This window comes from Podarcis bocagei (assembly GCF_964188305.1).
Source record: "Podarcis bocagei genome assembly, chromosome: 13".
NCBI classification, from domain to species: Eukaryota; Metazoa; Chordata; class Lepidosauria; order Squamata; family Lacertidae; genus Podarcis; species Podarcis bocagei.
The window spans coordinates 13,809,754-13,940,606 of record NC_138138.1 but is presented as its reverse complement, the minus strand read 5'-3'; the positions used below and the strand labels follow the sequence as shown (position 1 = coordinate 13,940,606).

Here is a 130,853-nt window from a genome sequence, read left to right as displayed (position 1 = left end):
GAACTGCTGACCTTCTGATCGTCAAGTCCTAGGCTCTGTGGTTTAACCCACAGGGCCACTCGCTTGCTTTTAAATTATTACCCCACCTGTGAGCCACCTTGAGCTGCTCTCAGGGGGAAAAGTGGGATAGAATTAAATATAACAACATCAACAATGCCTCCACTTACCACAATGACAAAAAGCAAGCATAGCAGGGCCAGGCAGGAAGATGTCAGTGTGGGGATGTCTCCAAACAGGCAGTCCCATAGTTCAATTCTTTCTTTCTTTTTTAATTGAAATAATTCAACATTAATACATTTATACATACATATTACGGATATACAAACATACATTTCATACAGTCCTTAAAAATATTCATAACATACCCAGATTCAATCCTTTTCCCACCACTGTCCCTCACCCCTCACCCCACCCCGTGTTATAATAATAATAATAATAATAATAATAATAATAATAATAATAATAATAATTTATTATTTGTACCCCGCCCATCTGGCTGGGTTTCCCCAGCCACTCTGGGCGGCTTCCACAGAAACCAAAAAACACTAAAATATCATACATTAAAAGCTTCCCTGAATAGGGAAGTGTTAGACTTCCAATCTACTCAATTGCAGTTTCTTTCCATTTCTATTACTTTCTTTCACACACTATTAAACCAACTTTCTACTTCATTTTCTGTTATACATTGTTATCCATATTATTTGGTATTTCAGTATTTATAACGGAACTTGTTTATTCTAATAGGAGTTCTGATTTCTCAAAATGAATTTGCAAATATCCTTTAAACACCTTCCAGTCCTTGTCTACCTTCTCTTCTGAGATCCTTCCGATTTCTCCCATTGTTTTGGACATATTGTAATACTCCAATAATTTGGCAAGCCACTCTGTTTTTGTCGTATTATACCACTTTTCCAATTTTTCAATTCTTAGGCTTCACAGTCCCAGGGGAGGATTGTGTCAGGTCTGATTCTGAACACATGAACTGGTTTTCAAGGTGTCCCAATGTCTTGTCTGTGTTCCTATACATCACCTGCACACTGTTGGAACTTTACGAATGCTTCATGTAGTGGAGGAATGATTAAAATCAAAAGGATTGCAAATGTGTTCATTGATTTTATTCGTAGCAGCACCCATTAATGAACAAGGGCACTTCCAGACCGTTGCTATTTTCGGGGGGTGGAGGGGGGATCCAATCACCAGCAAACTGGAGTTAGACAACGGAAGCTGATTAGCGCACTTACACAACAAATACGCTTCCTTCCCAAACTGGGCTTTTAGTGATGGGGGAATGCATTGGAAGCAGTGGGGTAACAGCTGCTTGACGCGATGTCATGTAACCTCCCAGGAAGCAAATCAGAACAAATGCTGGATCAATAACCAAGCGTCCCGGAAACATTTTGGAAACAGATCATAGCTCTCAACTTCTCCCTTTTCTTGCGAGGAATCCTATTCGGAATAAGGGAAATTCCCTTTAAAAAAGGGAAACGTTGACAGCTATGAAACAGATCAGGGTGACAATTGTTATGTAGTGTAGTTTCACCCTGGGCCAACAGGGGGATACTGTATATAGTTTTCACTCAGGTCTGTAGATAGTTTTCACTCAGGTCCGCGGCAGTTAGTTTAGGCGGGAACTCTGGGTTGTTGTGGTTACAATGTTGACAGCCGGCTGCCTATAAATACAGGCCGGCTGAGCTGTTCGCAGTCAGTTCTATTCCAGCTTATCTTAATAAAGAGCTACTTGAAGAAATCGCTGTGCCGGCTGCTATGTTAACCCACTATTCAACACTGGTGACGAAGGTGGGATCGATGGACATCAGAGCACAGCCAGATGCGGCCAACCTCTGAACTGAGCTGAATCACAGAGCGAAATCACTGAGCGAAATCACTGAGCGAAATCACTGGGCAGAACCAATTCAGAGCTGACTGTTCTGGCTAGAGCACTGTGTTCCATCCATCGCCCTTCACGCCGGCATCGGAATCATGGCTTCACTTGTGCCTCTACCGCCGTTTGCGCCAGCCTCTGAGTCATGGGACTCCTACCTCGCTCGGTTCGACTGCTACCTCCAAGCCAACGAGCTGACAGCAGTATCAGTGGATCGGAAGCGGGGCCTATTCCTCAGCCTCTGTGGGCCTGAGGTGTTTGAGACGGCCCGAGCATTGGTTGCGCCTGAAGCAGTCCAGGCAACACCATGGGACACGATCCAAGAGAAGCTCCGCAACCACTACACACCAAAGCCGTCCAAGATTGCTGCCCGCCATGCGTTCTACCACCGGAACCAGGCAGAGGGGGAGTCAATCAACAACTACGCCACCGCCCTGCGACAGGCTGCAATGCACTGTGAGTTCCGAGACTTAGACGATGCCCTGATGGATCGAATCGTCTGCGGGGTCCGGGACATCCATCTGCAACGGCGTCTCCTAGCCAAGCCAGACCTCACGCTACAGAAAGCCATTGAGGAGGCTGTGGCCTCAGAAGCTGCTGAACGCTCCGCCCAGGAGATCCGCAAGTCCAGCAGCCCGCGTCTTGCTAGGGGGCCAGTTCCAGTGCATCATGAAGAGGCCAGCAGTGATGAGGCATCCTTCAGTGAAGACGATGACGTGCACCAGACAAAGCGGGAGCGCAGGAAGCTCCAACAGAAGTCCAAGGGCCAACCGGAATGTGCTGGCTGCGGAGGCGACCATTCCCGTGCCAAGTGTCGATTCAGAGACGCCATCTGTAGGAGGTGTTCCAGAAGGGGCCACATCGCTAAGGTCTGCCGATCGGCTCCGTCTGACACCCCCCCTTCATCGACTCGCAAGTTCAAGTCTTCACTCCAGTCTGCCAAGGAAAGTTGTTTCGCTCTCACCAACTGCCGCTGCCCGTCTGGAACCACGATTGGCCAAACCGACTCGTCTACGCGACGCAAGCTGAACGTCACGGTGCTCATTGAAGGAGCTCCATGTGACATGGAGATCGACACCGGGTCTGCCCTGTCCGTCGTGTCATGGAGCACCATCAAAAGACTGGTACCCAGAGTATCCAAAAGGCAACTCGACTCTCACCACGTACACCTGAGAGACTACCAGGGAAACGACATTCCCGTGGTAGGCGTTGGCCGGTTCCGGATCGCCTTCAAGGATTTTCCGGGCCTGCTCCGGTTGGTGGTGGTCGAAGGTCAGCGGCCAAGCCTCCTAGGGCTAGACTGGTTTGATGCCCTCGGCCTGGAAGTCACCGGCATCAACTGCATCTCTAACGCAGAGACTGAGGGTCTGGTCAAAGACTTTGCCGAGGTTTTTGACGGCACCTTGGGACAATATACTGGTACGCCCATCTCCTTTAGCCTTGATCCACAAGTCGCCCCCATCAAGCTTAAGCCACGCCGGGTTCCCTTTGCTCTCAAGGCTAAGGTGGACGAACAACTGGACAAACTGATCGCCCAAGGAGTTTTGGAGCCCGTTGACCACGCAAAGTGGGAAACCCCCATCGTCACGCCTGTCAAGCCAGATGGGTCGGTGAGAATCTGCGCTGACTACAAGTGCACAATCAACAAGGCACTTCAGCAGCACGCTTATCCGGTTCCTGTTGTCCAACACCTGCTGCATTCCCTGGGTGAGGGTAAGGTCTTCGCTAAGCTGGACCTTGCCCAAGCCTATCAACAACTGCCAGTCGATGATGCCACTGCTGAAGCCCAGACGATCGTCACCCACCGGGGAGCATTCCGTTGCCGCCGGTTGCAGTTCGGGGTGAGTGTGGCTCCTGGCATCTTCCAAAGCCTTATGGAGCGTCTCCTGCAAGGGCTTCCGGGCGTGGTACCATATTTTGATGACGTCTTGGTGTCTGCAGACTCACACCAGCAGCTGTTCGAGCGCCTCCGTGCCGTGCTGACCAGGTTCCAGGAGGCCGGGCTCAAGGTAAAGAGGGAGAAGTGCCTGATTGCCGTTCCACAGGTAGAGTTCCTGGGCTATCTTATCGATGCCTCCGGCCTTCATCCAACCACATCCAAGATCCGCGCTATCCAGCAGGCCCCCACCCCAAAGGACAAAACGGAGTTGCAGGCTTTCCTGGGGCTGCTGAACTTTTATAACATGTTCCTGCCCCACAAAGCCACAGTGGCTGAGCCTCTTCACCGACTCCTTAGCACTAAGACGCCTTGGGCCTGGGGTCATCGAGAGACGGCGGCCTTCAACGCGGTCAAGGCTCTCCTTTCTTCAGACAGTGTGCTGGTAGAGTACAGTGAATCCAGGCCGCTGGTCCTTGCCTGCGACGCCTCACCTTTTGGCATCGGTGCTGTCCTTAGTCACCGTTTTCCAGATGGAAGAGAAGCACCGCTCGCCTACTTTTCCAGGACACTATCTCCGACGGAACGGAATTACAGCCAGCTCGACAAGGAGGCATTGGCACTTGTGGCTGGAGTGAAGAGGTTCCATGAGTACCTCTATGGCAGGACTTTTGACCTCATCACTGACCACAAGCCACTCCTGGGCCTCCTCGCCGGTGATCGTCCAACTCCACCGGTCCTCTCACCACGCATGCTGCGATGGACTGTTTTCCTGGCTGCCTACCACTACCGGCTCATCCATCGCCCGGGGAAATCGATGGGCCATGCCGACGCCCTCAGCCGTTGCCCTCTTCCAGCATTTGTGGAAGACCCGGCTCCAGCTTCATCGCTCCTTCTGATTGAGGATCTTCCGGCAGCGCCTGTATCGGCTGCCACTGTGGCCTCCGCGTCTGCCCAGGATCGCACCATCAGCCGGGTGCTCAACTGGGTGTGGAGGGGGTGGCCACAAGGACCTTTTGCATCGGAGTTCCAGCCTTTCGCAACCAGACAACATGAACTCTCAGCTCATCGCGGCTGTCTGCTGTGGGGAGACCGCGTCGTGATTCCCCAGGGACTCCGTCAGCGCGTCCTGGAGGCTCTGCACGTTGGCCACCCGGGAATTGTCAAAATGAAGGCGTTGGCTCGGTGTTACGTCTGGTGGCCTAATATGGACGATGCCATCACTGCCTGGGTGTCCGCCTGTCAAGCGTGCCAAGAGTCGAGGCCTGCACCACCGGCAGCTAAGGGACACACCTGGGAGACGCCAAAGACACCCTGGTCGAGGGTGCACATCGATCTGGCTGGCCCCTTTCACGGCCGGACCTTTATGGTAGTGGTGGACGCCTATTCCAAATGGCTGGAGGTCGCTCTGATGCCCTCCACCACTACCGAAGCTGTCATCCGGGTGCTGCGAGGCCTGTTTGCAACGCATGGGTGTCCTGATGTCCTTGTCTCTGACAACGGACCGCAGTTCACGTCAGGCACGTTTGAGCGGTGTCTTTTGGGACTGGGCATCCGCCATGCCCTAACGGCACCTTTTCATCCATCCAGCAACGGGCAAGCGGAAAGAATGGTGCGCTCGACAAAAGAGGCACTGGCGCGCCTGGACCGGGGAGACTGGCATGAGCGGGTCGCCGAATACTTGCTCGTGCAACACATCACTCCTCATGCGGCCACAGGGAGGAGTCCTGCTGAACTGCTTATGGGTCGCCGCCTCAGGTCACCGCTCGACCGGCTACACCCAGACTTTGCCGTGGCTGAACCCCCAGGCTGTGCCAACGCACCACGGTCATTTGTCCCAGGAAACCAGGTCTTTGCCCGGAACTATGTGGGGGACATCCCTTGGGTGCCAGCCACAGTAGTGGGAGTCACTGGACCTCGCTCGTACCAGGTTGCACTCGAAGACGGACGTTTGTGGCGACGGCACATAGACCAGCTTAGGCGCAGGGTTGGCGACTTAGACACTACCGAGGTGCCCCCAACTGCGCTTGCGGCTCCAGAAGAGACACGTACAGATGGCGAGGCCCCACCTACACCTCCCTCGCAAACTGCCAGCGTGGAGCCGAACCAAGCCGTCTCAGAACAGACTCAGACCACTCCACTTGCGGAGGCTCCACCCACAGCAGCGGATCCAGGGGAGTTGGTTCCAACGCCACCTAGGGTCGCACCACAGCCTCAGCGAGAACTGTGTGGCCCTCCGGACTTGGCTATCAGTCCCCGGCGGTCTGGCAGAGTTTCCAAGCGCCCAACTTATTTAAAGGACTACGTTGTTGGACAGGTATCACTGTTGGTCTAAGTATGGGAAATGTAACCGATATGCTTTTGTGCCTAATTGAACCATTACGCGTAGTGCTGTATATAAGGAAACCATTACGATTGTAACTAACGCCTTATCTCAGTGGGGAGGGGTGTTATGTAGTGTAGTTTCACCCTGGGCCAACAGGGGGATACTGTATATAGTTTTCACTCAGGTCTGTAGATAGTTTTCACTCAGGTCCGCGGCAGTTAGTTTAGGCGGGAACTCTGGGCTGTTGTGGTTACAATGTTGACAGCCGGCTGCCTATAAATACAGGCCGGCTGAGCTGTTCGCAGTCAGTTCTATTCCAGCTTATCTTAATAAAGAGCTACTTGAAGAAATCGCTGTGCCGGCTGCTATGTTAACCCACTATTCAACAACAATGAACAGGCTGATGGAAGTCCCTTGTGTTTTGCAAACTCTGTTAAAGGGAGGGTGCAGGTTGACAAGGGGATCCAGCAAAGGGGAGCAGTTTTTTAATACATGATTTAATGTGAATGAACTGGTGCAAAAATAGGTTGTGTGAGCAGGGGTGGACTTTGGTAATATGGATCTCTGTAGGTACCCCATATAAATAGAGGTATTATTATTATTATTATTATTATTATTATTATTATTATTATTTTGCTCTCCCTCGGCTTGGTGCCCTGTACGAGGGAACCGCCCGCACCACCATAAATCTGGTGCTGGTTTGAGCTTGGTGAGCTGAGAAAAGGGGCAAAAGAAAAATAGGTTGTGCTGCCCCAGGATAGAAAACCTGTAAACTAGAACTGTGTTGGCAGCTTGCATTCCACGCACATGACCAAGGCAGTGCAAATGCTGCTGAGGTAAAAGTGCAAGCATACTGGGAATGTGGGCTTGGGAGCACATCTTTGTTTGGAATCCTGTCCTGCCCAAAATCTTCCTGACGCAGTGCATTTGTACTCCTGGCGAGCGTAAAAAGGTAAAGCATCCCTGGACGGTTAAGTCTAGTCAAAGGCGAATATCGGGTTGCAGCGCTCATCTTGCTTTCAGGCCAAGGGAGCCAGCCTTTGTCCACAGACAGTGTTCTGGGTCACGTGGCCAGCAGGACTAAACCACTTCTGGCACAACAGGACACCGTGATGGAAACCAGAGCGCACGGAAACACCGTTTACCTTCCAGCCGGAGCGGTACCTATTTATCTACTTGCACTGGTGTGCTTTTGAATTGCTAGGTTGGCAGGAGCAGGGACAGAGCTCACCCCGTTGCGGGGATTTGAACCGCCAACCTTCTGATCCGCAACCCCAAGAGGCTCAGTGGTTTAGGCCACAGTTGCCCATGACTCACTTCCATAAAGCAGCATGCCTGTTATTGGTTGTTGTTACCGTATTTTTCGCTCTATAAGACGCACCAGACCACAAGACGCACCTAGTTTTTGGAGGAGGAAAACAAGAAAAAATATATTCTGAATCTCAGAAGCCAGAACATCAAGAGGGATTGCTGCACAGTGAAAGCAGCAATCCCTCTTGCTGTTCTGGCTTCTGGGATAGCTGCGCAGCCTGCATTCGCTCCATAAGACACACACACATTTCCCCTTACTTTTTAGGAGGGAAAAAGTGAGTCTTATAGAGCAAAAAATACAGTATTTAAATTTGTGTACCACCCTTCATCCGTAGATCTCAGGGCAGTTCACAATATATAAAAAGACAATATAAGAAACAAAACAAAAAACCCCACATAATAATAAAGAGCAAAAACAATTCAATTATCCCCTCTCCTAAAACACATTTAAAACAGTCTTGGATGTTACTCATCCAAAGGCCTGGATGAAGAGGACCGTTTTCACCTGGCACCTAAAAGTGTTATAATGTGGAATGAAGTTACATGGCTTTAGCAGAAATGTTATAAGGAATTAAGTACAAATAGATTAATAGAGTATGAAAGGAAAAAATAAGGTTAGAATGAGTTAAGATAATTATAGGATAGAAAACAGAGTAAGATGGAAAGGAATTGCTGGAATAATTAACAGAAGTGGAAAACGAAAAGGGAGGTGTGAGGAGGTCGTGGAAATAAGTGAATGAAAGATGGGATAATGAAATTGTTTGATTTATTTTATTGTTTTTGTTTTGTTTTGTTAGTTTAATGTATTGTATTGTTGTTTTTTTAGTGTTTAAATTTTTTGGAAAAGTAATAAATATTATTTTTTAAAAAAATAAATAAAAGTGTTATAATGAAGGCACCAGGCAAGCCTCTCTGGGGAGAGCACAAACAAGGAGCCACTGCAGAAAAGGCCCCGTTCTCGTGTTGCCACCCTCTGGACGTCTCATGGAGGAGGCACATGAAGAAGAGCGTCAGGTGATGATCTCAGGGTCCAGGTAGGTTCCCATGGAGAGAGGCAGTCCGAGAGGTACAGTGGTACCTCAGGTTAAGAACTTAATTCATTCTGGAGGTCCGTTCTTAATGTGAAACTGTTCTTAACCTGAGGTACCACTTTAGCTTAATGGGGACTCCCGCTGCCGCCACGCCGCCAGAGCACAATTTCTGTTCTCATCCTGAGGTAAAGTTCTTAACCCGAGGTAATATTTCTGGGATAACGGAGTCTGTAACTTGAAGCGTCTGTAACCTGAAGCGTCTGTAACCCAAGGTACCACTGTATTGCACTCCTGGGCCATTTATAGAGTGGTGGCTGGGGAAACCCAGCCAGATGGGCGGGGTACAAATAAATTATTATTATTATTATTATTATTATTATTATTATTATTATTATTATTATTATTATTATGTCAAAAGCAGCACTTTGCATTGGGCCTTGAAACTAACTGGCATCACTTTTTGGAGAGGTGAGGCACTGCTGATGGTAGGGAGGAGGAAACAAGCAACGGAAGCAGCCCCTTCAGAAAGACAGGAGAGCTTTTGACTTTTGTTAACAGTTGTAAATAATTTGCTTGTGCTTTTATTTTAAAAAGAAAAGAAAAAAAGCCTATGGGTGTGTTGGATGTTATCTAAACCAGTCCCTGCTTGAGGCTCTTTGCACTGGCAGCCTCTGAATTAATTGCTTCGGGAAATTGCTCGTTTCCTTCCAGAACAAGCTGTCCTCAGCCCTGACACTGGAAAAACCTATTTAATTGCTGGATTGAAATACAGCTTCCTCATTCTTTTAAAGATAATAATAGCAGTCATAGTAGTAGCAGTAACTGATTATGAGCACTATTTTCCCGGATTGTAAATGCATGAGGACTGTTGTTGTTTTTTATACAGTGGTACTTAATTCGTTCCGGAGGTCCGTTCTTAACCTGAAACTGTTCTTAACCTGAAGCACCACTTTAGCTAATGGGGTCTCCTGCTGCCGCCGCGCCACCAGAACACGATTTCTGTTCACATCCTGAAGCAAAGTTCTTAACCTGAGGTACTATTTCTGGGTTAGCCGAGTCTGTAACCTGAAGCATATATAACCTGAAGCATATGTAACCTGAAGCGTATGTAACCCGAGGTACCACTGTATATAAAATCCTTTTTATTGTGGACTACCTGGTCAGATGGGTGGGGTATAAATAATAAAATAAAATAATCATAATCATAATTAGGGGCTGCTTGCTTAGTCTCTTGGCAGAGGTTGATGTCTCTGAGGCTTCTTGTTACTCAGCCAGAGAGATTCTAGAAGAACAGTTTCTTTAAAAATATCCCCCCAAAAAACACCCTCAGTGCACACGAGATTAATTTCCCTCTCCCTCATGTACAGTGCATGTGCCGGCCAGGCCAGGCCACATAAACAGCACTGAAGTGTAGGTGGGTTCCCACGAGGCAAGACACAGTGAGAAAAGCAAGAACCTTTATTGAACTACAGAACTGGGAAACAGGGGCAAAGAAACTGCTTATATACATTCCTGAAAGCCTGGGCCACTCCCACTCTCAACGTGATTGGCTGTCTAAACGTCCAAGCTGCAAATCATGACTCAGAGTTCAAGGGCCAATAGCAGAGGCCCAAATCCTGAAATGTTCTGTGATTGGACATCATGTATCGAATCAGAACACAGGAGCTCAGATTCCTTAGTCCACACTCAAGCTCAGGCAAACACAGACCACTGAAGACATAACAAGCATAATCTCTCATTTGTCCTTTGCACGTTCTGGATTATTCTTCAAAAATCGGGCAAATGTCCTGGAAAACCAGCAACAGGGGTATAAATAGTACTGAAAATGCCTTAAAATAGCTGCAAAGCTCAAAAATTATTGTAGCTTTTACTAAAAAAAAAAAAAGGTTCCCCTAAAACAGCAACTCAACAACTTCAGGCAAAATAAATAAATAAATCTGTCCCGATTTACACTTTAGGAGATATGGCAACCCTAACACAGAACACGATTACTTTATAATGTGGTCACGGGACATGCATAAAGTATAAAACAAGGCAGCAACATATGAACATGAATCGTCCCCAAAATATAATTAGAAATGGGCCTCCTTACATATCTACCTTAAGTATATTCACAAACTTAGAGGTGTGCATTGCTAAGAGTTGCTTATTTGTGTTTTTCAGCGTATTTCTTATCAATAATTTTGTGTGTGTGTGTGTGTGTGTGTGTGTGTGTGTGTGCAATCCACATCAAAATACACACAGTTGCAGGAATGGATAATCTAATGGTCCAACCTAAAGCTCTCAAGACAACTTCCAAACCCAAATTCAGCTGCCACTCGTCTCTTAAAAACTGTGCTCCATAGACTTGCAAGCTGCCACAGTTATTATGATGATCAATTATTATCAATAATAATAATAATACCCTGCCTTTTCCCCTGACAGGAACTCTATCTTAACTCTTTATCTATCTACCTAGTTTTTATATATCAGCTGCTATATTTATCAACCGATCGTCGGAATTGGAACTACTACAAATACCTGTCCCATATTTGATGGTTTAGTGTGGCAGCGCCTGCCCTTTCGAACTCCCTGCCTTGACATTAAACAGGTGCCTTCAACTTCACTCCTTTCAGCACCTGCTGGGAAAAACCCCCAAAAGCATTCCTGTTTAGACAAGCCTACCCAGAAACTTAGAAAGCCAAGGTGCTTTCAATCTGTTTTAGCATTCCAACTTTTGCATGTTTTTTCAAAGTCGTGAAAGTGTTTAAGATTTTACTCTTTCGTGTGTGTATATATGTGTGTGTATATATATATATATATATATATATGTATATATCGCCACCTCAAAGCAGCTTATATAAATTTTAAAAGCCGAGAGAGAGAGAGTACATACACGCACACGCACACAGTGCTTTTTTTCTTTAAAAAAAAGTTTAGGGGTACTGTACTCTCATTTTGACTCAAGAAAACCACCATTTTATAGTTCAAATTGGGAAAAATAAATACAGTAAATGGACAAAAGTACAAAGATTCACAAAATGTTTAGGGGTATGTGTACCCATGTACCCCCAGAAAAAGCACTCTGTGTGTGTGGGGGGGGGTGTATGTATATATACAGTATATAACTTAAAAAGCCTCTTGGGTTTGTTTTTTTTGTCTGTGTGTATAAAACTAACTTTAAAAGCCTCTTGATTTTATGTGTGTGTGTTTTGTGTATGTATTGATTGTGTGTCTGCGTGTACACACACACACACACACATATATATACACATATTATATATTACGAAAGCACATATTATATATATATATACACACACATACATATATACACTACACACACACACACACACACAAAATTATATATATAAATCTACGAAAGCATATATATATATGTACACACACACACACACACACACACACACATATATATATATATATATATATATATATATATATATACGCACACACAGAAAGAGAGAGAAAAACTATCAAGAGGCTTTTTAATTTTTTACGAAATATAGAAGTAAATAACAATAATAACAATAATAACAATAATAAAAACACAATATTTAAACCACGCGGATAGCGACAATAACAACAGCAAAATATGAGCGGCTGCCACAGCCCGACAACCCTCTGCAGCGGAGGAGGGCGCGCGGCTCTCGCGGGCCGCGTAGCTCTATGGGCGCGCGAGGCGGGGAACTTCGCCCAGGCTTCTGCCCGGAACCTTCGTGTGGCGCTTGCGGGGCGCGGGGGGAGCCTCTTCGGGACGGACCGAGAGTTGGCGCTGGGAGACGGAAGCGCTGCTCCGCCCCAGAGGCGATGATGAGTTTCGAGTGGCCCTGGCAGTACAGTTTCCCGCCCTTCTTCACGTGAGTCCCCCGGCGCCCCTCCTGACCCCTCCTCGGCCCCGCGCTCGAGTCCGCCAGCCCCCTTAGTCCGTGGGGAGGGGGGAGCGCACCCTCTAAAGCAGCCCGTCGGAACACGGAACCGCAGAGTTGGAAGGGGTCCCCCAGGGTCATCTAGTCCAACCCCCTAGTTGCGGGTTGGGCTAGATGACCCTGGGGACCCCCTTCCAAACTCGGCGGTTCTGTGAGTCTAAGGCCCACAGCTGCTCCTGCTGCTCAGGGCGCCCGGTTTGGTGCTTGGCTGCTTTTTGTTTTCGTTTCCCAGAAAGCACCGGACAGGTGATGCCCTTTGACACCCAAATACAACATAGATGTTTAAATGTTGTATTGAACCTTGTTTTTTAAGTTGCATTCCAATCAACTTGTTTTTATTATTGGTTGTTAGCCGCCCTGAGCCCGGCCTTGGCTGGGGAGGGCAGGGTATAAATATTATTATTATTATTATTATTATTATTATTATTATTATTATTATTATTATTATTAAGGTAGTTGCCTGGCCCAAAGGGAAGCAGGCCCAAAACCATTGTTTTTTTCATTCTTGCCAGGCCTTGCTGCTCTTAATTGTTGATAATAATAATAATAATACAGTGGTACCTCTGGACGCAAACGGGATCCATTCCGGAGCCCATTCCCATCCTGAGCAGAACGTAACCCGCTTCTGCACGTGCGCGGGTCGTGATTCGCCGTTCTGCACATGCGCATGACATCATTTTGAGTGTCTGCACATGCACAAGTGGCGAAACCCGGAAGTAACCCGTTCTGTTACTTCCAGGTCACCACGGAACACAACCTGAAAACGCTCAACCTGAAGCCATTTTAACCCGAGGTATGACTGTAATAATATATTATTTATACCCCACCCATCTGGCTGGTTTTCCCCAGCCACTCTGGGCGGCTCCCCACAGAATATTAAAAACACAATAAAACATCAAACCTTAAAAACTTTCCTAAGCAGGGCTGCCTTCAGATGTCTTCTAAAAGTCAGATAGTTGTTTATTTCCTTGACTACTGACAGGAGGGCGTTCCAAAGGGCGGGCGCCACTACCAAGAACGCCCTCTGTCTGGTTCCCTGTAATCTCACTTCTTGCAGGAAGGGGATCGCCAGAAGGCCCTTGGAGCTGGACCTCAGTGTCCAGGCTGAACAATGGAGGTGGAGCATAGCTGTCAACTTTTCCCTTTTCTTGCGAGAAATCCTATTCGGAATAAGGGAATTTACCTTAAAAAGGGGGTGGAGATGCTCCTTTAGGTATACTGGGCAGTTTAGGGCTTTAAAGGTCAACACCAGCACTTTGAACTGTGCTCAGAAACGTACTGGGAGCCAATGGAGGTCTTTCAGGACCGGTGTTATATGGTCTCGGCGGCCATTGTCCCTATTTTTCATGTGAGGCACATCTGTTGGCCAGCTCAGGGGGAAAAGCAGTGGTTGCTTCAGCCAAGGGGCTCTGAGCTCTCCTGAGTCACGCGACTGGGCCCAGAACATCATCATCATCACCACCAGGGTTTTCTGACAGGAGATGGGAAGTTTCTAATTCTTGATTCTGTTTTGGAACTAGCTTAGCTGGATTTCTGAAATGGACTGAGCTATAGCTGTCCCTGTGATTGCGTTTAGGTTGCAGCCCAATGTGGACACGAGGCAGAAGCAGCTGACGGCTTGGTGTTCCTTAGCGCTTTCCTACTGCCGCCTCAACAAGCTCTACACCATGACTGTCGCAGAGGCGCAGGAGAGCCCACTGTTCAACAACTGGAAACTGCAGCGTATCCTTCCTCCCCCTAGCCTGTGGCGGCCTTACCTACCCTGGTGAGCAGGCAAAGGAATTTTGCTGTTTCTTTAGATGAAAGTGCTGGCTGCTGTCATGGAAGAACAGTTCACAGTTCAGGCTTGGAAGCAGTTCAGGCTTGCAGCAATTGTTTGTTGGGTTGCTGCACAAGTGCAGAACAAGGAAAAGCACACAGAATGACTTTGCATTTTTAAACAAATGCTTTTTTCTAGGTCAGCAGCTCTATCCTCATCTTGGCCAGAACAGCATGTGAGTTCTCTTTTAGCCTTTTTAGTTTTGCTGAGCAGAAGATAAGTTTTTGCTTCCCAAACTTTTTTTTATACTCATTTTTCTTTGAAATGTCATCATTCTGTATTGCAGTCTGGGTCACTGTTGAGCAGATGTCCTCAAAATATTAGTTGCCCTGTTGGATCTATTAAAAACAGAGGGACTTAGATGACAGTAGCTGACATTTCCTGGTGGGCGAATTGTATCAGAATACATTTCAGTTACACAGAATATCTCTCTTCTTGAGTTCTGTGAAATGAACTTTCTGCCCAACCCTGCCACTTTAGTTCATTAAAAAGTACAATGCAACTATTTTACTCTTAACTATAAAATAGGTGGTTGTTTTTCTGCAGTGACCTACTTTTGTGCTTTTGTTGATGATGGGTTTTCTTACTCGGCACAGTATTAGGAAGCCAATTTTGCAATGTAAATTCAAGGTAGAATCAAACTTCTCCATAGTTTTCGTCCCCTGCAACATGGAACTTAGTTACTTGAAACGTCTCAAGCTATTTGCTCTGCAGGTGCCTGCTTTCTGCACATGTTTGGGGTTGCCTTGGTGGATCTGTTGAGAGGTTGGTGGATAGTCCTGCCCTTCAAGCAAAGGGTTGAGTTAATGTCATTTAAACCCCTTCCAGTTCAGTGACCAAATTCTGAGTTGGGTTGGTTGCATGCTTGGTTTGATGGGCAAGTTACCATATCTACTGTGTTACTGCAGCAAAGAGAAGAGCCATCTCCTTGAGAAACTAGAATGCTTCACCTTTTTGCTCCAAGCACAGTCATTGAATTTAATAAACATGACTAACTGTGGTTCATTAATTTCATTGGATCTGCTCTGAGTAAAAAAGCCCTGAATTCTGAGACCAAGACCTTTCAGATTCCTTTAGATGTCCTAAGTTGAGTTTGTCCTACTTTGTATTATTTTCTCGACTTCTGTATACCCTTTTCCTATCCTATGCCAAGTGACTGTTTCCTTAACTGTGAAACAGGAAAGCTCCCATTGGAATCCATCATTGTGGTGTTAGAAGAACTCAGGAAAAAAGGTGGGTTCTGGTTTGTGTTGATTTTGAGTTAACTTTTGCGTTTACTGTTTTAATCCAGTTCTCATTTTAAAATGTCAGGCGGGGGCTAACAGCTGGCATGGAAAACAAAAGCATCTTCCTTACAGAAGTAAAGGTGGGTCAGCAAATGAAACTTCTCTGCCCATAAGACAGTTTTTATCCCAATTGGGGATAAAGAAAGCAACCAGCCATCACCGATAACAGGGATAAAATGATGTGATTTTGAAATGGCAACAGAAGTTTTGATAACTCCAGATTAGCCTGCTTCTGAAATGTTGAGATGTGTGAGCTTTTCAGCTGAATATAAAAATGGGTATACAATCATCAGGAGACATTTTAAGTCAATATTCTGAAATGAACAAAAAATGCTTCCCCCCCCCCCAAGATAGAAATTTCCTGAAATCAGAAAGTCTGTGGTGTTTAACTTTTAAAGATACACTTCAAGCTGAAATTTCTGGTGGGATCTTTCTCTGTTTGGTGGCAGGATGGGGGAAAACTGCCACTGTGTATAATGCTGTGCAAAATGGTTATATGGGTAGAAAGAAGATCATGAAACTTGAGGGTCATGTAAATCCCTAATCCCAAACATGTTTATTTGGCAGCAATTCTCATCAATTTCAGTGAGATTCACTTCCAAGTAAGTGTGACTAAAATCACAGCATTAATGTTTTTTTGCACAGATTCATCTAAGAAGTAATCGACTTCTTACACAGGAGAGATTCAGTGTCTGTTGTCTTAGGTACAAGTGGGCCCTGATATTATGTGAGTGCTCTGCTTCATTCCAGGGAATCTTGAATGGCTTGACAAAAACAAATCTAGCTTTCTGATCATGTGGCGGCGTCCGGAAGAATGGGGCAAGCTCATCTATCAGTGGGTAAGAGCAGGTTCTGGACTGTGTAACCCATATTGGTTAATGGTGCTCCTGAAAGACATTGGTTAAGGTCATGGAGGTAGTGTATGCTTGAATCCGCTTCTTCCTCCCTTCCCACACTCTGAAGTTTCACCAGGCATTCTGCCCACCCCCCACAGTGTTAAGGGCTAGAAAGTTGCTGTTATTTTTCCCAGTGAAAACTGAGATTCTAGGGACATTTTTTCCCTTGCCTGATACGCAAATTCTGTGCTTGTGCAGTGCAGTCATGGAAGCACAAATTCCCACCAGCCCAAGCAGATTGCCTGCGTTGAGTCTTGATGAACGGCTTTGGAGGGCTTGAAAAGTAAGAAAAAGGCTTCCAGAGATGCGGTCTTTGAGAAGCAAATTAACCACGGCATCTGTTTGGTTTTGCTTTTTGTTTTCCAATAATAATATCTTCATTTCTTCATGGGCCGCTGGTCTGTTTCTCAGCACAGTTTTTAAAATGCTGCTGTTTTTATCTTTGAAGCCACGCACGCGTTGGGAACTAAAAACATGTCATCTCTTGCGTGAACCTGCCTGTCTCTGAAAGTTGCGCAAGTGGTGTTTGGAGAGAGGCCTTCTCAATGCAGGCAACCCGCAACTCAAATGTTCTCCTCGAGGAGGCTTGCCTGGCGTCTATTCTAATGTATTTTCAGTGCCCAATGTCGAAGGCCTTCTGATACATTGCTCAAACTGTGTGTGTTTGTTTTTTCTCTTCTCCTGTTATTTTTGTTGCTGTGCTTTGGTGCTCTGATTTTTTTTCCTTTTACGAAAAGCTGTGTTTAACATTTTTCTTCATTTTTATTGACTTATTGATCTGAGACTGGAAAACTGATAAATGCGGGTCAGAGTTTTAACATTCTCTTTTCCCCCTCCCTCTTCTGTTCCCAGGTGTCAAAGAATGGGTTGACCAACTCAGTTTTCACCTTGTATGAGCTGTCCAATGGCGATGACACAGAGAATGAAGGTAGCTTTGCTTGCACCTGGCAGAATTTTGCATTGTGGTGTAGAAACGGGCAACCCAAATGATCAAGTGATTGGAGCAACTCCTGTAGGAGGAAAATCTACAACCTTTGGGTTTTTCTAGGTAAAAGGTAAAGGGACCCCTGACCATTAGGTCCAGTCGTGACCTACTCTGGGGTTCGGCACTCATCTCGCTTTATTGGCCAAGGGAGCCCGTGTACAGCTTCCAGGTCATGTGGCCAGCATGACTAAGCCGCTTCTGGAGAACCAGAGCAGCGCACAAAAACGCCGTTTACCTTCCCGCCAGAGTGGTACCTATTTATCTACTTGCACTTTGAGGTGCTTTCGAACTGCTAGGTTGGCAGGAGCAGGGATCGAGCAACGGGAGCTCACCCTGTCACAGAGATTTGAACCACTGACCTTCTGATCAGCAAGTCCTAGGCTCTGTGGTTTAACCCACAGCGCCACCCGCGTCCCTAGTTTTTCTAGTTTAGAAAAAAAAAGGTGAGTAAGGCTGCATTATGCACAGTGTGGATAAAAAGAGGAAAACCTTTGTTTCTCATAATACTAGAACCCAGGTTCATCCAGTGACAGACAGAATTTCTCGACCCAGTGCATGGTTACACTGTGGAACTCTCTACCACCAGATGTAGCGATTGCTGCTTATCTTGTGGAAGCTTTTATGTGTGGTTGCCAGATCCCTCAACCGAGGCTGTTTCCTCCTCTCCTAGAGTTCCATGGCTTGGAAGAATCCATGCTTCTCCGTGCTCTGCAAGCTTTGCAGCAGGAACACAAGGCTGAAATCATCACCCTGGATGACGGGCGGGGCGTCAAGTTCTTCTAACCAACCTTCTCCTCTGGCTTTCTGGTCTGACTGGGCAAAAGTGTTTTTTGGGTTGAAGGGCTTCTCTGTGCTCTGGTTTCCTTGCGTCAAAGGCCAAAGCGGCAACGTGTTGTCTTGGCGGCTCAGCGCCCGACTCCGGGTTCTTCCTTCCCCTCTGCTGCTTCTGTCCCTTTTGAGGGGTTGTGGTGTTCTGAAGATGCTCTGAATAGATTTGTAGAGGACCAGAGCGTTGGCGGGGTGCAGCTGACACGAAGCAGGTGTGGGCCCTTTGGGTTTGGCCTCCCCAGGGCACACCACGGACCCTGCCGCTTGCAGCTGTGAGCCACAAAGTTGGGATCAAAAACCTAGTAGTCTCCCTCCAGCAGGGCAGGAGGCCATGCAGACTGGGCTATCCACAGCAGGATAAGGCATTGAGGACTTTAGGCAAAATTAAACCACACTATTTACAAGACTAGTCCTGTGTGCTTGTGTCTCTGTATGCGTGTGTTGTTCCCCTGGGGTAGTTCATGTCTTTATTCTCTTCCCACCCCGTGACTCGCATCACCTCTTTTCATTTTTTAGCCCGACACCAGGCTCCTGCTGGTGCATTTGAACATTTCCCTCTCTCTAAAAAGCCAGAGCAATATTGCCCTCCTGGCAACGTGAAACTGCGCCTGCCTTACGTCTCCCCTGTTTCTAATCCATCACAAGGATTAGAGGGGCTGCAAGCGACATTACCCAGGAGTCAGCAAGCCATCTTGTTATCCAGACTAGTTTCATCATCCCAAACGGTAAGGTGTGTTTTCTCAGATTGCTGGCCAGCAACACCTTGAGAGTTAATGGTGGGCAGTGATATGACACTTGTGAGAATTTAAAAAACAACAACTTTTTTTGTCTTTCTCCGTCATGTTTATCAATCCCAAGAATTCAGAGAAACAATAACTGTAAAAACTTTCCAGCAATTCTGCTAAGGGCTTGGGGCTTTGCTGCCAAATATGTACTGAAGAGCCTTCAAAGTAACATAACTTTGCTAGCAAATTTGCTGTGGCTGGGTTGCGGGGAGCAGATTTAAGACGCTTTCAGAGTCTATGTTGCGCTTCTGCTTCTCGTTCTCCTTCCCAAGCAGGCAGCCATTCGCATATATGGACCAGAGGTTTAGGGTCACACTTGATTCCACTGGAGTGAGGCCAACTTTGCCTTCCGCTCCAACAACCTGAGTAAGGGCAGTCTCAGGAACGAAGGAGATCATCTTGCCCCCATCTGAACATGGTCACCGATTGCAGACCCCGCTCAACTTGGAACCTGTTGAATTCCAGAAACTCGGAACCTTTTTAGTTCGGGGGAGAAAGAAAAAGAGCTGTATCTCAGATGTGGAATAATATCTGTCCTAGATATTGCTGGTTGTTGGGACAGGTTTGGCTCCTACCCCAGTGGGGTCCCCCGTTATATTTCTTGCCATTCCGTGGAAAATAAAATAAAAGTACAGCAGTGAGCAGCCACCCTCCCAGTACAGTGGTGCCTTGTTTCCCGAACGGCTTAGTTGTTGAACAAATCGGCTCCCGGACGCCGCAAACCCGGAAGTAAGTGTTCTGGTTTGCGAATGTTTTTTGGAAGTCGAACGTCTGACATGGCTTCCGCTTGAGTGCAGGAAGCTCCCGCAGCCAATCGGAAGCTGCGCCTTGGTTTTCGAACGGTTTCGAGAGTCGAACAGACTCCCAGAACGGATTAAGTTCGGGAACCAAGGTACCACTGTATCAGGCATCTCTATCTGGCGGCAGAAAGGTAAGAGTGATTGAGACTTGGAATACCTCTGGTTCAACTGTGGCTATTGTCAACAGTCTGCTGTCTACGGCTCCCAGTTTCTGCCATGTGGAGAAGCTTTCTGGGCCTCGTATTTTGGCGTGATCATCTTTGTGGCTCTGTGGGCCCGCCAAGGGATAAGCGCAAGGTGCCACCAATATTTCCCTTAACCCCATGCGCTGCACCCTATCCATTTTGCTAATCCGAAAGCTCAGAAACCTGCCAATGTGCTGGTGTCAAGACTGTTCTGGCCACAAGGACGCTTTAAAACGCTCTTATGAAAGGAACCCAAATAGGATTAGGGTATTTGCAATCTGATACGGGCAGGTGGCGAGGGAAATCCCAAGGCACATTTTGGTATTTTAAAAGTAAAATTGATTGCAAACCAGTGGCTTAAAAGCACACACAAAACAGAACATGGGAAATAACATTATCTTGGCTGGTACGGTGCTGTGCCCAGGGAGGATCCCAAGGCATACTTTGTTCCTAGAAGTCCTTGTCAGGCCGTTTCAAAGTGTTCCCAGAACTGAGTCGGTTGCATACTTCCTGGGCTGCTTGCAGCTACTTGCAGCCATGTGTCCCGCCAGGTCAGCATCAGGAAAAGAATTAACTGACAAGCTGGGGAGAAGAATCAACTGACAGACCAAGGAGAACTAACTTGCTGAGCCACTGTGTCTGTCAAAATGCCCTGTTTCAATTTCATGGCATCCTCTTATGGCAGGGGTCAGCAAACTTTTTCAGCAGGGGGCTGGTCCACTGTCTCTCAGAGCTTGTGGGGGGCCAGACTATATTTTGAAAAAAAGATGAGCAAATTCCTATGCCCCACAAATAACCCAGAGATGCATTTTAAATAAAAGGGCACATTCTACTCATGTAAAAACACACTGATTCCCAGACCATCCGCCAACCGGATTTAGAAGGCGATTGGGCCGGATCTGGGCCTTAGTTTGCCTACCCATATCTTCTGGTGTTGAAATCTTGTCTCAGGATTGTCACATCAGGCTCCTGGCCCACGGAGGAAGAATATGGAGACCTTAAAACAAAAAAGTAATGGCAGCCATGTTATCCCATAAGGAAAATCCGGAAACCATATTATCGCGACACCTTTATTAGGCTAAGCAAAACATGGCAAAGTTGTATGTACAGTGGTACCTTGGGTTACGTACGGTTCAGGTTACAGACTCCTCAAACCCAGAAATAGTACCTCGGGTTAAGAACTTTGCTTCAGGATGAGAGCAGAAATCGTGCTCCAGCTGCGCAGCAGCAGCGGGAGGCCCCATTAGCTAAAGTGGTGCTTCAGGTTAAGAACAGTTTCAGGTTAAGAACAGACCTCCGGAACAAATTAAGTACTTAACCCGAGGTACCACTGTGGTCTTTTGAATTCTCCAGAATCCTTCGTCAGGCTTGACACATAAGGGGTGGTTAGGACAGTCGAGTAATTTAATTTTTTTACCTCACTACAACCCTTCTGTTTAGGCTCTGGACTAGGATTAGCCATTTGTTCTTTTCTGGCACCGCTCCTGTGCCTGATATGCAGGAATTTTGCCGAGTGAAACACTTCCTGGTATAAGCTTCACCCGCTTCATTTTGGTGTGTCAAACTCCTCTCGAAGGCACTAGGGCACAGCCATTCCCTCAAAAAAAAACCTGATTCAGAGGGGCAGTTGCTGTAGTCCATGGCAGTGGGTGGGAAAAGAGTTTTCTGATTCCTAAAAGACTAGCGGGTGCTATTGTGCCACAAACAAATGGAAGTGCATTTGTGAAATGTTGCCCTCCATTGACAGATATACGCATACACTTCTGTAAAAAGGAGAAAGTGTTTGTGAGCCATGTCGCCGAAAGCGTGTCATGAAAGTACCTCTCTCTGAGGATGCCCAATGACTTTTTTCTTCTCATAGAATCGTAGAGTTGGAAGGGACCCCGAGGGTCATCTAGACCAACCCCCTGCGATGCAGGAATCTCAGCTAAAGCATCCATGACAGATGGCCATCCCATCTCTGCTTAAAAACCTCCAAGGAAGAAGAATCTACAGCCTTCTGAGGGAGACCGTTCCACATGTTCCACAGCTCTTACTGTCCTTGAAATGGACACTACAGTGGTACCTCTGGTTATATACCGTATTTTTCGCTCTATAACACGCACCCGACCATAACACGCAGATAGTTTTTAGAGGAGGAAAACAAGAAAAAAAATATTCTAAACGAAACAGTGGATGTATGATTTTTGTGGTTCATGCTGTGGCCACAGACATGTGATCTGATGGTGAGTTTGGAGTAGCCCAATGCAAAAATCCTGAGGATCCATGTGGATCCGTGCTTTGTAACCACATTTTAAGTGGGGAGGGAAGGAAAAGCACTCAAGGGACAAGGAGTACATGTGGGGTGGGTGGAGAAGGATGCTGCTAATAATGAAGAAGAGGGGTATAAGGGGTGAAGGCTCCTCTCCTCTCCCACTTTGCTCCTTTAAAGCAAGCAGGCTCTGCTTTTCTCCCTCCTCCCCGCTCATCCCCGGCTTAACGAGCTGAAAAACTTTGCTGCTATGTAGCGAGCTGAGTGGGGAGGAGAGAGGGACAGAGAGCCTGCTTGCTTTAAAGGAACCAACTGGACAGGAGCCGCTTATACTCGTGTAAGCGGCTCCTCTCCTCTCCCGCTTTGCTCCTGTAAAGAAGCAGGCTCTCTGTCCCTCTCTCTTCCCCACTCAGCGGCTCTTCTCCCACTTTGCTGTTTCAAAACGAGCCACGGAGGAGGGAAGGAAGGGAAACCATGGATCCTCTGCTCACGACTGCAGCAGATCCCCCCCGCCACCCGTAGGCATTCCCTCCATAACACGCACAGACATTTCCCCTTACTTTCTAGGAGGAAAAAAGTGAGTGTTGTGGTGCAAAAGATACGGTACTTAATTCGTTCCGGAGGTCTGTTCTTAACCTGAAACTGTTCTTAACCTGAAGCACCACTTTAGCTAATGGGACCCCTCGCTGCTGCTGCGCCACTGCTGCACGATTTCTGTTCTATCCTGAAGCAAAGTTCTTAACCCAAGGTACTATTTCTGGGTTAGTGGAGTCTGTAACCTGAAGCATATGTAACCCGAAGTACCACTGTATATTTCTGCAGATGCAGCCTAGAATAAGCATTAGCCTTTTTTGCTGCTGCATCACACTGCTGGCTCATGTTAAACTTGTGGACCACCAAGACCCCTAGAATCCTTTTCGCATTTACTGCAAGTGTCTCCCATTCTATATTTACGCATCTGGTTCTTCGTGCCTAAGTGCAGAACCTTACATTTGTCCGTGCTGAAATTCGTTTTGTTAACTTGGACCCAGCTCTCCAGTCTGTTAAGGTTTTGTTTCATTGCCAAACAGTTAAGCAGTGCAGCAAACAGCTGACATTTGCCAGCTCAGTGCCCAGGCAGCTTTGAGAGCCGTGTGCTTCTGGGACAACAGTGGGGCTGTGTCAAGACCCAGGGCCTTCACAGTTTCAGCAGTCGGCACTCTCCTTCACTGCTACTGTTCAGTGAAGCTTCCTGTGCTCTGCCCATTAGGCCTGCCTGCCAAGCAAACCCCTGTATGTGGATGCAGAACAGAAAGGGTTGTAAAATAGTTGGGGTGTCAAAGGCTATGAGAGCAAAGAGTTCATTTGTTGTTGTTTTTTCCCCAAAAAATATTATGATACAAAACATAAACACAAAAGAAAAACATTACACTTAACATAAAAACACAAAAACAATAAAAACAAAACAATAAAAGAAGAATTATTTCTTCTTGATTCCTCGTATATTTACATTGCTAAAAGACTTCCTCGACACCCTCCAATCCAAATTTCATCATATCACATATTTAGCAGTTCCCAATTTCATATTTTTCCCCAATTACGAATTTCTAATCTTTACTTCCTGTTGTAGTCCATATTCACTATTTATTAACCTTTTTCCATCCCTCAGCCTAATCTGTTAGTTCTAAGAATTTCTTAATATCTTATATTACAATATCTAGCTAAATATTTGTTTTTCTTTGTTTTCTTTTTAAAAAAATATCTTTATCTGGTTTTACAATTTCATTCACAGAAAAATATTCTTGCAAATATTAAAACTTTACACAAGATTCTTTAGAATCCTAGCACTTCCCTTCTCGCCTCCCTGGGTTCATTAAAAAACTCTTCCACCTGCATATTATAAGTCCATCCAATTTACAGCCCTCCGTTATATCCAAAGCCTAAAGAGTTTAAGTGTTTACAGTGGTCTTGCAAATACAATCTATATTTGTCCAATTCTCTGTTTTGATACTCCTGGTTTCTGATTTTCCCAGTTCTGCATAGTCCAATAGTTTCATCTGCCAGTCCGCTCTCGTAGGTATCTTATCGTCTTTCCAACTCTGGACAAGCAACATCCTTGCATCTGTTTATTTGTTTTTCACAGACCTAGGTAAAAGCGCAATCATGCTTTGATCAGAACATCTGTATGTAACACTAACTTCTCGTAACAAGTGAAACTGATCTACAGGAAACGCAACTTGAAAAAAGAGACAATGCAAGTCTTTTTGTAAACTAAGAAATCTTTAATAGAAATATATATTTTTATAAAATCAGAAGAACATGCAAAAATGATGGCCGGCAACCGCCATCAAGATAGGAACTTCAAACCGGTTTTGGACAATATATTGCTATATCACCCAGCCTTAGTGGCTTGCAATGGATGTATCTATATTACACCTTTTATTTTTAAGCAGTTTCAAATCTTTCAACACCCCTAGCTCCTGAACAAAAGGAATATCTTGGGTCATTGCAGTTCTATGATAAGTAGGACAAGGAATCCCCAGTACTGTTCGAAACTGCAATGTTCAAAAGTTCTCTGTTTCCAGCCACTAACAATCCTGCCCATGGCCTCTGACACCCTCAAACAGGAGCCTTGTGCTATTGTTTAGGAATCTTGTGGCAGCAGAGATAAGAAAGGGTGCTCTTTTTTTGTCCCTTGAACTCTCTGCCTTGTGTGCTATTTATTTAGCTGTTAAAGGCTGCCCACTGAAACTTGCCTTATAGCTATATAATGGTCAGCATGCAGCTCTAGAGATACCAGATATATTCCTGCAACCCTAACCCTTACCAAAGCGTAGTATAAGTTGTCAGCTGCTTATATGTCACTTGCCTTCTTTTCCTCTGCCCTCTCTTTTATTTTTCTTCCTTTTGTTTCCAATGGACACCCTCACGTTTTGTGTTAGGGCTTCAGGAGAATAGAACTTGGAGGTGGTCACTCTGTGGCCTGTAGGGGGAGCCAGTGCCTTGTCTCTGGCCAGCCATATCTGCTGTGCGTCTATTTGAGGAATTCTATGCGCACAAACTCTTCCATGTGCAATCCTTGTCTCCAGCCCGGTGAAACTCCTTTCTTTAGTATAATTTGTCTAATTCCCTTTGGTGTTACTGCCTTCTGTCGTTATTGTTTACCAACTGAATTGCTTGACAGGTTTGTTCAGGCTGCTGTGAAATTCTCCTCTCTTTCCACTGGCTTTTGGGACTGGCTTTTTCCCTTACTCACCACCTGGTCCAGATTTCCCTTCCTTCTGGGACCTGTGAGGAAGTGTCTTCAGAACCAGCGTTCAAGTGGCCTCAACCCTAGACCTCTTGAGAATGGCCTGTTTTTCGTTCTCACCCCCTTCCTTTATCTCACCCACTCTGACTCCCCTTCTCCTAACTCCAGTTTATTCTGGTCTTACCTCCACTGGAATAATAATAATAATAATAATAATAATAATAATAATAATAATAATATATTATTTATACTCTGCCCATCTGGCACAGTGGCTGGGCGGCTCCCAACAGAATATTAAAAACATGATAAAACATCAAACATGAAAAAATTCCCTAAACAGGGCCGCCTTCAGATGTCTTCTAAAAGTCAGATAGTTGTTTATTTCCTTGACATCTGAAGGGAGGGCGTTCCACAGGGTGGGTGCCACTACCGAGAAGGCCCTCTGTTCCCTGTAACCTCACTTCTCGCAGAAGGCCCTTGGAGCTGGACCTCAGTGTCCAGGCTGAACGATGGGGGTGGAAACACTCCTTCAGGTATGTTGGACCGAGGCCGTTTAGGTCTTTAAAGGTCAGCATCAACACTTTGAATTGTGCTCGGAAACATACTGGCAGCCAATGTAGGTCTTTTGGGACCGGTGTTATATGGTCTCAGCGGCCGCTCCCAGTCACCAGTCTAGCTGCCGCATTCTGGATCAGTTGTAGTTCCCGGGTCACCTTCAAAGGTAGCCTCACATAGAGCGCATTGCAGTAGTCCAAGCGGGAGATAACCAGAGCATGCACCACTCTGGAGAGACAGTCTGTGGGCAGGTGGGGTCTCAGCCTGCATACCAGATGGAGCTGGTAGACAGCTGCCCTGGACACAGAATTGACCTGCGCCTCCATGGACAGCTGTGAGTCCAAAATGACTCCCAGGCTTCGCACCTGGTCCTTCAGGGGCACAGTTGCCCCATTCAGGACCAGGGACTCCCCCACACCTGCCCGCCTCCTGTTCCCCCCAAAACAGTTCTTCTGTCTTGTCAGGATTCAACCTGGAAGGACCTAAAGGATTTCCCAGAGCCCTTGATGGTTTCCAGTTAGCATGGCTCCCCATTAAGCTGCTGCTGTGTTTGACGCAGAGATGATTCAGAATATGATCGTTCCCAAGCACCCTTTTCCCACCCAGCGGAGTTTGTTTGGCTACTGGGCTAACCAGGAAATTGGGAGCTACGAAGCTGGTAGGGAAATGGCTTGAACGCAAGTGGTGCAAAGCTCAGCGGAAGTCCAGCCCAATGGAAGGAGATGCTGCTTTATGGCAGTGACGGCAACAAATAAATTGTGTTTTTCCACCACTGTGCAATTTGGCGGAGCTCTTCTGAGGGGTTCAAGGCCAGTCTTGGTGAACCCGAGTATGTACACAAATCCTTGGTGGCTCACTAGAACAGGTTGTGATGGCCACCTTAAAAGAGGATTGGGAAAATTCACAGAGGATGAGGGAAAGCCGGCTGCTAGCCACAAGGTCCATGATCTGCCTCCCGGCTGCTGGGAAGTGAGGAGAGGGTTGCTTGCACCCAGATCCTGCTTGTGAGTTTGCCATTGGCATCTGCTTGGCCACTCACTGTAGGAACAGGATCATACCCCTCAACATTTCTCCGATGAAAATAGGGACGTCTCATTCCATCATCATCATTTTATTATTTATACCCCGCCCATCTGCCTGCGTTGCCCAGGCCACTCTGGGTAGCTTCCAACATACTGTATATAAAAGCACAATAAAACATTAAACGTAAAAAAAAACTTTACAGGGCTGCCTTCAGATGTCTTCTAAAGGTTTTATAGTTCTTATCTCCTCGGCTTGGGTATCGTATAACTCCGTTCCCTCCAACATTTCTCTGATGAAAATAGGGACGTCCTAAGGAAAAGCAGGGGACGCGGGTGGCGCTGTGGCATAAACCACAGAGCCTAGGGCTTGCCGATCGGAAGGTCGGCGGTTCAAAAACCCGCGACTGGCTGAGCTCCCGTTGCTCGGTCCCTGCTCCTGCCAACCTAGCAGTTCGAAAGCACGTCAAAGTGCAAGTAGATAAATAGGGACCGCTCCGGCAGGAAGGTAAACGGCATTTCCGTGCGTTGCTCTGGTTCGCCAGAAACGGCTTAGTCATGCTGGCCACATGACCCGGAAAAACTGTTTATTGGCTCCCTCGGCCAATAAAGTGAGATGAGCGCCGCAACCCCAGAGTCGCTCGCGACTGGACTTAACTGTCAGGGGTCCTTTACCTTTAAGGAAAAGCAGGACATTCTGGGATCAAATCAGAAACCGGGATGACTTATGTAAATCCGGGACTGTCCCTGGAAAATAGGGACACTTGGAGGGCCTGCAGAATGCTCTTCACATGCCAAGCACTTTTGAGAGTGAAAATGTTTGTATCTACCTCAGTTCAGATGCTACTGTTATGGCAACCATCGTGAAGGAGAGCCTATGTGGTGTAGCGGTTAAGAGCAGTGGACTCGTAATCTGGTGAACCGGGTTCGCTTCCCCGCTCCTCCACATGCAGCTGCTGGCTGACCTTGGGCCAGTCACACTTCTTTGAAGTCTCTCAGCCCCACTCACCTCACAGAGTGTTTGTTGTGGGGGAAGAAGGGAAAGGAGTTTGTTAGCTGCTTTGAGACTCCTTAGGGTGGTGATAAAGCAGGATATCAAATCCAAACTCCTCTTCTTCCTCCAAACCACCCTGCAGAGACGCTCCCACTATCCAGCTTAATCGAGTGACCCTAGATTCTAGTACGTATTACCCACTTTCTTCACAGCCTGCATAACTTTCTATCCCTGTACTGCCTCTCCTCGCCTTCCTTGCCTTATTTCTAAGCCAAAAAGCCCCAGACATTTGTAACGCCTTTTCTTGTGGGAGAGATCTTCCAGCCCTCCACTTGGTTGCCGGCTCCTGTTCCTGCTTCTAATACAATGGGAAGTGCTTGTTCCATTTGTCTGAGAGCCCTGCTCTTCCGAAGTGGCTTACATAAGCCACGAAACTTAAAAGCACCATACAATAATAGCAGAACGACATAAAGAAAAGATTCTATAGTCTCCCTACCGATTCGGATTCCTCTCGTTCCCCGCTGGCTTAGCTTGGCTCTCTCCCCTCACCCCATGCTCCACAGATTTGTTTCTTAAGCGATAGGGTTAAAAGCCTGCCTTGAACCACTTCAATCAGCTTTGGCTTCCCCTAGAGATTCTTGGGAACTGTAGTTTGTTAGGGTGCTGAGAGTTGCTTGGAGATCCCTATTCCCTTTACGGGGCTACGATTCCCAGAGTTCTTTGAGAAGAGCGGTGGGCTGTTAAACCATTCTTGAGAACTGTCCCTCTGCAAGGGGAATAGGGGTCTCCTGCCAACTCTCTGCAGCACCCAAAACAAACTACAGTTCCCAGGACTTGGGGGGGAGCTGTTTAATGTGGCATGATGCTGCTTTAAATGTAGTCATACTTCAGAAGTTGAACGGAATCCGTTCTGGAAGTCCGTTCGACTTCCAAAACGTTTGGAAACCAAGGCACGGCTTCCGATTCGCCGCAGGAAGCTCCTGCAGCCAATTGGAACCTGTGCCAGACGTTTGGGTTCCAAAGAATGTTTACAAATCGAAACACTCACTTCCAGGTTTGCGGCGCTCAGGAGCCAAAACGTTCAACTTGCAAGGCGTTCGGGATCAAAGGTACAATTGTATAGTGCAAATGGTGTCCGAAGTTTAACCTTAATATAATGGGGAGGAATTGTGGTTACTTGGTAGTCATTTTACAGCTTCCGAGTGCTATGTTCTTGAATCGAAAGCGAGTTCTACTGCTCAGCGCTGCAGGAAGCCAATGCCTGCACTCTGCGCATGTTCAGAAGCACATTCTCCTCACACTCCACAGCTGAAGCCCTGCACTGAAAACAGGTTCCTAGCCAAGCCCTGTTTTCCCCTGAGGTTCTGACCTCCCTTCCTCCGTACTTTGCAAACAGAACAGCCTGGGGGCAGCTCTCTGAGCCGGGTCTCCTTCCACCTAAGCCGGGTTTTCCCCTTCCGTCCTGTCCTGCTGACCTTGAGCAGTCAATCTTTAACATGCGCTCCAAGGTGCTTGTGTGTCTTTCCAGCACGCCCTGCCTCAGCCCTGCCTGTGGGCTTCGCATTCCTGCAAAAATCACCTTCCCCATCTGCCCTTGCTCTCTTGGAGGGAGACGGACTCTTAATTAAACACATGAGGAAATAGCTGATAGGGGGCTGAGATAAGGAGTCCACCAGCCGTCTCTCCATCCTGAATCTCTCCCCCCTTCCAGCCTTTCACAAGGTTCCTTTCTTTTCACCAGATCCACAAGGTGAATCAAGTCTGGATGGGGCCTCTCCCTCCATCTTTAACCACAATATGCTCCCCACCCCTTCCACCCCGGCAATTTTAATGAATATTCACTAGAGCCTCAGCCCAAGATAGGGCTTGTGATTCAACTAATATGAAATTCAACCCTGCAGCCTCACCACTCCTGCCTCTCTGCTTTCGCTGCTCCAATTATTCTCTGGCCTGCAGTCACAGATGGGCCTGCAAGGCTCTCTTGTCTTCTTCCTGGCCAACAGCATAACAAACCTTTCAGCCTTCCCTGCAAAACCTGCACTGTCTGTTAGCATATTGCTGGCACTCTCAGGATCTTGGGGAGATGCCTTATCCCAAGCCAAGCCATTGCTCCATCTAGCCATGGTCTACACTGGCTGGCAGCGGCACTCCAGGGTTTGGGCCAAGAGTATTCCCTAGCCCTACCTGGAAAAGTCAGGGATTGAACCCATGACCGTCCACATGCAAGGGAGATGCTCTGCCAGTGGGCTACAGCCCTTCCTCGGGCATTATGCACCCTTGCAATTAAGCACTAGCCTGGCAGCCGTAAGCAAATCGTTGCACTCAGACGAGTGAACGCAGTGGTGGAGGAAGGACAGAACTCTGCCCCTCCTCTGTGTTCGAGTAGCCTGGGGTTTCTGCTTTGGAGAGGACAGTCCTGTGTTTGAAAGGCTCCACTGCGCCCCCCCCCCCCCGTCTCAGGAGACAACGGAGTGTGCCTTCAGGGGTGAAGTCAGACTGCCAAAGAATCACAGCACCTGCTGTGGCTGCAGAGACCAGTAACTCGTAACGGCTGCCTCCCGCATTGTTTTTGCTGCATTAGCAAACCTGGATGGCTGGGGAAAACAAACAGATACAGTGGTGCCCCGCAAGACGAATGCCTCGCAAGACGGAAAACTCGCTAGACGAAAGAGTTTTCCGTTTTGGAGGTGCTTCGCAAAACGAATCTCCTATGGGCTTGCTTCGCAAGACGACAATGTCTTGTGAGTTCCTGCTGGTTTTTTCCCCTCCCCCCTTTTTCTAAGCCGCTAAGCCGCTTATCAGCTGATCCGATCAGCAGATAAGCCGCTAAAAGCAGCTAAAAGCCACTAATAGCGCTAATCCTTCAATGGGCTTGCTTCGCAAGACGAAAAAAACAGCTAGACGAAGAGAATCACAGAACGGATTATTTTCATCTTGCGAGGCACCACTGTAATTGCATCAAGTAAAGACACACACACACACACACACACACACACAGTATGTATAATACAGTGGTACCTCGGGTTAAGTACTTAATTCGTTCTGGAGGTCCATTCTTAACCTGAAACTGTTCTTAACCTGAAGCACCACTTTAGCTAATGGGGCCTCCTGCTGCTGCTGCGCCGCCGGAGCACGATTTCTGTTCTTATCCTGAAGCAAAGTTCTTAACCCGAGGTACTATTTATGGGTTGGTGGAGTCTGTAACCTGAAGCGTATGTAACCTGAAGCGTATGTAACCCGAGGTACCACTGTAGTGTGCAAATGTGACTTTAAATGCAGCAAGGAGAATCAACCTCACTGCATTTTAGGCCACTAGGGTGTACATAGCCTACTTTACAGATAAAAACTTTAAGAGAGCGCAGGTGGAGCCTTGAAATCACCCACCGATAGTTTGCTGCTGCCTTAGCCGGCACGTAGGTCACCCAGTCACACAATTGCTCCCCACAATGGTGAGATACATTGAACTTCTGTTTCAATCCTGGTCACTGTTTCTAGACGTGCATGCATCTATAAATTAAGGGAAAGGGAAAGGGACCCCTGACCATTAGGTCCAGTCGTGGCTGACTCTGGGGTTGCGGCACTCATCTCACTTTATTGGCCGAGGGAGCCGGCGTACAGCTTCCGGGTCATGTGGCCAGCATGACTAAGCCGCTTCTGGCGAACCAGAGCAGCACACGGAAACGGCGTTTACCTTCCCGCCGGAGCGGTACCTATTTATCTACTTGCACTTTGACGTGCTTTCGAACTGCTAGGTTGGCAGGAGCAGGGACCGAGCAACGGGAGCTCACCCCGTCGCGGGGATTTGAACCGCCAACCTTCTGATCGGCAAGTCCTAGGCTCTGTGGTTTAACCCACAGTGCCACCCGTGTCCCTGAAATTAGCAAGTGCCATTTTCCTCCTAATCAGTGTCCCTTTCACTGGAAGGAGGTGTACAAGGCACCATCCAACCATCTTAAGTACTCCACTTCCAGATTTGTGTGGCCTTTAGTCCTTGGCTTCTTCTTCTTCTCCTGAACATATCCTTCAAGACCTCAGAGGTTTCGGAGCAGAGCTTTCCTTCTCCTAGGTGGGCTTCCTTCATAGCTGTCAACTTTCAGATTTGAAAATAAGGGATCAGCAGCCTCACCCGTCCCAGGGACAGTCTACGGGATATCTAACAATCCAGGATAGCAGTGGGAAACGGCGAATTTTCCTCAAAAAAAGGGAAGGTTGACAGCTATGGTTCCCTTCCCAGGTTTATGAGCTCCATCTGCCCCTCAATTCCCTTTACAGAATGTGCAGAAACCGCCTTATTGACTGTTGCACCCACTATTGGTCTCATCCGCTAAATCCACCGGATCCTGTCTTGGCCTGCAGGCAAAGTCCCTAATTTACCAAAGATTTGAGACCAGTGCTTTTTGTAAAAAAAAAAAAGTTGCCGATAATCACCATGAAGTTGTAACAGTAAGTGCCAAATTTTTAACTTTGGAGGGCAGGGGAAAGGTGCTGGTACTGCGTAGACTTGAGTACCCCCAGAAAAAACCACTGAGACCCATTGGCTGCCCTCACCTGGTTTTGCCGGCCAGTCAGAGCCGATGTGGCCACAACTTCTAGGAGCCACAGGTGAGAGGCGAGTGCAGGATGGGGACCAAAGGTGGACAAGCTACTCCAGAAGGAGTACGACTTGTCCCCCACCATAGGGACTACCCCTCCCAATAAACCCCATTTCCCTATGTGTGTGATGGATATTGCTGCTTTTGAATTATTTTGCTTCCCTTTTCAACTTCAGACCAGGGCCAGGTGTATGGGGAGAGATGAACTGGAGCTTTTCCGTAAGGATGCAGGTGTTATTCCTGCTGCAAACCGCCTCCCTCCCTCCAGCTGTGTGAAGAAAACCGTTTTCATCAGGGTGGTGCTTTGGCAAGGAGCCCGACAGGCCTTGGGGGGGTGGTGAGGCTGTTGTTTTTCCGTCAAAACCTGTTTTTGTTTTCATCCTCCTTCCTGATACACCTGAAGACTTGGCCCCGTGCCCTCTTCCACCGGGGTGGGGACACTGCCCAGCTGCAAGGCCCCATCGAGCTCACGGAGGGGTAACATCCACGTCCTCTGAAGTCACAGCTACAGCTGCGGCTGTCGATAAAATGCCAAGAGGTGTGAGCAGGAGCTGGGGTGGAAGAGATAAATGCCGTTATCAGGGAGATGCACACCCTGCTTGGGGCATGGAAACAGGGGAATGCAGCTTTGAAAACCCTTCCAGTTCCACTCTGGCCCTGACCGCTTTTAAGACGTTTGGCCCAGTGTGTTTGCACCTTTCCGTCGAAGAAGAGAGAGGAACCCTGTGTCCACCTGGGGCAGCAGACTGGACGCCTTGCTCTGGGAATCCAGACAAGGAGGACACCAGTTACAAGCTGCCTCTGGAGGAGGGTGTATCGATTATGCACTCTCATTCACGTACACACACACAAATACAAAATTGTGGAGCAGCAGCCATTTGGCATGAAGAGGGCAAAGAAAGATCGCAGGCGCTAGGTGTGCACTAGCTCTTATGATACGAACTTTCAAGAAAGACCCCCGCACATCTGTTCCTGGACAACCAAGCCAGTCCAGAGTGCCTCTACAAAGATTAGGGGGGGGTGTCTTGATGTTTTGCTCCCTCCAAGACTAGGGACAGCACAGGAACGCAATCAATAAACAAATCCTATATAGAGGTGCCCTCGATGCAGGGCATTTTGTAACGGCTGGCTCCCAGAGATGCTCTTCCGTGAACAAAACGGACGTGTGTCGATCCATTGCATAGGAGCCAACTCCTAGGGGCCAAGGTCCCTTTGGCCTCCTTAATAAAATATTTGAGCAGGTTGGGCCACCCCAAATTTGATGGGTATTGCCATTCAAATGGGGTGCGTGCACTGCATCGTGATTGATTATGCCAGGCAGGGCTTACCTGGGCCCCCCAATATTTTACTCAAGTTGGCACCCCTGATCCAGTGAAAGCTCGTAATGGCAGAAAGGCAGTGGTGGGGAGGCATTTTCTTCTTCTTCTTCTTCTCCTCCTCCTCCTCTTTCTAATCATTTTTATTTGATTGTACAAGTGTAGAGTTATAACAATACCAAATACATATCCATATACAGTGGTGCCTCAGTTTACGAACTTAATCAGTTCCGGAAGTCCGTTCGTAAACCAAAACCGTTCTTAAACCAAGGCGTGCTTTCCCAAATGAGGCCTCCCGCTGCCAGTGCCCTTCCACTTTTCAGATTCCGTTCTTAGACTGAGGTAAAGTTCGCAAACTGGAACACCTACTTGCGGAGTTCTTATACCGAATAGTTCGTAAACAGGGCTGTTCTTAAACCAAGGTACCACTGTATAGAGATTTCTCTGACTCTCCAGACTTCCCACCTTTCCCCATGGATCTATTGTCAACATTTTCAGCAGCGTATTATTTCATAATCTATATTTTGTGTCCGCCCATATCGCCCATAGTGTTTGTTACAAGTGTTATTAGAATCCGGCTAATGTTTTCATCTGCTGACAGTGGTCTCCTAAATAAATTATAATTTTTTCCCATTCTTTCTTGAAGTTTTTGTCTTCTTTGTTCCTGAACTTTCCAGTCAGGTTTGCCCTTTTGGTGTAGTTATCTCCTGCTTGGACTACTGCAATGCGCTCTATGTGGGGCTACCTTTGAAGGTGACCTGGAAACTGCAACTAATCCAGAATGTGGCAGCTAGACTGGTGACAGCCACCAAGACCACAAAATACCGATCCTGAAAGACCTACATTGGCTCCCAGTATGTTTCCGAGCACAATTCAAAGTGTTGGTGTTGACCTTTAAAGCCCTAAACGGCCTCGGTCCAGTATACCTGAAGGAGCGTCTCCACCCCCATCATTCTGCCCGGACGCTGAGGTCCAGCGCCGAGGGCCTTCTGGCAGTTCCCTCGCTGTGAGAAGCAAAGCTACAGGGAACCAGGCAGAGGGTCTTCTGGTAGTGGTGCCCGCCCTGTGGAACACCCTCCCACCAGATGTCAAGGAAATAAACCACTACCTGACATTTAGAAGACATCTGAAGGCAGCCCTGTTCGGGGAAGTTTTTAATGAGTGGCATTTTAATGTATTTTTAATCTTTGTTGGAAGCTGCCCAGAGTGACTGGGGAAACACAGCCAGATGGGCGGGGTACAAATAATAAATTATTATTATTAGTCCAACAGCTTGGTTTGCTGTTCCTTTCTGGTAGGGAACACTTTTTTCTTTCCATCTCTGGGCTAGTAGCATCTGAACGGCCATTGTCGCATATGGTGGGGAAGCATTTTATACCAGTTCTCACTGTGCCACCTCCCACCCTATTCTGGAAAGCCCCCCACTCCACTCTAGACCAGAATGAAGTGAGGTATGGGTGGCGAAGCACATCGGAGCAAGAAGTGCACCCCAGGTAACTGGAATCCACACACACCCCCATTGCAATTTGTGGATCCAAGCCAGTGCGCTGTTAAGGTCAATCCACACAAAAACAGATGTGGGAATTATCTACAAGTGCCATCGCACAATAACGTTTTCCTTCACCCTAACATTGAGGGGGTTGAAAGCTAGCCAGAAATTGGTGCCCTGTGGGCTATACAGATGTGCCAGCTGTTTTCCCCTTTTATTCCTTGCCCTACATCTGAGCGAAATCAAAACAAATCCAACTGTTTAAAGATGGAAAGGTGGCTATTCCGTCTGGTGTGTTTTCACACAAACAGCTTGGTTTCAGGCGGAGGGTAATCAGTGCTATAAGGATGCGGGTGGCGCTGTGGGTTAAACCACAGAGCCTAGGACTTGCCGATCAGAAGGTTGGTGGTTCGAATCCCCGCGACGGGGTGAGCTCCCGTTGCTCGGTCCCTGCTCCTACCAACCTAGCAGTTCGAAAGCACCTCAAAGTGCAAGTAGATAAATTGGTATCGCTCTGGCGGGAAGGTAAACGGCGTTTCTGTGCACTGCTCTGGTTCGCCAGAAGCGGCTTAGTCATGCTGGCCACATGACCCGGAAGCTGTACACCGGCTCCCTCGGCCAAAAAAGTGAGATGAGCGTCGCAACCCCAGAGTCGGTCACGACTGGACCTAATGGTCAGGGGTCCCTTTACCTTTACCCAGTGCTATGGCCTGCCCCTGCTCCCTCCTTACCTACCTCCCTCCCTCCCACACACACAAATATCACATACCCTCCAACATTCCTCAGATGAAAATAGGGACATTTCTCACCCTCCTCCTCAACATCCCGTTGGTTTTTGACCATTTCCCATCAGAAGAAGAATGAGTGCCACAAATGTTAGACCAATGGGGCACAGCACACATGGCCTCCACTGTCCTGAGAAAACCCCATAACTCTGATTTCGTTTCATGTTATTCTTTGGTAGACTTACAAAAGAAAAACAGACACCAACAAATAAATTTTAGAAAGGGGCAAGATTAGTCAGGAGTAAGCATGGACCAATGGTACCAAATAGTATGGGAAACAGACCTGCTAGAAAAATTAACTAATAAACTGAAAATGACACAGGGACAAATAGAAGAAGACACCTTCACCCCGCTATGGCTCCCCTTTATCACATACACAGCCCAACAGGACAATGACAATAATCCTCCAACAGCATACAAATCAATATGGCTAACCTGATCCAAAACACCCACCGACCCCACTCACACACGAAAACAAAGACCACCACAGCCAACCACAAAGAAACAATCACACCCTAGGCCAACCCCAACCTCTCTCACCACCAAAGGAACACAAGTGAACAACACAAGCAACGCTGACGCCAAACTCTACATACATTAAACATAATAGAAACACCGCCACCCGACCCCACCGCCATCCATCTTCCCTCTCTCCACCCCTCCTTTCTTTTTTCTTTTTTTTCTTCTCCCCCAATGCCTCAACAAATGAAACGGATTTGTAAAAATGTTACATGAAAAAAAATAATACAAGGCACTACACTTACTTCTGTAAAACAAGAAAATCCTTAATAAAATATTTTTTTTAAAAAAAAAGAAAGGGGCAAGATTAGACATGAATGTTCCCAGGTGTCAAAAAAGGTTATTTATGTATGCCACTACTGCGGCCTGTGTTTCGTTAGCCCAAAGATGGAAAACGAGCGAGGTCCCAACCAGAGAAGAATGGCAATTCAAGCTGACAGAATATGCGCAGCTCGCAGACTTAACATATAGAATATAAGAGAACAAGAAGAACATACATTTAGAGAAGACCAGAAAACGTTTGTTGAATACAGTGGTGCCCCGCAAGACGAATGCCTCGCAAGACGGAAAACTCGCTAGACGAAAGAGTTTTCAGTTTTGGAGGTGCTTTGCAAAACGAATTTCCTATGGGCTGCTTCGCAAGACGACAATGTCTTGCGAGTTCCTGCTGGTTTTTTTTCCCTCCCCCCCCTTTCTCTAAGCCGCTAAGTCGCTTATCAGCTGATCCGATCAGCAGATAAGCCGCTAAAAGCCGCTAACAGCGTTAATCCGCTAATCCTTCAATGGGCTTGCTTCGCAAGACAAAAAAACCGCTAGACGAAGAGAATCACAGAACGGATTCTTTTCGTCTTGCGAGGCACCACTGTATATGGGAAATACCGCATTTTTTGCTCTATAAGACTCACTTCTTCCCTCCTAAAAAGTAAAGAGAAATGTGTGTGCATCTTGTGGAGCGAATGCAGGCTGCACAGCTATCCCAGAAGCCAGAACAGCAAGAGGGATTGCTGCTTTCATTGCGTAGCGATCCCTCTTGCTGTTCTGGCTTCTGAGATTCAGAATATTTTTTTCTTGTTTTCCTCCTCCAAAAACTAGGTGTGTCTTGTGGTCTGGTGCGTCCTACAGAGCGAAAAATACGGTAACTGCGTACAGTTGAAAACGCTGGCAGCATTAAGATAAATTTAACAGTGCAGTACCAAAAAAGAATAATGGCAGATGAAACTGATGGACTATGCAGAGATGGCAAAACTGACAGGGAAGATCAGAAACCAGGAAGATCAAGTATTTTCTGAAGAATGGAGTAAATTATTAATTTATTTGAAAAATCACTTTTAAACACTTAAAATCTTTGGCAGGGATGCAATGACACTTGTAATGTGGAATTATTTATGATAATTGTGGTTATTCAACAGTTGGATAAGGGTAAAAGATGCAGCAAATGTAATCTTAAACATGGAACCCGTTGAGCAGGAGTCAGCAAACTTTTTCAACAGGGGGCCAGTCCACTGTCCCTCAGACCTTGGGGGAGGCGGACTATATTTTGAAAAAAAAAAAATTTTGAACGAATTCCTATGCCCCACAATAACCCAGAGATGCATTTTAAATAATAGGACACATTCTACTCATGTAAAAACACCAGGCGGGTCCCACAAATAACCCAGAGATGCATTTTAAATAAAAGGACACATTCTACTCATGTAAAAACACGCTGATTCCCGGACCGTCCGCGGGCCGGATTTAGAAGGCAATTGGGCCAAATCCGGCCCCCGGGCCTTAGTCTGCCTACCCATGTCATGGAGGGAGGGAAGCAGGTCCGAAGCTTCAAAAGAACCTCATATTTTAATGTTTGAAATGGTTATGTTAAATTGTATAAAATCATGGAAAACCAATAAAAATTATTTTGAGAAAAGATGAATTCAACAGTGTAAATAAGTTTTGACAGATGTAATAATGGTATAGTTTCTGTAAAATATGCAGGGATTTATGATATGTAGAATGAACCATGGAAAGTGAAGAAGGGAAGGCGTTGATATTTTAACAATGTAAAAATGAGTACAGTGGCACCTCTGGTTGCGAACAGGATCTGTTCCGGAGGCCCGTTTGCAACCTGAAGGAACGCAACCCATGCGTTTGCGGGTCATAATTCTGCGCATGTGCGTGACGTCATTTTTGTGTGCATGCGCGAGCGGCGCAACCCGGAAGTAACCCTTTTAATGTTTAAAATAGGACTCCAGGGTGGGGGTGGGGGAAGTCCTGAGATTCGGGGAACTCTCTGCATATGGTTTTGTATTTGAATTTTTTAAAAAAATAATTTTGTATTGTAAAATCAAATAAAAATGATTTTTTAAAAAAAGAAGAAAAGAAAATCGATTTCAGCATGTCTTCTGACTCTGGATCTCACACAACACTGAAGGCCCTTGATCTTGTTTATTTTGTAAAGCCATTTGTGCATTACTGTAACGGGGAATGTTTTCCGGCGGGCACGCGCTGGTTTGATCCAGTTCAGAGTGCTTGGCTCTTGCAGGAGCGTCTCCCTCTCCATGGATCCCAGTTTCCCCCACCAGCAGGCCAGTCCGGTGCTGGGGGAGTAAATTCGCCGGAAGTCGTGACTTACGTCAGGATGCTGAGTCACTAGCAAAGCCTACAGCCAGAAGGGGAGACTTATGATGCAATGGAAACAGGAATCAAGGATGACGCTGCATTTCCTGACAGCTCCATTGCAGCCGTGATGCTTGTCTGATCCTTCCCTATCCATGAACCTAAATTGGGAAATCCTGATCTCTTGTGAAAAAGAGCCGGAATACGGTGACCTCATGCCCAGCCAAGGCTTACCAGGGCTTTTGCCGCAGGGCCTGTTTTCAGTGTTGCAGATTGAGAGTGAGGTAATAGGTAGGAAAAAAGCCGTTTCCTTGAGCTTGTGAAAAGTGCTCCTTCCTCACGAACAGAGCTGTCTTTCCCATAGGGCTTAGTGGTGCGTTGCACCAGGGCTGGGATGGCCTGGGACTCGGACTCGGAACCAGAGGAGTCTCAGTCCGCACCGGATCCTTTGGCTCAAGCGGCATCTGAACCAAGTCTGGGGCCTGATTCTGAAGAGCCCCAGTCTGCACAGGTTCCCCTGCAACAAGCACCAGCTGAGCCGAGTCAGGGGTCTGAGCCTGCCCTGGCTCCAGATGCGGGGATGACCTCGTTGCCTTCAGCCAGGCAATCACTTACAGCTGCTCCACTACCAGTTGGGTCAGGAGAGGCTGAGGCGGCCTTTGGGTCTAGTAACCCACTGACGTCTCCCGAGGTGCAGAGACTAAGGTCTGAGAGAAGGAGAGACCTGAGTACTCGCAGGAGGAGTGCTTGCCTTCGGGTGAGACAGGGAGGTGAGTCACCGGGGGATCAGGACCGGCCGTTACCCCGACAAAGATAAAAGGTTGTCGGACCCCATCCCAGGTTGCGGGAGCAATATTGCTGTATGCCAGATCCTGCCTGAGACCCTGTGCCTGACCTAGCCTGGTTTCCTGCCTCAGTCCTGTCGGACTGTCTCCTCACGGAATCGTGGGATTTGGGATGGGAAACGCTTTGTGGTTTAACCCACAGCGCCACCCGCGTCCCTTTTTCGGGTTACGGACCGCCAAAACCCAGAAGTACCGGAACAGGTTACTTCCGGGTTTCAGCAGTAGCGCGTGTGCAGAAGTGCCAAATCACAACCTGTGCACACGAGGATGCTGATTGTGAACGCTGCGGGTTGCAAACGTGCATCCCGCATGGATCACGTTCGCCACCTGAGCGTGCACTGTACACACCCCAGGCATATTTTTTTATTATTTCGCACTACTCATGTTGCCGGGACGCGGGTGGCTCTGTGGGTTAAACCACAGAGCCTAGGACTTGCCGATCAGAAGGTCGGCGGTTCGAATCCCTGCGACGGGGTGAGCTCCCGTTGCTCGGTCCCTGCTCCTGCCAACCTAGCAGTTCGAAAGCACCTCAAAGTGCAAGTAGATAAACAGGTACCGCTCCGGCAGGAAGGTAAACAGCATTTCCGTGCGTTGCTCTGGTTCTCCAGAAGTGGCTTAGTCAGGCTGGCCACATGACCCAGAAGCTGTACGCCGGCTCCCTCGGCCAGTAAAGCGAGATGAGCGCCGCAACCCCAGAGTTGGCCACGACTGGACCTAATGGTCAGGGGTCCCTTTACCTTTACCTTACTCATGTTGCCCTCCCTGAGCCAGCCCTGCACCACTTTACCAGGCTGGGATCTGACCAGGCTGGTTCAAGGAGGGTGGCATGAGAAGGATTCTATAGCCAGGCACCCTTTGATGCCAGCCCCTCGAGGGCAAGGCTGGCATCGAAGGGCGCATGGCATCCTTCTCATGCCACCCTCTCAAATCAGCTTGGGACTGGTGTCTCACCAGCAGCGGTGATGGTGAGGGCTGGACTGGCACATGGCGGGCTCCGTTTGCCCTCCGTGCCCTGCCCCCTGGCACCATGAAAACACACTCCACCACTGTGGAGAGTAAATGGGAGTTTGGGCCCAGCCAGTGAGTCAGTGGCCAGCGTCCCTGACCAAAGCTTATCTCTGTTTTCGGAAGTTAAGTCCTGAGTAACTGAGAGGGAAGCAGCTTTTAGCGTTCTGCAAACTGAGCAGAAACATCCTTGGGGTTGTTTGCTAAAAAAACAGGTCCCTGTGTAAGGCCTCTACATGGAAATGGACCGTGTCAGGCTGCTATGCACATTGCATTTTATTCCGGGACCGAGTACAGTGGTACCTCAGGTTACAGACGCTTCAGGTTACAGACTCTGCTAACCCAGAAATAGTACCTTGGGTTAAGAACTTTGCTTCAGGATGAGAACAGAAATCGTGCGGTGGCAGCAGGAGGCCCCTTTACCTAAATTGGTACCTCAGGTTAAGAACAGTTTCAGGTTTAGAATGGACCTCCGAAACGAATTAAGTTCTTAACCCGAGGTACCACTGTAGAGCACTCCCCCCCCCACTTCATGGCCCCCACACAACCTAGATCTTTCTCAAGCACTTCTTGAGAAACTGGTTTCATTTTGAAAGTAAAAATTCATTGCAGAGTGATTCGGCACCCCCCCACCGTGTGTCCATTTGCAGGAAGGAAAAGATGTGAATCACCTAATCAAGGGGAGGGTTTTTCTAACGTGTATCAAGTAAACCTAGAACAAGCAGCATGTTAAGAATGAGCATGATTACAGTGCTATTTTTCTTGAAAAAGAGGTGCCAGAACTCACCACGAACACCTCCCTTGTTCTCTTATAATGGCCATGGCGCCCGCCCCCCCCAAGAGGTGCTGGAACTGAATTACGGTGAATTACGGTGAGTCCTAGCTTGAAAAAAAGCCTTGGGCATGAATGATTCTGGACTGAGGAAAAGGACATTTCTTTCTTTTTAAAAATTTGCTTTTATTAAAGATTTTCTTGGGTTACGAAAGTGCATACAACATCTCTGTTCTCAGATAATAAAGTCTTTTCTACAGATCAGTTCTATTTGATGTGAGACGTTGAGTTTGACCGCCTTCGAAAAACCTTTTCCTGAGGGACATGGCAAAGGGGATGGTATCCACAAGATACAAAATACTACTTCAAAATTCCACAAACCCCCTCATCTCAATCAAAAAACAATGGGAATGTGGCGTAGGTTCTGAAGTGTAGGTGGGTTCCCACGAGGCAAGACACAGTGATAACAGCAAGAACCTTTATTGAACTACATAACTGGGAAACAGGGGCAAAGCAACTGCTTATATACATTCCTGAAAGCCTGGGCCACTCCCACTCCCAACGTGATTGGCTGTCTAAACTTCCAAGCTGCGAATCACGACTCAGAGTTCAAGGGCCAATAGCAGAGGCCTAAATCCTGAAATGTTCTGTGATTGGACATCATGTATCAAATCAGAACACAGGAGCTCAGAATCCTTAGTCCAGACTCAAGCTCAGGCAAACACAGACCACTGAAGGCATAACAGGTTCTCTGCTACAAATGACATGAAGGAAAGGTGTTCTTCACGTGGTGTCAAACGTCCTCATCTTTCCCCTCAGTCCACATCTTCTAAGACCTTGTGGTTGGAAGCTGTAGTTCCAGGCCTGAGCTCAAATTTAGGCCCAGGAGGTATCTCATCAGTCAAGATGAGGTCCACCAGGTCTTCTCCAGGGAAAGAGCAAACGAACGACGAACGTTCGTCCCACCTGATCACGTCATCGTTCCACTACCCCATCTGAGCCGCCAAAGAGGCCCTCTCAACTTCCATGAGGCTGGGCTGGGCCAGCTGCCTCCAGGCTGCCTCTGCACTTCAAACAGATCTGCTCCTGTTCGGTTTTGCGGTTTGATCGCTTGAATAGCATCAGGAACAGAACGAGGAGAGGGAACCTGTTTTTCTGCTGCCTGTGGGCTTCTGGCATCTTCGTCAGGAGGAAGGGGGGGGAGAGAGAGAGACAGAGCACAAGCAAGGCATACAGAAATACAAAATGGAGGAAGACAGATGTTCCTGAAGGAATTCGAAGCAAAACATTGGCGATCCATGACCAGATTCCTAGTCTCTTTGAATTTTCACCAGTAGCAGCTGCAGGGGAGGCGATTTGGACTAGGACCATGGCGCTGGAGGAGGGTTTAAATTCTTCCTCCCCGTATTGTTTTCCCTCATTATTTCCCCACAACTGCTATTTGCTTTCCCCTAATGCGAAGGTGGGGAACCCATGGCTCTTTAGACATTGCTGGACTCATCCCCAGCCAGCATGGCCAAGGGTCAGGGATGATGGGAGTTGTAGTACATCAATATCTGGAGTGTTTACAGGTTCTCTGTCTCTAGGACAGGCTTCCTCAACCTCAGCCCTCCAGATGTTTTGAGACTACAAATCCCATCATTCCTGCCCACTGGTCCTGCTAGCTAGGGATCATGGGAGTTGTAGGCTGAAAACATCTGGAGGGCCGAGGTTGAGGAAGCCTGCTCTAGGGTTAAACTTAAAGCCTCCCTGTCCTGGCCGTGATCCAGTCCACATCTCTTCCTCCACCAGCTGCTATTTGCTATTTCCAAAGAGCCAGGTGACAGCAGTCACGAAATTAAGATGGTGACAGCAGTCACGAAATTAAACGACGCCTGCTTCTTGGGAGAAAAGCAATGACAAACCTAGACAGCATCTTAAAAAGCAGAGACATCACCTTGCTAACAAAGGTCCATATAGTTAAAGCTATGGTTTTCCCAGTAATGATGTATGGAAGTGAGAGCTGGACCATAAAGAAGTCTGATCGCCGAAGAATTGATGCTTTTGAATTCTGGTGCTGGAGGAGACTCTTGAGAGTCCCATGGACCGCAAGAAGATCAAACCTATCCATTCTGAAGGAAATCAGCCCTCAGTGCTCACTGGAAGGACAGATCGTGAAGCTGAGGCTCCAATACTTTCGCCACCTCATGAGAAGAGAAGACTCCCTGGAAAAGACCCTGATGTTGGGAAAGATGGAGGGCACAAGGAGAAGGGGACGACAGAGGACGAGATGGGTGGACAGTGTTCTCGAAACTTCCAGCATGAGTTTGACCAAACTGCGGGAATCAGTGGAAGACAGGAGTGCGTGGCGTGCTCTGGTCCATGGGGTCACGAAGAGTCGGGCATGACTGAACAACTAAACAACAACAAAGAGCCAGGAGATCTGATCTTAGCTCTCCAGAATCCCGCTTAGGCCAGTCCCGACTGTGGAGGAATCTGTTGGTAGCAGAGATTTTCATACAATAGGATCATAGAATTGTAGAGTTGACAGGGATCCCCGAGGGATCTCTAGTCCAACCCCCTGCAATGCAGGGATCTCAACTAGATCATACATGACAGGTGGCCATACAAACTTTGCTTCGGGCACCTCTTGATCAGGTGTGTACTCATTTGACACCTGTTGCCCTCTGTGAACGGAAAGCACTTCCTCGTCGCAACACTGCGGTGGTGACAGTAAACAAGGGGTGTCTTTCAGGGAAGTCTCTGTGCAGCTGCCACCAGCACTGATGTCCTTCAACAATCATCTATTCGTCAACTGGAAAAGTCTTTAATGGTTCAGGGTTCCCTAGAACAAAACGTGAAAAATGCCCGTTGGGCTCTGCCAATGTTAATGAGTTCTAAGCATGTGAGCTTTTGAAGCCCTCATCTGAAGCGTGAGCATAGCTCGCTTTAAAGATAAATAACTAAATGTGTAGCTTCCAATGAATAGAAGCCTAGCTCCTGCAAACAGGCAGAATGTAAAGTTCAGTGGGGTGTTTTGTCCCTATTGTCATGCCCTAAGAAGCCGCAAAATCTCTGCTGGACCCATTGTCCATTGTCTTTTACAAAGCAGGCTTTCCAGAGGTATTGTCCTCACCTTTCTTTCTTTCTTTCTTTCTTTCTTTCTTTCTTTCTTTCTTTCTTTCTTTCTTTCTCCTTTTTAAAAGTGATCTCTGAGAGAAGAAAGGGCAAAAATGTTTGAGAAAGCTCCCTGCCTCAAAGCCACACTGTCTTACCTGGAGCCTCACCTCCTAATCCAAGACACAAGGGGTGAAAGAGCACAGTCCGTAGACACGAGTCCCACATTGGGCAAAAACATTCCTACATTGCAAGGGGTTGAGCTGGATGACCCTTGTGGTCCTTTCCAATTCTCTGATTCTAGGGATGAGCTGTGGTTATTTGGTAGTGCCAGACAGGGCACTCTGCATGCACTCAGGAGATCTTTCTCCATTCTGCATATCTGTTGCATAGGTAATTGGAGTTGAAGTAGGCCCTGGAGATGGGCTCACCAACCAGTGATAAGCAGCTCATGTCCAGATCTTTATTTCATGCCATTTTTTTCTGCATTTGGTTATGTGAATCTATTCATTTTGGTAGTTGCTTTGAGTTTCTTTCTTTTTTAGGAATTATTATTATTACCACCCATTTTCCTTTGTGTTCAGAACTGGCTGCTGCCAGGACATAACAGAGCAACTGGATAGCTCAGTGTAATGTGTATGGGTTGCTCGTGCGTAAGTTGCCGCCTCTCCAAGCTTTGTTGCCTTGCTAAACCTTTCAGTCTGGGCAGCCCTTCACTTCGTGGCTGCCTCAGTCGCTAGCAGAATCCGTCAGTGGGCGTTTCTTAAATCTTTTCCAACATAAAAGTTGTTTGACACCCAGTCTCCTCCTACTCTCTCTGCGCGGACGTCTTCTGCGCAGGGTGGGCTTGGGTAGCGGAGGACCCGTGCTCTCCCCGCTGGTGTCCGGTGAAGAGTCCTGGAGCCCTCTCTCCGATTCCCCCATCAGCCCTTCTATATCCCTGGTGTTGCGCTGATTTGCTTCCCCATCTGCGGAGCTGCCTCTCTCCCTGCTGGGCCCTTCTCCAGCATCATTTGAGAGCCTTCAGCTACAAATAAAACGTTTTAAATGTGTTGTAAAGTGCAATATACACTTGTGACACTAGACGGTGAAAGTGAGCTATGCCAAATTCAACTTATTTTTCAAAACGATTTTTTAACAAGCATTTTCACAGCGTTTGAAAAAAATAGTATTTTTATTGTGAGACCTACACTGGCTCCCAGTATGCTGACCTTTAAAGCCCTAAACGGCCTCAGTCCAGTATATCTGAAGGAGCGTCTCCACCCCCATCGTTCTGCTTGAACACTGAGGTCCAGCGCCGAGGGCCTTCTGGCAGTTCCCTCCCTGCGAGAAGCCAAGTTACAGGGAACCAGGCAGAGGGCCTTCTCGGTGGTGGCACCCGCCCTGTGGAACGCCCTCCCACCAGATGTCAAAGAGTACAACAACTACCAGACTTTTAGAAGACATCTGAAGGTAGCCCTGTTTAGGGAAGCTTTTTATGTTTAATAGACTATTGTATTTTAATATTTTGTTGGAGCTGTGTGAACAGATCGGTGGGGTATGAAATTATTATTATTGTTATTGTTGTTGTTGTTGTTGTTGTTGTTGTTGTTGTTGTTGTTGTTATTATTATTATTATTATTATTACCATTCAAAGTAAGAGAGCTTCTTTTTTGGAATATAGTCCCTGGTTTTTAAAATAATCAGTTGCTGACAGCGACAAATGTCCCCACCCCCTTCCCATCTAATTCCGCTCACTCAACATTTCCAGAGTGTTGTTTATTTTTTAAAAAGATTACTATCATCCTTATACTTCTCTGGGTTTCATGCACTTTGGGACCTCTTCTGAGCCGTACTAGACTGGGCACGTTTCTTAAACATGTACTTACCAGTTTATCTATAAATCTGGGGAGGTGGGGAGGGAGGGTCTACTTTTTAGATAAACACGAGCCACATGGAGAAAGCAAAACCTGCCCTATTTCCCAGAAGTCATTGCTGCATTTGGCGTCTTTAATCTGCCTGCCCTGCCCAGCCAAGCTGTAGTATAGGAGATGGATTGCTAGAAAACTTAAGCCTCGTTCACCAGTACAGTGGTGCCCCGCAAGACGAATGCCTCGCAAGACGGAAAACTCGCTAGACGAAAGAGTTTTCCGTTTTGGAGGTGCTTCGCAAAACGAATCTCCTATGGGCTTGCTTCGCAAGACGAAAATGTCTTGCGAGTTCCTGCGGCTCCCCCCCCCCTTTTCTAAGCCGCTAAGCCGCTTATCAGCTGATCCGATCAGCAGATAAGCCACTAAAAGCAGCTAATAGCGCTAATCCGTCAATGGGCTTGCTTCGCAAGACGAAAAAACCGCTAGACGAAGAGAATCACAGAACGGATTCTTTTCGTCTTGCGAGGCACCACTGTATTTAAAAGCAATGCATCCATTTGAGGCAGCTTTCACGCATGCGCAGAAAAAGGCACATGGGCAGACGGCAGCTTCATGGAGGTGTACAAAACTGTGCAAATGTGAGTTGAAAAGCAGTGGAGGGAAATGGCCTCACTCTGCTTTGAGCCACTGCTGTGACAGACCCTCCAAGTGTCCCTATTTTCCAGGGACAACCCCGGATTTACAGAAGCCATCACAGTTTCTGATTTGATCCCGGAATGTCCCACTTTTCCTCAGGACATCCTTATTTTCATCAGAGAAATGTTGGAAGGCATGGAGTTTTGCAACCTTGAGCTAAGGAGATAAGTAACTATACAACTTTTTAGAAGACATCTGAAGACTGTATAGGGATTTTTTTTTAATGTTTAATGTTTTATTATATTTTTATATCTGTTGGAAGCTGCCTAGAGTAGCTGGGGCAGCCCAGTAAGGTCTGTGGTGTATAAACATTATTCATATTATTGAATAGGACATCCCTATTTTCATTGGAGAAATGTGGGAGGACATGTTGTGAACATACCCTAAGTTAGGTCCATTATTTTCAGCAGGTCTCCTCTGAGAAAATACCACCCAAACTTTCACACACACACCTTATAGGCAAATGGGCGGCTGCATAATTGGCCCCACACTGTAACTTTAAAGCGCAAAGGTAAAAAGGTTGCTGGGAATTTTAAGACAATGAGGAGGTAATCTGCAATGACCCAGAATTCTTTGAGGGAATTAAAGTGTTTTGAATGTACTTTAAAGATATAGCATGTGCAATAACCTACACTGCTTAAAGGGGCTAAACAGTAATGTAAAGAAAGTCTATTTGAGGAAAGCACTCAGAACAAATGTGAAAAGGCTTCTGGGTTTTTTTTTAAGCTGATCATATTCAAGTTAAACATTTCTGATGCTCGCTACTCAGAGATTCTTAACTACACACAGGTTTGGATCAAGACTTGCCACGTCTGCTGAGAAGTCCAATTGACTTTGGTGGGGCTTGCACCCAGGTAAATGAGGTTAGGATTTCACAGCACACCATGCATAGAACAGACCTACTGAAATCACTGGGACTTTTGTCACAATGGCTAACTTCAATCCCATTGATTCAAATGAGCCTGACTAACAGGGCAATCCTAACTATGTCTACTCAGAAGTAAGTCCTACGGAGTTCAATGGGACTTATTCCCAGGTAAGTGGGGCGAGGACTGTAGCCCTAGCTTCTGAATCCCATTGACTGACTTTTGAGCTTGGCAGGAAAGCAACAGACAATTATGGTTGGTTTATGAGGCTTCTGTATGAGGTTTATGAGGAAATTGCTGGTTTTCCCATTCCTTTTTCTGAAAGCCCCACCTGGAAACTGGACAGCCGCACCTAGCAAGGGAGACAGGTACAGGTGCGAAGTTCTCTTTGCTGTTTCCCCCCACTCTTACAAGGCCCCCTTGTCTGTTTGCGTTGCAGATCTACAGCTCATAAATAGCCAGATCACCAGCATTTCTTGAAAGCTGTAGCTATGGGCAAGCAATTACCGTGTTTTTTGCTCTATAAGACTCCTCAAAAGTAAGGGGAAATGTGTGTGCGTCTTATGGAGCGAATGCAGGCTGCGCAGCTATCCCAGAAGCCAGAACAGCAAGAGGGATTGCTGCTTTCACTGCGCAGCGATCCCTCTTGCTGTTCTGGCTTCTGAGATTCAGAATATATTTTTTCTTGTTTTTCTCCTCCAAAAACTAGATGTGTCTTGTGGTCTGGTGCGTCTTATAGAGCGAAAAATACGGTGCTTGGAGAGGGAAATATTCTTCCTCTTCTGGTCTCACCAACCGTCTCCCTGGTGAGCCATAGAAAGGAAGGGAAGGAGAATCTGTGACAGAGAAAAAACAGCACTGACGGGACAGTTCATAGATCCTTAAGACACACTCCTTGGGAGTCCTATAGGCGCCTGGTTTGGCCACTGTGAAATGTTGGCCTTTTGTCCAGACCAGGAAGGCTCTTCTTATTAAGTATCAGAAGGTCCAGTAGGTCTAAGTTAAAAGAGCTGAGAGCAGGAGTGTGGTTGTGTATTGTGAAGCGCAGGAGCTCAACAAGACTGTCCCTTTAGCCAGGTGTCCACGAAGACGCCAAAAACGCAGGCAGTTGTGTGATCTTACAGAAGAGTTTGGATTTGATATCCCACTTTATCACTCCCCTTCAGGAGTCTCAAAGCGGCTAACATTCTCCTTTCCCTTCCTCCCCAGCAACAAACACTCTGTGAGGTGAGTGAGGCTGAGAGACTTCAGAGAAGTGTGACTGGCCCAAGGTCACCCAGCAGCTGCATGTGGAAGAGCGGAGACGCGAACCCAGTTCACCAGATTACGAGTCCACCGCTCTTAACCACTACACCACACTGGCTCTTACACAAACACACTCTCCAAAAGAGTGCTAGTACATAGCACAGCACCCAATTTACTGTGGTACCTGGGGTTACAGACTCTTCAGGTTACAGACGCTTCAGGCTACAGACTCCGCTAACCCAGAAATAGTACCTCGGGTTAAGAACTTTACCTCAGGATGAGAACAGAAATTGTGCAGCGGCAGCGGGAGGCCCCATTAGCTAAAGTGGTACCTCAGGTTAAGAACAGTTTCAGGTTAAGAACGGACCTTCAGAACGAATTAAGTTCGTAACCAGAGGTACCACTGTATATGCATCCGGATAACTGCTATCTAGTGCATCATTTCATGGAATAAAACTCCAGTGAAGTCAATGTTGCTTCTTGATTTATTTCATTTCTTACACTTCTTGTTTTTTGGCATCCGTCTGTCTTGGATCGCGCTTTTGCGGGTGAAGTCAAATTGTTGGAGAAACGCAGCGCCTGCTGTGGTTGCAGAGGCCGATACAGGAGAGATATGTTTTGTTGGTTCCTGCATTCTCTATTTTACCCTCCCAAGAACCCCGTGATGTAGTTTAGGCTGAGAGACAAAGACTGGCCCAGTGAGCTTCATGGCTGAGTTGGGATTCGAACCCTAGTCTCCTAGGTCTTGTTACGAAACACTGACTTTCCATCCCTGATTGTATAGGTTCAGCTTGGGAAAAACAGTGAGCACTTCTGCCAGCTGCAATGCAACCTTTCGTTTTCAATTAGAAGTGCAAACAATCTCACAAAGAAGCAGCTGACGTGAAAGAGGAAACTCATAAAAAAGAGCCCAGATTCTCTGCTCGATTCTCTCCCCTCATTCTCTGCTTTCTTCTCTGCCAGCTGCACGCAACTTAGTGCACACAAGATGTTTTGGAGTGCAACTCCTCTCATCTCTTAAGGTTGGCCATGCTGGCTGGAGCTGATGGGAGTTGTAGTCTAAACTATGTAGAGGGCACCAGGTTGCAAAGTCGATCTGTCACAAACAGACTTGAAAGACTCGTTATCACCTCATTGACTTGCCATAGCAAGGAGGATCTGTCAGTTATGGCTGAGTGTTTGTTCAAGTGTCACCTAAGGGTGCTGGGAACTGAAGCTCAGTGACGGATCAATCACAGTCCACAGGATTCTCATGTACATGTTTTAAATGTGCTTTAAATGTACAGTGTGCGCACAGTCTAACATACACTGAGGGCATAATCAGGGTGGGGTTTTTTTGCTACAGCAGCTAACATGGCTGCTCTTCTGGAATTGCTGCAAGCTTCAAAGTCACACAGGACATTTCCTCAAAAGCTTGCACTCGTATTTCAAGGTTGGATGGTTCAATGAACTTAAAATGCAGAAATCCTGTTTGAGCTGAGAGCAAAGGGGCCTTTGAATATGTGTCACATATTTTTCAAATTTCAAAGGGATTCTTTTTCAAGGCTTAATTTGAGCCAGAGCACTGGTGCAGAACCAGTTGTCAGTCTCAGGGCTCAGTCCTCAGGCATCCGAGTCAAGACGAGTGTTCCTCTGAACATGAACAGAGGGCACTTCCTTTTATGCTACAGAACAGAGCCAGCCTCACATGCGTTTTGGGATTAAGGGACAGGTTTTCTTGCAGCGGTGAGTTGCGGGCTTGAGTGCCAACACCTCTAAATTCCCTCCTCACTGCAATTAAACTCTTGTGTTACTTTGCAGCATCTTTCCTGCACGTGTGCGTCAGTGCCCAGGGGGAAATGTGAAATGAATTGCGCCTCCTGCTCGAGGAAACTTGGAGAGTCAGAAGAACAGAGCAAAGCCATCAGTCCTTCCCTCCTCTTTATCGTGGAATAGAAACAAGCTGACCTCGGGGAGAAGAAAGGGAATTAATCGCAGCCATAGCCGCCGCGTATTTTGTGTAAACAGTTCCACGGAGGAGTTTAAACAAACTGAGAAAAGCTACCCACGGTGACAAAAAAGCCTCTTGTTGCCTGTCTTCGGGCCAAAAGGGATTAGCGCCAGTCCTACGAGGCGGGCCCCTAACTTCTTTGTTTGGAACCAGCAAGGACTCGTAAGGTGCAAAGAGGGCTGGGTCAAGAACAGCACCTGCCACCTCGATGCTCTCTGGAAACCCGTGGTTATGGTTAGACGGGGCACCTCTGTGTATTTTTGCCTTACGTGCGTCATTCCTTACCATGGCAAATGGAAATTAAAACAAGACCAGATAGCAGAGCTCGATAGGGATTGGCTTGATCTCCTGAATAGAGTGCTTTCCTCTATCAGGAAAGGTCTGCAGGATTTGTGACTTTTTGTTTACATGATAGAAGTTTGTCAAAGTATGCCCGGCATGGGGAGGGTGGGTGGGGAAAAGTTTTTCCTCCATCTCTCATAACCCTAAAACTCTGTTGGAAGATTCGGGGCAGATAAACTAGTTAAGCATGTTCTGGTTATGGGGGGCGGGGAGGCAGGGGGCAGGCAGGTGTTGGTGGAGAAGTCCCTGGTTCTTAATGGAGTAACTGTGCCCCTGAAGGACCAGGTGCACAGCCTGGGGGTCATTTTGGACTCACAGCTGTCCATGGAGGCGCAGGTCAATTCTGTGTCCAGGGCAGCTCCCTTTGGTATGGCAACTGAGACCCTACCTGTCTGAGCACAGTCTCGCAAGGGTGGTACATGCTCTGGTTATTTCTCTCTTAGACTACTGCAATGTGCTCAACATGGGGCTACCTTTGAAGGTGACTCGGAAACTACAACTAATCCAGAATGCGGCTGCCAGACTAGTGACTGGGAGCGGCCGCCGGAACCATATAACACCAGCCCTAAAAGATCTACACTGGCTCCCAGTACATTTCCAAGCACAGTTCAAAGTGTTGGCGCTGACCATTATAAACCCTAAATGGCCTTGGCCTGTATACTTGAAGGAGCGTCTTCACCCCCATCATTCAGCTGGGATACTGAAGTAACTGTGCCCCTGAAGGGCCAGGTGCACAACCTGGGGGTCATTTTGAACTCACAGCTGTCCGTGAAGGCACAGGTCAATTCTGTGTCCAGGGCAGCTGTTTATCAGCTCCATCCGGCACGCAGGCTGAGACCCTACCTGCCCGCAGACTGTTTCCCCAGAGTGGTGCATGCTCTGGTTATCTCCCGCTTGGACTACAGTGGTACCTTGGGTTACAGACGCTTCAGGTTACAGACTCCACTAACCCAGAAATAGTACCTCGGGTTAAGAACTTTACCTCAGGATAAGAACAGAAATCGCATGGCCACGGCATGCCAGCGGCGGGAAACCCCATTAGCTAAAGTGGTGCTTCAGGTTAAGAATAGTTTCAGGTTAAGAACAGACATCCAGAACGAATTAAGTTCTTAACCCGAGGTACCACTGTACTGCAATGCACTCTGCGTGGGGCTACCTTTGAAGTTGACTTGGAAACTACAACTAATCCAGAATGCGGCTGCCAGACTAGTAACTGGGAGCGGCCGCCGGAACCATATAACACCAGCCCTAAAAGATCTACACTGGCTCCCAGTACATTTCCAAGCACAATTCAAAGTGTTGGCGCTGACCATTATAAGCCCTAAAGGGCCTCAGCCCAGTATACCTGAAGGAGCGGCTCCACCTCCATCGTTCTGCCCGGACACTGATGTCCACCTCTGAGAGTCTTCTGGCAGTTCCCTCACTGCGAGAAGTGAGGTTACAGGGAACCAGGCAGAGGGCCTTCTCAGTAATGGCACATTCCCCATGGAATGTCCTCCCATCAGATGCCAAGGAGTTGAAGAACTGCACAACATTTAGAAGACATATGAAGGCATTCATACGGAGTTTTTAATGTTTGACCCCAAGAGTCCAGCCCTTGCAATGCTGGAATCTTTCACCCCTCAGTTGGTTTCTTCTAGCTTAAAGTTGGTGGCTCTAATAGATCTGCTTCCGTCGATCTCCAAAATGTGGGGGTTTCCACATTTTAAGTCTCTTGGGTCCACACTTCCAATCCCACCACCGAGACAGAAACACAGGTGTAGTATAGCGGCTAGGCTAGAACCCAGGAGACCAGAGTTCAAATTCTCCACTCAGCCATGAATGCGGCTCACTGGGTGACCTAAAACCAGCTATAATCTCTCAGCATAAGCTACCTCGCAAGGGTGTTGGGAAGATGAAATGGTGGGAGGGAGAAACCGTCAGAATGCCTTGAAGGTGAGATACGAACATAATAATAAATCAAATAGAGAACCCCATCAAATGTCTGTTTTTAGTATTTCTTCCTAGTGTTTCCACACAGGAAATCATCTGGCTTCTCAATTCAGAAAATATATATGTACAGTGGATGCGAATACGATCCGTTCCAGAGCCCCGTTTGCATCCTTGAAATATACTCGGAGTCGAGAGCGGATTTCATGCTCTTTATTCAGCTCATAGTGGTGAGGAGGAATCGAAATTCCCCCAGAATGTCTGCTCCTCTTGTTCTAGGACCAATCAGACTGCTCCCTTTGGATCCTATTCAACTCAGGACATAACAATCCTGAAGCGAACGCAACCCGCGTCTGCACGTCTGCTCGTGTCGCGATTCACTGCTTCCACGCATGCACACGACATCATTTTGAGCGTCTGCGCATGCACGAGCAGCAAAACCCGGAAGTAACTCGCTCCGTTACTTCCAGGTCGCCATGGAGCGCAACTCGAAAATGCTCAACCCAAAGCTACTTCAACCTGAGGTATGACTGTACAGTATATAATTCTCCTTCTCTCTCCTGCTTTGTCTCTTTCTCTGTGGCGGACATACCCTATTTTTTGCTCCTCCCTGTTCTGTTTGTGGACCTTTCCATGTCTTTGATGTTCTCCTGCCCAGCCAAATTCCTCTGCCTGCCCCTCCTGAGCCTGAGAGAGCAGCTCTCCAGCAGAGACCTGGCCACAGCCCAGAATTAGGTGGACCGTTGAGCCCTCATGTCTTCTTAATGCTCCATAACTTTTACCAAGGTCATTGGCTGGGTCAGGATACGGTTCCTGGATGTGACACCATCATCCACACAATTAACAGCAGGCCATGGGTGGTTGTCTTGTATGTGTGTGTGCTTGATGTAACTGGCAGTTTGAGGACTCTGATGGGGGTGGTGGCAGGCAGCATTAACCCTTCGCCTCCTGCTGCAGTCCCGGTCTAGATGGGAGGGTTTTTGTTTCATTGCATTGGAAGGAAAGCTCCCATTCTTACCTGGGAAAGTGATTCTCTTCAAAGGCAGATCAAAAGCAACCCTTCACTCCTTTTTGGATCTGGAATGCAGAAGGTTCTGGAAAGCCTAAATCGCCTGCTCCCAGTGTCTCAATTCAATTAAGATGCCCTGCACCTATTATTTACTTTAAAAACAAACAAACAAACATAGTCAGTAAAGCATGAGGGTCATGGGTTCAAGCGCCACTTTGGGCAAAAGGTTCCTGCTTGGCAGGGGGTTGGACTAGATGACCCTTGGTGTTCCCTTCCAACTCTATAATTCTATGATTGAATTGCTGCTTGTGTGAATGGTGTCCTGTCTAGTCTGGCCTTTTATCCCCTCCTTCCTGCTTTGTGTGTAGTTGGCATATATATATATACCGTATTTTTCGTTCTATAACACGCACCTGACCATAACACGCCCATAGTTTTTAGAGGAGGAAAATCCGTAGGCATGCCACCCGTAGGCATTCCCTCCATAACACGCACAGACATTTTCCCTTACTTTTTAGGAGGAAAAAAGTGAGTGTTATGGTGCAAAAAATACAGTATATATATATATATATATATATATATATATATATATATATATATATATATATGCAGGTTTTGGTGTCTTCGGGTGTCTTCCCGTGTAAGAGTTGGGGTGTCTAGGCGACGTTTCGACGAGGTCTCACTCGTCATCTTCAGGCTGGTGCTTTCGGCTTCTTGTTACTGGAACAGAGCAGGATCTCAGTGTTTGAGTTCCTATAAATACTGTTGAGGGGGTGTGGTGTATAGCCTCCAACGTTCTGGGCAGAGAGGAAGTTCCAGGTTAGTGTGTCTTTTCTTCTTTTGTTCATTAATTACTTGAGGGATATCTTGAGTGATTTCTTGAGTGATATTCTGAGTACCACTTAGGAGGGTCATTAGGTGTGGATTAGTTGCTAAAGCTTTCGTGTCTTGACCTCTTGACCTTGTGAAGAGTTTTTTTCTGAGAAGATGGCTGTACTGCACTTAGTTGTGCTCTGGCTTGGCTTCGTGTATAGGGGCGAGCTGTGGTTTTGTGCCCTGTGCCAGCCAGATCTGTGTAGGGATTGCAGGGGGGTGCAGCATCCGGAGGTGCCACTATGGTTTGGCTACTGGATGGTGTCTGTAATTTATCTGTGGAGAGGGTCTGGGTTTGGGTCTGGTGTGGTTGATTGGAGATGGCGTTCTGTGTGCCTCTGGTTCTGGTGTCGGTTTTTGTGGGGAGGGCTATTTTCCAGATGTCTGGCAGGCGGGACGTATCGTCACGCTTGTTCATGTTGTGAGGGTGTTTCTCTATCTCGATGGCTTCCATGATTATTCTCTTGTGGTGGTGTTCCATGTTAAAGAGCAATTTGGAATCTGAAAAATTAATTTCGTGTCCTGTTTCTTTCATGTGTTGGTAAAGAGAGACAGAAAAAGCAAAAAGCAAGACACAGAAGAAAACAATGGCATGGCCCTCCTTCCTTATATCAAGGGCACTACAGATAAAATTAGCAAAATCCTCCATAAACACAATATCAAAACAGCCTTTTGCACCAACCAAAAAATAGCCAATATCCTCAGAAACCCCAAAGATAAAATCCAGTTAGAAAACCAAGGGGTCTATGAAATACCCTGCAAAGTCTGCCCAGCCACGTACATTGGACAAACAAACAGACGAATAAATGCACGTATCGCAGAACACAAGAATGCCGTCAAAAAAGAGGAAAAAACTTCCTCTCTTTACCAACACATGAAAGAAACAGGACACGAAATTAATTTTTCAGATTCCAAATTGCTCTTTAACATGGAACACCACCACAAGAGAATAATCATGGAAGCCATCGAGATAGAGAAACACCCTCACAACATGAACAAGCGTGACGATACGTCCCGCCTGCCAGACATCTGGAAAATAGCCCTCCCCACAAAAACCGACACCAGAACCAGAGGCACACAGAACGCCATCTCCAATCAACCACACCAGACCCAAACCCAGACCCTCTCCACAGATAAATTACAGACACCATCCAGTAGCCAAACCATAGTGGCACCTCCGGATGCTGCACCCCCCTGCAATCCCTACACAGATCTGGCTGGCACAGGGCACAAAACCACAGCTCGCCCCTATACACGAAGCCAAGCCAGAGCACAACTAAGTGCAGTACAGCCATCTTCTCAGAAAAAAACTCTTCACAAGGTCAAGAGGTCAAGACACGAAAGCTTTAGCAACTAATCCACACCTAATGACCCTCCTAAGTGGTACTCAGAATATCACTCAAGAAATCACTCAAGATATCCCTCAAGTAATTAATGAACAAAAGAAGAAAAGACACACTAACCTGGAACTTCCTCTCTGCCCAGAACGTTGGAGGCTATACACCACACCCCCTCAACAGTATTTATAGGAACTCAAACACTGAGATCCTGCTCTGTTCCAGTAACAAGAAGCCGAAAGCACCAGCCTGAAGATGACGAGTGAGACCTCGTCGAAACGTCGCCTAGACACCCCAACTCTTACACGGGAAGACACCCGAAGACACCAAAACCTGCATTCCTGTACCCGTGAAAATCTACGAAAGCATATATATATATATATATATATATATATATATATATATATATATACATACATATATACATATGTAGGTTTTGGTGTCTTCGGGTGTCGGGTGAACACATCGGACTACCAAGCAAAACTATCAAATCTACTCCAAGACCCTACCTACCAACCTATAAAAACAGATCCCACCACCTATCTGGAAAAAAACCACCAAATCCAAAATAAAAGCCTCTCCTATCAGTGAAGAAATCCAGCTAAGAATCATCCCCAGAGAAAAATCATCCAGATGCCCCAAACTCTACGGTCTCCCCAAGATACACAAAGAAGGAACACCACTCAGACCAATAGTCAGCTCCATAGGCTCACCTCTACAAAATCTCGCTAAATTTCTCGCTAAGCAACTTCAGCCCTATGCAGAATCTATCGCTTCACACGTTACAAACTCCTTCCAGTTCATAGAAACAATAAAGAAGCAAAACCTACATCCCGATGACCTACTTGTGAGCTTCGATGTTGTATCTCTCTTCACACAAGTGCCCATTAATGAAGCCTTGACAGCCATTCAAAACAAATACAATCCCCCCGAATACATCCTGGATCTGACCAACCACTGCCTAACCAACACGTACTTCATCCACAATGGACAAAGATACAAACAGATAGAAGGAGCACCTATGGGATCACCCCTCTCACCGGTCATCGCAAATCTGTACATGGAACACTTTGAAACCAATGCTTTAGACAAGTCAGAACACAAACCCAAACTTTGGCTCAGATATGTTGACGACACCTTTGTAATTTGGCCACACGGGAAGGAAAAACTAGATAGCTTCCTCACACATCTCAACAGCCTACACCCCAAAATACAATTCACTATGGAAATAGAAGCCAACAACCAACTTCCCTTCCTTGACGTCCTAATCTACAAAAAACCTGATGGCTCCCTAGGACACACTATCTACCGAAAAAAACACACACCAACCGCTACTTACATGCACAATCACACCACCACCCTGCACAAATAAACTCCGTAGCCAAGACTCTCATCTCCAGAACCAAACGTCTGGCTGACAAAGACCACTTGACAACTGAGTTACAGAATCTCTCAAATGTGTTAATCGCCAACGGATACCAGCAAAACAGGGTTACGAAGCTAATCCAAAAAGAAACACCCCCCAAAAACCAAGACACAGAAGAAAACAATGGCATGGCCCTCCTTCCTTATATCAAGGGCACTACAGATAAAATTAGCAAAATCCTCCATAAACACAATATCAAAACAACCTTTTGCACCAACCAAAAAATAGCCAATATCCTCAGAAACCCAAAAGATAAAATCCAGTTAGAAAACCAAGGGGTCTATGAAATACCCTGCAAAGTCTGCCCAGCCACGTACATTGGACAAACAAACAGACGAATAAATGCACGTATCGCAGAACACAAGAATGCCGTCAAAAAAGAAGAAAAAACTTCCTCTCTTTACCAACACATGAAAGAAACAGGACACGAAATTAATTTTGCAGATTCCAAATTGCTCTTTAACATGGAACATCACCACAAGAGAATAATCATGGAAGCCATCGAGATAGAGAAACACCCTCACAACATGAACAAGCGTGACGACACGTCCCGCCTGCCAGACATCTGGAAATTAGCCCTCCCCACTAAAACCGACACCAGAACCAGAGGCACACAGAACGCCATCTCCAATCAACCACACCAGACCCAAACCCAGACCCTCTCCACAGATAAATTACAGACACCATCCAGTAGCCAAACCATAGTGGCACCTCCGGATGCTGCACCCCCCTGCAATCCCTACACAGATCTGGCTGGCACAGGGCACAAAACCACAGCTCGCCCCTATACACGAAGCCAAGCCAGAGCACAACTAAGTGCAGTACAGCCATCTTCTCAGAAAAACTCTTCACAAGGTCAAGAGGTCAAGACACGAAAGCTTTAGCAACTAATCCACACCTAATGACCCTCCTAAGTGGTACTCAGAATATCACTCAAGTAATCACTCAAGATATCCCTCAAGTAATTAATGAACAAAAGAAGAAAAGGCACATTAACCTAGGAACTTCCTATCTGCCCAGAACGTTGGAGGCTATACACCACACCCCCTCAACAGTATTTATAGGAACTCAAACACTGAGATCCTGCTCTGTTCTAGTAACAAGAAACCGAAAGCACCAGCCTGAAGATGACGAGTGAGACCTCGTCGAAACGTCGCCTAGACACCCCAACTCTTACACGGGAAGACACCCGAAGACACCAAAACCTACATTCCTGTACCCGTGAAAATCTACGAAAGCATATATACATATATATATATATTCATATTCCAGAACCACTTAATGCTGGAAGAAGATTCTGATCTACCTCCTCAAGACGCACGTGAGGCTGCTCATTCTCTCTCTCTCTCTCTCTCTCTCTCTCTCTCTCTCTCTCTCTCTTAATAAATTATACAACAGGGACCACAAAGAGGAGGAGGGAAATCCAGGAGATTCTTCGGAATCTTGTTTGCATGTTGCATATGTAAAGCTTTAATCTGAAAAACCAAATAAATAAATGAAAAATACTCGGAGTCGAGAGTGGATTTCATGCTCTTTATTCAGCTCATAGTGGTGAGGAATGGAAGTTCCCCCAGAATGTCTGCTTTATATACATTATTTACACAATGGGCCCCACGGGATTGGCTAATTCCGGGATTCACCTGTAGGCCATTCAGGTTGCGGATTCCCTTCCATCTGGAGCTGGATTGGGTGGCTCCTGTGGACCAATCAGACTGCTGCATTCTGAATCCTATTGTTCTAGGACCAATCAGACTGCTGCATTCTGGATCCTATTGTTCTAGGACCAATCAGACTGCTGCATTCTGGATCCTATTGTTCTAGGACCAATCAGACTGCTGTATTCTGAATCCTATTGTTCTAGGACCAATTAGACTGCTGCATTCTGGATCCTATTGTTCTAGGACCAATCAGACTGCTGCCTTTTGGATCCTATTCAACTCAGTACATAACAATCAGGTTGACCCACCCCCTTCCATTGCACGCCAGTAGCCATGAGTAACTCAAGCAAGTGATCCAAGCTACATGCTACAAGGGGAAACGGAAAAAGCAAGAGAGTAGCCCTCTTGATGAGATGAGAGAAAATCTGCTTTGTGAGCCCAGATCCTGCCAAGGAACTTGGAGCTAGAAGACCAGAGGTAGACCACTTGCCATGCATGTAGAAGGTCAACGATTTAATCTCTAGTATCTCAAGGGAGGGCCGGGGGGAGAGATTCCTGCTCGAAACCCTGGCAAGCCATTGCCAGTCAGCGAAGAAAACCACCGATGAGTTTGTATAAACTAGCAACTCCCTAAGTTCCTAGGAGAAAGAGGAGAGTGCAAAATATGGTCTGAAGCTCAACATCAAAAAAACGAAGATCATGGCCACTGGGCCCATCACCTCCTGGCAAATAGAAGGGGAAGAAATGGAGGCAGTGAGAGGTTTTACTTTCTTGGGCTCCGTGATCACTGCAGATGGTGACAGCAGCTGCGAAATTAAAAGACGCCTGCTTCTTGGGAGAAAAGCAATGACAAACCTAGACAGCATCTTAAAAAGTCGAGACATCACCTTGCCAACAAAGGTCCGTATAGGCAAAGCTATGGTTTTCCCAGTAGTGATGTATGGAAGTGAGAGCTGGACCATAAAGAAGGCTGATCACCGGAGAATTGATGCTTTCGAATTATGGTGCTGGAGGAGACTCTTGAGAGTCCCATGGACTGCAAGAAGAACAAACCAATCCATTCTGAAGGAAATCAGCCCTGAGTGCTCACTGGAAGGACAGATCCTGAAGCTGAGGCTCCAATACTTTGGCCACCTCATGAGAAGAGAAGACTCCCTGGAAAAGACCCTGATGTTGGGAAAGATGGAGGGCACAAGGAGAAGGGGACGACAGAGGACGAGATGGTTGGACAGTGTTCTCGAAGCTACCAGCATGAGTTTGACCAAACTGCAGGAGGCAGTGGAAGACAGGAGTGCCTGACATGCTCTGGTCCATGGGGTCACGAAGAGTCGGACACGACTAAACGACTAAACAACAACAACAACAAGTTCCTAGGCGCTCTGCAACTTGACCCCATGCACATTACTCCAGAAACCAGCAGGATTTACTCCCAGTTAAGTGTATCTTGGATTTTGCTTCGCAACAATAAGCATTTCAACACTCTCTAACTTTCTGTATGATCTTGAGCAGCTTATTAGCACTCAGCTTCTGCCTCCGATTTCAAAAGAATATTGAGGAACCTGGCTGAAGATTCCTAAGATCCCAGCCTTACAAGGATGGAGGCAATTCTGAATGGGGGTCAAGCTGTCTGGAAGCCTGTCAATCCTGGATATATGAAGGCAGCGAAATAAGGGAAGCGAGCTCTGCCCATGCTCAGAAACACTGTCTTCCAAGGGGTGGAAGATAAAGGAGATAAAATTCTGTCAAAAGAGGAGTGGCAAGTAAAAATGCTTGGAACTAGCATACATGACAGAAAAGATCAGAGATTGACCGACCCAAAAGTTTAAAAGGGAATGGGCGATCCATAGACAATATTTAAAAGAACAGTGTCCCCATATAAAAACTTTAGAATGCTTTGAATAATTCTCGGAATTGGAAAAGGTATAAAGAACACAAACAAGATTTAATAAAGTTTATTGAAAAAATAGAGGCAAGTAATTAAGGAAACAAAGAACCCATATCAAGGAAGTCTGAAGTTGATAGCTGGAATATTTTTGTGCATTCCTGATGTATTGTTCTACAGTATTTCTTTTTGTTTGTATGAGATGTATTGTGTTTCTTTACTTTTCTTTTTTCTTTTTCTAATCTTCCGTTGTGTGTGAATGTGTTGATTTTAAACCAATAAAGATTGAATTGCAAAAATAAAAACAAAAAATAGAAACACTCTCCTCTTTATACTACGTCACACTCGCCAGCATTCAGCAAAGACAAATTTTGCAGCGTAATTTTGGAGATTTGAGTGCAACCTTCCGCTCAGTTATGCATGTACACCAAACTTTTGAAGTGCAAATGCTACCCCCTCCCCCCAAAAAATCATGCGAAAAATAGTTTACCCCTTCCAGAACCCTTAACAAACTACACCTCCTAAGATTGGCAGGGGGTGGGCAGGACGTGTGTACTTTAAATGTCTGGGGTGTCACTGGGTGACCTCATTGCTGGGCCAGTGTCGGATTTACGTATAAGCTAAACAAGCTCTTGGGGGCCCCCATGGAAATTAAAGGAAAAAACACCTGGCTGTACATTTCCAAAATATAAGATAAAAAACAAATAAAACCGACATACTGCAACAGTGTTTTGTGTTGTGTAGGCTCCTATGATGTAAGTAATGGGCCCCGCCTGCTAGCCTGCTCCCTAAAATATCACTGGTTTGCTCATTTCTATATATAGGGTGCCTACATTCTGCATGTTGCAAATGGCTTTAGATACCTGTTAGGTCCATAATTTACCATATAGCATATACAGTGGACGCTTGGGTTGCGAACGTGATCCATGCGGGATGCACGTCCGCAACCCGCAGCGGCACGTCTGTGCACATGCATGTTGCGATTCAGCGCTTCTGCACATGCGCAAAGCGCGATTTAGAGCTTTTGTACGTGTGACCACCAAAACCCGGAAGTAACTCATTCTGGTACTTCGGGTTTCGGCGGTCCGTAACCCAAAAAAACGCAACCTGAAGCGTCTGTAACCCGAGGTATGACTGTATTCAGCACAAAAACAGTGACAATTTGTTGCTGACAAAGGACAGCTGGACATATAAAGGGCCCCATTACCTTCAGGAGCTGAGGGCCGCATCAAACCGAAATCCGGCCCTTCATTGCCCCCTAACCTCGCCTCTGCCTGACCACCCCATACAGCGCCGCTTGCTCTGAAGGATCCAGTGCCCCAAGACTGGCAGCTAGACATTGCCAGGCCCAGTCCAGAATCCAGAGAAGAGGACCTCTGCTGCAACCCCCCCCAACGCTGCCCCCCCCGGCCCTCAATAGTCTCTCCAATATCTTATAAAACCCGAAATGAATGGTCACACAAAGGAGCACACATCATTTCCTGCAACAGGCACCTGTGGGTTTGAAGAGGCTATGTGCGGGCTTGCTTTCCCCACAGAAAGCACCATGAATTTTAATGGGGGGGGGTTGAAAGCAGAGCAAGCACTTACCATACCCTCCAATATTTCTCCAATGAAAAGAGACATCCCAAATAATAGCAATAACAATGTTTTATGTGTTGGAAGCTACACAGAGTGGTGGCTTCCAACACATTATTTTATTATTTATTTTTATTTTATTTTATTTATACTCCATCATCTGACTAGGTTGCCCCAGCCACTCTGGCCGGCTTCCAACACATATAAAAACATAATTAAACATTTAAAAACTTCAGGTGTCTTCTAAAGGCTGTCTTGTTACTTATCTCCTTGGCTCGGGGGTCCCATAACTCCACGCCCGCCAACATTTCTTGGATGATGAAAATAGAGACATCCTATGGAAAAATGGGACATTCGGGGATCAAATCAGAAACTGGGGCGGCTTCTGTAAATCTGGGACTCTCCCTGGAAAACAGGGACACTTGGAGCGTCTGCAAAAGGCGACTGTGGGTTTGGGGAGGTTTGCTTTTCAAAACGAAAGCGCCCTGGATTTTTATTTTGGTTCCTTTTTTTGCGTGAGCGCAGCAAGCACTTTCCCTTGCCAGAAACAGCCCTCCCCCACGCGCCAGGCCCCCAAACTCGCGTGGAAACCTCGCCGCCACTTTACCGGTACTTTGTTTTTACTCTTTTTTGTTTATATTTGTGATCTTGTCTTTCTTCTTTTTTCTGTTTTTGTTTTGTTGTGATATGTGTTATATCTGTAAGAAACTTAATTAATATTTTTTTTTTAAAAAAAAGAAACCTCGCCGCCACTTTCCCGTCTAGGATGGGCGCGCAAAAGCATCGGCGCGCCAGCTTGGATAGGTAGCGGGTTGCGCGCGTGGGGAGTTGGACGGCGGCGCGTCCTGGGCAGCTTGGGCAGGGGCGCCTTTGGGCGAGTGTGGGGAGCTGCCGGCTGTCTACCTTGGAAGAGGGGCGGCGGTGGGCGGAGGAAGGCGCCGGAGGGCGGGCGGAGGAGAGGCGGCAGGACGGTGCCTGGAGGGGGCGGTGCCGCGGCTCCCGTCTCCGGAGCGCACGTAGCGGCCGCAGGGCGCACGGGCTCAGTCGGCAGGCGCTCCTTCTCCGTCCCGGGTGACTCGGCTCGCCTCGCCGTCCGATGCTCATGCTGCGGGCTCCCGATCCGGGCTCGGGCGCCGGAGCGCTCGTGGCCCAGCCCGACGGGGCGGCTGACCCGGCCGGCTGCGGCGTGGACGACGAGGCTCTCCAAGCCGCGCGCCTTCGCGGCCGCAGGCTGTCCGGCCGCCGCGGCTCCAACTACAAGATCAGCCGCCGCAGCTCGGCCGAGCTGGCGGCGCTCAGGGGCTTCGACGGCGCCGAAGTGCCCCGACGGGAGCTGCAGGCGGCGGCGGTAGCTCCGGCTGGGGCGCCGCCGTTGCTGCCGCCGCCTCCCTCCTACGCTCCTGCCGCGCCCGCGCCGGGATCCGCGGGCAGCGAGAGCCCCCGCGAGGCCGCGCCGTCGCAGCCGCCCACCGAGCGCGATCACTGGGAGCAGGAGGAGAACGAAGAGGCCGAGACGCGCGCCGTGGCCACGTCCCCCGACGGACGCTTCCTCAAGTTCGACATCGAGATCGGACGCGGCTCCTTCAAGACCGTCTACAAGGGGCTGGACACCGAGACCACCGTCGAGGTGGCCTGGTGCGAGCTGCAGGTTGGTCAGCAACCGGTGGGAAGGAGGGGGGTCCCGTTTTGCTGGGGGTCCCACTTTGGTTTCAGCCTTTACCTTCGAGGCTCAGCCTCTGGGATTTGCTGGCAGCTCGGAGCAGGGGAAGAGGGGCGAAGGAAGAAGAGCGCCTCTGAGCGCGTGCAGAGTGAATTCCCGCCAGCTGCAGCCGCGGCTTAGCCAATTAGGGTTTTGTTTTTGAAATTTTTTTAATTGGTTTTCATAACATTATAAACAAACAAACACATAAGACAAACAAGCATAAATCATAGCCTTATTGAAAATTACACTTGTTAAGATTGTTCAGTGACTTCCTCGCTTCCCCTGGGTTGAATTTCATTGCATGTCCTTTTAACGGTTTTCCAATTCACAGTTCTTATAAAATTTAACTTCAACATTAACATCCTTAGGGTTTTGAAGGGCTTTGAGGCTCAGGGAGTGTCCGAGACACAGCCCCTCTCTTTTGGGGAGCTCAAGTGTAAGGGACCCCTGACCATTAGGTCCAGTTGTGGCCAATTCTGGGGCTCATCTCGCTTTACTGGCCGAGGGAGCCGGCGTACAGCTTCCGGGTCATGTGGCCACCAGGACTAAGCCGCTTCTGGCGAACTATAGCAGCACACGGAAATGCCGTTTACCTTTCCGCTGGAGCGGTACCTATTTATCTACTTGCACTTTGACGTGTTTTCAAGCTGCTAGGTGGGCAGGAGCAGGGACCGAGCAACAGGAGCTCACCCTGTCGCGGGGATTCGAACCACCGACCTTCTGATCAGCAAGTCCTAGGCTCTGTGGTTTAACCCACAGCGCCACCCGCATCCCTAGCTCAAGTGTAGGGAGAGAAAATAGCGGTGCCACAAGAGCACAACCCTTGGGAACCGCAGTTTACCCTTCTCCGAGCTACAATTCCCAGCACTCTTAACAAACAGCGGTATTTGGGGGGAAAGAATGTGCTTTTAATGTGCAGTGTGAATGTGAAAGGTGTTGAATGTCAGGGTGTCTGAAGCTCTGAGACCCCTTGACCGGTGACTTAAATTTTTCTCACTTAAATCTTCCTCGCTTTCTTCATGCCAGCTGGCACAGCTCTGCTTAGGACTTGCTCTAATGTCCCACCATTGTTTTCTTTCTTTATGCCCCTTCTCTGGAGTCGGGTAGTTGTGGTTCGTCGATTTATATGGGCTTAGTTCATTCCGGTGATTTCAGAACAGAAAATTCTGCTCAATGTTGGAAAAAGAGCTCTAGCGGTTAGGTGTGAAAGTCGCCAAAGTGAATCACTGCTTCGGTCGTCCATTCATTCCAGGAAACAGAATGCCAAGATTGGGTCAAAATTTATATACATATAGAAAATGACAGGCACTGCATCCAATAAGCGTATTTCTAAAAAAGGGGGTTCAATAAATTAGAAATTGGGAGGCGAGTGGTTGCAGGGAGAACCCTGTTAGAGATGGAAGAGACTTATTTACCCCGTGGGACCAAGGTGTGAATTTCAGGCATCTTCTTCTCATCTTGGTGGGGGGTCGGAGAACCAGTGGAGCTCAGGTCCAGATGAGGTGATGGAGAGGAACAGGAGCACCCCCCCCTCCCTTGAAGAAAATCTGCCTGCTTGGGTGGTTATGAAAAAGGAGGGCAGGCGATATCGCAAAATAATAACATGTCTTCTGCACAGCAAATTGTTCTATGGCTTCTGTTATGCATCTCAGAGGGGAATTGCAGGTTTCTTTACTGGCTGCGGGATACAGATGCTATTGCTGGGTCACAGACCCATGGGATATAGCTGTCTGCCTGCTTTCGTTCTCTTTGTTGCTATTCTGGAAGAGGAGAAGCCAACTTTGCCCTCTCCCTCTAGAGGTGATGGAGCGGGAGGGGAGGGGTGTTGTCAAAGCCAAAGGGTCCAGTATTTAGTTCTTGCCTTCTCTTCCTCCAGAGGTATAGTTCTCAAATCTACATGATCATTGGAAATACACTCTGCATATGCTCAGAGGCACACCTGCATTGTCACATTTTTTTCAGGGCTGAGCCAAGGTTTGGACGCTGGCTTTAAAGCTGACTCTGGGCGCAAGGTCTTTGAGACTAAAGTTGTTGCCGTTCCGTGATGATTTTGAGTGAGGCTGTTTTGTTGGCACAGTTTTCCTTGCTTATGGACTGGCATGGGGTGACGGCAGCAACCTGGGCTTTGCCACTGCATCAGGTCTGCAGGACTTGATGCTGGCATGGAGAGGAAGGGAAGGCAATGGAGCTGGCTGCCGCTTTTGTGCAAGCTGTGTTTGCCAGAGGGATTAATTTGGAAGAGTTCAATGTGACTTGCTTGGCACCGCAAAATCGATCATGTGCCATAAAGGTGTATGAGGCAGACAGAGTCTCCTGCGTCTCTCAGTGCTTTAGGAAATGTGTGTGTGTGTGTGTGTGTGTGTTTGTGTGTGGTTGGAACAGGTGCGAGGAAGAGCAGAATTTTTTATTGTGTTTCCAAAAATGGAAAAATTACACACCACCCCAGTTTAAAAAAAGTGTAGAGAATGTTATGAAAGCTTTTCTCTAAGGATAGGTAGCAAACGAGACCCACTCAGAGCTAGAGAGAAATCCTAGGAAGTTGTCCAGGCACTAGAACTTTTTGCGCTGTGCCTAAGAAGTTGAAATATTTTTCTAATCCTAATTTGAAACTGCCTTCCACTTGATTGAGTTTTCTGGGAAATTCAAACGTCTGTGTACCAACCTAAGTTATCTGAACAGAAGATTTTTAAAAACATGCTCTGGCCAAGATTAGTTCTACTCCCGAGTAGACCTTTTGAAATTAGAAGGCACTGGTGCTATTTTTCTAGAAAAAAGCTCACCATGAAAGTCTCCCTTGTTCTCTCCTTGTTCTCCTTGAGAGGTGGCCGGAACTGAGTTCCTGTGGGTTCTGGCTGAAAAAAAATGCCCTGGAAGGCATAAATAACTTGGGAATGTTAAGTTCAACAGGTCCACTCTTGAGTAGAACAACCCTATATATTCAGAGTGGCTCAGCTGGTAGAGCAGGGGTCAGCAAACTTTTTCAGCACTGTCTATCAGACCTTGTGGGGGGACGGGCTATATTTTGGAGGGGGAAAAACAAATTCCTATGCCCCACAAATAACCCAGAGATGCATTCTAAATAAAAGCACACATTCTACTCATGTAAAAACACACTGATTCCCAGACCGTCCACGGGTTGGATTGAGAAGGCGATTGGGCCGGATCTGGCCCCCGGGCCTTAGTTTGCCTACCCATGTGGTAGAGCATGAGACTCGATTTATGGGTTCGAGTCCCTTGTTGGGCAAAAGATTCCGGTATTGCAGGGGGCTGGACTAAATGGCTCTCGTGGTCTCTTCCAACTTTGCAGTTCTGTGATTCTGTCCTTAAGAGCCCAGTAGAACAGTCACCCTCTACTGAACACTGTTTCCATCCCTCGGCCTTTCAGTGAGAACAAAATGTTATTTAAAATGAAGGCCCTCTCTTGCATTTATTAAACAGTCTAATCAGTCCTGCAGCTACAGATCAGGCTGGTTAGCACGAATCTGGATGTAACATGCAGCCCTCTCAGCAATGCCCCACCCTCCCTCCTTGGTTCCCCCATTCATATTCTCCCACCCTCCAAAATTTTACCTGTCCAATTCCTGCCTCCCCCCTTCAGCTCAGTATTCCCTCTTTCCTTCAGACCTCTGTCTCCGCCCATTCTTCCCCCAAGTTCCTGCTCCTCATCCTGCTTCTCCATTCTGGGCACCTTGCCCGTTTCCTCTATACCATCTAGGACTCCTTCCCACTCCACCGCTCAGCAGTCTTTCTGCCTGCTTGGGACCAGTTCCCTGCTCTGGTCTTGCGAAAGGACATAGGGTCTCCTGTTTCCAGGTTCTGCGTGAGGTTTCTCCCAGCCGAAATGACTTTCGCCCTTCCCTCACAGAAGCAGCAATATCTGTTTGCAGTGCTTCTGCTGACACCCTTCCCTGAAGCAGGTAGAATGTTAGGCAAGGCTGTATCTTGGCCCCTATCCTATTTAATCTTTTTTTATAAGACCTCCCATTGTTTCTTCAAAATGTAACCACTCATATCCCTTATTTAATATTTATTTTAATAGTGGCTGAATTTTTGAGTGCTGTCCATGTAGAAAGTCTGGGCCATTATAAAGAGATTTAAAGGTAAAGGGACCCCTGACTCTGGGGTTGCGGTGCTCATCTCGCTTTACTGGCCGAGGGAGCCGGCGTATAGCTTCCAGGTCATGTGGCCAGCAGGACTAAGCCGCTTCTGGCGAACCAGAGCAGCGCACAGAAACACCATTTACCTTCCTGCCAGAGTGGTACCTATTTATCTACTTGCACTTTGACATGCTTTCGAACTGCTAGGTTGGCAGGAGCTGGGACCGAGCAACGGGAGCTCACCCCGTCGCGGGGATTCGAACCGCCGACCTTCTGATCGGCAAGTCCTAGGCTCTGTGGTTAACCCACAGCGCCACCCGCATCCCATAAAGAGATTTAGTGGTTCTTAATTGATCGGTGATGTGGTATTGTTGTATTGTATTATTTATGCAAATCGATTTTCTCTGGAGTTAATTTGTATATGGTGTTGATAATGTGTGGTTTGCTGTACCTAATACCTAATGCTGTGCCTAATAAAGGATATTTGATTAGAATGTTTGTGAACATTCCATTCCAAACCAGTCCAAACCAGTAGCCAATGTGGGAAGAAGTAGGTGGGCTTGGAGGTTGACAAGTGCCACATTTTAGCCTATAAAATATACAAATATGAAGGAGTTGGTTGCGTCTTACGCATGTCTTCGTTTGCTTAAGGTCATTATGAAAGGCCAAACATTATGTGTCATTGGTGCATTGAGTTAAAATAAAGGAAGGACAGCCAAGGCTGGCATTTTGGAAATTTATTAATGTTTAAGTTTCGCTCTTTTCGTTCCAAGAGTGGCTAGGGCTCGTTGCAGTTCACCGGGCCCTGACTACACTGATACGGTTCACGTGTATGTGGTAGGAGAATATGAGCTTTATTTTGCCCGAAGTTTTCTTTTCTACAGACGTTTGCATTTTGCAGCCAAAAAACGGGGAAAGAAGCAGAACTTTTCTCTGCACGGTGGCAAGTTTCAGAGGTGTGGCTAGGTTGATTTATTACAAGTGCGCGCACACACACGAACTTGCACGCTCAACTTGCGGCACCTTGAAAGGCAAACAGATTTATTGTGGCGTGCGCTTTCAAAGCCGTGCGCTAGATTGAGGGCTGGATAAATTCAATCAAACTTTCCTCGTGAATCCTCGTTCAGCGATTCCTTGCGGTCTCCCTTTGAAGAATTGCGACTTTCAGGTCAGCAAGCAGAGCACTCTAGAAGACCGGCTTCTGAATTTGATCGTTTTTTATCGATGTCCATTGATTGTTTTGCGAGGAAAAGTGTTCAGCGTGCCAGCCATCACAACCTCTTGAGGGGGGTAGTTCCATAGTTTAACTATGTGTTGCATGAAGAAGGACTTTCTGAATACAGTGGTGCCTCGCAAGACGAAAAGAATCCGTTCTGTGATTCTCTTCGTCTAGCGGTTTTTTCGTCTTGCGAAGCAAACCCATTGACGGATTAGCGCTATTAGCGGCTTTTAGCAGCTGATCTGCTGATCGGATCAGCTGAAAAGCGGCTTAGCGGCTTAGAAAAAGGGGGGGAAGGGGAAAAAACCAGCAGGAACTCGCAAGACATTGTCGTCTTGCGAAGCAAGCCCATAGGAGATTCGTTTTGTGAAGCACCTCCAAAACGGAAAACTCTTTCGTCTAGCGAGTTTTCCGTCTTGCGAGGCATTCGTCTTGCGGGGCACCACTGTATTCCAATGAATTCTAGACTTATGAGAGAGGGAGAAAAAAGTTTTCTATCCTGTTTCACCATGCTATGCATGTTGAAGCTTTTCCTCGGCAGGCAGGGGTGTTCTCCACCCCCCTGATGATGTTGGTTGCCCTTTCCCAAACCTGCAATCTCCTTTTTGAGTTGAGGCGACCGGAACCATACATAATATTCCGAATGCAGTCGCACCATAGATTTTTATAACAGCGTTATAATATCCGCAGTTTTATTTTCAGCTCTTTTCCTCATGGTTCCCAACATGGAATTCACTCAAGGCCAGTTCAGACTCCATTAGTATATTTGTGAAATGAAGATATTTAATATTAAGACGCTTGTTTTACTGAATTTTACTGCTCATCTGCTCAGTTTGGAAAGGTCTCTTTGAAGCTCCTATTGGTCCCGTTTTGTTTTATCCACCCCGAACAATTTCATATCCCCAGAAAACTTGGCTGCCTCACTGCTCACCCCGAACTCTAGATCATGTGTGAACAAGTTTAAAAGAACAGGTTCCCAATACTGATCCTTCGAGGATTCTACTTTCTGCATTCTTCCGTCTGGAGAACTGCCAATTATTTCTGCCCCGTATCTCTTACTGTCGCTCCGACGCCGACCTGAAAGGCACTGTTTTCCAGTGGGTGGGGGACTTCAAAGGCTGAAATAGATGAACTGGAATTTACCAATAATTTTGATTTTATTTACTTAGGACTCAATCAGGTCCAAGGTTTTCTCTCCCGCTACAGCGTTAAGTAAGCACAGTAAAGCTAGGAAGATTGTGTTATCACCCAGTACTGTCGCCTTGAGTTGTCACTGTGCTTAACTTGTACACAGACTGTGCACCTGGCAATTTCTTCGTTTTGTATAAGCGCGCACAGACACACCCAACTGAAGATGACACCCGAAGGTGCCATAAGACTGTGTTGTTGTTTTTCTTTATTGTCACCGCAATGTCTCTGGGAACCTCCTAGTTCTCCAGAAGTCCAAATAAAGATGATACTTGAGGATTCTTAAATCACCAGTGGATACTTAGACACTTTGCCTTCATCCTATCTGCTGTGGCTTCTTGGCCATGTCAGAAAAACCAAGAAGAAGTCTTTTTCTTTTCGTTCTACTGACTCACGGGTGCGGCCACCCATCTTTGGCCTTTGCTCTCTGTTTATCCCCAAATTGCACAGAATAAGGTGTTGAGGCTACCTCTGGACTCTTACACGTTGGGAAGTTTAACTCCTGAATAATCAGAATAATCCAAACAGGTGAAGGCATCCGTCTTCAAAATTAGCCAGGTGCATTTTGCACCCATGCTTTCAACCACTTGTGACCAAGTGAAGATGACTGGGCACCAGAATGGTGCCTGATATCTCCACCATCTGGGGATCATTGGATCGGGACTGTTTTCACACACTTAACACCCCACCCTATAGAATTCTATCAGTTATATTTTATCTATACAATCGGGATGAATTTCTGGAACCAAAATGCGTTTTCTGTGCAGCCTGAGCAGGAACAGTCACCACTAAGGAAAAGAGGTCAGAATGGGCCTATATATATGTTGGCCTGGATCAATTGACTTTTCTTCTTTCAGTTCTCAAAGCTCTTAAGCTAGATCAAGTTAGTCCTCCAAACTAACCAGACATTTAACTGAGAATCAATCACAGTCAGTCCATTGTTTGAAAAATAAGGCTTTTGAGCCGTTTGGCTCCAAAACGGCAACTAGACATTCTGTTTTGGCTGTTTTGGGACTACAGTTCCCATCATCCCTGACCCCTGGTCCTGTTAGCTAGGGATGATGGGAGTTGTGGTCCTAAAACAGCTGGAGGGCCAAGTTTGGCCATGCCTGGTTTAAGGAGTCTTCCTGCACCCAGCTTATATATCTGAGTTTCTAACACAGGAAGGAAGGCTACTTAAGGTCACTTTGAGGGGTGAGGGGTGCTAGCTTTGGATAGGTTTTTTTAAATGTTGAGGTTTACTGTTGTAATATGGCTTCTCAGTGCAGGCACCGAATTCATTTGGAATTATAACCAAAAGCCTCTTTAGACAAATGGTACTAAATTGACATAGTGGTCATTTCCACCAAGTATTTTACATTGGTTAACAAGTTTAAAAGCATCATCATCACCATGAGATATAACCTGTTGTTCCCCTCAAAAATGCAACAGCAAAAAGCTTTTGCCAGACTCTTGTTTTGAACAGATGGAATCAAAGGTTCAACTGGGGAGATCTGGGGGCATCCCAGTCCAAGAGGGATTATGTATCTGTGGGGCAGCAGATTTAGTGAGTAGGGTTGTCCCACTATATTCTTGAATGCCAGCTTTATTCTGATTTTAGAGAACTCTTTCCAAAGAGCAGTTCAGTATGAGAGAATGACAGAAAAATTAAGCTTTCTGTTACAAGGAACTGATCACCATGTGGCTTTTGCTGTATAGGCTTCCAGTCCTGGGAAAATATATTTGGAATCCATTTCAATTCACTGCTATAGAGATGACGCAGTTTCCCCTGTCTGGTTTGTTTTTAACAAAAACTTGGAGTGGTTTACGAACTTAATCCGTTCCGGAAGCCCGTTCTCAAACCAAAACCGTTCTTAAACCGAGGTGTGCTTTCCCTAATGAGGCCTCCCGCCACCGGTGCCCTTCCACCGTTCGGATTCCGTTCTTAGACCGAGGTAAAGTTCTCAAACCAAGACACTATTCCCAGTTTTACGGAGTTTGTATACCAAATCGTTCTTAAACTGGACTGTTCTTAAACCAAGGTGCCACTGTACTACAAAACTTTGCCCGTGTATGCTTTCTGCATCGCATCGGAAATGTGTGCCTTAAATGGACACCTTTCATGTGGTTAGTTTGTTTCGTCTTAGAATCATAAAATTGTAGAGTTGGAAGGGACCAACTAGTCCAAACCCCCAAGCCCCCAGGCAGAAATGTTTTTACCCAATGTGGGGCTCGGACCTACAGTCCTGAGATTAAGAGTCTGACAATCTGCCATCTTAAAAGGTAAAGGGTAAAGGGACCCCTGACCATTAGGTCCAGTTCTGGCCAGTGGTGTAGCGTGGGTTGTCAGCACCCGGGGTAAGGCAAGTAATTTGCGCCCCCTAACCCGTGGATTTTAGCACTCGAGTCTCTTCCACTAGATTAGCGCGCGCCCCCCTCAGATGTTGTGGCCGGCCACCCCTCCACCCCCCATGCTACACCACTGGTTCTGGCTGACTCTGGGGTTGCAGCGCTCATCTCGTTTTATTGGCCAAGGGAGCCGGCGTACAGCTTCCGGGTCATGTGGCCAGCATGACTAAGCCGCTTCTGGCGAACCAGAGCAGCGCACGGAAATGCCGTTTACCTTCCCACCGGAGTGGTACCTATTTATCTACTTGCACTTTGTCGTGCTTTCAAACTGCTAGGTTGGCAGGAGCAGGGACCGAGCAGCGGGAGCTCACCCTGTCGTGGGGATTTGAACCGCCGACCTTCTGATCGGCAAGTCCTAGGCTCTGCCAGCTTAGCTTCAGGCTAATTCAGCCAGTTCTTTTCTGCTTTTGAATACGAGGGTTGCAGCCTGGCTTTGGGGTCGTACGGCCCTGAATCTTCCTGGTGGGTGTGATTTACTGCTGTCCAAAGTGCACCTCATCCCCCCTGAGGCACGTGGTTCAACAGGGTCCCAAGTCCTTATTTGCCAGGTTGAGGGCTGGAACTGAACAGTCATATGACTATTGGGGGTGGGTTGCCCTGTTTTCTGTGCTGATGGTCTGGGGCAGCTTGCTTTCTCTTTTTAGGGATGCGGGTGGCACTATGGTCTAAACCACTGAGCCTCTTGGGCTTGCCGATCGGAAGGTTGGCGGTTCGAATCCCCAAGACAGGGTGAGCTCCCGTTGCTCTGTCCCGGCTCCTGTCAACCTAGCAGTTTGAAAGCACGCCAGTGACAAACCTAGACAGCATTTTAAAAAGCAGAGACATCACCTTGCCAACAAAGGTCTGTATAGTCAAAGCTATGGTTTTCCCAGTAGTGATGTATGGAAGTGAGAGCTGGACCATAAAGAAGGCTGATCGCCGAAGAATTGATGCTTTTGAATTATGGTGCTGGAGGAGACTCTTGAGAGTCCCATGGACTGCAAGAAGATCAAACCTATTCATTCTGGAGGAAATTAGCCCTGAGTGCTCACTGGAAGGACAGATCCTGAAGCTGAGGCTCCATACTTTGGCCACCTCATGAGAAGAGAAGACTCCCTGGAAAAGACCCTGATGTTGGGAAAGAAGGAGAAGGGGACGACAGAGGACGAGATGGGTGGACAGTGTTCTCGAAGCTACCAGCATGAGTTTGACCAAACTGTGGGAGGCAGTGGAAGGCAGGAGTGCCTGACATGCTCTGGTCTATGGGGTCACGAAGAGTCGGACACGACTAAACGACTAAACAACAAAAATGGCAGGAAAGTCAACCGCATTTCCATGCGCTCTGGTTTCCGTCACTTTGTCCCATTGCAGCAGAAACGGTTTAGTCCTGCTGGCCGCATGACCTGGAAAGCTGCCTGTGGACAAACACTGGCTCCCTCAGCCTGAAAGTGAGATGAGCGCAACAACCCCATAGTCGCCTTTGACTGGACTTAACTGTCCAGGTGTCCTTTACCTTTTACCTTTTTCTCTTTTTGTTGCCCTAGGCCTGTTAGCCATCACTCTGGGGCAAAGTCTGGAGTATTGAATGGAATACTACCAATAAACTGCATTCCCATGGGGCTGGTTCAGATTTCCTGCTCACCTGGCTCCATCCATTCCCAGAGGAGTAGTGCTTACCTCTGGGAATGCATGGAAGTTTGGAAGACAGAATAAATGGGCTTAGTAACAGTCGGTGTTTTATTTACATATTTATTTAAAAGCTAGGTGCTGGGACCAAGCTCTGGCTAAACTCTGCACCCTATGGCCCGTGTTATAAATTTGCCCGGCACGTTTTGCTACTGGCATGGGTCTAGTGACTGCAAAGAGATTTCTGAGTTGGCGGCCTCAGTTTAAAAATCTCTGCCTTAATACTGTTTCCCCTGTGTGTGTGTTTCTCCTTCTTGCGTACAAGTGAATTATTGGAAGAGCAAGCTACATCAAGCGACGTGGTTGAGATCATAGAATCGTAGAATTTTAGCTTTGAAAGGGACTCCGAGAGTCGCCTAGTCCATTTGGCACCTAGCTTATAAACTGAGTTTCTAACACTGCCTGTGACTTTGAAACCCTTCCTTTGTCCTCTAATCTCAGACATACAGCGAGAGGCTTTGGGGTAGATGGGAGGGGAGACACACACTCTGTTTATAATGGACAATTATGACTTCCAGTGACTTAAGACTAAGCCCCATCCAGCCACTTGTTTGTTATTAGGCAATACAGGAATATTACAAGTAAATGAATATATAATCCAGCAGCAGCATAGCGTTTCTTCCTTCTCCAATGACGCTCTTCGATTTGCAGATGTTTTTCGGGAGGCCAACTAAAAATAAGGAACATTTATCAAGCTTTTCCAAGTCTCTCTCTCTCTTTTTTAAGCAGTCCTTGTGCTGGGGATAAGCCTCTTGCACAAACACAGGATTTACTGTCACTTGTTCGCCTTTTAAAAAATAGCTCTGTCCTATTTTCTCTCGCAGTGGATCATTATGTTGCCTTTTAAAACATCTGCGGCCAGCAAACCACAAACCTGAGCTATTGGGACCCAGCCTCCCCATCCGAAAAGTTCTGCCCGGGTCTATTTCTGGTGTGCAGATGTAAATTTAAAGCATCGTTTTATGGCTGGCCTTCTTTTTGGGGGTGGGGGGTGGGGAAAGAGGTAGTGAATACAGTCTGGAGCTGTCTAACCAATATTTGCTGAGGACGACTATTTTCTGCATGTATTAATGGGCACGGGAACCAGCGGACATTGGGTGCACCTCTGAGGGTCTCTAGAGAAAGGGGAACCGATTCGAGGCTCAGCGCTGGGGACCCATAATCCAGAGGGCTGAACAAATATTTCAAATGCATAAATGCAAGCCTTAATACTTCCACGTACCGCTCCCTCCCCAGAAGGCCTGGAATTATTTCCAGGCACCTGCGTAAGGTGGGCAGATCTCTTTAGGCCTCAGTGACGGGTGCTGTGGTGAGATGACAACGTCAGAGGGCGACTTGTCACCTGGCCCTGCAGCATAATTTCACCTAATTAATTTCATAATAATAATAATAATTTATTATTTATACCCCGCCCATCTGGTTGGGTCTCCCCAGCCACTCTGGGCGGCTTCCAAAAGAATATTAAAATACTGTGATACATCAAACATTAAAAGCTTCCCTAAACAGGGCTGCCTTCAGATGTCTTCTAAAAGCCTGGTAGTTGTTGTTCTCTTTGACATCTGGTGGGAGGGCGTTCCACAGGGCGGGTGCCACTACCGAGAAGGCCCTCTGCCTGGTTCCCTGTAACTTGGCTTCTCACAGCGAGGGAACCGCCAGAAGGCCCTCGGTGCTGGACCTCAGTGTCCGGGTAGAACGATGGAGGTGGAGACACTCCTTCAGGTATACAGGTATATATTTTACAGCATAATTAATTTCATAATTATTTTACATCATAATTAATGTCACCATTATTTTACAGCATAATTGATTTCATAATTATTTTACAGCACAATTAATTTCATAATTATTTTACAGCAGTGGTTTTCAAAGGGTGTGGCGGGAGAGGATGGCAAACGCGACTGTGAGACTCCAGGACAATCAATATTCTAGTAAGGGAATGATTTGTAGCCGCATTGTTTTATTATTTCTGGGTGTCCCACAATTATTATTAAAGTAGCTGCGTTCTGTGTTATAAATCAAGCACTGCCAGGAGTGGTTTCTTTTTTCGCTTTCCAGTGTCTTTCTTAGCAATAATAATAATAAAAAAAATGGTGTGGCGCAAACCAATTTTTGTTCTGGAAGTGTGTCCCAGAGGGAAAAGTTAGAGAGCCACCGAGTTATAGGCTCTGTACCTCAGAGGCTTGGAACGGATAACAATGCTTTAATTTAAAATAAGACAGAAATAAATGCCACACTCTTCTTATATGATACCCCCCCCCCCCCGCTACTTGAGCTCAGTCGCCAAATAGCTGCCCGGGTTGTGGGTGGCCTCCCAGGAAATGGGAATTGCTGGCAAGGGTCTCTGTGTCTTAGTTTCAGGGCTGATATTGCTTCCACCGCGAGGCTCCCGGTCTCTGCAGATGGGGTGCAAGCAGTGGGGTTAAAACTAAACTAAAACTAAAAGAAGTCCCAACGAGTGTTTTCATGGGCTGGAAAGGGAGAGGCTGTATGTAGGACTCTTTCGTTTCTTTAAAAAATTAAATACAACACATAAAAAGGGGTTTGAAAAAGAAAAAGGGGAGAAAGGAAGGAGGGAAGGGCAAAACAAAAGGTATATATCATGAAAACAATTGTTAACAGTTAACATTATGTCAAGAGACTGATAACTGCTGCATTAGAAAGATAAATGTAAACGATTAAGAAATGGCATTACAAGGGTTTCTGTAAAAGCGTTTGATCTATAACGCAGTAGAAAAAGGGTTTGAACAAAAACCCTGTGGAGATGAGTGGGGGAAGTCAATTTGTGGAGCTCTTCAATCAAATGGCGAAATTTTAGAAACGGAATTAAAAAATTATAGTACGAAAACAAAGAAAGATAAATGTACAGCTCCATTTAGCCAATGGATCGAAGACCTTACTACGCTTGCCCATCTGCGAGTGGATTGCTCACAGGCGTAGACTTTGCGTGGACAAGTGAAATGGAATTTGGAACTGGTTTATGCAAAACGCAGTAGGTTGAAAATTGCAGGTGTTCACTGGGCTCAAACCTAACCCACAAGTGAATCCCAGTTAATCCCATTTATCTCCTTCTGAGTCTTTTTCATCCTTGTGAAAACTGCCGCGGCCTGCAAGAACCCAGCTAGGGGCAGTGTGTGTGTGTGTGTGTGTGTGTGTCTTGGGGTGTCATTGAAGGAAGGCGTCTTTCTAGGCTTGGCACTCTCCCTCTTGTCTAATCCTGATTTATCTTGCTCTCTCCCTTCCTCTTAGAGCTTCGTCTATATCACATTACCCAGGGTTGCAGCAAAGGCCTTGGAACAGCGTCAGCCAAGTGTCATTTCTCTGGGCAGCTGTTGTTTGCACCCAGTGCCCTAGCTGGACAAGGGGGGCTCTGGGTTAAAATATATAGGGGCAGGCTGTGGTCCTTAGCTCTAGAGAGGAGTATGTTGCCTGCCTCCCAGCGCTCAGAAGGGTTTTTCAAGGAAAACGAGAACAGGATGCTGCCTTGTACTAAGTCGGACCGGGATTCGAACCTGAGACCATCTGGATGCAAAACAGGCACTCTGCCCCTCAGCTGTAGAGACGCATGGAGTGAAGTGCCTGAAAAACAAATAACTGGATCCACTTTCTGACACAGGATATCTGTGAGAACGCACTGCAAATTAAAAAAAGTGCTGCTGTCCTCTAGGGCAGGGGTAGACAAACTAAGGCCTGGGGGCCGGTTGCGGCCCAATTGCCTTCTCAATTCGGCCCGCGGACAGTCCGAGAATCAGCGTGTTTTTACATGAGTAGAATGTGTCCTTTTATTTAAAATGCATCTCTGGGTTATTTGTGGGGCATAGGAATTTGTTCATTCCCCCCCCCCCCAAAAAAAAATACAGTCCGGCCCACCACATGGTCTGAGGGACGGTGGACCAGCCCACGGCTGAAAAAGGTTGCTGAATAATAATAATAATAATTTATTTATACCCCGTCCATCTGGTTGGGTTTCCCCAGCCACTCTGGGTGGCTTCCAACAAAATATTAAAATACAATAATGCCTCAAACATTAAAAGCTTCCCTAAACAGGGCTGCCTTCAGATGTCGTCTAAACGTCTGGTAGTTGTTGTTCTCTTTGACATCTGGTGGGAGGGCGTTCCATAGGGCGGGTGCCACCACCGAGAAGGCTCTCTGCCTGGTTCCCTGTAACTTGGTTTCTCGCAGTGAGGGAACCACCAGAAGGCCCTCGGAGCTGGACCTCAGTGTCCGGGCACAACGATAGGGGTGGAGACACCTCCTTCGGGTATACTGGACCGAGGCTGTTTAGGGCTTTAAAGGTCAGCAGCACCAACACTGCTCTAGGGTGTAGGCTGGTTGCGGTCTAGTGGCCTGAATAGACCATTTCAGCCTAATGAACCCTACCTTGTCAAGGTGAGAGCTGGTACAGTATTATGGCTCAATGTAAAGTCTGAACCATGGCTCAGGACAGCCCTGGTCTTGAATCTTGCATCTCCAGTAAGCGGTCTTGGGCAAGTCACTCGCATGCCCTCCCTCCGTCGGTTGGATTCGAACCTTGGTCTCTCAGGTCTTAGTCCAGCACTAACCATTGTACCACACTGTCTCCTCTTTCTCCAGGCGGGGACACTTTCAGTTTCCACCTCCTCCGTCTGTGTTGCCCTTGTAGCATTCAGCGTGGAGAAGGATGGGGACAAACTTAGACTCAGGCGGCTCTGGCGCCTGTTAGTCTCCCCAGGGTGGACCCTAATGTTCCCAATGGGTACCAGTGTATGGTCTATTTTGGGGAAGAGGAAGCAAGCTAATCCGATAGGGACAGGCGTATTATGTCAGGTTGGTTCCCTGAGCAAATAAAAGTCGGAAGGGCCGAGCTCAAGCTTGTGTGAAATGAGCCTTGGCCACATTGGTTGTCACAGCAACTTTGGAGTCTGGCTGAGATGCAGATGGAACCAAGAGGCACGGTCCCCTGTTTCGCAGCACAGGGGGTCCAATTTCAAGCAGCAGCGAGCTCAAGAGCCGAGCAAAATCCACGTTGTACTCCTGTGTGTGGCCTGGGCCACAAAACTCAGCAGGACTTGTAGAGAAGCGGTGGACGTCTTGACGGAAATACAGTGGTACCTCTGGGTTACAGACTCCGCTAACCCAGAAATACTGTATTTTCTGGCGTATAAGACTACTTTTTAACCCAGGAAAATCTTCTCAAAAGTCGGGGGTCGTCTTATACACCGGCTACAGCAGCAGCTCCTGCAGCAACTCCCCACCAAAGGACAAAACGACAACAAATTAAATTAGAGGACACCAAGCTCTCTAGATGAAGCAGAAATATGCTTGAAAATTAGCCCCAGAAGCCCCCGGCCACTGGGAAGTGGAGCGGATTTCCGAGCCGGACTGGAGACTGGTTTTTTAAATTTTTATTTGGTGTGCATTAGAAGAGGGGTAGTCTTATACGGCGAGTATATCCCAAACTCTGTATTTTAACTGGAAACGTTGGGGGTCGTCTTATACGCCCAGTCATCTTATATGCTGGAAAATACTAGTACCTCGGGTTAAGAACTTTGCTTCAGGATGAGAACAGAAATCTTGCTCCGGCGGCGCGGCAGCAGCAGGAGGCCCCATTAGCTAAAGTGGTACCTCGGGTTAAGAACAGTTTGAGGTTAAGAACGGACCTCCAGAACGAATCAAGTTCTTAACCCGAGGTAACACTGTACGGAGAATCTCCAGGGCAAGGCAGAGCCTTACACTGCCAGCCCCCCAGGATAAGGGCCAGTCGGGAGTGAGCCCCTCCAGGGGTGTGGGGTAGGAGTCCGGACGGATCCACACCTTCCTTCCAAGGGGCAAACTGCCACTAAAAGTGGGCCGTCTAGACTTGTGAACCGTAAATCCCAGGAATCTGAATGACTTCAGAAAGCAATTAAGTGTTCCCTTTCCCAAAGATGTTAGGCTCTAAACTAATAGCTTCTGGCAAGCCTGTCTGGCAGTGGGGTAGCAGCCAAAGAAGAGGAAGAAGCGTATTCGATGCCTTAGGGATTAGGGGACGGGGCTTCCAGGGTAAAGGGTATCGCTTCTAGCATGGCTTCTGTCTTTGATGGCTTTCCTACAGTTTTTCTTTTGCTTTTTATTTTGCATTCTTGATTATCTTTGCTCAGGAAAGTGTCAGGGCGGTTCTGTGAAGATCCCACTTTGAAAACTGCTCTTACAAACGTCTTGGGGCAGACATACTGTCTCAGTTCCATTCAGTGCATGTCCTATAACTTATGTGGGACCACATAACACCGGTCCTGAGAGATCTGCATTGGCTCCCAGTATGTTTCCGAGCACAATTCAAAGTGTTGGTGCTGACCTTTAAAGCCCTAAACAGCCTCGGTCCAGTATACCTGAAGGACCATCTCCACCCCCATCGTTCAGCCCGGACACTGAGGGCCAGTGCCGAGGGCCTTCTGGCGGTTCCCTCGTTGTGAGAAGTGGAGTTACAGGGAACCAGACAGAGGGCCTTCTCGGTAGTGGCACCCGCCCTGTGGAACACCCTCCCCTCAGATGTGAAGGAAATAAGCAGCTATTTTATCTTGGGGGAAGCATCACCAAGCCGCCAATAAAAGCAACATGGTGTGTTAACAGTCCGGTGTAAATCAACCACTAATACGCTGTCGTTGCATCAATTGCATGTTGCAGAAAACACCGACAAAAACGCCAGTCTGGTGGGGACCTTGAGGTGTTCTTAATCCACATGGATTGTGTGGATGCAGATTCAAAGTTTGATATAGCAAACTCTGGCACTTTTGGAAACACATATTTGCAAGCATTTACTTCTACCGTAAAAAGAGCCAGTTCACACATTCTGATAGATACGGCACTGCTCTAAAGATGGAAAGGCAGTGCATGCAGTACTATCGCTTTGATCAGAATATTGCAGCTTCTTTAAAGGTAAAGGGACCCCTGACCATTAGGTCCAGTCATGACCGACTCTGGGGTTGCAGTGCTCATCTCGCTTTATTGGCCGAGGGAGCCGGCGTACAGCTTCCGGGTCATGTGGCCAGAATGACTAAGCCGCTTCTGGCGAACCAGAGCAGCGCACGGAAACGCCATTTACTTTCCTGCCGGAGCAGTACCTATTTATCTACTTGCACTTTGACGTGCTTTCGAACTGCTAGGTTGGCAGGCGTTGGGACCGAGCAACCCCATCGCGGGGATTCGAACCGCCGACCTTCTGATCGGCAAGTCCTAGGCTCTGTGGTTTAACCCACAGCGCCACCCGCGTCCCTTGCAGCTTCTTTAGCACATTGTAAAAGTATTTCACTCCATCTCCGTATATTCGCAGTTCGCCTTTTTATGCAGCTAGTTACTAAAATCCCATTTACCTAGCTGCTCCCGATAACGTTTCTCTATCCTTTAGTGTAGTTGTGAATTTAATCCAGTTGAGCTGCTCCTAGATTTTCCTGATCGTATCCAATTTATTTGGTTTGTGGGCATTAGCAAACTGTGGCTCTTTCTGTGGCGCACCAGGCCTAAGAGGGTCTGCTGGAGCTCATCCAGAAACCGAGGAACTGAGGCCCCTACGGCTCATAGAGACTGTAGTCAGGCTCCCCTTTCCTCTTGCACTGTTTCGCTCCTGAACAGCTACCCCTCCTCATTCAAGCTGCGGGGGCTCCTCTTCCCCCCGCCCCCCCTTGCTATAAATGTGCCTTCATTTATGAAGTCGTTCTGGCCCCGTGTTTCTTTCCCTCGCCTCTCCTGTGCCGCGGACAATGAACCTTTCACAGTGTCTGACGGCACACAGCTGCATCTGTAGCAAAACTTCATAAACACCCCGAGTGTAAAAATACGAACCGCCTCCAGCTCCACCACAGAGGCCCGGGCCAATGAGGCCGTGAGGCGGTTCCCGCCAGCACATGGCGGCAGTGCGGCCTAGCAGGTGGGCGCCACGCCACCGGAAAGAGACGCAGCCGAATCCCTGGCAGAGCGGCCGCTTTTAAAACACGTTCCGTCTGTCGTTCCCCCTGCCGTTTCTCTTCCAACTGAGCTCCCTTGAGGCGCAGAGAAGGAGTGGACCTGGGCTGCCGCGTTTGCCTCGGCAATTTTCTCTCTCTTCGCAGCCAGCTCCTGCGAGCCAAATGGCCCCCTCTGTTCCAGCTGCATCTGGACGGAGCGGAGAGCTCGGTGCCGGCAGCGGTTCTGGCCCTTGCCCAACTGGGGTCCGATTCTGGCTCGGCAGGAGAGAAGGATGGATCCTTGCCATTGCCCTTTGCTCGTTTCTGCACTTCCTCTGTCTGTCTGCGCTGCCCCCCACTCTCAAATGTCCCCCCCCACCCCCAACTTCAGGAGGAGGGCAGCCACGCCACATGAGGTAGCAATTAGAGGACATATTGTATGAGCAAAAAAAGGGGGGGCTCCAGATGTTTGCCAGAGTGGCTGGGGATACCCAGCCAGATGGGCACGGCATAAATAATATATTATTATTATTATTATTATTATTATTATTATTATTATTATTATTATTATTATTATTATTATTATTATTTGGCACAGCTGCTGGGGACCCCCCTTCCGCAGCTGCAAAATGAACCCAGGAGACCGGGCCCTTGTACCTGTCCCACCCACCTTGGCCTTGGTTTTGCCATTGTAGACCAGGACGCAGAATGGCTACAGCTCCTTTAGGAAGCTGGCTGCTTCTGGTTCCGTGTATGTTTGCAGTGGCGGTGATGGAAAGGTGGTTCTGGGAAGGACTTTTTTACGGTTCTGTTTGGCTCTCCAGCGTTGGAGAAAGGCTGCATTCATCCCGTTCGGCTGCTGACGTCCGTGGAGCAAAACGGTGATCAAAGAGATTAGGACGATGTCTCCTTCCAGCTCCTCGGCCCAAAGCAGAGAACCTGGACGAACTGCAGTGGGGAGGGACTGAAATATCACGAGGTGATGAGATCTTCTAGACATCTCTCCCTGCTTTTTATGTTGGGAAATGGAAGTTTTCCCTCAGGGACCATCTACCTGGGACTTGCAAGAGGGACTAGTTCAAACCAGGCAGGATTGGTCTCGGCAGCGTACTTTGCAGTATTTTCTGTGTGTGTCAGACGCAGAGCTCTCTTGGACTGCTGTGAAATGAAACGAGAACAGACCCCCCCCCCCATCATTTTCTAGCTAGGCCAATATTACTCTGGGTCCACTTTTGCAGTAAAATGAGTTGGGAGAGTACCCTGCAAAAGTGAGGTACTGCTTTTGAATGCTCCCCTTCAGAAAAAAAAATGTCCTCGCAAAAAGAAAAGTAGAGTGTCAAGGAAAAAGATTCTAACCTCCTCTTTTGGCTGCTACTCTGGTTTATCTATTTCTTGGAAGTTTTTAACTTGAAGCCTGAAATGCTGCAATGCATTCTAGCAATTTAGCATGTTGTTGGCATCTATCAATTTGATTCCCTCCCTCTCTTTCTTTTTTCCTTTCTCCTCCTGTGGTGAGGCTGCATTTTAATGTTTTAATTGTTTTAACATTGCATTTTAATCTTGTTTTTTAAGTTGTATTTCAATCAACTTGTTTTTATTATTGGTTGTTAGCTGCCCTGAGCCTGGTCTTGGCTGGGGAGGGCGGGGTATAAAGAAAATTATTATTATTATTATTATCTGTCTCACCTCGGTTTTCTAAGCATCTGGGTACGCTTGTCCAGCAGGAAAAGAGTACAGTTGAAGGTGCCTGCTTGATGTCAATAGGCAGGGAGTTCCAAGGGTAGGCGCTGCCACAGCCACACTAAACCATCAAATGTGGAACGGGTATTAGGTGGCACCTGTAGTAGTGCCAATTCTGCCAATCAAAGTGGTTTGTAAATATAGTGGTTGATATATGAAAACCATATACAGTGGTACCTCGGATGTCGAACGTAATTCGTTCCGGAAGATCCTTCGACTTCTGAAACATTCGAAAATCAAGGTGCAAAGGGCAGGCTCAAAGGGTTCAATTGAGAAAATTGAAAAACACGCAGTGGAAGCCATTTGACTTCTGAGGCGCGTTTACTTCCAGGTTTCTAGCATTCGAAAACTGAAATGTTCGGCTTCTGAGATGCTCGAAAACCGAGGTACCACTGTAGATCGATTTAATTCTATCCATGCTGATTTTTTTGTTAGTGATTGTTCCCTGCCTTTATGCTTTTAGCTGTTCTTATCTCCCTTGGGGGGTTCTCGGGGAGAACATCCCGGGTGGGGGTCACCTGGAAACGGCCCAGGATCTGGGGCTTGGGCTCTGTCAGCGGGGGGAAAGTGGGCGGGCAGGTTAACAATAACAATAAGGGACGCGGCTGGCGCTGTGGGTTAAACCACAGAGCCTAGGACTTGCCGATCAGAAGGTCGGCGGTTCGAATACCCATGACGGGGTGAGCTCCCGTTGCTCGGTCCCTGCTCCTGCCAACCTAGCAGTTTGAAAGCACCTCAAAGTGCAAGTAGATAAATAGGTACTGCTTCGGTGGGAAGGCAAACGGCGTTTCCGTGCGCTGCTCTGGTTTGCCAGAAGTGGCTTAGTCATGCTGGCCACATGACCCAGAAGCTGTACGCCAGCTCCCTCGGCCAATAAAGCAAGATGAGCACCGCAACCCCAGAGTCGTCCACGACTGGACCTAATGGTCAGGGGTCCTTTACTATTTTCTCTGAAAGCCGCCTGGAGTCCCTGTCCAGGGAAAAGGTGGGGTATAAAAATTAATAATAATCATAAGACCATTTAGCAAATATTAAGAGTGTTCCCCCCTCACAGAGTGTAGGTTTAGAAAAGTGCACAAAGGTGTATTCAGAGTGAAACTATTCCATTCCCTGAGGGCTCCACTTCATCTGCAGGAATTGCCGCTCATTGCCCGCTTCCCTGATAAAAATCACTATTTCCAGGAGATTTAACTGAACTCCCCATCTTTAAATTTCTACTCACTGGAGCCTGGTGCAGCCTCCCTCTGTGAGTTAAACACCCTCCTTTTTTAAACAAGATCCTCCTAATCGAATTAGCCGCAGTCAAAGTTGGGGGAAGCCAGGATGGTACAATAAAAATCTGGCAAGCTTGTGAAGGAGCCCATCTCTGTGAGCTTACCAGCTTCTTGGCGACGAATTAAGTTGGCAGGCAAGCTGAACAGCACAAGGCAGTCAAGAAAGTCACCTTGCCACTTTTTTTGATCTTGCAAACCCCAACTTTTAACAGGAAGGGGTGGGAGCAGGCAGGGGGGTGAACTTTAGAAGACATTGACACCTTAAATTGTATGTCACATGTCGAAATTAAAATGAGAGTTTGATATGTGCATGCTTACATTACAAAAACTCAGTTTGGCTTTTTTGTTTGTTTAGTTTTTATTTATACTTTTCAAGTCTATGCATTTCATTGATTTCACGATCAATTTAACATTTCAGAATTTGACTTCCCTCCCCCTCTTTCTGTGGTTCCTTAAATTTATTTTTTTTATATACCTTCCGCATATCCAAATTCATTTCACTTGCTCATTTAATTATCTACTGCAAATATATACTCTTGTGAAACTGCAGGTTATTACAATAATCCTGCTAATGTTTTCATTTGTTTACAATTTCTCTGTAAATATTCAACAAACCGTTTCCATTCGTTTATAAAAAGTTTGTTATCTTGATTTCTTATTATTCCAGTACATTTCGCCATTTCTGCGTATTCCATAAGTTTTTGTATCAGTTCTTCCTCTGCTGGGACTTCTTCTTCTTTCCATTTTTGGGCAATTAACATTCTTGCTGCTGTAGTAGCATACATAAATAAATTTCTGTACAATTTTTTTTGTCAATACAATATTTTATTGTTTTTTTTCCATATTGCATCACAATATAAATAAACCAAAGCCATCACCACATCCTCCCCATCCCCCATATATCTGTCAATCAAACCTAATATTCTCCCCCCGCTTCCCTCCGCCCCCACTCGATTTCCTCCACATTCCAAGATTACATTTATCTTTGCATTTTACAATCTTGCTAAATCTTCTGTATATTCTTATTATCTTTCCTTACTAATTTACCTTCCCTCAGATACTTTACATTTTAATCTAGGCATATTAGGATATCTTTTTTTGAGCAATATTTTACCATATATTCATCAAAACATTCCCACTCCTTTATAAATTTTTGATTTGATTGGTTTCTTATAATAGCCGTTAGTTTTGCCAGAGTTAAGTATTCATTTAGTTTACAAATCCATTCCTCCCTTAAGTGTAGAGTTTGTGACTTCCACTTAGCAGCAATCACTACTGTACTTGCTTAAAAGAAGACACCCCCCCCCCCGGTGGTATCTCTTCCCTATCAATCCATTATTATTGATATTTTCAAAAACTTCTTTAATTCTTCATGTATTACTGTCCAAAATTTCTTAATTTCCTCCTTCTTAATTTCTGTACAATTAAGGTAGTTCTGTCCCTATAATTCCCAAAAGAAAAGCTTCTGGGTTTTTTTAAAAAAATAAAGGTTATTCTGAACATCCTTTTCGATTCATCGTATATCATTTCCCATTTCGTTTGCGTGACGTCGGCTGCCTCGGAGATGGCCGTGCGGCTCTTAACGCTTCTGCCTTCTCCTTCCTCAGACGCGGAAGCTGTCCAAGATGGAGCGTCAGCGCTTCAGCGAGGAGGTGGAGATGCTGAAGGGACTCCAGCACCCGAATATCGTCCGCTTCTACGACTCGTGGAAGTCTTCGGTGAAGGGGCAGGTCTGCATCGTCCTGGTCACGGAACTCATGACCTCAGGCACCCTCAAAACGTGAGCATGAAACTGGCTGGGTGGTGACTGTGGGAAGGCGTCAGTGGCGTCAGTGGGGAGAGGACCATGGGGCCTCCGGGGCTTTTGGTCCCGAGGTAGTGGGGACGCCCACCATTTCATTTCACGGGGCCTAGGACCCTGGTACCTGCGGGAACGCCTCTCCTGGTATGCCCCGTGGAGGACCTTTGTTGTTGTTGTTTAGTCGTTTAGTTGTGTCCGACTCTTCGTGACCCCGTGGACCAGAGCACGCCAGGCACTCCTGTCTTCCACTGCCTCCCGCAGTTTGGTCAAACTCATGCTAGTAGCTTCGAGAACACCATCCAACCATCTCGTCCTCTGTCGTCCCCTTCTCTTTGTGCCCTCCATCTTTCCCAGCATCAGGGTCTTTTCCAGGGAGTCTTCTCTTCTCATGAGGTGGCCAAAGCATTGGAGCCTCAGCTTCAGGATCTGTCCTTCCAGTGAGCACTCAGGGCTGATTTCCTCCAGAATGGAGAGGTTTGATCTTCTTGCAGTCCATGGGACTCTCAAGAGTCTCCTCCAGCACCATAATTCAAAAGCATCAATTCTTTGGCAATCAGGCTTCTATATGGTCCAGCTCTCACTTCCGCGGAGGACCTTAAGGTCCATAAATAGCAGTACAGTGGACGCTCGGGTTGCGAACGTGATCCGTGTAAGATGCACGTTCGCAACCCGCGTCTACGCATGCGCAGGTTGCGATTCGGTCCTTCTATGCATGTGCAAAACGCGAGTTAGCGCTTCTGCTCATGCGTGACCGCCGAAACCCGGAAGTAACCCGTTCTGGTACTTCTGGGTTTTGGCTGTCCACAACCCAAAAAAACACAACCTGAAGCATCTGTAACCCGAGGTATGACTGTACTCTAGTGGTCCCGGGCCCCAAGGAAGTCAGATTAGCCTCAACCAGGGCCAGGGCCTTTTTAACACTGGCTCCGTTCTGGTGGGACGCTTTGTCCCATGAGACCAGGGCCCTGTAGGATCTGATTTCTTTCCACAGGGCCTGTAAGACAGAGTTGTTCCGCCTGGCCTTTGGCTTGGAATCAGCCCACTCCCCCCCCCTTTCCTTTTCCTTCTGTGATGGAACCCCTATTTGTGGACGTCCCTGGCTTTTTTCTGGCCCACATAGGACCAGTCTGGATAGTTGGCCTTGGTGAAGATTTGACATCCCCCCCCCCCGCCAAAAAAAACAACAACAGTTTTTTATCTGGGCTTCGACTGAAATGAAGCTGCTTTTAAAGTTGTATTTTAATCCTTTTTTTAAGTTGTATTTTAATCAGTTTTTTTATACTTGATGTTAGCCACTTTTTATAAAAGAATGGAGATGGTTTATTGAATATTTACAGATAAATTGCAAACAGATAAAAGCAATAGCAGGATTTTTGTAATAACCTGCAGTTTCACAAGAGTATATATTTAAAGTACATAAACAAGTGAGCAAATTAAATGAATTTGGATGTGTGTGTGTGTGTGTGTGTGTGTGTGTGTATATCAGGAACTGCAGAAAGAGGGGGAAGGAAGTCAAGTTTTGAAATGTTAAAATTATGGAAATGCATAAACCTGAAAAGGATAAATAAAATTAAATTAAAAAAGAGATTGCAAGGTTTTGCTCAGAAGTTCCAGTCTTATACCGTTCCTAAAGGGTGGAGCCCACAGCTGGTTCTTTAGGCGAGGTGGCTATGAGTCTAATGGCGCTTCCTTTTTGTAGGTATCTGAAGCGCTTCAAGGAGATGAAGCTAAAAGTCCTCCAACGCTGGAGCAGACAGATCCTGCGAGGTCTCCATTTCCTCCACACGCGGTCGCCTCCGATCATCCACCGCGACCTGAAGTGCGACAACGTCTTCATCACTGGCCCCACGGGCTCCGTCAAAATCGGGGACCTTGGTTTGGCCACACTCAAGCGGGCGTCATTTGCCAAGAGTGTCATAGGTACCTAACTGTTTCTGTCTCTTGGGGCCAGGTTTGGATAACGGGAATTAGAGCAGGCATATATCCGGTAAAGAGATCAAAGACTGAATGGGGGGAAAGTTGGATGAACCAGCCAAAGACCATAAAGGTAAAGAGACCCCTGACCATTAGGTCCAATCGTGACCAACTCTGGGGTTGCGACGCTCATCTCGCTTTACTGGCCGAGGGAGCCAGCGTACAGCTTCCGGGTCATGTGGCCAGCATGACTAAGCCACTTCTGGCGAACCAGAGCAGCGCACGGAAACGCCGTTTACCTTCCCTCCGGAGCAGTACCTATTTATCTACTTGCACTTGACGTACTTTCGAACTGCTAGGTTGGCAGGAGCAGGGACCAAGCAACGGGCGCTCACCCCGTCACGGGGATTCAAACCGCCGACCTTCTGATCGGCAAGCCCTAGGCTTTGTGGTTTAACCCACAGCACCACCCGCATCCTGCTAAAGACCGTAGAATCATATAATTGTATAGTTGGAAGGGACCATTCTGCAATGCCAGGAATCTCAGCTAAAGCATCTATGACAGATGGCCATCTAACTTCTGCTTTAAAACCTCCCAGGAGATTCCCCAACCTCACGAGGGAGACTGTTCCACTAACAAACAGCTCTTACTGTCTGAAAATGTTTTCCTGGTGTTAAGTCGGAATTTCTTTCCTTGGAGCTTGAAGCCCTTGGTTCGAGTGCTCCCTTCCAGAGCAGGAGAAAACAAGCTTGCTCCATCTTCCATGTGGCAGCCATTGAGATACTTGACAATGGCTGTCAAATATCCTCTCAGTCTCCTTTTCCAGGCTAAACATACCCTGCTCCTTCAATTGTTCCTCATAAAGCTTGGCTTCCAGACCCTTAATCATCTTGGTTGCCCTCCTCTTCACACGTTCCAGCTTGTCAACAACCTTCTGAAATTGTGGTGCCCAGAAATGGACGCAGTGTTCCAGGTGTGGTCTGACCAAGGCAGAATAGAGTGGAACTATTACTTGCCTTGAAATGAACACTATACAGTGGTACCTTGGGTTACATACGCTTCAGGTTACATACGCTTCAGGTTACAGACTCCGCTAACCCAGAAATAGTACCTCGGGTTAAGAACTTTGCTTCAGGATGAGAACAGAAATTGTGCGGCTGGGGGGGGGCATTAGCTAAAGTGGTACCCCAGGTTAAGAACAGACCTCCAGAACGAATTAAGTTCTTAACCCAAGGTACCACTGTACTTCCATTGATTCAGCCTAGAATAGCATTAGCTTTTTTTGCTGCTGCGTCACGCTGTTGACTCATGTTAAACTTGTGGTCCACCATGACCAGTTAAAGTTAAAAACTCCGTAAGAGGCTCGGAATTGTTGTGATGCTTGCCAGGGATAGGAGTTGCACAGGTGAGGAACAGACACCAAGGATGCCTGCTCTGCCTGCTTTCACCAGGTGCACAGATGGCCCAATGAGAAGTGTGTTGCTCTTGAATTGAGAAATAGTTGTGGAAGAGATGTGCCGTAGCTCAAGGTTAAAAAGTTAAAGGTACCCCTGAATGTTAGGTCCAGTCACGGACGACTCTGGGGTTGTGCGCTCATCTCGCTCTATAGGCCAAGGGAGCCGGTGTTTGTCCGCAGACAGTTTTTCCGGGTCATGTGGCCAGCAGGACTAAGCCGCTTCTGGCGAACCAGAACAGCGCACGGAAACGCCGTATACCTTCCCGCTGGAGTGGTACCTATTTATCTACTTGCACTTCGACGTGCTTTCGAACTGCTAGGTGGGCAGGAGCAGGGACCGAGCAACGGGAGCTCACCCCGTCGCGGGGATTCGAACTGCCGACCTTCCGATCGGCAAGTCCTAGGCTCTGTGGTTTAGACCGCAGTGGCACCCGTGTCAGGCTCAAGGTTATTAGATCCTTATTAGTCAGAACTGGAGATCTTCAGCGGAAGCTGGATGCGTAATGGGATGGCACACCTATTTCACATTAAAGGGTTATCCTAAAATCATAGAATCCTGGAATTGTAAAGCTACAAGGGGACCCAAGGGCCATCTAGTCCAACCCCCTGCAATGCAGGTATATTCCAGCCAATGTGGGTCTCGAACCCACAACCCTGAGATTGAGAGTCTCACGCTCTACTGGCTGAGCTAGTGGCTGAAGGTGGCTGAGCCTCAGATAAAACCCCATCCTTCCTCTTCTCCCAGGAACCCCAGAATTCATGGCTCCAGAGATGTACGAGGAGAAATACGACGAAGCCGTGGATGTCTATGCCTTTGGCATGTGCATGCTGGAGATGGCCACCTCAGAATACCCCTACTCGGAATGCCAGAATGCGGCTCAGATCTATCGCAAGGTCACTTCGGTGAGAGCATAGCCTCTTGTTTTCTCAGGAAGTTAGGGCTGACCTCTCTCCCTTATGGCCTATACCCCTTGCTAGGTCCCCCAGGCATCTCCTCCTCCTCCTCCCAGGGAGAAGAAGAAGAAGAGTTTGGATTTGATATCCCTCTTTATCACTACCCGAAGGAGTCTCAAAGTGGCTAACATTCTCCTTTCCCTTCCTCCCCCACAACAAACACACTGTGAGGGGAGTGAGGCTGAGAGACTTCAGAGAAGTGTGACTGGCCCAAGGTCACCCAGCAGCTGCAGGTGGAGGAGCAGGGAATCAAACCCAGTTCACCAGATTACGAGTCCACCGCTCTTAACCACTACACCACACTGGCTCTCACTCTCCTGCCCCCCCCCAAATATTTCACTATTAATAAACTTCTTCTTAACTGTATTTCAGTTCAACAATTACTTTGATAAAATACACATTTTGTTATGTGCAAATGGCTTGAGATACCTATTAGGTCCATAAATCACCATGTAGCATATATTCCACTCAAAAAACAGCAACAGTTTGTTGGTGACAAAGGGCAGCTGGACATATAAAGGGCCTCATCAAACCTAAACCCAGCCCTGACTGCCTCGCAGGGTTCTTCTACCGCTCGTAACCACTACAGCACACTGGAGAGATATCCAAGGAATCTGGAAAGTGTTTGATGCAACTTCGGGATTTAAGGAGGGAAGGTTGGGAATGGGTGGGCTTTTATGGCCAGGGAAGAGTGATCATTACGGAAGGCGGATCTCGTTTATGTTCTTAGCACAGAATCCTACCCACGTACAGCAGCTGGGACAGAGCAGCCCAGGTTTGACTTCTGATCCAATGTTTTCTCCACGTTTGCAAACTTTTCTGCAGCTCCAGAAAACTGGGTCCTCCACCAACCCCTGTTCTGCTTTTTTCCCCTTTTCCTGGTATGTCCCACGGAGGACCTTACGGTCTTCAAACAAAAACATCTTGGAGGTCCCGGGCCACAGGGAGGTTAGGCTGGCCTCAACCAGAGCCAGGGCTTTTTCGGCTGTGGCCCCGGCCTGGTGGAACGCTCTGTCACAAGAGACTAGGGCCCTGTCGGACTTGACATCTTTCCGCAGGGCCTGCAAGACAGAGCTGTTCCGCCAGGCCTTTGACCAAGGCACAGTCTGACCCCTTCCTTTGGCAATCCTCACAGAACTCTAGCCCAATGGTTGCCATTAATTTGATTCTGAATTAATTTTAGAATGAATTGATTTTAGAATGCTGTGTTACCTTTATTGTTGTTAGTGCCCACTCTGCACAGTAGGTTTCAGCGCAGGGAGGGGAGGAGAAGGTTGGGGGTTAAGCGACTGTTATGCTGCGGGAGGTACAAGGACTGACCACCCCCAGATTCTTCTAGCGACTGAGCCAGACATGAACTTGCAACGCTCTTCACTGTAAATAGTTTTGCACTAAGAATAAAGCCTGGAAAAGACAGGTCAGATTCTTGCCTGTTTGCTCTCGAGCAACCACACCACCATCTGCCGGTGGGGCTGGTAAAATTGGGGGGACGGGACTGATGTCCCACCTCCTAGTTTTTTGGTTTCTTCCCCTCCAAGGTTTTCATATCCCTAACTTGCAAGCAAAATCTTTCTCCCAGGGGACAAGGGGCTTGGAAGCCTCATGATGCCCTGACTTCTGTCCACCCACTAACCTCCCCCAAAACCTCTGGACTCCCTGGCCCCGTCTGAACTGCCCTCCGTCCCTTTTATCACAGGGCATCAAGCCCAGCAGTTTTTACAACGTGAAGGTGCCTGAACTGAAGGAGATCATTGAGGGCTGCATCCGGATGAACAAGTATGAAAGGTAGGGGAGATCTCCGCCACTGGCCTGATTTCGGAGACCCTTGGAGGGTAAATGGTTATAGGATCAGGAAAACGTGTTGCTCTCTGGGTTTGGTTGGGCTACCTATCACCCCTGCCCAATGGTCAGGCCGGCCGAGGCTGATGGGAGTTGGAACCCAGCAACTATTCCCCGCCCCGATACAGGTTACAACCCAAATAATGATTTTTCTTTAAAGAAGTAATTATTATTATTATTATTATTATTATTATTATTATTATTATTATTATTATTATTATTTATACCCCATCCATCTGGCTGGGTTTCCCCAGCCACTCTGGGCAGCTTCCAGCAGAACACTAAAATACAATAACATATTAAACATTAAAAGCTTCCCTAAACAGGGCTGCCTTCAGATGTCTTCTAAAAGTTTGGTAGTTGTTTTTCTCTTTGACATCTGGTGGGAGGGCGTTCCACAGGGCGGGTGCCACTACCGAGAAGGCCCTCTGCCTGGTTCCCTGCAACTTGGCTTCTCGCAGCGAGGGAACCACCAGAAGGCCCTCAGCGCTGGACCTCAGTGTCCGGGCAGAACGATGGGGGTGGAGCCGCTCCTTCAGGTATACTGGGCCGAGGCCGTTGAGGGCTTTAAAGGTCAGCACCAACACTTTGAATTGTGCTCGGAAACGTACTGTACAGGGCTCTTCTTTTGCGAAAACTCCAGGACACTTGGGCAAAGAACAATGGTCTGGGCTGTTGTGGGGTAGAAACTTGGAGATACGTGTGGAAATGCAGAACCCGTTTGAAGCCTCATCCCCAATCTGCAGAAAAGGGTGTGGCACATACAGTGGTGCCTCGCAAGACGAAAATAATCCGTTCCGTGAGTCTCTTCGTCTAGCGGTTTTTTGGTCTTGCGAAGCAACCCTATTAGCGGCTTAGCGGATTAGCTCTATTAGCGGCTTAGCGGCTATTAAAGGCTTAGCGGATTAGCGGCTAAAAGGCTATTAGCAGCTTAGCGGCTTAGAAAAAGGGGGGGGGCGGAAAAAAATCGGAACACTCGCAAGACGTTTTCGTCTTGCAAAGCAAGCCCATAGGGAAAATCGTTCTTGCGAAGCAGCTCAAAAACGGAAAGCCCTTTTGTCTAGCGGGTTTTCTGTCTTGCGAGGCATTCGTCTTTCGGGGCACCACTGTACTTAAACATGTCACCTGTTATTTTAAACTGCACATAAGAATGGCAGAAGTCTCTTGCTGGATTGGACAAGTCTGTGGGTCATGTAAGCAGTGCTCTTTTTCCTATGGGAAGAAAAAGCTGCCAGTACCACTCAGCCACAAACAGGCCAAGGGTGGGTACTCTGCACGTGCTCAGAGGCACGCTGCTCTTGCCCATCATTTCCTAGGCGCCGACGGACAGGCCAACTGTAAGTGACTTGCAGGTTTGGGGAGCGACTTTGGAAAGAATGCTGGTTACAAGGGGGCTGGAGGATCTCATTCGTAAGAGGGCCTGCTGTTTTTGTTCTCGTTCAGCCTTTGGTTGGCCTCGGCTCACAGAGCAGTGTTTTCTGCTGCCCGTCTGCCCCTTCTGTGAGCGACATTCACCACTGTGCTCTCCAGCGGGGAAACGGGGAGCCGCTTGCACTTCCTCCTTGTTAGACAATAACGTGAAGCACGTCCAGAAAAGCAGAGCGCCGAACAGCTCCTCCGGAGCGTGCATGCTCTGCCCTCAGCGGCAGTGATTTATTTTTTAAATACAGTGGTACCTTGGTACTTGAACAGCTTGGCTCCCGAACAAATCGACTCTTGAACACCGCAAACCCAGAAGTGTTCCAGTTTGCAAAGGTTTTCGGAAGCCAAAAGTCCAACATGACTTCTGCTTGAGTGCCAGAGGCTCCTGCAGCCAATCGGAAGCCGTGCCTTTGTTTTCCAACGGTTTCGAGAGTCGAACGGACTCCCGGAACAGATTAAGTTCGACAACCAAGGTACCACTGTATTGCAGTATCACTGGAAATTCCATATATCAAATGCTAATGAGAACTTCAACATGCTGCTCAAGTCTTCAGAAGACTTTAGGATTTTTTAAAGAACAAACACATAAAATGGGAACTGTGCTCATGGACTAATCTTGAGGTCCAGCTCCGAGGGCCTTCTGGCTGTTCCCTCCCTGCGAGAAGTGAGGTTACAAGGAACCAGGCAGAGGGCCTTCTCGGTAGTGGCGCCCGCCCTGTGGAATGCCCTCCCATCAGATGTCAAGGAAATAAACAACTATCTGACTTTTAGAAGACATCTGAAGGCAGCCCTGTTTAGGGAAGCTTTTAAGGTTTGATGTTGTATTGTGTTTTTAATATTCTGTTGGGAGCCGACCAGAGTGGCTGGGGAAACCCAGCCAGATGGGCAGGGTTTAAATATAAATAAATTATTATGGGCCACCCAACCCTTCAGCCGGGCATACCTTTTCCCCTCGCGCTCTCTAAGCGTTACCTTCGCCACCATCCTAATTCTGCGCCCTGCTTTAAATCCCTCTCTTTCAGATACACCATCAAGTATCTCCTGGACCACTCCTTCTTCCAAGAGGACACAGGAGTCCACGTGGAGCTGGCTGAAGAGGACGATGGCGTGAAGTCCAACCTGAAGCTGTGGCTGAGGATGGATGACACAAAGAAGCTACACGGGAAGTACAAGGACAACAATGCCCTGGAATTCCGATTTGAGCTCTACAAGGATGTGGCCGAGGAAGTGGCCCAGGAGATGGTACAAGTCGCTGTTCTTCTCAGGGGTTGGGGAGGCTGGTCTGGGGAGTCCAGGAGTTAGAAGGGGCTCATGGGTAGGGAAGACGGGAGAGGACCGGAAGCATTGGGTGGGTTGCAAAAAGGAGAGGTGCCCTAGCTTTGGCCTACCCAGAAGTCACTGGGTACTGTCTCCTCAGTTTCATTTTCTTCAGGATTCTACAGAGTTTGCCTCTCGGGCAATGGCTCCGTAGTTACCTTGTATAGTGGTACCTCGGGTTACATACGCTCCAGGTTACATACGCTCCAGGTTACATATGCTTCAGGTTACAAACTCCGCTAACCCAGAAATAGTACCTCGGGTTAAGAACTTTGCTTCAGGACGAGAACAGAAATCGTGTTCCGGCAGCGCGGCAGCAGTGGGAGGCCCCATTAGCTAAAGTGGTGCTTCAGGTTAAGAACAGTTTCAGGTTAAGAACAGACCTCCGGAACAAATTAAGTACTTATCCCGAGGTACCACTGTATAAGCGCACAACATCATTATGGAATCTTTCATTAGAGGAAAGTGAGTTCATGGCCCATACGCCATGGAGGTACAGTGGTACCTTGGTTTTTGAACGTAATCCATTCCGGAAGACTGTTTGACTTCTGAAACATTTAAAAACAGAAGCATGCATTTCTGGAAGCATTTACGTCCGGAAAACTCAATACGGAACCTGCTTGGCATGTTCGGCTTCCGAAAAGCGTTCGAAAACTAAAGCAGTTACTTCTGGGTTTTTGACGTTCGAAAGCCAAAACGTTCTACTTCCAAGACGTTTGAAAACTGAGGTACCACTGTAAGTGTATTCCTGGGGCTTGAGGTAGATTAGGACAATGAAATATTAATACAGTGGTACCTCGGGTTAAGAACTTAATTCGTTCCGGAGGTCTGTTCTTAACCTGAAACTGTTCTTAACCTGAAGCACCACTTTAGCTAATGGGGCCTGCTGCTGCTGCCGTGCCGCCGCTGTTGCCGCGCGATTTCTGTTCTCATCCTGAAGCAAAGTTCTTAACCCGTTGTACTATCTCTGGGTAAGTGGAGTCTGTAACCTGAAGCGTCGGTAACCCGAGGTACCACTGTATTGCATTACAGTGGTACCTCGGGTTACATACGCTTCAGGTTACATACGCTTCAGCTTACAGACTCCACTAACCCAGAAAGAGTACCTCGGGTACCTCGGGTTAAGAACTGTGCTTCAGGATGAAAACAGAACTCGTGCTCCAGCGGCGTGGCAGCAGCGGGAAGCCCCATTAAGCTAAAGTGGTGCTTTAGGTTAAGAACAGTTTCAGCTTAAGAACGGACCTCCGGAACAAATTAAGTACCTAACCTGAGGTACCACTGTACTACTAATAATTTAATATGGCTCTTCTCACAGCTAGGGCATTAGAAAACGGAATCAAATGAGCTCTCAGATACATTGCATAAGTCCCTTTTGCAAGGGCCGTGGTCATTCTCACACCGTAACTTTAAAGCATATTCATGAACAGTCATGGCTTGCCCCACAAAGAATCCTGGGAACCGTCGTACATTGGGGAGGCTGAGATTTGTTCACAATCCCTTGCCCCCTTCGCACAAATGACAGTTCCCGCAATTCTTTGGGGGAAAGTGCGTTTGTGCCGGAATTCGAACTCTTGTTTCCTCCAGCTCCTTCACTTCTGTCACTCCCACTCCCCGCTCCCGCAGGTGGTCTTGGGCTTTGTGTGCGAGGCCGACTACAAGCTGGTGGCCAAAGCGGTGCGCGAGCGAGTCCTGGCCATCAAGCGCCAGCGCGAGAAGGCGAAGCGGGCCCAGGAGGAGCAGAGGCGGCACGAACAGGCTCCGGACATCCTTCATCTGCTGGACCTAGACTCTCCGCCCCCTCTCAGCCCTGCCCAGCCCTCGGCACCCACCACGCCCGGATCCGGGGATTCTGCACTCGGCCCAACTTTCCCCCCTGAGCCGGAAGAACCAGAAGTCGACCAGCACCAGACTTTCCGATATCAGCATGGCTATTCCTCAGCCACATGTAAGCTCCCTCGCTCCGTCAGCCAAGGGACTCTGTAGGCGACTATTACATACGAGAGCATACACAGCGGGTGGCGCTGTGGTCTAAAGCACTGAGCCATTTGGGGCTTGCTGATCAGAAGGTACTCCATCCCTGTGATGGAGTAATAATAATAATAATACAGTGGTGCCTCGCAAGACGAAAAGAATCTGTTCCGCGAGTCTCTTCGTCTTGGCGGTTTTTTCGTCTTGCGAAGCAAGCCCATTAGCGGATTAGAGCTATTAGCGGGCTTAGCGGATCAGCTGATTAGCGGTTTAGCGGCTTAGTGGATCAGCTGATTAGCGGCTTAGTGGATCAGCTGATAAGCGGCTTAGCGGATCAGCTGTTAAGCGGCTTAGCGGATCAGCTGATAAGCGGCTTAGCGGCTTGGGGAAGGGGGGGGGAGGAAAAAACCCCACAGGAACTCGCAAGACATTTTCGTCTTGCGAAGCAAGCCCATAGGAAATTCGTTTTGCGAAGCACCTCCAAAACGGAAAACCCTTTCGTCTAGCGGGTTTTCCGTCTTGCGAAGCATTCGTCTTGCGGGGCACCACTGTAATAACAACAACAACAACAACAACAACAACAACAACAACAACAATAATTATTATTATTATTTATACCCCGCCCATCTGGGTAAGTTTCCCCAGCCACTCTGGGCAGCTTCCAACACAACATTAAGGTAAAGGTAAAGGGACCCCTGACCATTAGGTCCAGTCGTGACCGACTCTGGGGTTGCGGCAGTCATCGCGCTTTACTGGCCAAGGGAGCCGGCGTACAGCTTCTGGGTCATGTGACCAGCATGACTAAGGCGCTTCTGGCGAACCAGAGCAGCGCACGGAAACGCCGTTTACCTTTCCACCGGAGCAGTACCTATTTATCTACTTGCACTTTGACGTGCTTTCGAACTGCTAGGTGGGCAGGAGCAGGGACCAAACAACGGGAGCTCACCCCGGTTGCGGGGATTTGAACCGCCGACCTTGTGATCGGCAAGTCCTAGGCTCTGTGGTTTAACCCACAGCGCCACCCGCGTCCCCACATTAAAATACACAACATTAAAATACAGTAAAGCCTCAAACATTAAAAGCTTCCCTAAACAGGGATGCCTTCAGATGTCTTCTAAAAGTCTGGTAGTTTTTGTTCTCTTTGACACCTGGTGGGAGGGTGTTTAGAGGAAGGCGTTTAGAGGAGTGAGCTCCCGTTGCTGTGTCCCAGCTCCTGCCAACCTAGCAGTTCGAAAGCACACCAGTGCAAGTACATAAATAGGTACCACTCTGGCGGGAAGGTAAACAGCGTTTCCGTGCGCTCTGGTTTCCTTCATGGTGTCGCATTGCGCCAGAAGCAGTTTAGTCATGCCGGCCACATGACCCGGAAAGCTGTCTGTGGTTAAATGCCGGCTCCCTCAGCCTGAAAGCGAGATGAGCGCCGCAACCCCATAGTCGCCTTTGACTGGACTTAACCGCCCAGGGGTCCTTTGCCTTTTACCTTTACGAGAGAGTACCAGCATGTTGTAAGTGGTTAGAATGGCAAAATTAATTCAGTGTCACCTCAGCTTGCCACTTCTGAAAGCTGACCCCTCAACGTTGACATGAGGAAATTGTGGAGGGCAGATATTACATTTACCACTTGTCATGCCATTAAGGAAAACTGTATGAAAATGCTACACAGATGGTATTTGATACCCTGCCAGTTGGCTAAGATGTGTAGAACAGTCTCAAATAAGTGTCGGAAGCCTATGCTGGTGGAAGGTTCCTTTTTCCCTACCTGGTGGACATGCAAAAAAGTAATTGGGAGATGATATATAATGAACTAAAAAAAAAGATGTTCAGAATAGATATAACCGCAAAGCCAGAAGCATTTCTTCTGGGAATATGTGAAACAGAGATCCCAAAACAGGTTTGTAAAATTGTTTTTGTATGCCACTATGGCAGCCAGAGTACTCTACGCACAAAAATGGAAAAAACCAAAAATCCCAACAAAGGAGGAATGGTTACTCAAGCTACTGGGGTACTCAGAAGTGGCAGAACTCACAGCTAAAATAAGGAATCAGAAAGACAAAATATTTGTGGAAGAATGGAGACCCTTTTCAGTCTATATAAGAACGCAATATGGCCAAATAAAATTTCAAACAGGTTTTAACTTACGATTAATGGCAAGACAATAGAAAATATTGTAATACAGGATTTAGATAAATAGATAAGCTTTAAGAGGTTGGACAGGCAGCAGGGAAGAGAGAGAATTAGACCATCACAGATGTAACGATGGGAAGTCGCCAGCACAAATAAATAGATTTTGATGTAAATTGTGTGTTATATGATCTGAATGTAAATCAATGTAAAATATTAAACATATCTGGGACAAAGTTCCCAGTGAACTTGTAAGGCTCCCGAGTTAGAAGCCAGGCCTGGTCTTTCGTTTCGCAGTCACCCTTTTTCTTTCTGATTTCCACCCCCCCCCCCAGCTGATTGTGAGACGGACGGATACCTGAGCTCCTCTGGATTTGTGGATTTGTCCGACTTGCCACAGAGCTGCTCCAGCCCCCCAGTCGCCCCTGAGCATTCCTTCGCTTCGGTGAGTGGCAGTGCCGACCCCTGGCATGGGCAGCCGTGGTGCCCCTGTGAGCTACGAACTAGGGAGGTGTCGAATTGTCACGGCAACCTGCCTTCAACTGTGGTTTTTATATCCCCAGACTATTGCTGTGAGCGTGAACTCCATCAGCGACTTCCCTTCCCCTGCGGACAGGTAAGGACATGCCGGATTGTTGTGGGGAAATAATTTGCTGCAGGGTTTAGGTTGCTGGGAACGTGAGGAGATACAGTGGTACCTCTGGTTATGAACTTAATAATAAGAATAAGAATAATAATTTAATATTTATACCCCACCCATCTGGCTGAGTTTCCCCAGCCACTCTGGGCGGCTTCCAATCAAGTGTTAAAAACAATACAGCATTAAATATTAAAAACTTCCCTAAACAGGGCTGCCTTCAGATGTCTTTTAAATATAAGATAGCTACTTATTTCCTTCACATCTGAAGGGAGGGCGTTCCACAGGGCGGGCGCCACTACTGAGAAGGCCCTCTGTCTGGTTCCCTGTAGCGTCACTTCTCGCAATGAGGGAACCGCCAGAAGGCCCTTGGCGCTGGACCTCAGCGTCCGGGCAGAATGATGGGGGTGGAGACGCTCCTTCGGGTATACTGGGCCGAGGCCGTTTAGGGCTTTAAAGGTCAGCACCAACACTTTGAATTGTGCTCGGAAACGTACTGGGAGCCAATGTAGGTCTTTTAAGACCGGTGTTATGTGGTCCTGGCGGCCACTCCCAGTCACCAGTCTAGCTGCCGCATTCTGGATTAATTGCTGTTTCCGGGTCACCTTCAAAGGTAGCCCCACGTAGAGCGCATTGCAGTAGTCCAAGCAGGAGATAACTGAACCTGAAACCATTCTTAACCTGATACCGTTCTTAACCTGAGGTACAACTTTAGCTAATGGGGGCCTCCCGCTGCCGCTGCACCGCCAGTGCATGATTTCTGTTCTCATCCTGAGGTAAAGTTCTTAACCCAAGGTACTACTTCTGTTTTTTTTTTTTTATAAAATTTTTATTGGTTTTACAACATTTTTAAGAAAAACAAACAAACACAAAAAGTAACAGACATACATGAATAGTTTCAAACATATTTTCATAAACCTCTTTTCTTGGACTTCCCCATACCCCCCCTCTCTGCATCCCAATGTCCATAATTCAACTAGCAACTCCCAGTTGTTACTTTCTAATCTCTGTCATCTTAGTCCTCTTTTATAGTCTAGCCTTGTATCCCTGTACCCTTTTACTTCTGGAAACCAGAACATTTTAGCATTCATTAAGTTTATAGTAGTCCTTAAGATAACTTTTAAATTTTCTCCATTCTTCTTCCACCGTCTCTTTTCGTTGATCACGGATTCTGCCTGTCATCTCGGCCAGTGTCATATAGTCCATCACTTTCATCTGCCATTCTTCCAAAGTGGGTAAATCTTGTGTCTTCCAATACTTTGCGATAAGTATTCTTGCTGCTGTTGTGGCATACATGAAGAAAGTTCTATCTTTCTTTGTCACCAATTGGCCGACAATGCCCAAGAGGAAAGCCTCTGGTTTTTTAGAAAAGGTACATTTAAGTACCTTTTTCATTTCATTATAGATCATTTCCCAGAAGGCCTTTATCTTCGGGCATGTCCACCAAAGGTGATAGAAGGTACCTTCAGTCTCTTTACACTTCCAACATTTATTGTCGGGCAAATGATAGATTTTTGCCAGTTTGACTGGGGTCATGTACCACCTGTAAACCATTTTCATAATATTTTCCTTTAAGGCATTACATGCCGTAAATTTAATACCGGTGTTCCATAACCATTCCCAGTCAGCTGACATAATGTTATGTCCAACATCCTGAGCCCACTTAATCATAGCCGATTTAACTGTTTCATCCTGTGTGTTCCATTTCAACAACAAGTTGTACATTCTAGATAAATTCTTAGTATTGGATTCTAACAATTCGGTCTCTAATTTTGATTTTTCCACCTGGAAACCGATTTTCCTATCCTGTTTAAAAAATTCCATTATTTGGCGATATTGAAACCAATTTTCTACTTTATGCTTCAATTTCTCCTGACTTTGTAGTTTGAATTTATCTCCATCCTGTTCTAAGATTTCCCAATACTTCGGCCATCCGACCTCCATATTGAGTTTCTTCACTGCTTTAGCCTCCACTGGTGACACCCATCTAGGGGTTTTATTTTCCAATAGATCTTTATATCTTATCCAAACATTAAATAATGCTTTTCTAACAATGTGATTTTTAAAGGCACTGTTAACTTTATCATACCAAAGATATGCATGCCAACCGAAAGCATTATTGAAACCTTCCAGATCCAAGATGTCCGTGTTCTCGAGGAGCATCCATTCTTTCAGCCAGCAAAAAGCTGCTGCCTCATAATACAATTTTAGGTCCGGCAGGGCAAAACCCCCTCTTTCTTTAGCGTCAGTCAATATTTTAAATTTAATTCGGGGCTTTTTGCCCTGCCAGACAAATTTCGAGATGTCTTTGTGCCACCTCTTAAAACATTCCATCTTGTCAAGAATCTGCAAGGTCTGAAACAAAAACAACATTCTAGGCAATACATTCATTTTAATTACTGCAATTCGGCCTAACATTGACAGTTTCAAATTTGACCATATTTCTAGATCTTTTTTAATTTCTGACCAACATTTTTCATAGTTGTCCTTATACAAATTCACATTCTTAGATGTTAAATAAACCCCTAGGTATTTCACCTTCTTGACCACAGTCAAACCTGTTTCCTCTTGAAATTTCTCCTTTTCCATATCTGTTAGATTTTTCCCTAAAACTTTAGTTTTTTGCTTATTCAACTTAAATCCAGCTACCTGGCCAAATTGTTGTATTATTTCTAGGACCTTTTTCGTACTAGTGTTTGGCTCTTGCAAAGTCAATACTAGGTCATCTGCATACGCTCTTAACTTATACTGTTTAGCTCCGACCTGCACACCTTTGACCTGCTGGTCATTTCTTATCATGTTCAGCAACACCTCCAGAACTGAAATAAAAAGTAATGGGGAAATTGGGCACCCCTGTCGTGTTCCTTTTTCTATCTTAAGTTCCTCAGTCACGACATTATTTACAATCAGTTTAGCTTTTTGTTCAGAATATATTGCAGCCATACCATTCTCAAAACCCTGGCCTACCCCCATCCCATGGAGATTCTTCCTCATAAAACTCCAAGAAACATTATCGAAGGCTTTCTCCGCATCCACAAAGATCAATACTGCTTTAGTGTTTATATTCACCTCTAGCTTTTCCAAAATGTCTATTACATTCCTTACATTATCTGCTAGGTGTCTCTTAGGGAGAAAGCCTGCTTGGTCTCTATGAATCTTCTCCATCAAAACTCTTTTAAATCTTTTTGCCAAAATGTCTGCAAAAATTTTGTAATCCACATTAAGCAGTGATATTGGGCGGTAGTTCTTAAGTTGGGTCTTTTCAGTCTCTGACTTTGGTATGAGTGAAATATATGCCTCTTTCCACGATTCAGGTGCCCTTTTTCCCTCAAGGATCTCATTACAAACTTCTCTTAGTGGTTGAATCAGCCATTCCTTCAGCGATTTGTAGTATCTGGAAGTCAGTCCATCTGGTCCCGGAGATTTGCCCAATTGCATATTCTGAATGGCAGCCTCTATCTCTTGTTCTGAGATTCTCTGGTTCAAATCCATCTTATTTTGATGAGAGATGTTTTGTAGTCCATATCTTCCAAGGAATTTATCTATATCTTCTTCATTTTGCGGGCCTTGAGTGTAAAGTTTTTTAAAATAACTTAAAAAGCAATTTCTAATTTCATTGGGTTTAGATATGTTCTTTCCATCCACCTCTAGGCTTGTAACTGTATTTAGTTTCTGCCTTTTCTTCAGTTGCCATGCCAAAAGTTTACCACATTTATTTGCTGATTCAAAAGTCTTTTGCTTCATTTGCTTTATCTTCCATTCAATCTCTTGGTTCATCAATTCCATATATTGTGTTTGATATAACTTGATCTCTCTTAAAATATCCTGAGACTTTGGTTTTGTTCTTAATTTCCTCTCTCCTTCCTTTATCATTTCCAAAATCTTCTCTTTTTTCTCATTTTGTTTTTTCCTCTTTATTGAATTTTGTTGAATCAAAAATCCTCTCATAACCGCTTTACTTGCGTCCCAGATCACTCTTTTCTCTACGTCGGTCCTCAAATTTATTTCAAAATAGTCTTTTAGGGTCTTTTGGGCCTTCGTGAGAATCTCCTTATCTCGAAAGAGGGTGTCATTTTCTCCATCTAAATTGACCAGTTATTGTGGGTTTCATCTCCATCTTCACGGCGTTATGGTCGGAGCAAGTTTTTGGGCAGATTTCCACTTTCTTAATCTTTGGAGCCAGTCCACTAGTAACCCAGATTTGGTCAATTCTGGTCCAGGTCATCATTGCTTGGGAGAAAAAGGTTCCCTCTCTCTCCAGAGGGTTCCTTGTTCTCCAAATGTCTATCAAGTCCATGTTTTCTGTCATTTCGAAAAAAGTCTTAGGGAGTCTCCCTTCTTTAGTGACTGTTAGTCTTTGTGCCTTGTCCATATTAGTGGAGACCACGCCATTCATGTCTCCCATGATTATCATATTGTAATCCAGATAGTCCGTCAAAGTTTCATGAAGTCTCTTAAAGAAGTCAGATTTGCCTTCATTTGGTGCATAAATTCCAACAACTAGAAATTTTTCTCCTTGTACTTGTATCTCCACAGCCAGATATCTCCCTTGTTCATCTTTGAATATCATTTTTGGAGCCCATTTCTCCTTCACATATATTACCACTCCTCTCTTCTTAACTTTGTCTGATGAAATAAATTCTTGTCCTAGCCTTTTATTTGTGAGTAATCTCCTGTGGGCTCTGGTTATATGAGTTTCTTGTAAACATATCAAGTCCAGTTGTTCTCTGTTCAAAATATGAAATACTTGTCTTCTCTTCAAAGGCCCATTCAGTCCATTACAATTCCAACTAAGGAATTGCAAAGCCATCTTGTTATTTTCTTAAGGCTCCTCCAACAGCTCCAAGTTGTTGCTCTTCTTCTGATGGTGGTGGTTTTTGTCCAAACGAGAGATTCAGGATATCCAGTGCTCTCCTCTGTTCTGCAAGTACGTCCACAGTCCCCTTCTGTAGGTCCTCCTGGTATCTTGCCAAAAATTTGTCTTTATCTTGAATTGTCTTTATTTTCACTTTCTTTGCCTTGTAGTCAAATGACAGTCCTTGTGGGAACTCCCACCTGAAACGGATAGAGTTTTTCTTTAGCAAAAGAACCAAGTCCTTGTAGAAGTTTCTTAAATCCAAAATATATTTTGGGATGTCTTTAAAGATCTGTACAGCTGAATTTCCAATTTGCAAGGCCTTTTCAAAGTGTAGTCCTAATATTTTATCTCTTTCCTCCTTGGATCTGAGTGTAATCAAGCAGTCTCTCGGTGTCTTTCTATCTTGCTTTTTACCCAGTCTAAAGGCAGTCGTAATTTTAAATTCGTCTTCCTCAAGGTCCCAGCAATCCGCAAACTCCCGTGTCAAATATTCCACAAGGTTGTCTCTTTCATTCTCCGGAATCAGTCTTAATTTTAAATTTCTCTCTTTCCTCTGTAACTCCCACAAGGCCAAAGTTGCATCATGCTCATAGACCTTCTTGGCAAGTGGCTCTAATTTCTCCTGTGTCTCTCCGGCAGTGGCTTTTGCCTCTTCGGCAATTTGGCGCGTGGTGGCGTTTTCCTCCACCAATTTGTTTATAGATTCCGTATTCTGGTTTAATCTTGCTGATATTTCTGTTAATTTTTGTGTGTTCTCTGAAGTCTGTTTTGTCAAAGACTCCAGAGTTTGGTTTATCTTGAGCAAGGCCTCTGTCACAGCTTCCATAGAGACGGCTGCTCCTTTGTCTTGTCCTGTTGTTCCTGTTGATCCGGCTGTTGCGCCTGAAATTGAGCCTCTTTTCTTTGCCTGTTGCAGCTGCAGCTGTTGTTGTTGTTGTTGTTGCTTGATCTTGGCTCTTGTAACTATCTCTTCTTGTGGGCCACTCATGTCAAGGTCAATTCCCACGGGATAATTCTCCCTTGGAAAATTCCACTGTCTTAGGCCGTGCCAAGTTTTACTTTATCCTCTAGAGGGAGCAAATCAAAATGGCCATAGAACAGGATTTCCAAATACAAAAACAAAGGAGACAGTCCAAGATGTAAAAAAGAAGGAGATTAACACAGTCAAAGTCAATGTTGCTAAAGACTTATAACTTCAAATTGCCACAGTTGCCCAGTTTATACTGTTTCTTCTAATGATATACAGTGATCAGGCACTGTGGAAACTTTGTATCAAAGTATCACTTCACAGGAAAAAGTCAGTTCGGTGTACTAAAAAGGCAGACCGTTTCATGCTTTCAGATAGGTGAGATAGCAGAGGTTTTTTTTTCCTCCAAATAGATCATGCAGTTGTTGGTCAGATTCACCTCCCCTCTGCCCTGCTTGCTGGAGGGGAGATCAAAGGTCTAAATGTCCGGTTTATATGATCAAAGAGCAGGTTTAAACGGATGCAAGTTTAGAGTTCCGTTGCTTTCACTTTCATGCAGTCGGGGGGAGGCAGACTTCCTTTGCTTAAATCTCCCCGTTTTTAGCCCAATTTCTAAAATTTTAAAGGGTCCCGATTATTTTCCAGCTCTTACTCACGGGAATTCAGTCCAAATTTTCTTTTCAGGAAGGAATCGGCGCTCTCCGCTTATGGCGACGCGGCTTCACTTCGCAGGCTGGGTAGCGACTCTCAGCACCGCGCTCTCTCCCGATGTCGATCCGTAGCCTTTAAAAAGGCTCTTTCACGGTACCGGGGGGGCGCGAAGGTGCCCACCGAGTCTCCTTGTTCTCAGGCTTCAGCGCCTGGGATTTTAGGGGTCCCCCGCTCGCCGTAGCGGGTAAGACCCGAACTTGCGAAGCAGTCCTTCTCCGGAGCTCGGAGGTAGGACCGCCATTAAGCGCTGGCACCGACCGGAAGTCCAAGGTACTACTTCTGGGTTAGCAGAGTCTGTAACCCGAAATGTTTGTAACCCGAGGTATTTTCAACCCAAGGTACCACTGTGCCTGCTTTTCTCACATTCCTCATCCCAAGCCTTGCTGTGTAGCTTGCGGGGCGGTGTCAGAGGCATAGCATGGCTGACTGGTGAAGGATGCCCACACGTGCCCTTGCCACAGATTCACCCATCCTGGCACAGCGAGATAAAAAGAGCAGAGAGGGATTCAGAGGGGCAGTAAGCTGAGGCGCATTTTGTTGTGTGTGCCCAGATCAGTCACATTTGCTCATGTTTCACTTCCTGTTTTGGTCGCCCGCGACGCAGCTACACGTCCGACGTAGCGTCTGGCTTGAGCGATGGTTACGAGGGTATCTCTGCGAGCGAGCGCCGAGCGAAGCCCCTGGCCAAGAAGGGGTCTGGAAGACTGCTGCGCCGCCGTGCCCGATCTCGCCTACGCATCACAAACGTGAGCGCTGCCCGCATTGCGACAGGCTTGGGTGCTATGTGTCCTGATCGGTGGATATTTGTGTGTGGTTCTGAACTCCCACCTCTATTGTGCTAATATATATCCTGTGGTTCTCAGCTGGTTAGGTTTCCTGACTGACAGTGGGCTGGATCCAGACTTAGTTGTGCTTTGAGTAGACCCATTGGAATTCAAGCCCCATGGATTGCAGTGGGCCTGCTCTTGACCTGACTAAGCATGGATTCAACCCTGTATTTTTCCCCCCAGAGTGAGACAGCCGGAGCTCACATGAATTACTGGTGTTCGAAGGAAAGGCTACCATTAACGTTTTCATTTTGCAGGGGGGACAACAGAAAAAAGGAACCCTTTGAAAACCATATGAAAACACAAAGCGCCTTGTCCTCCCCCTTCCTTTCCGGCCATTGTGAGGGAAACCGGGGAACCCAGCCAGATGGGTGGGGTATAAATATATTATTATTATTATTATTATTATTATTATTATTATTATTATTATTATTATTATTATTATTATTATTATTATTATTATTATTTCCAAGCTTCAGAATTCAAATACCTTCAAAGAGCCAAACCCAGTCATTTCGGCAGCTGATTGATTGCAGCCCGTTATCATTTCAGGAGCGCTTCCTGATTACTGCCAATATTCCAAATTAATGAGGAACCAGTCACTAATCATGCCGGAGACAGAGGCTCGTCCATGCCAGGGACACACTCCCAGGTCGCACCCGCTCTGTCTTTCAAGTTGACAGACACGAGCTTAAGCAGCACAGTGGGATGCAGTGAGCTCCCCAGAACCCCCTGAGGAGCAATTGCCAGGAATTTTACCTCATAAATCCTGGCTTTCCCCTGCCTAAACCTCCCCACTGCCCCAGAGGGCAGCGGAGAGCTACCGCCATTAATCGTGACGTCAGGAGGAAACCCTGTTGACCTTGATTTTAAACGAGCTGTGTCACTTGAGCCTGATTCTAATCGTTCAGTGAGTGCTGCAGTAACTTCAAGCCAAAAGGCAAATTATTGGGCTAGCTTTGAGTACAAACTGCTGTGTGGGCACCAGTTCATTGCTCTCCCAACTTCCCAGCCAGGAGCGAATGAAGGTGTCATGACACCCAGGGCGGGGCGCCGCTACATAGGGTGCATGTGCGGCGTTGCTACGTACGACGCATGCGCTGTATGTAGCGACACCGCACATGCGCTGTACATAGCAGTTTGCTGGCGCTCCGGCGCCATATGGATGGTGCTGGGATCCTCTGCTGCAGCCGCGAACGAAGGATCCTCTACATGCGGCTGTAGTGGCAACGGAGGGATCCCACTGCCGTCCATACGGCGCTTGAGTGGCGCCGGCAGCAAACCACTATGTACAGCGCATGTGCGGCAGCGTTAAGTACTGCACATGTGTGTGACGCTGCGCATGCACTATACATAGTGGTTTACTGCCAGCACCAGGATCCTCTGCTCGCGGCTGCAGCCGCAAACGGAGGATCCTTCACATGCGGCTGCAGCAGCGCAATGGCTGCTCGCGCCACTGCCACATGGTGAGCCCACGCAGGGTGTCTTCTTGTCACCCCCCCACCCCAGACATGGCATAAAGTTACATCGTGTAAGAGAGTGTATTCAGAAAGGACTCATTCAGGTGTCCTACATGCCAGAAAACGAAATTCCTGCAGATCTGTTGTCTAAGGTTGTTAACAGAGAACAAATTAAGGTTTATGTACAGAGGTTGCAGTTGGGTTGAACCACAGGTATGACAGGTTACACGGAAAGGAGGAGGATGTTAGGATATAGTTCCGTTCCACCTTAAAAGGGAACAGGCATGACTGTTGTGTGTCACATGCCTGTTTACTCCCAGCACTTGCTGGGAACTTCCGTTTGTATATTGCTTTTGCATTGCTGCTGTTTTGCTGGACACAAAGGGAAGCAGACATGTTTCCTTTGTTCCTGAACTATGCTGAATAAATGCTGTAAATATGCTTGCACATCTCTCTGTCCGCCACTTCTGCTGTGAGAAGATTTATTCACTCTGCTGATAGAGCGTGCATGGGTCTCTAAACGTATCTGAGGCTTGTGTCGCTGATTGATGCTGTTCCAAGGGAGACCGGTGATCGTCCGGCTGCCGGCCGGTGGCTCGAACCAGCTGGGGGCCTGCAAGATGCCATCTCCCCAGCAGTATCTCAACAGGCACCTGGGGCGCAGTGCCCCCCCCTGCACCCCCGTTGCGATGCCACTGTTCCTAGCACCACCACTGTGGGAACAGGATGCTGAATTACCGTATTTTTTCGCCCCATAGGACGCACTTTTTCCCTTCCAAAAATGAAGGGGAAATGTATGTGCGTCCTATGGGGCGAATGCAGGCTTTCGCTGAAGCCTGGAGAGCGAGAGGGGTCGGTGCGCACCGACCCCTCTCGCTCTCCAGGATTCAGGAAGCTATCCGCAAGCCTTGCAAGCCCGGCAGGAGTTCCCGCGGGCTCACAAGGCTTGCGGGCAGCAGCCAGCAGCCCCCGCGAGTGTCTGCAAGCTTTGCGCGCCCGGCAGGAGATCCCGCCGAGCGCGCGAGGCTTGGGGCAGCAGCCTGCAGCCCGAAGCACACGGAGCCCTCCGGAGGGTGCCCTGTGCTTTGGGCAGGTGTGCGCAAGGCTTGGTGCGGCAGCCGCTGCGGGGGGGGGGATAATTTTTTTTATTCATTCTCCCCCCCCCCCAAAAAAACCAGGTGCGTCCTATGGGCCGGTGCACCCTATAGGACGAAAAATACGGTAAATGGGGTATTGGCCTGATCCAAGAAGTCTCTTCTTACGTGGCTTCTTCAAATCTAGTGTATTTGTTTTTAGACTCTTACAATCAAGTGGCAGTTCAGACAACTGTTTTCCTTCCTACATAAGGAGAGCCTTCTGGATCAGGCCAATGGCCCAGCAATTTGTATCCTGTACTCACAGCGGCCACCCAGAAGCTCGTGGGGAAACCCTCACGCAGGACCTCACCCCAAGAGCACACTCCTTTCCTGTGGTTTTCAGCTACTGGGCTTCGGAAGTATTTGCTGCCTCCGAAACATAACTGGCCACCCAGCAGGCATAATTCATCTGCAAACAAAAGCTATAACTGGTCGGAAACGTTGTATTTTAGTCTGTTCATCCAGTGGGCTTGAGGAAAGGGGCACACACCATTTCATCCTTTCCCCTGCAAGGTTCTAGGTCAGGGGTCCCCAAACTAAGGTCCAAGGGACTTGTTTATCTGGCCCAGCGCTGCTCTGCGCGGCTACCCACTTCCGGGTCAGAGGAGCACCGGAAATAGCTTGTACGCATGCACAAGCGTTATTTGCGCACGCGCAAGCGTTATTTCCGGTGCACATCTGGGTCGGAAGAGGCCTGGGCACGTGCGCACAAGCTATTTCCGGTGCTCCTCCGACCCGGAAGTGCGCCGGAAATAGCGTGTGCACACACGTATGGGCACGCGCTCCCCTCCCTCTGGCCCGCCGTGCGATCAGCACTGGAGACACCGGTTTGCTGACCCCTGTTCTAGGTGCTTGGATAGTCTCAAGAGTCTCCGTGTGGGTAGTGTTGTTGTTTAATTTGCAACCTTCCATGTGTGCAGATGCCAGTCCAGAATGACCGGGTGGTTGAGTGCCAGCTGCAAACGTACAACAACAAGATGGTGACCTTCAAATTTGACTTGGATGGAGACAGCCCAGAGGAGATTGCAGCTGTCATGGTGAGGACGCAGGGTTTTCACGCTGCGGTAAGATTTTGACGTTCTCAATCCTGACTCTGACTCCTCTCTTCCTTTGTGTCTCCGTCTTCTTCAGGTTGCCAAGGAATTCATCCTGAAATCTGAGCAGGAGGGATTCATCCGGAGAATCCGTGATATTATCCAGCGTGTGGGGACCCTCCTGAGCAAAGACCTGGGGGCTCTGGGCAGCCCTGAAACAGGGAGCCTGTCCCCAATTTTGGCTGCTGATGGACTCTCGGTGAGTGCCAGACCTATGGAAGTCGGGGGAATTTAGGTAGCCTCCTGGATGTTTCAGCCCTGATCTCCCCCTCTGGTTTCATGAAGCCAGAATGAGGTCCAGCAAACCGTTTAGACGCACAGATGTGCTTTGTGAGTTGTTTAAAATGGACTTACAGGTGTCTTTCCCACTTGCCCATTTTGAATTTTATTATTATTCATGTTTTTATACTGAATTTTATGCTGCATTTATAATTAACTGTTTTAAATTTGTTGTTAGCCGCCCTGAGCCCGGTTTTTGAACCGGGAAGGGCAGGGTATAAATAAAAAAAAATTATTATTATTTATTAGGTAAAGGTAAAGGGACCCCTGACCATTAGGTCCAGTCGTGGCCGACTCTGGGGTTGCAGCGCTCATCTCGCTTTATTGGCCGAGAGAGCCGGCGTACAGCTTCTGGGTCATGTGGCCAGCAAGACTAAGCTGCTTCTGGCGAACCAGAGCAGTGGAAGGAAACACCATTTACCTTCCCGCCAGAGCGGTACCTATTTATCTACTTGCAGTTTGACGTGCTTTCGAACTGCTAGGTTGGCAGGAGCAGCGACCGAGCAATGGGAGCTCACCCCGTCGTGGGGATTCGAACCGCTGACCTTCCGATCGGCAAGTCCTAGGCTCTGTGGTTTTAACCCACAGCGCCACCCGCATCCCCCTATTATTATTATTTATTATTCCCTGTCAAATTGAATAAAGATCCCTTCCTTCCCACAGCTTCTGGCGGCTTTTTCCTTGTTTCCTCCTCTCTCAGAATTTGAGGGCCTATTTTCCCAAGGTGGCTCTTTCCGCAGAGACAGGGCGGGTTGGACGAGGGTCCAAGCCCTCCTGAATGCCACACCTTGAGCAGAAATACCTTCCGTTTAATCCCAAGTTTATGGTGGTTGGTTTGTGAAAAGGTAAAGGTGCTCTGCACATGGTCCGAAGTATGCTTGCTTTATTACTTTACACATTTCAGGCCTAATTTCAGAGTAATCCCTGCCGGCAAACTAGCTCTATGTGCCTTTTCTTTCATCCATATGATGTTTTGGATTTCTCCTGGGCCCAACGAAAACATTTTATTTTTTAATTCTGTGTCATTGTAGGGTGAGCTGCCTCCACAAGGCCTCTCGCGCTCAATCTCTTCATCCTCATCTCTTAGCGGTATGTAACCCAACACCTTTTGTACCCCAGATTAGCACGCCTGTGCCCTTTTCTTAACCAGGGCTGATCTCTCAAGTTACCGTATTTTTCGCTCTGCAGGACGCACTTTTTCCCCTCCAAAAATGAAGGGGAAATGTGTGTGCGTCCTATGGAGCGAATGCAGGCTTTCGCTGAAGCCTGGAGAGTGAGAGGGGTCAGTGCGCACCGACCCCTCTCGCTCTCCAGGCTTCAGGAAGCTTTCCGCAAGCCTTCAATAAACATTCAATAAACATTCTCCAATCTTCTCTAAACATATGTTTTTCTTGTTCTCTTATTCTATATGTTAAATCTGCAAGCTGTGCATATTCTGTCTACTTGAGCTGCTATTCTTCTTTTGTTGGGACCTCGCTGATTTTCCATTTTGGGGCTAAGAAAACACGGGCCGCAGTGGTAGCATGCAAAAATAACCTTTTTTTACACCTGGGAATTTCAGTCTGAATTATCCCCAACAGAAAGGACTCTGGGTTTTTTTGGGAAAGCACTTTTAAACATTTTTAAAAATTCATTATAGATCATTCCCAATACAATGGTACCTCGGGTTACAGATGCTTCAGGTTACAGACTCCGCTAACCCAGAAATAGTACCTTGGGTTAAGAACTTTGCTTCAGGATGAGAACAGAAATGACGCAGAGGCAGCAGGAGGCCCCATTAGCTAAAGTGGTGCTTCAGGTTTCAAGTTAAGAACCTCCAGAACGAATTAAGTTCTTAACCCGAGGTACCACTGTACCCTTTTATGAGTCCACCACATATGAGAGAACGTTCCCTCAACCTCTTTGCTCCTTGTTTCAGATTTTGGTTGCTCCAGCCCTGGGCAGTCGGTCACGTCCCCTGTCCAAGCTTCTCTGGTAGACCCCGTCTCTGAGAACGAGTCCTTCAACTCCAGGGTTCCCCCTCCAAGTACCCAGAACTTTGGGTTGCCTTTGCTTTCAACAGTACCCACAGGTAAAACCAATCTCTTTCCTGCTTTCGTAGAAATGCCCAGGCAAGTGTGAGCCTGGGAGCCTTATCGCTCCTGCTTTCCCATGCGACATCCCTCCAGCTCCTTTGAACCGTGGAACACGGGTTGGATATCTAAGTATTTAGCAAGGAAACGGGATGGCCCGTTGCAAACAGAGGGTTTGGAGGCTAGATGGGTGTGGGTGCAAATCCTGACCAAATACACCGAATCGGGCACGCTTTCATATAGGAGTGCGTGGGTTTTTAAAAAGGTTTTCTGGGTTTGGAGCAACGTGTAGGCCGAGTCTGGCGAAATATCCAATCTTCTGTAGGAGCCAGCTGTGTATCATCCATAATCTTATTAAGAGAATTTTAATGATTAAGCAGGCCATCCATCTCCTTTCTGTATATAGTTTTAGTTCCGTTACTGTTTTAACTACAGTCGTACCTTGGAAGTCGAACGGAATCCGTTCCGGAAGTCCGTTCGACTCCCAAAATGTTCGGAAATCAAAGTGCAGCTTCTGATTGGCTGCAGGAAGCTCTTGCAGCCAATCGGAAGCTGCGGAAGCCTCGCCAGACATTTGGCTACAGAAAATAGTTCAAAAGCTGGAACACTCACTTCCGGGTTTTGGTCATTCGGGAGCCGATTTTTTACGGGAGCCAAGGTGTTTGAGATCCAAGGTACGACTGTATTTCTTAATGATTGTTTTTCCCCCCATGCGTTTTTAGCGATTCTTGCTTTTATCCGTAAGCCGCCTTGAGTCCCACCGTCAGGGAAAAGGCGGGGTAGAAAGAAACATAAAGGTGATGATGATTTATGAATACAGTGGTACCTCAGGTTACATACGCTTCAGGTTATATACACTTCAGCTTACAGACTCCGCTAACCCAGAAATAGTAACTCGGGTTAAGAACTTTGCTTCAGGATGAGAACAGAAATCGTGCTCTGGCGGCGCAGCGGCAGTAGGAGGCCCCATTAGCTAAAGTGGTGCTTCAGGTTAAGAACAGTTTCAGGTTAAGAACAGACCTCCAGAACGAATTAAGTTCTCAACCCAAGGTAAAGGTAAAGGGACCCCTGACCAATTAGGTCCAGTCGTGACCGACTCTGGGGTTGCGACGCTCATCTTGCTTTATTGTCCGAGGGAGCCGGCATACAGCTTCCGGGTCATGTGGCCAGCATGACTAAGTCGCTTCTGGCAAACCAGAGCAGCGCACGGAAACGCCGTTCGCCTTCCCGCCAGAGAGGTATCTATTTATCTACTTGCACGTTGATGTGCTTTCGAACTGCTAGGTTGGCAGGAGCAGGGACCGAGCAATGGGAGCTCACCCCATCACGGGGATTCGAACCGCCGACCTTCTGATCGGCAAATCCTAGGCTCTGTGATTTAACCCACAGCACCACCCGTATCCCTCTAACCCGAGGTACCACTGTAAATAAAAACAAAGGCACCTCGCTTGGCCGCCCTGCCAACAAGCAATGTGTTCTGCAATGATGCTCTTTCCTTGCATCTCCTGCTCACCTGCCAAATCTGCCTTCCTCCTTACAGGTGTCCCCTGTGTGCCGGCACAGACTTGGCCGCCGTACCACATGCTGCCGACAGCTCCTGCCACGCCTCCGTACCTCTTCCCTGTTCCCCAGCCCATCGCCCCGCTGAGCCCCCACCTCCCCACGCTGTCCCTCCCCCCGCCGCCCGCCCCGCCAGTCGTCCCCGCCGTACAGCCTCCCACCGCCCCGCTCTGGACCCCCTCAACATCCCCGCTGCTCTCTCTTGCCAATGTCTTCTCCTTGGCAGTGATGAGCGTGGCTCAGTCCCTTCTTCCCGCCGTGACGGCGGCTTCCGCCCAGGAGGGGCCTCTCTACACCTCGCCAGTCTCGCAGTCTCCGGTGCTATGCCCGCCAAGCCCAGCTCCCGCGCGATTCGTCTACCCTGAGGTCATGGTTCCTCCTGCCAAACCAGCCCAGCTAGTCAACGGGACGTTGGGGATGCCAGCACCTCCAGGCTTTCTGCCATCCCTGAGTACGCCAACCACCAGCAGGCCTGACAATGACATGGTGAGTGTGCAGATGTGCGTGCAGGCGTCCTCCCGCCCCCCGGACTTGAGCATGACCGCGTGCGCATGCAGTGCTGGGAAATAAAGAAATGGAACTATCTCAGGAAGCAGCATGGGAGAGCTAGAGAGCAAGGCTGGGTGATAATGTGGTTTACAACGCTGTAATATATCCCTCAGGGACGCGGGTAGCGCTGTGGGTTAAACAACAGAGCCTAGGACTTGCTTATCAGAAGGTCGGCGGTTCGAATCCCCGCGATGGGGTGAGCTCCCGTTGCTCGGTCCCTGCTCCTGCCAACCTAGCAGTTCGAAAGCACATCAAAGTGCAAGTAGATAAATAGGTACCGCTCCGGCGGGAAGGTAAACAATGTACTGCAGTCAAACAATCAATCAGTAGCTGAACTGGGTTCCACACAGTCACAAAAAAGAGCCGCAGAAATGCAAAATAAATAGCAAAAACAGACAGACCTCAGCATAACACCCAAATTGGAAGTGTGGCACTCAAAACGGAAGCCTAGCTCCCAAAATGGAGCAAGTTCGGCTTCTGGAAAAAAATTCGCAAACTGGAACACGATGCCGGGGAAACTGTGAAGCCAGCTTGTGCCTCTGCTGACGTAGTTCCATCGTTATTTCAGTCGTGATACAGCAGTATATCGCAATATTTTGCTGGTTATATATCATGAAGTTGAAAACCAGCCATCACCCAGCTCCTTTATGTAGTTCCACCATTATTTCAAACATTGTGATATAGTGGTATATCACAATATTTAACTGACAATATATCGTGAAGCTGAAAACCAGCCATCGCCCAGCCCTACTGTTCCCCTATACATAGTACCATCGTTATTTCAAACATCGCGCTATATCGGTATATCACAATATTTAGCTGACGATATATCGTGAAGCTGAAAACCAGCCATCACCCAGCCTTACTGTTTCCCTATACATAGTACCATCGTTATTTCAAACGTCGCGCTATATCGGTATATCACAATATTTAGCTGACGATATATCGTGAAGCTGAAAACCAGCCATCACCCAGCCCTACGGTTCCCCTATACCAGTGTTTCCCAAACGTTTTTGGGCAACGGCACACCTGTTAGCCGGAAAAAAATCTCGCGGCACACCACCATTAAAGCCCCGCCCCGTGACGTCAGCGCGCAGCGTCACGCCGGGAGGGACGCACAAAAGCGAAAGTTTTTTCCCTCCCCCTTGCCGGGGTGGGAGGAGGCAGCAGAGCGAGGGCAGCTGAGGCGGCGGCGGCTGTTGTGGTGGTGGCGGCGATAGCGGGCGGAGGAGGGGGCGGCGGCGGGAGTTGCTGCTGCTGTTGTTGCTGCTGCTGCCCGGACATGCCGGCCTCCTCCTCCTCCGCTGTCTCGCGATCCTCCCTTTTGCGCGCGCTGCCCCGCCGCTCGGCACCACCACCGCGGAGCCGCCCCCGGCTCGACGCGGATCCTCGACGCCGCCGCCGCCTCTCACCGCCCGACTCGCCCGCCTTCCTCCCACGGCACACCAGCCGATGTCTCACGGCACACTAGTGTGCCGCGGAACACCGGTTGGGAAACACTGCCCTATACATAGTACCATCGTTATTTCAAACGTCGCGCTATATCGGTATATCACAATATTTAGCTGACGATATATCGTGAAGTTGAAAACCAGGTATCACCCCAAGCAGATGAGTTGTCCCAGGGTGTGGGTGCTAAATGTGGGTCTCCAGGAGGCAGGGAGCTAACATTAGGTCCAGCGAATGGGGTGGAAATGGGGAGGTTCAGTACTGACCCCTCACATATACAAAACTTTCTCTCTCTCCAGGTGCCTCCTGCATCCTCCTGGTCTGGGTCACTGCTCAGTGCGCCAGATTCTTCCACCTCTAAGCTGCCGCCACCTCGGCTCTCGCCCATCAATGAAGGTGTGGAGTGTTTGGGGGCCAGAGATAAATCTTTGCGGCTGTGGGCGCGCAACTGTTTGGGGCAGCGGCGGGGCTTGGGAAAGCAGCTGCCTTCAGCGCAGAGTTCCACCTCCAGTCCTGGAAGCGTATTCTCTGTGCTGGAGAAAACACAAACTAGGAATGGAGAGGCCTCTCACTGTGGTGGCCTTTTCACCTTTGCAAAGCTAAGCAGAGTCCGCCATGGTTTCAAATGGGATGGGGGACGGCGTGTTGAGATCCCTGCATTGCAGGGAGGTTGGGCTGGATGACACCCAGGGTCCCTTCCAAGTCTAGGATTCCCGCTTAGCAACTGCAGCCGCACTCCTTTGGAATAAGAGGAACGAGCGCTCAGATTTATGGCTTCAGGGCGTCTTACGTTATTAAGCTTTATAAGACTCAAATTTATTAATAAGAGTTTTCAGCATATGAAACGTTAAAAGCCAAACTAATCTAAAAAGCAATAATACAAAACAATACAAAGAACAGAGGAGAAAGTAAATAATAATAATAACAAAACAATAATAGCAAGAATCGTAATAAAACACAAAATTAAATATATATATAGCCCTCTATTTTACCTTAGTCTTCAAACCACAAACAAAGATGTGAGTCTTCCCACCTCTCACTTGGGAGAGTTTTCCCGCTTCCTCAACCTGAGGAAAACCCACTCTGGTTTCTCTGTAACACAGATTCCCTTCATTTTCTACCCATGACCTTTCTGCATATATCTTCATTTATCCTGAATATAAATCTTCAGAAATCAAAACATATATGTAAGAAGCAATAGAGAGCTATCAAGAATTGACAAAGAAAACAAAGAGGGGGAGGGGGGGAAAACAAAGAAATAAAAGATTAAAAGGGAAAAGAGGCTTCCGCTTCTCTATCTGCAGATACCAGTTATTCGAAATATTAAGCTTTATAGAGCTTTAAACATCATTAAGCTTTATAGAGAGAACATGGCACATTTATTATTATTATTATTATTATTATTATTATTATTATTATTATTACTACTATTATTATTGAATTTATATACTGTCCTATACCCAGAGGTCTCAGGGCAGTTAACAAAATAAAATCAAGATATAAAAGCACAAAATACATAATAAAAATAAAAACAACAACCCAATAGTCACCCACCCCCCCAAAAAAAAACACATTTTGAAAGGGCATAGGATGTCAAACAGATCAACCAAAGGCCTGGTTGAAAAGGAACGTTTTTGCCTGGTGCCTAAAGGTGTATAACGAAGGTGCCAGGTGAACTTCCCTGGAGAGTGCATTCCACAGATGGGGAGCCACTGCAGAGAAGGCCCCGTTCTCGTGTTGCCGCCCTCCGCACCTCTCAAGGAGGAGACACACAATTAGTACCAACATTATTAAAGAATTTAAGCACTGGTGGTTCTTTTTCGAAGAACCCCTTTATATTGGGGGACGCCTGAGGCTTCTCCCCATCCTCATTGTTAACCTAAGGTAAAGGTAAAGGGACCCCTGACCATTAGGTCCAGTCGTGGCCAACTCTGGGGCTGCAGCGCTCTTCTCGCTTTACTGGCCAAGGAAGCAGGTGTACAGCTTCCGGGTCATGTGGCCAGCATGACCAAGCCGCTTCTGGTGAACCAGAGCAGCGCACGGAAACGCCGTTTCCCTTCCCACCAGAGTGGTACCTAATTATCTACTTGCACCTTGACGTGCTTTCGAACTGCTAGGTAGGCAGGAGCAGGGATCAAACAACGGGAGCTCACCCCGTCGTGGGGATTCGAACCGCCGACCTTCTGATCGGCAAGACCTAGGCTCTGTGGTTTAACCCACAGCGCCACCCGCGTCCCTTATTGTTATTGTTAACCTGCCCGCCCACTTTCCCCCCGCTGACAGAGCCCAAGCCCCAGATCCTGGGCCGTTTCCAGGTGACCCCCACCCGGGATGTTCTCCCCGAGAGCCCCCCAAGGGGCGACAGCACCAGCTCTTCCAGCACCACGGAGTCGGACAGCGGGTCTCCGGGCGGGACGCCGGTGCAGGACGCTGAGGAAGGCACCACCCCTGTGGCGGAAGCGGAAGGGGAAGGGGAGACTCAGCCCAGCACCCCCGTCTGGATGAGCTGCTCCCACAGCCTCTCGTACCCGAGCAGCGACGACTCGGACAGCCCTGAGGATGACGAGGTCTGGGACGAGCTGCAGGCCTTGCGCCAGAAGTGAGTGTGGGGCTCTTTGGGGGGTGGAGGTCCCTTTCTCCCCGCCCCCCCGCCCCTCCCTGACCCAACGCCCGCTCTTTCCTTCTCAGGCACCTCTCTGAGGTCGAAGTTCTCCAGGCCCGGCAGAAGAAGGAGATTGAGGCGCTGTACGCCCGCCTGGGCAAGGTGCCGCCCGCCGGGATCGTGTCCCCCGCCGACATGCTATCCAGCCGCCAGCGCCGCTTCTCCAAGGGAAACCCCTTTGCGCGCCGCAGCAGCCTGCAGCGGGTGGACTTGGCGCAACCTCAGGGTAAGCTGCCTCCACGCCGCCGGGCCACGTTGGCAGGTGCCAACTGGAGGAGGCGGCTATGTGGCTCTCTGTTCTGAAGCTGGTGTGTGCTTTCCGGGTTTTCTCTGATTCATTGTTTAGTCGTGTCCGACTCTTTGTGACCCCATGGACCAGAGCACGCCAGGCACTCCTGTCTTCCACTGCCTCCCGCTGTTTGGTCAAACTCATGCTGGTAGCTTCGAGAACACTGTCCAACCATCTCGTCCTCTGTCGTCCCCTTTTCCTTCTGCCCTCCATCTTTCCCAACATCAGGGTCTTTTCCAGGGAGCCTTCTCTTCTCATGAAGTGGCCAAAGTACTGGAGCCTCGGCTTCAGGATCTGTCCTTCCAGTGAGCACTCAGGGCTGATTTCCTTCAGAATAGATAGGTTTGATCATGCAGTCCATGGGACTCTCAAGAGTCTCCTCCTGCACCATAATTCAAAAGCATCAATTCTTCAGCATTCAGCCTTCTTTATGGTCCAGCTTTCACTTCCATACATCACTACTGGGAAAACCATGGCTTTAACTATACGGACCTTTGTTGGCAAGGTCATGTCTCTGCTTTTTAAGATGCTGTCTAGGTTTATCATCGCTTTTCTCCCAAGATTTGATTCATTAGTCCAGACTATTTTATTAAGGCAGCTTTTAGAGCTGGCCCAGCCAAGAGGCAACATGAGGCGACTGCCTCAGGCAGCAGGATCTGTTAGGCAGCAAATCCGGCTCCGAATAATGCATCGCCCAGTTCCACTGCTAGGTGCCCCCTTGAAGGCAAGATCTGTTGCCTTCGCAACAGCCTATCAGCAAATAGGAGGCACTGCTGGTCTCCTCCCTTTCCTGAAGAGGAAATGGCAGGGGCTGCCCTTTGGGGTCCCTTAGGTTCTGCACGCAACTTGGCGCGATTCAGAGCAGGCCCCTTTTCCCCACAACGGCCTTTGATGCCCATTTCAACCATCGGGTTAAGGATGATTCGGTACCCCACATGTTCCCAGTGTAGATCTTCACCCACTGCCAGGGACTGGCTGGATTAGAAGACTGGTGCGAACCACACACCCAAGAGCCCCCAAAGGAAGGGCACAGAAGACGATGACTTCAGTCTCAGATCCCGGTGGTGGGGCACTGAAGAGCAGTCAGCAGAAGGGACAAGCTGGGAGGTGCTAGAAGCAGGGGGTTAGAGCAATCAAGGGGGATGAGGAGAAGCAGGGTCTTCCAGGACTAGGGTTAGAGCAAACTTTTTCAGCAGGGGGCCAGTCCACTGTCCCTCAGACCTTGTGAGGGGCCAGACTATATTTTGGGGGGGAAATAAATGATTTCCTATGCCCCACAAATAACCCAGAGATGCATTTTAAATAAAAGGGCACATTCTACTCATGTGAAAACACCAGGCAGGCCCCACAAATAACCCAGAGATGTGTTTTAAATAAAGGGACACATTCTACTCATGTAAAAACACACTGATTCCCAGACTATCTGCGGGCCGGATTTAGAAGGCGATTGGGCCGAATCTGGCCCCCGGGCCTTAGTTTGCCTACCCATGGGTTAGAGGCTGAGAGTCACAGTGGGGGCATAGGCTCAGACCGAGAGGAGTCAGAGATTGGCCCTGCTACACGGCAGCAGACTGTCCCAGCCACCTCTGTGCTTGGTAGAAAGGGGTTTTGGCACTGCTGGTATTGTGAACAAGCCCCGTACGTCTCTTGACCAGGGGGCTGAAATGTATGCCATTATTTATCAATTCTCGCTTCCCACGAATTACTTTTCCTCTCCACCGAACTGTGGGATTTGTCACTGGGCTTTTCACTACGCTCCCCTGCGTTGTAACTTTGCCGAAATACAAGTAGTTTAATTTTTTTCCCTGCTTTTTACCTTATCCCCATTTCCTCAGTTGTGCCCATGTTGAGAATGTAGGCTTCTTGGGGCAGGGACCTGCCAATCCCCTTCTTCACCAAGAACCACATGCATAGATAGCGATAAGTGTTGATCTTGCGCAACTCTGCATTTTCCTTATCCCTTCCACCCACCCCCTTCCATACTAATGGTATCATGAATGAGCTCAAACCTCTTTGTAATAGTCCCTTTCCCTCGCTCTTGTTGCCCCCGCAGGGATCATGAGGAGGAATTCTGTAAGCGGTGGGAGCACCAACACTTCCCAGGAGCAGCGACAGAGCAAAGGTGTGACGTTCGCCAGTGATATTGGATGCATGGTGAGTCGTGACCCTGGGGTGGAGGGTGAGAGACTACTGGACCTCGGGCCACGCTCCAGAGGATTTAGATAGACAGACAGACACATGGGCGTGCACACACATCTTTAAATATTTATTCAAAAGTGAAGAGGGTTAAACAAACCCTCTGGAGGGAACAAGTCCCACATCAAGGTGTGTTCTATGGCAAAGTTTCATTTTACTCCCCCTGTCTTGAGGCAGAAACCCCAAAAGTGTGTGGTGGTGGTGGTTTTTGTTTAGTCGTGTCCGACTCTTTGTGACCCCATGGACCAGAGCACGCCAGGCACTCCTGTCTTCCACTGCCTCCCGCAGTTTGGTCAGACTCATGCTGGTAGCTTCGAGAACACTGCCCAGCCATCTCGTCCTCTGTTGTCCCCTTCTCCTTGTGCCCTCCATCTTTCCCAGCATCAGGGTCTTTTCCAGGAAGTCTTCTCTTCTCATGAGGTGGCCAAAGTATTGGACCCTCAGCTTCAGGATCTGTCCTTCCAGTGACCACTCAGGGCTGATTTCCTGAAGAATGGATAGGTTTGATCTTCTTGCAGTCCATGGGACTCTCAAGAGTCTCCTCCAGCACCATAGTTCAAAAGCATCAATTCTTTGGCGATCAGCCTTCTTTATGGTCCAGCTCTCACTTCCATACATCACTACTGGTGGTATCTTGGCACAAAATGAGATTCGAGCTTTATATAGTCTGAATGCCCATTGTTCAAGGACTTAAGAACTGTTGCTGTGTGTTTGTGCTCCTTTGTAACAGCAGTTTGGTGGCCGTATCTGTGTTCAATTCCTAAACCTTGAAGTTGGAAGGATTATACACAGCAATGATATTCAGAGTCTCATTCTGCGTACACACCGTAGATTTAAGGCACACCCCAAAGAAGAACCTTGGGAGGTGGAGTTTACCCATTGCACCCAGCCGCAATTCCCAGCACTGTTAGCAAACTACAGCTCCCGGGTGCCTTTGGGGGAAGAGAAATGTTCTTTAAAATGCGTGGTGATTCCCAGCCCTGCTATCCAAGCTCCGCTTTTAACTGGAGGTACTAGGGAATGAAGGGTGGCGCTGTGGGTTAAACCACAGAGCCTAGCACTTACTGATCAGAAGGTTGGCGGTTTGAATCCCTGCGACGGGGTGAGCTCCCGTTGCTCGGTCCCTGCTCCTGCCAACCTAGTTCGAAAGCACGTCAAAGTGCAGGTAAATAAATAGGTACCGCTCCGGCGGGAAGGTAAACGGCATTTCCGTGCGCTGCTCTGGTTCGCTAGAAGCGGCTTAGTCATACTGGCCACATGACCTGGAAGCTGTACACCGGCTCCCTCGGCCAATAAAGCAAGATGAGCGCCGCAATTCCAGAGTGATCACGACTGGACCTAATGGTCAGGGATCTCTTTACCTTTACTAGGGAATAGAGCCAAGGCCTTGTACATCCAAAGGACATGTTTACCACTGAACTACATCTCCCTGTCTCTTTTTCACCTATTTCCTTTTGTTCCTACAGTAGCAGCCGTGGACACTTTTTGGACTACCTCAGTCTGCTGCCCACCATTGAAAGGACGGGAGCAGGTGGCGAAGGGTCCTACACAGCCTTTGCCTTACGCTCCCAACGTCAAGGCCAGCAGCCATCGACGTAGGAAAGTTCCCCTGGCGGAACGAACAGACAAGCTGCCTCTGAGCAACGTACAGAAGCCAAGTGAGCAGCCCAACACTACAGACTTTTCCTCCACACAAGACTTTGTGTCTGCAGAGAGAAGCCAAGCCCCGGTTGTTTGGGGATGCGTTTTTGTGGGGAAGCCTGAGCCGGCATGCCTTTCCCGCTGCTTCTGCCTCGCAAAGGAGCATCACTGTAAACGGAATCAGGGTGTCGCCTGTTCCGTATGTGCTATGGGATGGGGTCTGCACACATGGACGGCGTAGGGTGTGTGTGCGCGCCCAAGGCCGGGTCTAACTTAAGCAAGCGCCGTTTGATCCTCTGTGCCTTGCATGGCTCAATTCACAAAGCCACCCCAAGGCCAAAGCGCTTAGAAAACTTTAAGGAGCTGCCTTATGAGAGGAAACTTGCAGAATTTGTGCCTCAGTGTTAAAGGGATTGGGGGGGCGCCTCTCTTTCTTGCTTCCCTTAGCCTTAGCCCCCCGCTCAGCTCCTGCCTCCAACAGCAGTGGCACTACGTGTCACTAGTTCATGGCGTGTCTTTGCACTTTTTTACAAAAAAAATACAAACCAAACCAAAACCCTGACCCTGATTGGGGCAATGAACTGCTTGGGTTGGGCTCATCCTTTTCCTTGCATGGGAACCTGCACTTTGGAATGAAACACTGATGCTTTCTGTTTTGTGTATGATTATTTTTTTTATCACACACACACACTTTCATTTTGGAAGCGAAACAGGTAATGCATCTGTGTTTTTCGGTGATTAATAAATAAAAGCAACCTCAAACTCCCACCAAGCAACACCCGGGACGTGAGGAAATTTTGCCTGTTATACTCTGCACTCAGGGCTGCTCTCCCCTTGAAGGACAGACAACACACACCCTGCCAGGAAAGTAAACTCAAGTAGAACCAAAGTCAGTAAGCAAATATGCATGCAGCTGGGAGTTTTCTAAGTTCCCTGATCCTTCCCACCCCCAATTACATTCTGAGCACACAATTGTGTTGTCAATACTGTACCGTCCTTCTAACTGCATATTCTACAGATGTCATGCACCACCCCACAATCCAAAAATGAGTTCTGGAGACATCACATTCGGAATACAAGAGGGGTGGAGGAGGTGGGAATGAGCTCCTGCAAACAAACCTCTCACAATCTGGGGTACAGAAAAATTTTAACAGATTCAGAAAGGGAGAGAGCACCATGCTAGGCTGGTGGTTGACCTGCTAATTTCAACAGGTGTTCTCTGAGCGGCACTTAAGTTGAACACCGCCCATGGCTGCCCCAGCACGTTTTGCTGCTCTGGTGGTTGGGCACAAGTCTTTGGCTGCACACTGTGTACAGGGAATTGTAAAACTGTAGAGTTGGAAAGGACCACGACAGTCATCTAGGCCACCCCCGTGCAGTGCAGGAATCTTTTGCCCAACACAGGGCTTGAACCCATTACCCTGGGACTAAGAGTTGCATGCTCTACTGACTTGCGGGGGACGGGGACTGAAAGGGTGCTAATAGAAAGAGAAATTTAATAGTCAGTCTCACCGGACCCACACATGCAAAATCTGTGGTGGGTTGGAACTCCCATCCAAGAAAACAGAAGGCATATACTGGAGATGTAAGGCTGTTGACTGCTTTTCTTAAAGGAGCCACCGTAAGGGTTAATTCTCCAAGCTAAATGTTTTATATAATGGATACAGAGAAGAATGAGACATTTGTGTGATTGAATACAAATCCTTCCACTTAAAATACAGATGGATTCTCTTTAAACATCTGCTTAACTCCACTGGAAGAAAAAGTAGGTATGTGAATCTGCAGTATTAATCCCATAAGCATGTAGGGTAGCTGTAACTTAAGTTTACCCAAGACTTTTGGAATGAAGTTCGCAATTGTTCTTGGAAATATCTTTTGTTTTTTTGGCAGGTGGGGTGAGTTATTCATGCAAGTAAGCTTCAGCCAATAGGCAAGTTCAAAATGAGCACAAGTTTAAATGGAGATTAGCTCAGTTTATGCTCTTAAAACAAAACACAGGTGTACCTTGAAGGACAGGTAATAAAGATCGCAAGAAAGAATTCTGCATCGCCTCCAAAATAAAACCTTGGTATATCTTCATATCTTTACCAGGCATCAACTGCAGAGCTGCTATCTTCAAGAATGCCTCAGGGTTTTTTTGCAAAATCTCCAGAAAACAAGTAGTTTTAACCTATTTCTTAGGGAAATTGCCAAAAAAAAACCCCATCACTTTCAGAAAATTCTGCCCAAATACCATTTCAAAGGATATCCCAGCTATGACATATGGCAGCCCCGTGAACGGCCCCAAATTATTCAGGGTGGCGAAAAACGAAATGGATTGCAAGGCACTCCACAAGAAAATCTTCAAACTGAGTGAATGGGCAACAAATTGACAAACAAAGTCCAATATAAACTGCTGCACACCGCAGCAAAAAATAATTATCATAATTTCACATATACACATGATGCTTCTGCTGACAATGACTGACCAAGAAAGGAATCCTGGGGTCAGGGAGGTTAGCTCAATGAAAACAAAACCAGGGTGCAGCAGCTGTGAAAAAGGCAAATTCCATAGTGTGGTTCACTAGGAAAAGACTCTAAAGCCAAAACTGCTAATTCCTTTATACAAACACAAGGTGCAGCCACATTTGCAATACCGTGTACCTTTCTGGTAGCCAGTGCAGAAAAGTGCAACCCAAATTATCAGGGAGCTGGAACACCTCCACAAGGAAAAGTGACAAAATTTGGGTTTTAGTTCAGGAAATAAAGGCAGGTAAGGAGTCACAGTAGTTCATAAAATTATACGACTGGGAGAAAATGCAGAGGTTTCTCATAATCAGGGGTCAGCAAACTTTTTTAGCAGGGGGCCAGTCCACTGTCCCTCAGACCTTGTGGGGGGCCGGACTATATTTTGAAAGAACAACAAATTCCTATGCCCCACAAATAACCCAGAGATGCATTTTAAATAAAAGGACACATTCTACTCATGTAAAAACACGCTGATTCCCAGACTGTCCACGGCCGGATTTAGAAGGTGACTGGGCTGGATCCGGCCCCCAGGCCTTAGGTTGCCTACCCACGCTCATAATGCTAAAACTGGTGGTCATCTGAAGAGCTGAATGGCGAGACATTAAGGACAGGCAAAAGGGAGGACTTCACATAGCGCTGGTTTTTCTAATTTGCTGCCGCAAGTGGTGACGGGCACTGGATGAAGGTATCAAGGGGATTATTTCCGAGTAGCCACATATACCATTCTTCTGGGCAGAACATGCTTACAGCTTACATTTAAAGTTAAGGCAGGTGGCTTAATTTGCAAATGCCAGATTTGTTGGTGCACGGGTGAACTTTTAATTGCGCTAACTGTTCTCTTAAACAAGGGATTTCTGATCCCTGAATTCCATTATATGCATTTAGTTGCTCACCCTGAATTCAATTATCTGTATTTAAAAAAGAAACCAAGAAATTAATGGAACGAGATGAGCTCCCTCCAAAGAGCAGTGGGAGAAGGCAGCACTTAATTTCATGGCCACATTTTATTAATATTGTAGAGGCTTCCATTAACAAAACCAACAAGTGATAGGGAGAACAAACAGATTGAGCAGAGGTTAGTGGTGGGGCAACGGAGGCTTGGCACTTCATTAATGCACCCAGAAAAGACTGATATTCATTTTGTATCAATGAGTTCAGTTGTCTTGGGAAGCTAGCATTCATAAGTTAACATAACAATGTTAGTAGGTTAAGATACCTTTGCTCTATCCTGTTCTAAACTGTTCCAGTGCTGAAATTACTGTTGCATCTTTTATGTGGAGGGAGCAAGACTCTTAAATCTTGCGTTGTGGAAGCCTGGACTGCAGACAGTACAGTCCAGCTTCAGCTAAATGGAAAATTCCCTTCCCTCCCTTAAGCCTCTTAAGAGAATTGTGCATCTGACAATTGCCTTGTCTGGCTCCAAGCCAGCCACTGCTTTAATGATTTACTAGCCCCAAATACTACTTAGGAGAGACAATAACAGCAACAACACAGCTGTGAAAGCAGCACACACAGAATACGATGCCCTGGAACAGAGCTGGTCAGAGTTCATAACAGTTGTTCTTGGTTGATAGGACAAGCCAAGCTGATTATTCTATTGGAAAATGAACTCTCAGCATACATGCTGGGAGGAGGTACAGAGATCTTTCCTGAGGACCATACTTTTTTAAATTTCATAAGCAGGAAAGGTTCACTTAATGTCCGTAAAAGGTAGCACTGTGTCAAGGTCACTTTTCCAAGTCTCTGGAACCCACCCCTGCAACCATGCTTTGAATAAGAGCCTGCAGGTCCTATTAAGACCTGAACTATTTTCACTTCTGAATGTCAGTGGTTTTGTTGTGGACCTACAAAATTAGCTGAAACTGACATGTGACCAGCACAATACAGTGGTACCTTGGGTTACATACACTTCAGGTTACAGACTCCGCTAACCCAGAAATAGAACCTCGGGTTAAGAACTTTGCTTCAGGACGAGAACAGAAATCATGCTCTGGCGGTACCAGGAGGCCCCATTAGCTAAAGTGGTGCTTCAAGTTAAGAACAGTTTCAGGTTAAGAACGGACCTCCAGAATGGATTAAGTACAGTGGTACCTCGCAAGACGAAAGAGTTTTTCTTTTTTTTTGAGTTGCTTCGCAAGACGAATTTCCCTATGGGCTTGCTTCGCAAGACGAAAAACGAAAACGTCTTGCAAGTTTGTTTCCTTTTTCTTAAAACCGTTAATACCCAGGGTGAATTGCTTGAAGAGGTGCAGTTGCGACTTGACTTCGAGGAGCAACTAATAGCACGCAGTGTGGTAGCCTTTTTGAGGTTTTTGAATACT

The 130,853-nt window shown here is 47.4% G+C and overlaps 2 protein-coding genes across 2 annotated transcripts; both read left to right on the top strand.

Annotated features, from left to right (window-relative positions):
- The first annotated feature begins 12,131 nt into the window (after positions 1 to 12,131).
- VPS25 (vacuolar protein sorting 25 homolog) lies at positions 12,132 to 18,572 on the top strand. Its single transcript, XM_081166967.1, has 6 exons — positions 12,132 to 12,280; positions 13,926 to 14,071; positions 15,348 to 15,401; positions 16,205 to 16,293; positions 17,203 to 17,278; positions 18,006 to 18,572. The coding sequence occupies exons 1-6, from the start codon at positions 12,231 to 12,233 to the stop codon at positions 18,116 to 18,118; spliced, it is 528 nt and encodes a 175-aa protein (XP_081023093.1). The 5' UTR covers positions 12,132 to 12,230; the 3' UTR covers positions 18,119 to 18,572.
- A 46,185-nt stretch (positions 18,573 to 64,757) lies between these two features.
- WNK4 (WNK lysine deficient protein kinase 4) lies at positions 64,758 to 126,792 on the top strand. The gene is made up of 20 exons (XM_081166098.1): positions 64,758 to 65,324; positions 88,452 to 88,624; positions 90,345 to 90,565; positions 92,762 to 92,919; positions 94,667 to 94,755; positions 97,254 to 97,473; positions 99,172 to 99,493; positions 101,973 to 102,082; positions 102,201 to 102,253; positions 109,415 to 109,556; positions 113,154 to 113,270; positions 113,365 to 113,526; positions 114,638 to 114,695; positions 115,525 to 115,677; positions 117,219 to 117,724; positions 119,536 to 119,632; positions 121,520 to 121,835; positions 121,925 to 122,124; positions 124,241 to 124,341; positions 125,850 to 126,792. Exons 1-20 carry the CDS (start codon positions 64,773 to 64,775, stop codon positions 125,850 to 125,852), a joined length of 3,753 nt encoding a protein of 1,250 aa, XP_081022224.1. The 5' UTR covers positions 64,758 to 64,772; the 3' UTR covers positions 125,853 to 126,792.
- The last annotated feature ends 4,061 nt before the right edge of the window (positions 126,793 to 130,853 follow it).

What these genes read in the sequence shown, in the direction of transcription:
- WNK4 (XM_081166098.1), top strand. Translation starts at nt 64,773, where the DNA reads ATGCTCATGCTGCGGGCTCCCGATCCGGGCTCGGGCGCCGGAGCGCTC. An exon ending in TGGCTGCTGATGGACTCTCG is followed by an intron (nt 113,527 to 114,637) that starts GTGAGTGCCAGA and finishes GTGTCATTGTAG; the next exon opens with GGTGAGCTGCCTCCACAAGG. An exon ending in GCTTTCAACAGTACCCACAG is followed by an intron (nt 115,678 to 117,218) that starts GTAAAACCAATC and finishes TCCTCCTTACAG; the next exon opens with GTGTCCCCTGTGTGCCGGCA.
- VPS25 (XM_081166967.1), top strand. Translation starts at nt 12,231, where the DNA reads ATGATGAGTTTCGAGTGGCCCTGGCAGTACAGTTTCCCGCCCTTCTTC. An exon ending in AGTTTCCCGCCCTTCTTCAC is followed by an intron (nt 12,281 to 13,925) that starts GTGAGTCCCCCG and finishes GATTGCGTTTAG; the next exon opens with GTTGCAGCCCAATGTGGACA. An exon ending in CAACAACTGGAAACTGCAGC is followed by an intron (nt 14,072 to 15,347) that starts GTATCCTTCCTC and finishes ACTGTGAAACAG; the next exon opens with GAAAGCTCCCATTGGAATCC.